This window comes from Anastrepha ludens, chromosome 3 (genome assembly GCF_028408465.1).
Source record: "Anastrepha ludens isolate Willacy chromosome 3, idAnaLude1.1, whole genome shotgun sequence".
Classification (NCBI taxonomy): Eukaryota; Metazoa; Arthropoda; class Insecta; order Diptera; family Tephritidae; genus Anastrepha; species Anastrepha ludens.
Window position 1 is genome coordinate 127,888,238 of NC_071499.1, and position 129,304 is coordinate 128,017,541.

The following is a 129,304-nucleotide window of genomic DNA, read 5'->3' on the forward strand; positions in this document are numbered from 1 at the left end:
AGAGTCGAACTCCATACCTTTTGTGAATTCAGCACAAACAATGTAGCTGCATAATGCGCTGAAATGGCAAAGTTTTAGCCTTTTAATGTTGTTCCTCCATGTAAAGTAATATACATATATTGCGGCTAGTTTGCTTGAGCTTTGCGTCTTCGATGTTATTAAAAGAAAAAAATTGATTTCAAAATATGTTAATTTTTAAACTTCTATTCAGCTGAGTTTACACGAACTAAGCTACATAAGTTTTTCTTTTACTTTTACGCTAAGGGGTCGCAATTCACCTTTAATTTTTTTTAAATTACTCCTCAATTAAATTTATGTTTTTTATATATTTTTTTACAGCTAGACAACAGTTTAAGAATTATATGCATTGATATTTTCTACTATTATTTTTTTTCTTGTTTAGTTTTTTTGCTTTGATTTTATGTTTATGTCTTATTATAACTTTTTAATAAACATTACATTTTCAATTTCATTCTTAAGTCGCAAATTTTTAAAAAAGAAACGAGGAAAGTTAAAGCCGTCGTGCGGATTAGTTAGACATGAGTATTTTTGCCGAAATGAGTATCGCTATTTAATTTATGATTACTTGTTTTTTGTTGTACAACTTATTTTTTATATATCATTCAAATTACTTATTCATTAATCTTTATTTTAACATTTCTTAACTATTTCCTTACGTTGCTATGCATCTTATAAGAGTGTTTGAATGTAAAAAAAATTGTAAAATGTTTTATTTTTACGAAAAAGAATAGAATTTCATTAAAAATAATAGAATTTTATTAAGAAAATAAATGTTACATAAAAAAATGTTATAATTTTCTTTTATAAAGTACAAAAAGAATTTATTTTATCATTTACGTTTATAAAACAAAAGAAAAAAACGAAATTAATTCCAGCTGAGTCCGCGTATGTAAAAATCGAATATTCCCGATATCTGAATTTGATTAAAAAAAAAAAAAAAAAAAAAAAAAAATGTCTACCGAAGTTAAGCACTCAAAATTTGTGTAGCAAAAGGCCTAAGACATTACCGAAGGAGATTGAACGAAAATAACTGCAAAAAAATATTTTCCTGCATTTTGTTCGCTTCAAAATGCTTCAATCAAACAATGCAATCCATGGTGGCTGGGAACTTGTAGCCATGGCCAGTAGCTAATATTAAAGCCAAAAAAAAAAGAGCAATTAAAATGATTTTTCAAAGTTATTTAACTTCATAACAGCATAGCCATGGTAAGCAAATCCAGTTTATAATTTAAATCAATCAGCTGGTGAGGGACGAAGCAGCTTCGCTTGAGAAGTTGTGCTATGAAGAATATGTATTTTTTGTTTTGTTGATTAAACAGCTGAACTTCAAAGCATAACATATTTATTAAATTGTTATTGTTCGTGACTTTGTCAGTTTACTTATATTTTTCTTCTTCATTTATTTTGAGTGTATTTACGTGTGGGTTAAGTTTTTGTGTTTGCACTTGTTTGTGTTAATTTATTCAGTTATTTTATTTTAAATTTTCAACATTCATTTACATGAAAGAAACGATTACAAAATAATTGCCAACTCTTTAGAAATTTTACAGACAAATTTATGTAGTTATCGCGAAAATTTCCTCAAAAGATTTTTCGTCGAAGTCGAGTTATACTCTCGCAAACTTTGCTAAGAAAACCAAGTTCTGACGCATACGAGTTCAAAGGAAATTCGGCCTAAATCTCATTCACACTTTCGGCTAATTCTAATATAAATCTAAGTTTTATAGCGCGAAGATCTGGTCTGCCTTTTTCAAACGCTCTTTAATAAAGTGTAAAGTTGGTCTCAGTACCCAGGCATTTAAAAAATTGTATTTGTTTAAACCTTTTTTTATCTTAACATAAAAAAACATTTTTTATTATTAAATTACTTTAATGTTCACAATTAAACTCATTCAATTCTGTGGCGTTTGGATCGTTACTTCATGATCGATACTGTATGAATTAGGAAGTAGAAGGTTTGTATGTTTTACTAATAAACGAGTTTTGCCGCCAAAACGTGTTTTGATTGTTACAATATTGAATTATATTTCGCAATTATTTCTTTCATTCTTTCCTTTAGCTATTCCAGCAAATTTTACACTCAACTCCTCGCACATTCTCTCTCTTACTACCTAACGCTCTAGCTCTCACTCAGCGCATTTTTGGAATTAAATTAAACATACAAATGTTAATATTTATTAATTAGATTTATTTATTTATTTTGTTTTTACTTGTTGCATTTTGTTTTTCAATTGTATTTAGAAATAAAATTAAACATGACCGCTTTGACTTAACGACTTAAATGGTGTTTACATGTAGCATAGCATACAGTTATATAAATAATAATTTTAATAATAGAAATAATATTTATTAATAATCATAATAAAAACGGCAAACTAAATTTAATGAATTAGTTTAATTGCATTTAATTATTTTAAAGTATAAAGAACGACATAGTACATACTTAGTAAATGAAACTCGACAAAATTTGCCGCGAGCGAAGTGAAAATCAATCTTTTATTTAATATATTTGCATATTTGCTTAGTAAGTAAATAAATTTAAACTTCCTCAAATGTTCCTTGTTGCTATTTTTCATATGCAGCTAATTTCTTTACTTATTGTTTAACTTCACTTGCAATTTTTAAACAAAGTTTAGCAGATTTTTGCTTATTAGCATTTCACGTAGTGTTTACTTTCTGAATTGCTTTTGCTCTTTTACTTTTACCCAGGTTGCACTGCTCTGCACTACAGGTCACTGGCAGCCAACGTGTGCAAATATGCCAGTCAAATATTCAGTGCAGCCGGGCGAAGTTTCTGCATTGAGCCAAGCAATTCGTGGATAAATTAAAAAAAAGATTAAATCGCGTAACTTCGGATGAAAACTAAATTGCATTTGAATAGTACAAAAAAGAAAAAAAAAAAACAGGCAACAATCACAAAAACAGTTCGCCTGCAAAAGTTACTGCGTTGCCAAAAGTTTGGCAGACTTTGTTTGCTTTTGCCAATTGAGCGGCGTTGCCAATCGCTTTTTCAAGCGATGTAATATTTCAAGCGCATTTGATTGATTGCATATTTTTACTTATCAATATGGGTTGTTTATGCTGTTGTTTTTTTTCGTAATTTTTTTGTTTTAGAAATTGTATGCTGCTGATTTTCTGATTTTTAGCTAATAAAGTTTTAGTTGTTAAACTGGAATATGCTTTTAGTTCCACAGTGAGTTTGCTTACAGTGTGTAGTGCAAAGTGCAACGCAACGCTTCTTGATTTTCAGTTTAATTCGCGCTTTTTCCTCTCCACCCTTTTCTAAATATGTATTTTTCTCAATTTTTTTTTTTTTTTTTTTTTTTTTTTTTTTTTGTATTTTCATATATATATTAGTTATTATTTTTTAGATTTAGATTTTTTTGATTACATTTCATTTTACTGCTAACTTCTACCAACTGCTGATCTCTATTATACGGTTGCGCGCTCGCTGCTGCTGCTCGCCATACGCAACACAAAATTAAACTGCTGCATTTGCGTAAGTCCTTGAACTAAGCTACTTTTTTGCGCCTTTTTCATACCATCAGCGCATCAGAGTCGTCATTTCATTAACTCTTTTACTTTTAATCATCATTTATACAACGCAAATATATGATTTATGCTACCTTTTGTTTTGTAATAATAAATTTAATGTAGTATTTTTTTATTTATATATTTTTTGCTTTTTTTGTTTTTATGCATTTACCATTTTTAGTTGCTTATCAATATGAATTTATTTATCAGTTTTCCTTCTTTTACTGCTGCTTGTTTTCATTTATTTATTTATTTTTTGTTGCTAATATGTCGTTTTTATGCACATTATAATTTTTGTTTAATTTTCTTGCTGCTATTCACCTAACCTCTATGTTGTTTATGTTTTCTGCTAATAATAAAAGTAATAATAATATTCAAAATTAATATTACTCTGTTTACTAGTTTCCTCCTTTTTTTGTTTTGTTTTGCTACTGTTGTTATCTGTGCCTTAAAACTGTTTTGCCTTTCTCCCCTCATTTCGATCTGTGATTTTTTATTCCTTTTTTATATATTTATTTTTATTGTTTTCTCTTGTTTTTGCAATTATTTACGTTTAAAGTATTTACCTTTTAGCTTTTTAATAATTATGAATTATTTATTATATAATATATAATTAATTATACGTGTATGTTAGTTTTTTTGTTTTTTTTTTTTCAATATTTTCCATTCTATATTTTTTTTTTACTTATTTTCTGTTTTTGCTTTCTGTACTCGTACACTTTTTTAACTTTTATAGCATTATTTATTATACTTTTAAATGTTTCTCTTTTTTGTTATTTAAATTTAATTATTCTTATTAGAATTAATAGGCCCTCCATGTACTTAGATTGCAGCTCGCTAACCCATTGTCGTCGCTGTCTGTTGCGGTTGAGTGCCGTTGCCACTGCCCCCGCTGTTATTGCTGCCGCCATTGCCACCACTGGCGGCATTGCCATTGCCACCGCTGCCGCCGCTTGCATTCGAAGCGGTTTCGCCCGCGCCTGCCGCTGTTGCGCTGATACCGCCCGCCTGCTGCTGGTTGCCGCCGTTGCTGTTATTGGCCGCATCGCCGCTGCCGCCGCTCGCTTGCGCTGCTTGGGTCGCTGAGGACGCACCGCCACTCGCGGTATTGCCGGCTGTTGCTGCTGAGGTGTTGGACGATGTGGTGGCCGCTGCTCCGCCACTGTTGGCGTTGGCCGATGCACTCGATTGTGTGCCTGCACGCCGAATATTGTAGTGGTATGAACAAGTGATGTGTATGTGTGTGCATGTGTATGCACGCGCAGAATGTTGGTGAAATGCGAGGAAGGAAGGAGATAATAACAATGAACATTTGATTAGTAAATTTGACATTTTGCTGCTCTGCAAAGGCAGAGCGATGATGGCAATCTATCGATTTCGATAAATGTAAAGTGACATTTTGTTAATTGTTAATTTATTTACGATACACATATAATTTTTCAATCATATTGTACATTTGTTGTTAAAAGAGAGCGTCTTATAAGTGATAGGAAAACAGTTACTGAAATGCATGCAACATCGAAAGAGCAACCAAGGTTGGGTAGTGGGGAGCTATGCTATTTTTGCCTTGATGAAGTCAAAAAATATAAGTGGAAGATATAAGGAAGAAAATTTTAAATAAATTGATACAATTTGCAAATTTAAAAAAGTGTAGGTGTGTGGTTAATGTATGTCGTTCCAAAAAAGGAGAACAAATTACGCGTTATTTGTTTGGGCGAACTTTTCCGAAGCGGAACCACCAATTGGCGTTGCCACTGATATTATACAACGATCTTTTATTTTATAAATTCTATAATGCGTTCCATCAAATAATTTAAATTTAAAACTAAAATAAAATAAATAAAGGAACAATTTTAGGTTTTTAACATAACGGCATATTTTTTTTAAATCCCATCAACATACGTAATTTCAGGAAAAATTAAGTTTACAACCTAAAAATAAAAAACAACAAAACCAAAAAATAATAAATTAAAAATTTCGTTGTTAGCAAAACGGAATATTTTTAAAATTCCATGAGCAAATTAGACTTAGAAAACTGAAATTGAAACTATACGAAAGAAATTGAAGCTATTAAAAATGAACTAACAAAATTTTAAATCAAGCAAATAAAATTTTTTCTACGAAATGGTACGTTTTTAAACTAGTTGATAGAATACTTTCATGTATTCAGTTATTGATATATTCAAAAAACTGGAAATCGTCAGATTTTAGAAAAAGTGTGCGTGCTTTTTAAATAATCTAACAAATATTTTATAATATACTTTTCAACCAAAAAAATAACAACTGCAAAATTGCTGTTTTTGACCAACAGTAAACTTTTGAATTAAAAAACATTTATTTAATATTAAAAAAACAACTAAGTTTTTATTTTAAATATAAAAAACTGTATCAAAAAATATTTTATGTTAAAAAAAATAGTTCAATTTTTTAATATTTGAACATTTCAAAACTATTTCAATTATTATTTTTTATCAATCAATCACTTCCATTATTTTTAAAATTAGTTTAATTGGTTTTTTTTAATAAAAAAAGGATTATTTAATATACAAAAAAAAAATTTTAATAATTTTATTTTAAATAAAAAAAAATTTAAAGTTAAAAAACATAGTTCAATTTTTTTTAACAATCAATCAATCACTTTTGCATTATTTTCAAAATTAGTTAAATTATTATTTTTTTTTAATAAAATAATAAATTATAGCAAAGTGGTAAAAAGCGTAAATGAAAACATTTTAACTAACAAATTTACGACTACAACAAAAAGTGTTGCTACACTACTGTTGCTACAGAACTTTATATTAAAAATATAATACGTTTTAATGTGTATGTATGTAGAAATATGCAAATGTTGCTAACTAAGAGTGTCGTGAAAAAGGGATAGTACAGCTAATGTCAAATACAAAACTACGCTACAATGACAAAACTATGCAATAAGTTAGAAAAAAACCCAAATGCCATTTGTTTGAATATAATATTTTTGTTTTTATTTAATTTCTTCACTTGTATTTAGTTTTTTCATATATATTATTGTTGTCGTTTGTTCATTAGAAATAATAATTATTATAAATTTATTTGTCTATCTTTTAAAGCATTTTTAAACTTTATTGTATTAAACAATTAATTTCACGCTATATTTCTTAATTTCTTTTTGTTTTTTATTTACAACAGGTTTGACTTAAATTGTGTTAAAAAATTAAAATAATTAAAATAAAGCAAATTAGGAAAAAACGAAAGATCTAAGTTTATGTATATATATTTATATAATTTTTAATGTTTTTTTTTTTTTCATTTATATAAAACTAGCATCTTCGTTTCGTGCAATATGTAAATATGTAATAAATTTTTTTTTATTAATAAATTTAATAAAATAGTAAGTGCGTGCATGTAGATATGAGATGGTCTCTTACAACATAAAGTGGGAGGATTTTTTTTATTTGTAAAATAGTGAAACTGCCCATAGGCCGCGATGCGGGCGACACGTTAATTTTAAGTGATACTCAAAATATACGGCTGGGTGCGCTCTGCTTTGGTTTGCACTTGCATTTTAATAAGAATCAAATATGAACGCAGCCTTATGAGTGAGTTACTTTACATTCACATTGACATTCAGTATTTTTTAAATTTTTTTGTAATTTTTGTTTATGCAAAAATTGCACGCTTCTCGAAGTGCAGCTCATCTCGTCTTATTCCGCAGTTCCACGCAGCTATAGAAGGGTCTTGTGCAGCCTTTAAACGCCTGTATACTTGTGGTTCGGTCGCCTAAGATCTCACGCTGCTGGTACCTCACAGTCCGTAGTGTATAGCGCGCTCTTTCTTATTCCCCAGTATTTTCATAGGCAAACCAAGAAGGTACTTCTCCATTTGCTTCTGCGGCATTTTCCAATAAGCCTTCATGCTGAGAGATTGTCTAATAGTTGTTGCATAAAACAAAAAATTATAAAAACGTATGCCAGTTATGGAGCTGGTGTTGAAATTGGAGTAGTTTACGGCATAAATTAATAACGAAAACAATTTCCGATTTTTGTTTGTTTTTCCTTTGCGGATTTGGTTTTTTTTTCATTTTTTCTTTAACGTTTGTTAAAAATAAGTGCAGCGCAAATTGTAGAAGTAATATGTATATATAAATGGTATACAAAAACAGAGAAAAGAAGCTTAAAAAATCAACTACAAATTTAATTAAAATTTTTTACATAAAATTATGTATGTGTAGAATTGGTTAAGCTTTGCTACATTTTTACTGGTAGGTTGCTTGCTATTTACTTGTCTTCGCTTTCTGTGTTCAATTTTTTATAAGAAATAGTTGTTGCTTTGCTTGCTTGATCTACTTCGATTTACGCTTTCTGCTGCTTCTTCTTATGCTTCTAAGGTGCAATTTTGCTCGTTTACAGTGCTTTTCTTATACTTATTTATTTATTTTTGTTTTCTTTTCTGCAGAAATTTTGCTTTAAAAAGTTTTTAAATTTATTTTTTGCCTTTTAACTATATATGTAAATGGTATTTATGCAGACATAGTGCTTTTGCTTGCTTGCTATTTCTCTTTGTTTATAATTTTTTGCTTTTGCTTTTGCTTTTCTATATTATTACGCATAGGTACAATTTTTTTATTACTGTTGTAGAAATCTTGATTGTTTTTTCTATGTTCTCGTATTATTATAACATAACGTAAGAAAGAACTATGCCACTATGAATCTGTAAAAAAATAAAAATATACAAACATATATATTTTCAAATAAAATAAAGAAAGGGAGAAACGTAAACACAAAAGAAGATTTGAACAATTTGAAAAAATGAACAACACAAACCAGATAAAGCCAAAAAAATTTATAAAAAGGGGCAACATAAAAAAGAGGAAAACGCTCCAACGCTTTAAATATGTGTATGTATATGTGCATAGAAAAATATGTATGCACATATATAAAAATTTGAAACAAAACGCTTAAGCATATGTTTTATACAAAAACACATTAAGCATAATAAAGAGCCAGTTTAGTTTTAAAACAAAACAACAAAACCAAATTGAGAAAAAAATGTATACAAAAAAAAACTAAACACAATTAATAAAAAAAATAAACTTTAAATAAAAATAAAAACTTTTCTAACGAAGCTAAAAATACAAAACAATTTTACTAAAAACAAAAAAAAAATTGAAAAAAATAGAAACTATAACATTTTTTTTAAATATTGTTAAAAATAGTAATATTAAATGCAACTAATCGGCATATATTAATAAATAAAAAAAATCATAGTTAAAAACTGAATTGAGTTTTTAGGTTTTATAATATAAATAAAAATAAAATGATTCAAATAAAATAATAATACACAAAAAAATAATAATAAAAAAAAGAAATAAAAATTCTTAAAAAAATTAAAAAAGTTTTCAGTGAACTAAAACAAACTTTCAACTGTTTCAAAACAAAATGTTCAATATACAAGTAAAGGGTTTTCCAGTAACAGGTGTTATTAGTGAATGGATTGCGCTATCGAGAGACGATTAATGATTTTTTATGGCCGGAATTGGATGGTATTGATCTGGTTAACGTTTATTTTCAACCAGACGGCGCTACGCGGCACGAAACCATTGATATTTTACGGGAAACGTTCCCGGGCCGTGTTATCTCTCGAAGAGGTGATCACAATTGGCCACCGAGATCTTGTGATTTAATACTTTGTGAGTTTTTTCTTTGAGGCCACGTTAAAGAGAAGGTCTACGCCAACAGCCCAGGATCGATTCAAGGCCTCAAAGATGGAATTCGTGAGGCTATCGAGGACATAAGGCAGTCACTTTGCAATTCAGTTATGGAAAATTTCATGAGAAGGATATTGTCCTGTAAGCGTGGTCGTGGTGGTAATTTGCCTGATGTTATTTTCCACTATTAACGGCATACCTTCCTCTTTACAATGAAATAAACATCCGATCATTTATATTAAAAAATAGCATTTTTCTTTGAATACCAAAATAACACCTCTGTTTGGAAAACCCTATATAACAATAAAAAACGGGGTTCGATAAAAAAATATTAGAAAAATGTTAGATATTAAAAAACATTAAGACAAAAAAAAAATAAAAATTTAATTACGGAAAAAAATTAAAAAAAGAAGGGGGAAGGCATTTGCAAATCAACATGCCAACACAACTACGAAATTAAGACATTATACAGGGTGGCTGATGAAAGCCGCTACCAAAAAAAAATTGAATAACTTTTTTTCTTTTTAAGTTATCTGTTCCATTTTTGTTTTAATTTGCAGATTGATCTTTAAAATTTATTAAAATGGATAACTGGGACACGCAAACAAGAATTTGGATAGTCCGCCGCTATCACTCACTGGAGTCCGTAGTTTTGGTACAGAGAGAGTACAGGCGGATGTTTGGCGGCGATCCCCCGAGCAGATGGACCATAATGAGACTGGTGAATAATTTTGCTGAGCAAGGAACAGTCGCAAGAAGGCCTTATCATCGAAACCCACCAGTTCGGACGGAGGAAACGATCGCTGCTGTAGCTGCAGCTATACAAAGCAATCCAAGGGTTTCAACAATAAGCTTATCTGCTCAACTTGGTGTCAGCCGACAGTCTTTGCAAACAATAATGCACAAAGATTTAGACTTATTTCCCTACAAAATTCAAATGGTTAACAAACTGAATGCAGCAGACTTGCCGATTCGCTTGGAATTTTGCCAGAAGATCCTGCAAATGGTGGAAGAAGACCAAAACATGTTAAACTGCCTTTTCATGTCTGATGAAGCCCATTTCGATTTAAACGGCAATGTGAACAAACAAAATTGTCGAATATGGAGTACTTCTAACCCACAGATACTCCACGAGACGGAATTGCATCCTCTTCGCGTGACAGTGTGGTGTGCGGTTTCTTCACGCTGTATTGTCGGGCCTTATTTTTTTGAAGAAAATGGTCACACCGTTACGGTTACTGGAGACCGTTATTTGAAAATGCTGAAAGAATTTTTCTATCCAGAACTACGCCGAAAGAGAATTCCTTTCAACTCTGTGTGGTTTCAACAAGATGGGGCAACGTCTCACATAGCCCAGACTGTTATGACAGAGTTGCGACGAAAATTTCCCAATAAACTGATTTCAAGAAACTCCGAATTTCGTTGGCCCCCCAGGTCGCCTGACCTTACTGCACCTGACTTTTTCTTGTGGGGTTTATGTAAACAAGAAGTTTATAAAACAAAGCCAACAAATTTGGATGAACTAAAAAAATCCATTCGGGCAACAATTGCGGCTATTTCTGTCGCAACTCTCAAAGCAGCAATGAACAACTTTTTACTAAGATGCCGCACTTGTGTCAACGCGCATGGGGGGCATTTAAATTCAATTATTTTTAAAACTAGTTAAGCTACATTTAATAAAATTTAATGACCTTCAACTTGAAAAAAAAAATAAATGAATTCCATACACTAAAAAAAAAGTTATTTGAGTTTCTTAATGTAGCAAAATTCATCAGCCATCCTGTATTTGGCATCGTTGCTTATAAATGTCATAATGCCAGGGCATTTTCCTTTGATTGTGAACTGCCCGCAATGATGCACATTTGTCTTAAAAAAATTAAGTAATTAAAGAATAGATGAGGTATAACGGACTCGAAATTAAAACTTTCTGCTACAAACAATAATTAAAAACCAAAACAAAAAAGGTCCTAGTTGCCAGTGCTTATCTTTAGTGGACTAATTATTTATAAAAAACAAAAAAGGCAAAAAAAAAATATTTAAAAAAAAATATATGAAAAAGTAAAAAAAAAAATTATTTATGAAACATTTTAAGCGAGATTTAAGAAATTATAAGATTCGATTAAAAAAAAAAATAAAATTAAAAGGAAGGCGTCCAACAAAACAAGGTGGTTGTCACTCTTCACGAGAATGTAGAGGTGCCCACTTAGGCCTGGAGGCTCATTTGTTGGGCATAAGTCATAAGACTAACGATATGGACCAACCTAAGCATACATACATAGGTATCTTAATATGCATTAAAGGATTTGAAACCAAAAATTAGTAGAATTATTTCAAAAAAAAAACAATAATAATGAAGTGAAATATATTTAAAATAAATGAAAAAAAACAAAATAAACAACTGTAACAAGCCGAAAAATGAATTGCTAAAAATATATTGAATAAACTATAAAAAGTATTAATAAAGAGAGAGTTTAAAAAGTAAACTAAAAAACTAACCTAAAAGTAAAAAAAATTAACTACGAATAAGTACAGAAGCAAAGTCTCCTTCATAGGAAAACAAAATAAAGATTTTCAAAGTTACGAAAACTGTTACAAAAGCTAAATATTTTCCACATGCTTATTGTTTTTTTTTTTAATTTCTAGTACTTAGTCAATAAAACCGACACCACTACTAAAAATACGAGCTTTGTCACTCTTCTTTAGATTAAACATTTTTTTTTTAGTTGAACTTCTTGGCTGCATGCGATGTGCATTTGATAGTTTTTATTTTCTTTTTTATTATTTTGTCAAATGTGATTTGTTGTTGTTAAAGCCACAAATAAAACATGTGAGGAAATAACGTTAAAAACTGCTTACAATTTACAAGTAACAATTAACAATGCCCTTTATGTAAACTCAATTTCGAAATTTTAACATAACTTCAATTTCAATATTTTAGTACTAACCTGAAGTTGCTTGGGAAGTTGCGCCGCCTGGCGTACCGGCCCCACTTGACGGATTTGATGCTGAGCCAGAAGCGCCTTCGCCACCAGCACCGGCGACCGGTCGACCTGCGCTGTTATTTTGCAGATGTTTTGGCAACAATTGTGGGATTAAGCTTGGCTGTATCGAAAGTTCTGCAAAAGTCAAAGTAACAATTAATTACGGTAATAGACTTCAGTATAGAAAAAAAGAGTTGAAATTTTCAAAATTGAAAATTTTAAATTTTGTTGTAATTTCTTGTTTCTCTCTGTTGCCACCAACTTACCATGTTCTGTAAAATTGAATAATGGCGGCATGGGCCGTCCATTGGGCAATGTAGTGTTGCCCTCCTGACGCAATTCATCGAAGAATGGATGTGCGCACGCCTTCAGTGGCGTTATGCGTGCACTGGGCGTGTACTCGAGCAGTTGCGATACCAGATTGATAGCTTCTGTCGGAGTGCATATACGGAAAACCTGTGAAAATGTAAAAAAAATAAATAAATAAATTATCAAAAATCAGAGTTTAATTTTTTTCAATTTAAAATTTTAAATGCTGTACAAATTAGGAAAAACGAAGGAACGAAGTTTGGAAAAAAGGTTGAACACAGTCGGAAATCCAATAATTTGGACAAAAAGCTTTTGAAAAAAAAAATATATTTTTTTACAACTACACATTTTGTGTAGCAAAAATTAATAAAAATTATATTTAACCATAAATTTGAAAGGCGGATAAGCTAATGTACAAAAATAAATTAAAATGGGGCATGGACATCTAAGCTTAAAGGTATCATAAATAACAATGGAGTACGAAGAATGCCTAAATGCTTGATTATGTGCCTAAAAATATGCGCTATTTACCAACTCAGCTACATGACGGCGAGGGGACTGATAGGTTAACCGCCCTATACACAAGTTAGTATCTAAACAGTGTTTAATAATCTGCCACAACAATAATTACGTTTATCAGCTAAGCCAAACTGCCGCTGGATACTTTTTGTTATTTACTTCTTTTTTTAATTTTTTTAATATATATTTTATGTATTTTTTTTATTTATTTATTTTTTTTAATTAATTAATTTTTTTTTTTTTGTTTTTTTTATTTGTATTTATTTTTTTCTTATGTATCACTTTATATACATTTTTATGTATTTATGTACTTATTTTTTGTTGTTATTTAAGAAACTTTTCGAGTTGAACTTTTAGCGACGCTAATTTTATTATCCCATTTCTTCGCACAAAACTTTCACATTATATTTACTAAACCCTAACCTATACATTATTTTTTATTTATTTGTTTATTTTTTTTTTTTTTTTCTTTTGTTTCGTTTTTTTAATGCTTTTAATTTTTCATTTGGTTTTTTGTTTCAGAAACTTTTCGAGTTGAATTTTTAGTGCCGCTAATTTTACTATGCCATTTCTGCGCATAAAAATTTCACATTAAATTAACTAAAACCTAACCTGTAAATTAAGCAGCAAATATTGCCTACTTTCGGGATTTACATTTATGCACTTAACGATTTGCGCAAGCAAATCTTTTGCGTATTTTAAATTCCTTAAAAGCTAAAAGTTCCCTACTCTCGCATATTTTCTAGTTTCTCCTTCGAACGACGCAAAACTTTTCTTACTCAATGCTTTAATTATTTACTTATAAACTTTTTTGTTACTTTGCGAAATGTTGACGAGAAGTAAATTTAAGGAGTAGAAATGAAAGACAAATAAAAACTGTGCAATTTAGTTTTCTACACAAAGCGCTTGGGTGAAAGGTTTGGCCAAAGGACGAGCAGGATATTTACAAATTTACAGCAAATTAACAAAGTGTGCAAATATTTGTAGTGCATTTACAGCAATTTCCCACATGGCACCTGGCACTGGTGGAAGCAAAGCTAAGGTCAATGGGGAAATTTCGAGAAGGCAAAAATGTAGCAACGAAGGCGGGCTGGGGGATTAATTGCAGTGATGCAATGTTCTTGAAGCACGTAAGCACATACACGCACACACGCACATATGCATGAATATGCAAACAAAAAATATATTATTAATTTAATTGGTTTCTAAAACGTTCGATATTTTTAAAAAATAATTTTGCAAAAATCAAATGGAAACCCAAATTTCTTGAAATAGATCAGCCAATCAACTAATCGATAGTTATTTATGTAAAGTTAGCGTAATTGTCAGTCAAGCAGCCAATTCAGTCAAATCAATTCAATTCAAGTGCGTGAAGAGTTTAGTTAAGGTAAATATTTAAATCGATACCGACAGTTAGAGGAGGTTGTAAATAAACCAATTTGCTTTTGATGTGTGCACACTTTTCACATTTTTGTTGTTGTTGCAATTATTAACTTGTGTGACTTATCTGGTAAGTACAATTTCTTGTTTTTTGGTTTCTGTGCTTGGTTCAAATTTTAATTTTTACTTTTCTTTTGTTTATATTTGCTTGGGTGTTAACTACAAAATTTTATTTTATTGTAGGTATGTCGGTGTGTTCGGTTTTTGCTTACTCTCCAACGTTGCTTCTGGTTTAGGGCGCTTGAAAATTGGCTACGTTCAAGTAGTGACTGCAAATAGTCCACACTTCAGTTAAACACAAATACAAATACAAATACAAATACAAGTACAAGTACAAATAGATGTAAAAGAAATAGAAAATTTGAAGGCAGCAAAGAAAAACAATGGCAAGTAACAAAATTTCAACTATTCTGCAAATATAGAAAATGTAATGGAATGTGATGTGATGTGCAAACTAAAGAGAGAAAAAATTAAATAAATAAAAATGGCTGGTTGGTGGTGGATGGCGTAAGGCAAATAAAGTGACAGCGTTAGCCTACGAGTAGCGCGACTAACGAGCAATCCAATAAATTTAATTAAAACATAAACATAAACTTTGGCTACACTAAAATGAAATCGATTAAATTTAGGCAGAAACAGTCGAAGCTTGATAACTCGACAGCTCGATAGCACAAATTACGCTCACACGTTGCGATAATGCAATGACCTGCCTAAGCACTGATACTTCAATGAATGCGACTTTGCTGATACAACAACATCATTAATCAAATCACAACGAAGTCATATCCTAATGCTGGACAGCTATTTCTCAAATTTCAACTCTCAAATTATCGAGTTATCTACATTCAATTGCCTCTTTATTGCACGACTCTTTACAAGTATTTAACGTTCATCTAGCGCATTCATCATAATACTTACTTTCTGCCATGGATGACTCTTAATTTGTGGAAATTTAAATTCCGTGTAATTTGGATTCATTTCGCGTATTTGCTCCCGTGTCGGTGTGCCTAGAACTTTGATAACCTCAACGAGTTGATCGACACCAGAATCACCGGGGAATATTGGTTGACCGAGCAGTAATTCAGCTAATACACAGCCGGCGCTCCACACATCTGATAGGGAGAGAGAGATAGAGAAAAAATGTAAGAGGTGAAACTCATGTGCAGAAAAAGGCAAAAATTTAAAAAAACTTTTTATTACATGATTTATATGATTTTATAAAAAAATATGTACACGCCTTTATTTATCACGATTATAAATTTATTCGGCTGCCGTAGTCGAATGGATTGGTGCGTGACTACCATTCGCAATTCACAGAGAGAACGTCGGTTCGAATCTCGATGAAACACCAAAATGAAGAAAAAAATGTTTCTAATAGCGGTCGCCCCTCGGCAGGCAATGGCAAACCTCCGAGTGTATTTCTGCCATGAAAAAGCTCCTCATAAAAATATTTGCCGTTCGGAGTCGGCTTAAAACTGTAGGTCCCTCCATTTGTGGAACAACATCAAGACGCACACCACAAAAAGGAGGAGGAGCTCGGCCAAACACCCAAAAAGGGTGTACGCGCCAATTATATATATATATATATATATATATATATATCAATTTATTCCAGGTGGCATAAAATTAATCACCCTATCGGAAGATTTATAATTTTTGTAAATGGCGTCGTAGGTCAATCATATTTGGCACTGTGAACTAGACAGCTGCAGTACACAAACAGACAAGCAATGGAGCGCGTAAAGGTCAAAATAAATTATTCGATCACTCAAAAGCTTTTTTTTTTTTTTTATTTAAAAAAGTTATTAAGAAACAAAATTGGATGATTAATTTTACGCCACTTTGTACATTCATTTTAATTAAGTTTTTCTTCCTTTTTAAAGGTCAATTAAAGATTCCGATCACTCAAAAGCATTTTTTATTTAGTAAAAAAGTTCTTAAGAAACAAAATTTGATGATTAATTTTGCGCTACCTTGTATATTCATTAATTAAGTTTTTCTTTCTTTTTGTTAATATATTTCTGAGTTCAATTTGTGAATAAATCTCTGTTTATTTTTCTGTTTTAAGGGGGCAGATACCTGTAAAAGTTTGAAAAAAAAATTTTTTTTTCATAAAATGGTAATATAATCCTTTAAGAATATGTTAAAAAAAATTTTGGAACGTAAATTTAAGTATTTCTTATATTATAGATCGTCAACCGTGACGACTTTATTCTTTGCGTTCGAGCGCTGGGAGAGGTATAGTTACGTTGCCGACTTTAGACGCGTTTTTCTCAAAACTATATTTTTCCAATTGGCGTACACGATAACTCGAAAAGTTATTGACCGATCTCCCTGAAATTTTGCACACTTCTTTTTTTTGATAGTTTCTATGTGAATTTACAATTTCGAAAATTTTTTTCATATTTGTTTTTAGCATTTTATTCCTCGAATTTTTTCCCCCCATTTTTGTTTAATTCATATAGAAATTATGACATTAATAAACAAAATTTTTTTTTGGTTTTTTGTATTCAGGTCACTGACACCGATGCTACAATGCCCGCTGATTGAGAAGCCCCGCTGCGACCTTCCTGGAAGAATGCACATCCGCCATTTTAAATGATTAAAATAAAAAAATTTAATATTTAAATAAACTGTATGCCAATTTTGAAAAAAATATACTGACTTCTTCATTTTAAATAATTTTAATGAAAATCAGGGAAAATATGGCCGTATACAGGTACCTGCCCCCTTAATTTTTTTAATACGTTTTTTTTTTAAATCAAACACATTTGATATTGATATTGAGTTTCAAGTACTATACTATTCCAAGGTGATTTGGAATTTTTTATGGATTGTCGGATCTTAAAGAATGGCACATCGGTGTTTTTGTTTGATATTGTTTTTTTAGCAAATTTGTTCTTCCTCTTACCAATTTTTGTAGTGTAATTGATGGCGCCAAATATTAACTCCGGTGCACGATAATATCGCGAGCAAATATATGATACATTCGGTTCGCCATGCAATAACTGTTTGGCGCTGCCGAAATCGCATAATTTCAGCACAGCCGTTTCTGGATCCAAGAGCAGATTTTGTGGTTTGATATCACGATGACAGATACCCAAGGAGTGGATGTAGGCCAAACTTCTGAACAGTTGATACATATAGAGCTGGTGATGGGCAAGAGAAAAAAAGAGATTACGGCGATTAGATAAAAAAATATGGGCGAACATTTAGCGATGCTGTTTAAAGTAGAAAACAAGCTTTTAAGGTATTAAAGTTTCATTGAACATTTCTGTAGTATTTGTAACTCATTTCAATGTCCAGAAATTTCAATATCAATTGGGAAACAAATTTTCACTTACCCGTATAAAATTAATTGGTATCGTTTGCTTAGTTTTGGCATATTGACGTGCCACTTTGTATACGGTTTCTGGTATATATTCGAGTACTAAATTCAAAAACACCTCATCACGCTGTAATATTGGAGAAGAAAGAGAGAGGAAAGAGAGCAAACGCTCATATTAACGCACATATTAAAATAAACTGTTAATAATTAAAAAGCGAAATGGTCACAAAATTAGTGCACATTTAGCGATTTTCGAATGGCAAACGATTGATAAAATGAAAACAATTCGAAATTGGTGGGGAGGAAAAAAAAAAACGAAATGCGGGGATAAAACATTTATGTAATTGTGTTCTTTTGCTGTTTGCTTATTACTTCTATGCCGAGTAGTAGGTAACACAAATAGCACTAAATTGTACTAATATTTACACTGCGAAGTTGTAAAATTTTTTATTGTTTTTTTGTTTGCATAATTGGATAGTGGCCCGAGCAGTAAATTTCAAGTGTGGCGAGCGTAGAAGAAAAAAAAGAAAGCAGTGTATTTTTATATACAATACAATTGTTTTGGCACTTTTTGTACATTTTTTACCGCAACAAGCATTTGTTGTAGATTAGCGATTTGTTTAGATTTAAAAAATTACTGTTAGCACTAACAAATTAAATGTCTTGATGACATGAGTAATATTTAATTTTTGTTTGCAGTTATTGTTGTTGGCAGTCATGCTGCCTATTTATTAATTTGAAATTTTCTTATCGATGAGATGAGTTTCTAAAATATTTGATATTTTACATTAGTGTGTTGCATGTAACACTTTCTAGCTACCTGCGGTTTAAGGACACTGGCGAAGATGCCAATATCGATCGGGAATTCAGCTAACTGCATTTATATTTTAGTATGCATTTTTTAAAGTTGTATTGGAAAGTTGACAAAAATTTGCAAGAATTTGCGCGTGCATTACAGAATTTTTTGTTTGATTTTTGTTTTGTTTTGGTTTTTACGAATTTCATTTTCGAAAATGCATATTTTTGCGTTTTTAAGCGCAGTTGAGTAGCACATATAATTATAAATATAAAAAAGAATTCATATATTAGATTAAAAACATAAAAGATCGATAGACATAGGTTTTTGTTTTTCTTTTTTTTTTGGAATGTTGTATGAAACTTTGGAAAAAAAGGAACGCAGAAAGGGAGTGAAGTCACTGAAATGTGATGAAATTGCAGTTATGAGTTGACTGAACATTTTTGGTTCTCTGCTTGTACTTTTCATGCCAAATAATGAGCACATGATTTGAAGAGTTGCAATTGAAATTTGTGCCTATTTGTCTTCGTTGAATTCACACTCAAGAGAGTGCCGTGGAGTTGCTGGGCATAGGTTTTGAGCGTGTAGATATTATGTCTCTCATTAATGTGTTGTTGTTAGTAGCGCGCGTGGGTGCGTTTTTTTATTAGCTAATTTTTGTACAATTAATATTTTCTCAAACGAACTCACCTTTTCACCACTCGAATAGAAAAAATACAAAAGTTTTACAATGTTACAATGCTCCAGTTTGCGCATAATTTGCAATTCACGATTCTGTAGAAAGAAAGAAATTAAAAACTTATTAGACAAAAAAAAATTTTAATATTTATTATCTGTGCAATATTTTTTTATTATTTATGCGCCCTTAAAGGTATTAACAAACAAAAATATTCTTGAACAAAGTAAATCTTCAACATTTTAAATATAAAGCAACCTTACAATTATTATATCAATCATCGCGGTAAACTTATAGCCACTGGCTTTAATGAAGACATTGACACTAACATTCCTTGTTTTTTTTTTTTTGTTATAATTCATCTTGTATTTTCATGTATTGAATTTCTTAAAGTTACTAACATAATACATTGAAAACTACGATTTTCATTATCCTTCAGCTTTATTATTACTTGAATTTTCATCATCCCTAAGCTCTTTTAAATTGGTGTTTAAAAAACCAACTGCCGCTCGAGGGCGGTATAAAACTAAGCCATTTTCAATAATGCGTTATAAAACTATATTTGTAAGAGAAACTCAAGGCGCATACGACAAATAGAAAGCAACTCTTGGTGGAACACCTAGATTTTTTCTAAAATATGAAATTTGAAATTTTTATGAACCAAATTTTTTTTTAATTTTTGTACATTTGAAATTTAAAAAAAAAAATTTTTTAACAATTTGTTTTAATAATTTAAAAAATATTTCTTTTAATATTTTGTATTGTACATTTGAAATTTTATGAAAAAAAAAAATTAATTTTTTAATATTTTGTACAACATTTGAAATTTTTATGTTTACAAAGTTTAAAATTTTTGTACAAATTTTCAATTTTTTATTTTTTTTTGTACAAAACCTGAAATTTTTAGTCATATGGTTACTGTTATTCAATCCACCATATTTTTATAAAAAAATAAGAAAAATATACAAATTTTACTAGTGGTTGATTTTGCGAATTTGTAGTGGTGAAATTATTTTTACCGCCATTTGTTTATCCATGAAAATGTTCTTCGATGAAAATGTCTTTCTTTCAAATCTACTTGCTCGCTTTCTTGTCAATAATTTCGATTTAAATTTTTTGCTTGTTTTTTTTTAATACGCTTAAGATGCACTTTTAACTTTTTTTTTTTTAATAAATACTCACCTTAAATCGCCTGTCTTGTAAAACTTTTTTGATAGCTACCAGCTCACCGGTATCGCACAATTTCGCCTGAAACACCACACCGAAACTGCCATTGCCGATCACCTTGGTATCTGTGTAGGAAACTTCTTGCACGCGGTCCGTACCTTGACCAGGTGTGGCAACGACTGTTGTAATCTTGGAGCCATCTCTGCCTGAGAGGTTGAAAAAAGAAGAGAAAAATTTTGTTAAAAAAATTAAGTTACAAAATGGAATATGGAATATGAACGAACGAAATTTGCGAGAATTTTCAATAATGCAAGTTACTTATGTATATGTTAAGGTAAGGCAAACGTTTCTGCAAGGTGGTGCAAAATTAATCACTCTAACGGAAAATTAATAATATTTGACTTTTTTTATTTAGTAAAAAAAAGTTATTCAAAAACAAAATTGGATGATTAATTTGGCACCTAATATAACACAAAAAATTCAGCAACTCCGTGACAATGTGGTTTAGAGAGATTGCACGAAAACGGCTTGTAAACCGTTTAAAATTTGGTTGGTAATTAATCGAAGGCTTTGTCTTAAACTTAAAAGTATATTACATATATTATATGACGTGGCCATGGTGGACTTTTAAAAGTCGTCATATTTTTACATATAAATAATAGGAGCCGTATTTTGAATAAAAATAGTGAAACCTGAAATAGATCAAATATCTACATCTTTTATTTTAAACCAACAGCTGGGCGCGTCTTATGTTGACAATTAGTTGATATTAATTTTTTTAAAATAAAATACATTTTTTTATATATTATATATTATTTTTATTATATACTATTTTATATTAATGTTTTCACAAATTTTTTTATTTTTGCTTTTATAATTATTTTTTTGTTTATTTATTTTATTGTTATAATTTTTTTTTTATATATTTTTTTTATTATTTTCTTTTTATTCCCTTTTTTATTATTATTTTTATTATTATCATTTTTATATCTATCAAAATTTTTTATTATTTCTTTATTAATTTTTTTTTTTTTTTTTTCATTATTTTTTTATTCATTTTTCTTTTTATTAAAATCACTCGGCCGCTTGATTTTGCATATTATTATAAATCCCCTTAATCTTTGTTAGATTTCTATGTTACATGGCTACATTATAATTGAGCAACATGAAACCACCCCTTAATAAACCACAAAATGTACAAAAATTCCATCACGCTATAGTCTGCTTTTCCCCAAAAAAGCTACCAACAAAAAGGTGATTTAAATAATGCATATCTGAAAATGTTGTTACTGGCGCTTATGCCATTTTAAAAGTAATCAAACTTCAGTTGAAATGAAATTATTTCATCCATTTCCCATCCATTTTTTACTCATTTATCAAACGTCAGAATCTGTAGAATTAACACCTGCATACTTCCACTTTTCCACATTCACATTCACACTTTCTATTCTAATACACTCGTTTTAAATTCAATTACCTATAGTCTCCCAGGCACCTTCCAATTTCTCTTTCGACGGGTCGATTTCTTTTGGAATAGAATTCGCTACACTGTGCTCAGGCCATAGGCCATTCAATTTACCAATTAGCTGTCGCATACCTTAAGCCACATTAAGGCAAGCGCAAAGTAGAGCAGAGCAGATGATGCGTTGAGTACATAGATAGAGAGAAGAGAAAAGAGCAAAATTGCGCGCGGGGAATAAAGAGTTGTTCATTGGTGCATATCGCTTAATTGTACAATAAATGATTTTTCAATCATTTTTTTTTTTCTCCAATATTTATTCATGGTTTTACAAGCGAGCAGCGCAATAATTATGGGCGTTAACGCCGCTTATCAGACATAATTACGTATTTTTTTTTTTTTTTTCCTGAACTAATTTGGTTGCCAAGCAGAAAATGGAACGTTGCTAAAAACAAAGTCATAAAAAGATTTAATAATAGCCAAAGGAAAAAAAAATGCCAAAAAATAGAGAAAAAAGACTGTCCTTTGTCGATTGCCTGCTAGCGAGCTAGCCAGCCTGAAAAGCTGACGCAGTAAATTCTCTACGATGGCCCTAAAAAAATAAATTAAAATAATAAAGGTGTACTTGAGATTGTCGGGTGATGTTTTTACAGTTGTTTATAAATGTAATCAAACGCTTATCGCCAGGAATTCTTAAGATTCTCACTTTATGGTATATTTTTGGGCCTTTATGATTATTATTGCATTATTAGTGTGACAGTAGGTGTGCGTGCATGCGTATATATTATAGTAAATCTCCGGAGATTAATATGCCTGATAAATGGACGCCGTTATGTGCCAAACAAACACTAATTGTATGAATTATCATTTGTTTACACTTTCAATGTAGAGTTGCATGCTATGAAGTAGCGAAAATCGACGCTACTGACTTGCTCCGACTTTATACGAGTCTTTGCCATATAGGCTTTGTGAATTACATACACCGTCTTTTGAAGTGCTAACAATGAATTTATACTTTCCTCGCCGATAAGTCACGCTGATAACGTCCAACAAGAAGCAAAGCAGTGCACTTATTTTGAAACAATGAAGAAATATAACTTTGAGCGGTGCAAAGACATCGCGCGCCAATGTCAATAAAGTGCAGCTATGCGCGTTTTGTTTTTTTGATTAAGGTTGACGTTACGCGCGACTGTGAGCACTTGACAGTTGTCATTAGACAAAATAAAAACAAAATTACTAGTATGTGAGTGGGCGTTTGCCTCTGAACCCAATGACAGCTGTGTGTCAATCAAGTCACAATAAAAAATAAAAATAATCGCAAGTAGGAAGGGTTATTTTGCGACGCTTCCTCTTTTACGACGATGAAGAAAGCTATTTTTTTATTGATTTATTTTTAATTTGACGTAGTTTTTTTCTTTTATGCTTCAACGCAGCTGTGACAGGTGTTGATAGCTGTTTTCTATTTTCTATTTTTTGTTTTTTGTTTCTGTTTATTCGCTGCATACTGCCTTTAGCTTTGACATTCAAACTTTTAATGTAAATACATAGCTATGAGCGAAAAATTAAGCGCGCGGGGTTAATGTCAATGAAAATTTAATACGAGCACCTCAACTGCAAGAAAATTTAAGCAAACATGAGCACAGTTATAAAACAAAAAGAGCGCGCACAATGGCAGTTACAAAACAAAAACTCTTAATACTGCGCTAAGAAAGGGCACTTCTATGAAGTAGTCACATACTCGGGCATAAAAGACGACTTTGTTGCTGCTTTAGCTTTTTCTTTTTTAGATTCAAACATGTTTATTTTAATTAAATTTGGCAAATACACAACATGCTTCTGTCTACCCGACGTTGAAAGCGAAGGTTGTAAGGTTGTAGCTGTCACTTTTTTCTTTGCACCTGTCAAGGTAATGAAGAGTTGGGTGCCGAAGAGAGCGCGAGCAAGAGAACGCATGGGAACAGTAATGAATATAGCTTAGTAGAAATGAAACTCAAAGAAATGCTAATAAATGGATTAAAAAACATTAACAAAGGTTATACATATATATGAAGACCATATCTAAGGTGCTAAGGTGTTGGCGAATATCACTTTTGAGCAGCAAATTCAATCCATTTAACACAAGCAATGGTGGGTGTAGTTAATTTTTCTTGTCCACGGCATAAAGGTGCTAGGTTCCAACTCGTCTTAGTAGACAAGAAATTTGAAAAATTATAAATAGAAAATTTAGTAGCAGCTCAATGGCGCAATTCTGACATGAAAAGCAAAGTGACAAACTGAAAATAAGAGCAGCAGCTCTGACTAAACTTGCCATGGTTATGTATTTATATATATAAATATATAAATTGGAGTTTACACGTTTTTTGTGTGTTTGGCGGAGTTTCTCATATTTGTTGTGTGCGTCTTTATGTTGTTCCACAAATGGAGCGGCTACAGTTTTAAGTAGACTTCAAACGGCAGATGATTTTTTACGGGGAACTCTTTCACGACAGAAATACACTCGGAGATTTGCCATTGCCTGACGAGTGGCGACCGCTATTTGAAAAAAACTTTGTCCATTGTTTTGCCATGGTTACGCAACAATATTATCTTTCATACACAAAAATTCATAGATCGTAAGAAAGAAAAAGAGAAACAAGCAATCGGTCAACGAGTTCAATACAAGCAAATAAAACATTTGACTTAAGTGAAGTAGCGGTAGTATCGAAAATCGATAACTAGCAATTGCGATGGGCTTATGTGGTGCGCATTGATTACAAGGTGTTCACACTTCTGCTAATTTAAATTTACTTGCCGAACGTACAATTATTGCAAATGTTGCACTTGCATTTATGGCATTTAAAATATTCCTTACTTCTGTAGCTCCATACAATTTGAAACAAACTAGTTAATGCAGGCCGTTAATCAATAAAAAAAAATATTCACAAACTCGTTTTTAGCAGTTCATTCACTTTGCCGTCAGTCAATTAAGTGTAATTAATCATATTCAATTAAAGAGCTTTATAAAAAAAAACAGAAATTAAAACCAGTATATGGAAGTTGTATGTCAGGGGCGTTGCGGGCGCATTTTGCTGCGCTGCAGCAACTCCTAAGCAAATACCTCACATACAGTTAGTTAAGGGCAAAACATTGTGTAATAAAATGTAATAAAAACAACTAAAGTAAAAATAAAAAGAAAAAAAATAACAAAAGTTCACTTTTTTTGTTTTTTGCTTTTACTTATAAAAATTAAGTAAATATAAAATTATTTGTAAATATATCCCAGACAAAAAATATATCTGATAGTAAGTACATATAACGGTAATGGCAAATAAGTAACCCTTACTCCAAAATTAAACAGTAATTTACAAACGTCAGAGAATATATATTACAATTTTCAGCTTCGGTACAGCAGACAAATACAAATAAGAACTTCTGTTAATGGCCATAAAAACTGACAAATAACGCAAAGTAGCGGCACTTGTGAATTAGCAAACAGCTAAATGGTTTATTAGCGCAAATAAGTTCCAGAAGTACGAGTAGATTAAAACAGTAAACATTGTCGATGATTTCAAGTCATTCAAAACAGCAGAATAAGTGTCAGAAAAAGCAAATAACAGTAAGCAGAAAAAGAACAATACTTGCAGATATGGCTTAGCAAGTATTTATCGTCTGGCCGAGCTAAAATTAAATTAAATAACAAGGCCGGCCTTATCAGACACATTTTCGTAAAATTTAATTTTGGATGACTGCTAATTTTTAGATAAAAAATAATTAGGCAAATAATAGGCCACTTCTTTTCGCGTTAGCAAGTGGCGAATAAACAAAGTCACTGCTATAAATGAACATATCTGGGCAACGCGGAAATAGAGCTGTCATAAATTTCATTTGTTTGTAATAGTGAGTATTTTTTTCAACAGATATCATTTTTTTTATTTACATTATATGGCAAATTTCATATAATTTTTTTTCAAGTTATTGTGCGTACGGGCGTATGGACAGACAGATATGGCTAAATTGCCTACTCTCCTCATTCTGAGCGAGCATTTAGTGCTGTTACAAGCAACCGTTATGTGAACTAAATTTTAATACCCTGGGCACGAGTGCGCGAGTACAAAAGTACGGATAAGAACTGCGAATAAAGAAACGCCACTCTGAACTCCCAATTATTTGCGCTGCTCACTCGCTTAACCTTCATTTTTGTAATTTATTTATTTTATTTTATTTTTTTTTTTTTTTTGATTTTCTCCCATATTACTTGGATCGTATTGTTTCGAATTGGTGCGCGTAAGTATGCGCGCACTTTTCACCCCACTACTGTTAGCTTTTGACAATGGCAGCGGCGGTGGCATGCGATCGCCACCGCTGCTGGAGGAGGAGCCACTGGTAGTAGTCGTTGTAGAAGTTGTTGTTGTATCGGAAGTTGTGGTTGTTGTGCCGGAACTATCACAAACTTTTTGTTTGTTGAGCAAATTCGCTTTGAGCGTCGCCGCTGCAATGGGCGGCTTCTTTGATTGTAAGTTAACGCTTGAAGCGTTCGCCGTTGCGTTTGTGAGCTTTGTTATAGGCGCGCCGGCGGAGTAAACGCGCTTCAAGCCGACGGAGTTTGTTTTATCACCTACGCCACCCTCACCGTCATCGTAGTCTGTATCGAAGGAGTGCGTTGTTGTAAGCGATGTAGTGGAATTGCGACGTTCGGTGTCCGTTTCACTAGTGGCATCGCTGCCATTTTTCTTTTTCTTACGCACGATTTTTATGATTTTACGCGGACGCCCCGTTTTGATCACTTTGAAGGCAGTCTTTAGGTAATCGCCGAAACGATTACGTTAACAAAGGGGAATTAAAAAAATATATATATTTTATAATGTAGCACAAATTGTGCCTTTGGGGGCGTGAAAAGTTGAGTTGCGTTTTCCTACGGTTTTTCTCAACACTTATCTAGGTTCCCTTTGGAACTTGATGACTTTGGCATTGTTTAAATGCTTTTTGTGTAATGACACAATTTTTCTTTATTTTTCGTAACTTTTTCCCACTGTATGTACTTCACTTAGCAATTTGGTTTTGACCTAGTTTAATCGCCACTTCGAGCGGCCAAAAAGATACCAACACAGGGACGCGTCTGAGTACTTTATAAAAGAAAAGCGAAAAAATTGACCGTTGCAGCGACTTCACGTTCGAGTTAATTGCATTGGACGACCAGCGGAAACTACTGCAATGCTGCAATGGCAAATCACGGGGGACCCGCCGCGAGCCACAATAATTGCTTTCGCACGGCAGCTGATTCTTTGTAGAATTTTTTAGTTTTTTCTAGTTTTCTCTCAACCAACTTTTTATGTTTTTTTTTCCTTTTCAATGCGCGCGGAATGACGTTTGAGTAGCGAGAAAAAACGACGACGAGAAATTAAAGTTATGTGAACGATTAAAAAACGATATTCGATTGTCGCCAATAAAGCAACTGAGGAGAGCAAACGATCACAGCGGCAGTGGCGGCTGTGACAGACAAACAATCGACGACGAATGCCACACGACGAATGCACTTCTTCATTTTTTCCTACAATTCCGAGTTCATTTCAATTGGCACCGCAAAAATTCATGCAACATAACAACTAAAAAGCAACCATTACGAACAACCATGCCTCCCTGTCTGCTCCCTTACCCTAACCCGGGTACCGCGTTGCAGCAGCGTTTCCACTATCGCGCGCTACTGATCACGATCACTAATAGCTATGAGCCAAAAACAAAAAAATAAATAAAAAATTGCAAATCAAAGGTAGACAAATTTCTGTTTGTGTTGGGTCGTATGAAAAATGCGCTTTGATTGCGGCGCGTAATTAAGAAAATTGTCGAAAATAATTTACGAGCAATGAGCGAACACAGCGCTGCTGAATGCTTTTGTAGGCAGCTAAACGCTTTCATCTTTGAGAAATATTATTAATTGTATTTGTAATTAAAATATAAAATGCAAATTTGCAGACGAAGCATTCCCGATTTTAGTAAGAAAAATTTAAATGCCAAATATTGGTGGTTATTTTACGCATTGGATTTGCTACGGAGAAAGAAATGTTTTTTTGTTTTGTAAAATCTTACTTTATTTGGGCACAAAAATCGTCTTCGATTAGAAAAGCTCATCGCTAACGTGATAAATGAGCACTCATTATTTTAATTTATTTTGCATAAATTCATCAATTCATGCACCGCTGCATAAGTCAACGGAAAACTTATTCAAATCGTTTCGCTAAAATGCAAATATCATCACAAAAACAAAACAAATATGAAAACCAAAACGCGAACGAACTCATTAAAAACGTTTAGTGAAGCACGAAGCGCGTAGTTCAGGTGGGTTAGCCGATATAGGCAGCACCGTAGAGCAATTAAATCGTAATAAATAACAATAAATGACACAACAACAAAAATAGTGCACGAGAACCTTTAGTATTAATTAAGACATCAACAATCACACCAATGTCAATGCCTCGCAAAAGTTGCCTTCAATGTGCAATCTAATGGACGTCAGACAGCTGGCTGACAAGAAAATAATTGAAACACCATACCAAAGAAATAAATTTGCGAGAAAAGTATAACTAAAATATATTACAGATACAGGCACGAATTAATAACCAAACCAAATAAACCTTGAGCATCACTGATCGCATAAGGAACGAGCATTCGAGTTGGTCAGCGAACACAAATGTATAATACAGGGTGGGCCATATAGCGTTTGCTTTTTGAACTTCCTATGTTTTTGAGAATGGTAACACAAATGACTGTCAAATGTGTTCATAATTTACTTAAAAGTTTGACATTTACGAAATGGGACGCTATATGCTTGAACAAAATTGGGAAATATTTAAAACCTATTTCCAAAGTGGTGAGTCTTCTTCTTCTTCCGCGGTTACAGTAAATGGCGAGCGTTACCGTGACATGCTCAACGAGTTTTTGTTTCCAAAACTTGAAGAGGATGACATGGACGACATTTGGTTTCAACAGCACGGTGCAACTTGTCACACTGCCAAAGTTACACTCGAACTTTTGGCTACCGTGTTTGAAAACCGAATAATCAGCCGAAATTCTGATATCAATTGACCGCCTCGGAGCTGTGATTTAAGCCCGTTGGACTATTTTTTGTCGGGAGCCGTTAAGGACAAATGCTATGCGAACTATCCGGAGACGATTGATGATTTAAAACACGAAATCGAAGTTGCCATTCATGAAATTGGAGCCCAAACAATCGAAAATGTGCTTAAAAATTGGGTTGATCGAATGGCCTACTGTAAAGCCAGTCGTGGCAGTCATTTGAACGATATTATTTTTCATTCATAAATGACAATGTTCAATCTTCAAAATAAAAAAAAAAGTTTGAAAAACTATTGATTAGTTTTTTTTTATAACCGATTCAAAAAGCAAATTTTACATGGCCCACCCTATAACATCAACAGATAACTTAATTAGAAGTCAATGTTATTTTATGTAATTCTCAATGCACGCCAACAAGCCGTGAGCCTTTGGCCAACAATATCCCTTAAAGGATGAAACATATGTTAGGCATATTTGGCGAATCCTGCAAAGAGCAGTGCAGTAAAGTACGTATTCCAAAGGGTCATTTGTCATTTGCGTCAAAATTTTGATAAGGAAGTTTTCCTATCATTTTTCGAGCTCCAATTAAGCAAATATTACAATAGAATATGAGAAACCAACAAAAAAAAGAAAAAAAAGTAATTAAAAAAAAATAAAGAATATAATAACAATAACATACAAATAAAAGCAGGAAATCGAAATCCAGCACCGATCGTAATCAGCACCTTCTAAATGTGAGGAGTCTTAAAGGGATTTTGAAATGGCAATTAGCGTTAATTACTTGACAGCCCACAAATAAAATCGTACTGTAATCTTTCAACTATTTGTTGTTGTTCCTGCTAGGTATTGAGTGGGCGGTTGGGTGATATTATGTGACTTAAGTGGTAAAGATCACATGGGTAAATGGTAATTAGTGGATTAACGTACTCGCGATATTTGCTAGATTTCTACGAGTGATGCATATTTGCAATGAGCTATATATGTAAATGCATAAATGTGCAGGCGTATTAAAATTATCAAGTACTGGGTGTCGAAGAGCAACACATATTAGTTGAGAGACTCCAACGCCCGCCCACTGTGGGCATGGAGCAACAAATGATAGCAATGATTGTGGTCGCCCTTCACTCCCTAACACCATCAACAACTACCACTCGTGTACCCCTTAATTTGAAGAACAACAAGAAGTCGGTATTCACAAAATGGAGGAGAACTTCTTTACAACACCTATTAAGGGATGTACGCGCCTATTATATTTATGAGTGAGATAGCAAAACAACAAAATATAAATAAAAATAAAAAACACCTGTTATGTGTGGCTCTTTTGCGCGCAATGCTTTAATAGCCACCAATGCTTTTGTCATTGTATTATAGAAGTAGTTGTTGTGCCCACTGACGATCACCACGAATGAATGATCGGCCAATGAAACAATAAAATACTCGGTGTTTTCGTCGGCTTTCTTTTTCTTCCTATAATCACTTTTTTCACTAACTTTATTTTATCAGTCAATTAACGAAATATTTCTACAATTTTATAAAATAACAAAACTAAAACAAAAAAATAAAAAAAAATAAACATTTGCATTATATTATATTTGCTTTCGTCGCAAAAGGTGTTAACTTACTCAACACATTTATTTGACTGCAATCGCTCAATCGCTGACCCTTACCAAGTGAGCCGCTCTCGCACACTCTTTAGCCTTTGGTTAGTTTGTGATATACCTACATGCACACATGCAAGTACGAGTAAACAAGTAGCCTGTACTCGTGCTAGGTAATGAGCGCTAATGACATGTGATCGTGACAGTCTAATTCGTGAAACTTATAATTGTTTGTCGAAAGAAAAAATCGCATGTATTACTTATTAACAAGTCTAAAGATAGATCTAAATCTGAAGATTGTGATGTACTCGCAATGTCAGTGAGATTCTTATGAAAATATACGTTTGTGTATCAATATTGAGTTGATGGATTTTATAAACACCGTTCTAAAAATACCAAAATAGTGTTTCGTGTAATGGTTTTTCTGTTGTTTTTTGTGTAAACTTTTTTGTAGATAATTACAAAATGGACAGAACTAAAATAAGCGTAAAAGGCAAGTTGCAGAGTCTTAGGCTAACTAAGGTGTGATCGGATAAGAGAGAAACGAAGCTAGTTTTAGAAGTGCAAGAAATATGTATACAAAAAAAGGCATTTTTCATAAAACTCTTTCATAGCTTGCTATTCGATGCAAATAACGCATTTTGCAGACTTATAAAATTTACATATTAAGATTGGTATTCAAATAACTACACAGATGTCAATAGAATTTCTAGTATACAGGGTGTCAAAAAACAAGAATTGAATAGTATCAACCCATAAAAGGGAAATAGCAAATTAACGATCTTGAATCTATGGTAAGTTAAATATTTTGTATTCTTCTTTTAACACCCTGTATAATCTTAGTTTCAACAGGCCTTCATGAACACTTTTGATGGCATTGAATGCATTATTTACAGCATTTATTTTAAAAAACGAACTCTGCATATATTTCAATTAGCAACAAATTAGAAGTCGAATCAAAACATCAACTGATGTGCTGTCACGCGATCTTGCGATCGGTAGTAACGAGAGCAGCAAATGCATAAAAATAAAACGTGAGCATCATTAGAACAACAAAAGGTACGAAAACATATTTAGGTAAATATACAATTGGATGAGGGCTGCCAAGGAAATGAGGTAGGGTGCATACAAAAAACAAAAAAAGCAAAGTGAGTGATATAAAAATAAACCAAATAGAAAATTTGCAGTTTCTAAAAATATATTTATAATATTCAAGGTAGACGACCAAGAAACTTAGTTACATGCATAGAATGAAATAAGTAGTAGATTGAAATAGATAAATAGATAGCCAAAAACAAAAAAAACCCCAAAGAAAACGCAAAATCTGCTAAGCATTTGTGTTTATTTAATTTTGCAAAGGGTAAACAAAGGAGCAACAAAAACAAGACAGGTGTATTGTATTATGTGGAAAAAGCATAAAAAATCCAATGAGTTTGCAACAAATAAGAGTAAAAGGAATTAAGAAAAATAACGAGGCACAAAAAAAGCGGGGAAGAAATACCAGAGCAACAAATTTACGTCAGCCGATGACATCAATGGGTTAGAAAATGGCTAGTAAACATGAATGCATGTATATGTATATGTGTAGGTATATAAAATATACGAAAAAATTGTGAGTAAGTGTAAGTACTTAGAGCAAAAAAATAAAACGATATGCAGAAATGCGGAGAACTTGGCCTCTGCCTCTATTTCAACCTACCACCAATAACAACACATCTATGTGTGCTCACTACCGTTAGCGCAAACATTATGAAAAATTCTGCGAAATTTCCGCATAAAAAAGCAGAAAATTAATTAGCTTGCATAGAACGAAAATTGCGAAAGGAAAATACCAAAAGTATAAGTAATAAAGAGTTAAATTTTACTATTCCGGCGTAAAATTGAGCGGTGACCTCAGGCCCCAAGCCTGCAAGCAGGCATGCATGGTGCATATATTAAGGAGATAAATGTTTACAAAACACGAATGGAGAAATGCATGTACATAGAAATGAGGGGAAGTGAAAAAATATATGTAAGTAGGGGCAAAAGCACAGTTGGTGCACTCACTTAGGGGCGGAGGATAGGTAATAATTAAAAAGAAGCCAAAGAATTGTTGTTGCACAAAAACACATAAATGTATGCTAGAGTAGTGTGTTGAGCTGAAAGAACAAATTCAAGTGGTAAGTGAAGGGCGAGAGAGCTAACATCAGTTAAGAGCAGCAGTATTGCAAGTGTAGAAGTGGAAAAGATTTGTTAAAACCAAAGAGCTGATGAAATCAGTCGTACATATTTCGCATAATTAGATTTTTTAGCTAAACAGAATAAAAAAAATTAGAAATATTAAAAAAAAAATTGTGTAAATTAAAAATATTACAGTGTGGGCGTTATGGTGGCGACAGTAGTGTACGAGTATCACCTGCTTTTTTTGGCACTAAATGTGTTCATGCAAGCAGTGGCGTCTTTGCAAAGAGGGTGCAAATATGTTTTGCGCCATATGTCTTCGGCTGCTGACAAATTTTGCAATGCACAATTTATGAATTTAACAGAGTTCTCAGCTTCAAGGTGCAAACTGAACTTGAATTTCTTTTTTAAATATTTCACATTTTCGCAAGAAAGATGGCTATGAAACAATGTAGTCGTATGCAAGTGAAAACCTTAAGCATGTTTTTGCTACAAATTCCAAGAAAATGTACCGAAAATTGTTTATGTTGCAGTTTTTCTTCTAATTTTTCCCAATTAAAAAAAATTTAAAACTAAAAAAACAAATTTTAAATTAAAATTTAACTAAAAAAAATTAAAATTTTTTCCCGCAATTAAAAAAAATTATTTTCAATTTTATTTTATAGTACAAGTTTTCTATTGAATTTGCAATTTTTTAAATAAAATATTAACGACAAAAAATCTACAAATCCAACGGAATTATAAACCTTTAAATGTTTGATTGGTAATTTTGGCAATTCCCACAATTTCTAGCTGAGAAACAGTTATAGAATTATTCTGTAATGCGGACTTCCTAAACGCTTGGAAACGCTGCTTTGTGTTACAAATTTCGTGGAAACAGACAAAGTTATGACCAAAGCAAAAAGGAAACACAAGAAGAGAAGAGTGCTAATTTCAGTTTTAGTTTTTGCCTTTTTCGCGAAATAATAAAATTTCATATTACAGCTACATTGCTAATTCCACAACTTTTTTGTCTGTGCCTTTTCGCGAAATAATAAAATTTCCTATTGCAGCTGAATAAATATAAACACATACGCCACTGGTTATTGCTTGCTTCTTGCTGGCTCGACATAATTATTGCCAGACGATTTTTGGTATTTTCTTCATAATACTCTGAAAATATTTTAGATGTATCGCGAGTGACTTGTTTTCTTTGCAAAAGCATTTAGGAAAATATACGAAATACTTTGGAAGAAACGAAAATTTTAGCTACATGTTCGTTGTCACGCAATTGCAATGCATTAGATAGCCTACATTTAGGTGTTTAAAATGAAATATATGCTTTAAAAACAAAAAGCTTATTGGCACGATTGATTGCTGTTTTCTTCTTCTTTTTTTTATTGTATATTTCTTTCTTAAGAAGTCGAGGGTGCAATGCGAGAAATTACGACACTCATTTCAAATGACTTGAACCGCAATTCGAATTCTAAGACACACATGCACGCAATACACACACTTAAAAAAAAAATATCCCCTCTTTCGCATCGCATCGTTTTACGACACACGCGTATTTGTATGTATGTCCATTCATACGGTTGTCTCTTGCAAGCACGAAATATCTCTAATCGCACAACGCCCACTCAGGAGTAGTCTAAAAGCGTCAGCAGCGGTGTATTGGTAGAACATTCTTGACAAATTTGTCAAAAACAATTGGAGATATTTTTAGCTACCACAAGTGCGCGTAAATGTATCAAATATACGAAAATATTTTTACCAAAATTATTTTGTTAAAATTTAATACTTAACAAAAATTTTTTGTGCCCCTAAGTAACTGAAATGTTGCCAAAAACGTGCATAAAAATCATATGATTTTGAAATGAGTTGTCTAAGCAAAGTAAAAGTGCAAAAAATATGTAATGAAAATCGAACGAAAATCCAAAAAATAGGAAAAAAGTGGCGATAACAATTAAATTGGACAAACAAATCTTAAAGCATACAAATAAGTCAGAAATTGAAAGAAAAAAATAAACAAATTGACAGCACAAAGCTTGAAAAAGAAGGAATATCAAGCAGAAGGCTAGTCGCCAGCAGCGGGACACACCCATTTCTTAGCAAATTATTAGAAAAATTACTTATACTTGTATAAGTGCATTCATATATGCCTTTATTAGACTTGCCTGAGAGCAGCGAGTGGGGGGTAAAAATAAGCTCGAATCACACACATACTCACATAAATACATTCATTCGTACAGAAATAAATTTTAAATACATTTTTTTTTTATAAAATAAATGTATATAGATATATATTTTTTTAAATAAATTGAATTAAAATTTTTTAATAAAAATATATTTTAAATAACACATTTCAAGATGAACAAAAATGCGAAGGAATGTAAAGAAAAAGAAGAGACTGTACATTTACATTTCGTAAAATTTATTGCATTTCGTATTTATTACATTTCGGAAAAAGTTTCCAAATTCATTATCTAATACATCACGAATGACTAGGTTCCTTAAAGCGTTGAATAGATGTGTTTCTTGGGGCAGAATGGCAACTCCGTTTGGAAGACTTTTGCACATTCGAGCTTGCTCTGCTGTTTGAGAGTATTTTTCTTGACCAGATTTGGAACGAAATATGCGAAATTACTATCAAGAATACACTTACCAAATTATAGTCTCATAGCTTAAATTGAAGAGCCTAGAGGTATTTTAGATTAGACGTATTACTTGAATATAAAATATATTTTAAGTCGCAGGAACTCTACCCGAGCAGATGTGCCAATTTATCTCTTCTTAACGGTATTTCGAACAACTTTTTTGACACAGGCGCCGACTTCATTTTTTTTTTAAGTTTGGACTAAATTTGAATCGGTTTAATAAAAAAACAAATCAAATGGCCAGCCCAAGAAAACTATAAAGTACTCGAAGAAAATATGAAAATGCAAGTGAGCTAATATTATTTCATATTTTTTAGAATGAAAGAGGAAACCGTATATTATTCAACATAGAATTTTTCTTGCCAGCCCATTTTTTCACTGTTTCCTGTTGCCGTTCAGTCAACGCACACAACCGTTGACTTTTAGGCGCGATAACCTCAATGACCGCTTTTATGGTGCAAATTATACAGATAGCATAATTTTCCGCACTCGACAAATACAACAATGGCACAATGATAATTCAATTTCATTTATGTAAAAAACGCTCAATGGGAAAAGTAAAATATATATCTGTACATACATATATGCGAGAGAACAAAAACACAAAAAAAAAACGCAAAATACTGGGTAACCCATTAGATGAGAGGAAAACCCCAAGGCGTAGTAAACAAAAACAGTCAAAAAAAGGGGGTAAAAATAAAAATATAAAACCCTCAATAGAAAAATATGAAGTTTAAAATAAGTACATGCAGTCTCATTACATATATATATATATATTAGGCCGGGTCGATTTGTGGGGAGGCAAAAAAATCACCCATTGCTCTGTGAAAATCATATTCTAGGGATCAAAATAAGAAACTTTGCCGAAGGAACCATACCTCTAAAACGAATTCTGATGTCTCCCCATTTGGGTCGAACTTTTTAGTTTCTTTTCTCATGTAAAGGCTAAAAATGGTGATATTTTGAAATGATTGTATGGGGAGCCCCCCAGGGGAGTTCCAGGGGGTGTGCCACTGGCATGGGTGGATCGGCCGTCCAAAGTTAGTGGGGGTCGGTCATACATTTGGGCTCGATTGGAGCACTCAAAATGGGTCAAAGTGGGATTTTTCGTTCGACCCAAATTGGGGGACATCAGAATTCGTTTTAGAGGTATGGTTCCTTCGGCAAAGTTTCTTATTTTGATCCCTAGAATACGATTTTCACAGAGCAATGAGCGATTTTTAAATCGACCCGCCCTAATGTATATATATATATGTATATATTATATTTATATATACATATAATGGATGTTCTATCACGACTGTCTAATTTTAATACAGAATTTTTTTTATCAACTGTTGTTATAATAGCACTCGCTTATAAATAGTAGGAGAAGGCGACTGGAGAAAGTTGCTGGTCTGTTATGAATTCGGGTTACTTCGGTAATGCAGAGCCGAGTGCTTTTTTTGTGCCAGTCAAAGAGTTTTTGCTGTTATTTGGCTTCAAGACGCACGAAGAAGTAGTGAAAGGAATTACGAGAATGCATAGAAATCGGGAAAATCTGATACAACCGCAGAGGTAAAAGTTTTTTCGGAGATGGTTTGAAAAAAAAAAGTGTTGCGTCCTGAGGAAATTAAGTGGTCACCAGAAGCATGTGCTGTGACGCCAATAAATTTAATTCCCACGACAGTCGGCTCTACGTGAGCGGAATGACGCGGATTTATATCCGGCTGGGTGATACAACAACAACAACGCTATTGAATTTCCTTCTTTGGTTTTTAAGGAAAAGTATATGTCATTAGCATAAATACAAATTCCTTACTGAAAAGCGCGTTATGATCGAATTAAGCAGAGTTAGTTGGCATTATGCCAAAATGTCATCGAAAATTTCGTCAAAAGACACGGAAGTGACGTCACAAGGTGAACATTTATCAAATATTGCACTCTAAATTTGAATGAATAGTGATTTATTAGAATAAAAACACCATAACTTTTTAAACACCCTATGTAAAAGAGTGCAATTAATGCGAATTCTAAACAGCCCTGATCATTCTGGACGGTTATCAACTAACGACAAACTGGCTGACGTATTGACTGACGGAGGAATGCACGTACGTATGTATGTATTTATGTATGTATGTATGCATGTATGTATGCATATATGTATGCATGTGTGTGCATTTATATGGTGGGCCGTTGCAGCTTCAGCTCCAGCTGCCAAAGCGAATAACCCGAATTGATAAACAAAGCACATTTGTTGTTGTGCCGGATTGTTTGGCAAACGGTATTTATTTAAAATCATTACTAATGGATTTTCTACTTTTTAATAAAGAGATTATTTTTTTTCATCTCAAAACGTCGTGGCTCTTTGTAATCAAAACAGAAGGAAAGAGGAGGGAGAGAATAAAAAAATATGTGAAAAAAAATCAGCCTTATCTTTAACTTGCCTATGGGCCACAGGCGAGTCAATAATCGCTCCACATTAATGAGCTTTGTATTGAAACTGTTTTTGTTATTGCACTGAACCTTTTCTTTACTTACATGAATAAACAGCTACAACAGCAACAACAACAACAACAAAAGAACTATTTTACGCACGCGTTAGCCTTTGTTCTGCTTATTGTTTATAATTTTGTACTATTTTTGTATGTATGCATATATGGCGTAATGTTTCACACACACGCATACAGATTTACACTGTAAAGTCGGCCTAGAGGAAATCAAAGTTCATAACAATATGCGCGCCAATAAATAGAAACAATGCTGGATTGTAAAAGGATAAAGTAAATTAATATAAAGAAAAATCTGTGCGGAATCTTTTCATGCCACTCGAAAAAAAAGCAAAAAAATATTACAAAAATGCTCGACAACGTAAAATTTTTGATATATGAAACTGAAGGAAATTGCCAATCAAATTCCAACCGTAGCAGAAAAATTTTGTTTTTCTTTTTTTTTTTCGAAAATTGGCAAGAATTTTTCGCAAGTGTGTATTACATGCGGTGCAGAGGAGTGGTGAAATAGAGCGCAGCATTGCCGCCTTAAATGTCTTTCTATTTTTGGATAAAAAAAATTATCCAATTCATTGACACGAGTAAAATATTTTAGCAAAGAAATTGCGGAAATGAAGCACTGGGCGCGTGGACCCCGAGCACAGGGTGCGTCAAGTTATATAAAATTGAAAATATAAAAATAGCAAATAATTATAAAAAATAAAAAAAATATGAAAGTAAGAAAAAAAATTTGAATAAAGAGAAAAATGTCTTCGGAAGATTGTCTACGGTTTCCACATTTAAAAATCGCCTGCTGCTGTATTTTGAAAAGGCTCTGGGAGAGTATTTCTAATGTTTGTAGGCCTGAAAATAGGCAACGGGTGAAAAGTATCGCCATCGATAATAAAACATCAAATTAAGAATTTTCATAATTTCATTATTTTTCAAAACTTTTGCCTTACCATAGTTCGATATCAAGAAAACTGTTTGCTTGTCAGACTTACCTACAAAGAGACAAGAAAAAAAGTAAAAGTTAATAAATGCTTGAAATTAATAATAAAAATAATTTATTCCGAATATTTTAACATATTTTAATTTTTATTTTTTATTTATATCAGAAGATCAAATACTAAGAATTATTTTGAAAATTTTTCTTTTAAATATGTTTGTGAAAAAATATTAATACTTGGTAAAATTTTTAAAACTTATTAAGAGTAAAATTTTAAAAACAAGTTTGGATTACAAAATGCTTTTAAATATTTTCGAAAATTGATCTAGGTTGGGTTACGTTGAAATGGTTGCCCATAGAGAGGGCACACTTGGACGAAAATAAAAGAGTTCGTGCTTTGTGGTACGTACCATTGCTGGGAAGTATGTAAATCGATTAACGAAATATTTTTTAACGAAATTTAAAAATTGTAAATTTTTTAAAAAGTTGTTTATAACTTTTTGTTTAATAATTTTATTGCAAAATATTTTTTAAAGAAATTTTCAAATACGCTTTCAGGAATGTAATCAGCAAATAAAATTATAACTATTGTTTTAAACATTTTCAAAAATTTGTAATACCAAATAGAAAAATTCGAACGATTTAAAAATTAAATTTAATGGAAGTTTTAAAAATAATTTTATTGCCTACTTTCTCTCAAAGTATTTTTTAGATAAGCGCTTGAAAAATATAGACAGCAAATATGTAGATAAATTAAAGATTTTTTAAAAATATTTTTGCGAATTTATATCAAAAATAGAAACAATAAAGAATGGTTAATTAATTAATAAAGAAATGAACTAAGTGGTTCAAATATTTTATCTGCTGTAGGGTAATCTGTTTCTACGGTCTCTGGTAAAAATACAACCCTGAACAACAACAAAATAAACAAATTTGTACGCAATTCAAAATTGTATTATATATATATATATATGGATATGTGGCTCACTAAACTGGAACACAATCGGTGAAAATAAAATATTGAGTAAATCAAAAAATTTTTGTTTTCTCAACTCTTCTGCTTCTCACAAAACAAATTGTGTGCAAATATTTTTTAATACCTTTAATAAATTTTAATTGGTAATAACCCGACTTCAGCCATAAAAACCCTTCATTATCCCCCTACTCCTTTCCTCCCTTCCCCTATTTTTATATTTTCATATTTTCAAAAATCATCTCCCATTTACCTAGGACAGTTTTGAACTTGCGAAATACTTTATTCCAGGTCACGCAGGACGCGGTGGACAGCGACTTGTTGCTCGCTGTCATTCGTACATCTGTTTGCTGCCGACTCGAGTCCGCATCGGTAGCCGCCAGCGCTAGCGTCTTGTCATTCCCAGCAACGGCGCCGCATTTGTGCTTACAACTACTACTTTGCCTATGCTCCTTACAACTATCATCACAGTTTGTCGCATCGTCTATGACGTTGCGTTGTTTTTTGGATGCCATCGTTGAACCATTAATTGGGTTTTTGTCAGTCGTGAATGCAGCAGTGGCGGTGGCATTTGGCGCTAACGTTGTACGCTTCTTACGCTCCTCCTCCCGTTTGCTTTGCTTCTGTTGCGCCTTCTGCTGTTTCTGTTCCTTCTCCTTCTGTTTGCGTGCATATTTCTCGCGCAATTTCGGACTGCCGAACTCGTCCAGATAGTACATGGTATCCTGGAGGCCATCCTTCTTGTTGATCAATTTTGAGTCAATGTACGGATCGTCGGAGATTTTCAGCAGCGGAAAATAATAATTGCCATCAGTGGCCAATACTTGTGATTCGGGATTTTTGGACTTAGTGGCTGCTTGCGGATTGCTACTACTACTACTATGATCTCTAGTGCTACTACTACGATTATTATTTAGATTATTATGATTACTACTGCTAGTGGTTGGCTTATTTGTTTCATTGGCTTTGTGGTGGGACGAGGTGTAAGTGACACTGCCTACCGGCGCTGAAGCGCATTGCGCATGCACAGACGAGTTGATGCCCAAGTGATTGGCAATTGGAGGATCCTTGGCGCTTAAAGCATTCGCCGGTACGATTTTGCCGAACGAGCCGTTAAGTGTTGTGGCCGTGGCAGGCACTGAAATGCTGCCTGATTCGCCCACAACACCAGAGTTGTTGCCTGAATCGCTGTCATCGTCGCTATTGCTGACATCATCATCATCGTCCACGTCCTCGTCTTCGTCTACACCCACATCCACCTCATCATCCTCGTCAACATCCACAACATCATCGTCGTCGTCGACTTCCTCATCGTAATCATCGGGTATGTCCACCTCGTCGATGCGGTCCTCCAGCCCCTGCGTGCAGGTGCTAGCGCTATTGCGATACTTGATGCGGCGTCCACTGCCCACGCTCATGCAAATGCCTGACGAGTTCTCTGACTCACCGCCATCTTCCGAATACTTGGATAGCGACAGTCCAGAGGAGTTGCCGCCCAGCGACTCGCTGCTTGATGAGGAGCACTGCGTGGACTTGAGATGCTGCTGCGAGCCGGCCGTCGAGTCCGCGTCGCCATCAACGGCCAATGTGACGCCGCTACCGCCATCGACGACAGCATCAATGCCACTATCCTGCGAGAGCAGCTGTTTATTGATGGGTTGCTTGAGCTTCTGCAGCTGCCATTTCACGTTCGAGCCATGCAGACAGAGCGAATTGCAGCGCGTATCCAGTGAAGAGTTGGTGGTGATGCGGTTCTTTTTAGGTATGCACACAGATGTGCTGGAGGAACTGCCGCCAACAATGACGCCACTGTCCGCCGAACCAGTTGACAACTGGCTGGAATAGCGCACAAGCAAGGGTATGGTAATCGGCTTGCTGCTGCTGCTGGTGTCGGAGCTGCTATAGCTGATCACGGGGGCGCTGGCCGGTGCTGTTGTTGCCATCAGGGTTGGAATAGTGAGCGCAGACACTTGTTCTTGGGTAATATGTCAGTGCAGTAGTTTTTGTTGCTTTAATCACTTTTTCTTCTACACTCAACTGCAGGGTGGCGTTAGACGTCTTTGTTATAATGCGCGTTGCCTTTTTGCCTTTGCTATTCACACTTTTTCAGTTTTTAATTGAGGTTTTTTGTTTTCTGGCTTTGTTTTTGTAAATGCCACTAATTGGCTTAGCAATTTCAGTTTTAAGAAAACACAATTCGAAAGACACTGTTTTAGTGATTTTTTGGTTGCAGTATTTTTCACTAACACTGAGGACGCATGCACTGAGTCCTTGATTTTTTGTTTTTGCACGCAGCGCACAAATATTTCGGAAACTTGTTTTGGAATTTTTTTTTTTTTAAGGAAAACTTGGCGTTTCTAAACAGTCACATTGCACTTGTTTACTGAAAATAATGGTAAAGCCATATTAAGTGCTGGGAAATTCGCAAGCTTTGGAGTTATTTAACGAGTATTTTTTTGATATTAATGAAATCGATATGCTTTTTCAAAAGTCAGTAAAAAGTAATTTGTTTTATAATGCACTACAAATAATTTAATTTTTTTAATTTTTGTATTAAAAATTGTATAATTTTGCGTTTTTGTTATGAAAAACTTTTCTATAATATCTAACGTATTTTGTTGTTGCTTAGTTTTTTCGCTGCCCGCGTTTTGTGTGTTTCGTCGGCTTCGTTAGCCCCGAGTGGTGTGGTTTTCTTACTGTGACTGTCGAATACTGACTAATCGAGTGACTATAACATGTTGCCGCTCATATTGCCACGAAAGTACTGAAATTAAATATTAAAAAAGTGCGTTGCCACACATACGAATGCGCGCTCGACGAACACGAACACGAAGAATGTGAATACGAGCAATAAGCACACACATACACACGCAAACGGCAGCAAATCGCATCGTATCACAACACACACACGCACACACAAATAAAGTATGTGCAATGTCCGTCTGGGCATCCATGGCGTATGTGTAAAATGTGCGATATATTTTCCGCATTCACCCCCGCTACTAACGATAATGGCCACGACTGACTGCTGCCGAGTTCGCATAGCCATTCGTAAAAAAAAGAAAAGCGAAAGTTGAACTGTGTCGATTTTCCACACTCAGGCCACGAACGGTTAGCCAGCCACCCCAAATGCCCAATGGGCAACTACAATGGAGGAGAGAGTGTGCGCGAGGTGAGTAGAACGATGTATGGATGAGTTGCGTGCGTGCGTGCGTGTGCGCGTGTGTGTCGAAAAGCCGAAGTAATTATTAGCAGCTACGACAGGTAACACAACAGCACACGTATACGTAGACACCACGCGAAGCGACTTGGGTAGGGTGGGAAATATGTATACATGTAGATGTGTGTATGTATGAGTACTTATGAGCGAAATACGATGAATGGAATTAACGGAAATTAATGTTGTTCGCCAACGTAGCGAACGAAAAAAAAATGCATTAAAGCATATTAGCACCAATGCATTGGTGTGAGTAGACAAAGAGTTGGGTAGTGGTGGCGGTTGGGTATGCATATATGACAGAATGAGCAAAATCAATTTGCATTTCTTGTAACGCCAGAGTGATTGATAAAAGCTAAAATAACGCTGATAAGCCGCGAGTTGTGGCTCAGCTGACAAACGAACTGCTGGGCGCTGCTGATAAGCCTGAGAGGGCTTACATACTATACATACAGTAGTGTAAGGGCATACATATGTACATACATATGTATATCACGAGCCTAACGTATGCTTTGCGACCTTATATAAAGGGTTTGCACTAAAGAAATCGAGTCACAAATATTTATAAATAGGGTGATGATCAAAGATTTAATAAGATTTCACTAAACAGAAACAAAACAAATTGTTTTTTTTTTTTTTTAATTTAATCCAAGAATTATTATAAAACACTCATTGGGTTGCGTCACATGGTCTTGAAATGTGAGCGCTGTGATACTGAAGCGCTTCTGTCGTAAATTTAATCCATTTAATTTCTATGTATTATCATTTTAACCCAGACAGACTTAGATAAGATAGAATCATCCTCTAGAAACATACGAGAAAATGTAAAAAAATAGTAATTTTTTGGCTGTTCAACAACAATAATATTTATATATAAGGGCAGTTTACAATCAAGTGCAAATAGACTGGCATCATGACATTTCAATTTAATTTTTTTTGTGAATCTGGATTCCCTAGAAAACAGCTTTTTTCCCACGAACGTCTTGAAAATACTTTGACTAAATTATATAAACAAAATTGCAAGCTGCATCTTGCCAATCACACTAAAAAAGTAAAGTAATTATTTGCTCAGACAACCGGACGCCGTTTAGCTGTGCTGAATGTAAGAAAAGAAGAAATTCGACAGATTTAGCTTCTTCAAAGACTTTCTTAGTCATGGCAAAGCCAGAGCCTGAGCTGTAGAAGCACAAAGCAGTGTCATAGCAATACAGCGAAAATTCGATATATTCTTCAGCACCACTCCGACGAAGGTGAAAAGTTGGAGCAGGAGGCAAAAAAAAAAACAAATTGAGCTGTTGATCGAAATCTTATCTAAAAACGTGAAATTTCAAAACAAACAAACTTGTTAAGATATACGCCATCATCTTCGAGAGATCACTAATCGGTGATATCGCACGCTGACAGGCAAAGGTTCTCAAGCACCAGGAGCTCGAGAAATTTCGCAACATAAGTACTCAAGTGGTTATACTTGTGAGCGCACGGAAACTCAGCGAGCTTTGGGTGGAACTGAAAGGGCAGCAAAATCTTCATTGAGCCACCACAAACTAGTAAAATCCAACGAGTTGACTGATTTGCGCACAAACAAAACATGGGAAACAAGGGATTACTGATTGATGGAATTGTTGAACGAAAATGGACTACCACAAACTAACGAACAAAGTGAAGTATTGCGATTGAATGATAAAACGATTTTCAATAAGGTAGCAAAGCTAAGTGAGTTGCAGACCTAGCAACAAAGACAATTTTATTCAGCTCCACTACATAGGTGAACTTTCAGTTGCATTAATGAAATGTGTAACGAGATACTTGAAAACAGAAAATTGTTTTCACACATTTAAGTGGATGCAATAATATTAAAATATTTGTTAGATAGTGAGCTTAGAAACAGATTCATTGCAATGCAAACAAAATCGAAGCGATCAACAACAAATAGCCATCCAGGCAGCCAGGCCGTAAAACGGGACATTAGTCCCTCCCTAAGCGCACGAGTTAGAAATTTGTTCACAACTGGTTGGTTTTTGCATGCAAATAGCACTCTCTTGCCAGGACACTTCGAACGTTTTTTGTGTTTTCTTTTGTGCATACACTCAACACCCTTTCCAGCTATCCCTACTCTTCGTATGACCTTATTTTTGTCAGCTGCTGTATATTTTCGGGCACACCTGTGTCTGCTAGCACACAACTAGCGTGTAGATTGGTCATTACATATGTATTTGTACAAGTAAATACTTTTCCCTCCACTCGGCGGCTTGAGTGGATGACCGTCCGAGCCTGCAAAGATATTGACGCAAGACAAACAAATCAATACCTTCCCCGTTGTATTTGTACTCATACCCTCAGCTATTTATTAAATGAAGCAAAAAAAAGAAATTAGAATTTTTTCAATTGCTGCCACGTGTATTTTCAGTTATTTACTTATACTATATTTTAAGACCACACACACAAGTTCTCATAGCATACCGAGCTGTGGAGGATATTGGACAACAAAGCTACTCATTAAAGCTTCAAGATTAGTTTGAATTTTGAATTGCAGGTGCAGCAAGAGCAGTAAAAAGAGGTAATAAAGGGTGGTTTTTCGGGCGTATAGCATTTTCAATAGGGATCTGCCAGACCAGTTAATCAGATAAAGTGCAGTTTTTGGCATTTCTATTCAGTGTATTCGGTCAAATTATCAATTTAATTTGCACTCAAATTAAGTTTGCATTTCTTAGATGTTTACTTCTAAAATTGAAGTAATGTGCGCCAAACTTATAAAGCATGTCAGCAACAAAAAAAAAGTTTTAATAGGACTATGAATAAGTTCGTGCGGTTTTTTTTTTCGAAATTTGAAACTTTATTGACGTAAAATGGTTACAAATTTAATATTCAAAATATTGTCCATCGCTTACTACTACTTTTTCCCATCTTTCTGGCAATTCACGGATTCCCTTTGTGAAAAATTCGGTCGGTTTTGCCGCAATCCACGAATCGATCCATTTTTTGACTTCATCGTAATTACGGAAGTGCTGGTCAGCCAGGCCATGTTGCATCGATCGGAAGAGATAGTAATCGGATGGCGCAAGGTCTGGACTATACGGCGGGTGGGGTAGGACATCCCATTTGAGCGTTTCTAAGTATGTTTTGACCACTTGTGCAACATGTGGCCGAGCATTGTCATGTTGCAAAATAACTTTGTCGTGTCTATCGGCGTATTGCGGCCGTTTTTCTCGCAGTGCTCGGCTCAAACGCATCAATTGTCGTCGGTAGACATCCCCCGTAATCGTTTCATTCGGTTTCAGTAGCTCATAATACACAACACCCAGCTGGTCCCACCAGATACACAGCATAACCTTCAGGCCATGAATATTCTGCGCCGACGTCGATGTTGAAGCATGGCCAGGGTATCCATACGTTGCCCGACGTTTTGGATTGTCGTAATGGACCCACTTTTCATCGCCAGTCACAATTCGATGCAAAAAACCCTTTCTTTTGTGCCGTTGAAGCAGTTGTTCGCATGCCATAAAACGGCGTTCAACGTCTCTTGGCTTCAATTCATACGGCACCCAATGGCCTACCTTTCGGATCATTCCCATGGCTTTTAAACGTTTGGAAATGGTTGATTGATCAACTCCCAAAGTTTTTGCAACCTCTTCTTGCGTTTGAGCCGGATCTTGATCGAGCAATTCCTCCAATTCGGTATCCATGAACTTTGGCGGCGCACCCTCGCGTTCTTCGTCTTCCAAGCCAAAATCACCACTTTTAAAGCGTGCAAACCACTTCTGGCACGTTCGCTCAGATAGAGCATGCTCACCATAAACTTCCACCAAGATACGATGACTTTCGGCTGCTTTTTTCTTCATATTAAAATAATGAAGAAGAATTCCCCGCAAAAACACATTATTTGGCACGAAATTCGACATTTTCAAGTGTGGTAAAAATATTGTTGTTTACGCTTCAAATAAAAAACTTATACTGACGTTTGTGCCTTACGACAGTAGCTCTCCAATGAATGTTTGGAAATGTGGATCGATGGAATAATAATCAAGTTACGCCATCTGTTGTAAAACCGCACGAACTTATTCATAGTCCATTATAAAAAGAAGAAAGAAACAAAAACAAAAAATTCTCTTATCCCTTAAAATTTGCAACATATAAAACTATAAAAGCGCACATTTATTCAAATTTTTAAGGGTTTACGTAAAAAAGTTCTACATTTGCAAATTTCAAAAAAGTTTTAAATTTGAAAGAGTTACAGATTAAAAGTGCTAAATTTCAAATAAGTTTTCGATTTCAAGCAAGTTCTAAACTTCAAAAAATCCTACATTTTAAAACAGTCCTAAAATTAAAAAAAAAGAAAATTACTAAATATCAAAAGAAAAGCTCTATTAAAAGTTCTATTTTAAAAACAGTTTTGAATTTCAAAAATGGTCTACATTCCAAAAAGGTCAAAAAGTTCTAAATTTCGAAAAGTTCAAAATTTCAAAAAAGTTCTTAATTTCAAAAACAAACTTTTAATTTCAAAAAAGTTTTTAATTTAAATAATGTTCAGAATTTCAAAAAAATTCTAAATTTCAAATAAGTTTTAGATTTCAAGCGAGTTCTAAACTTCAAAAAAAAATCTTTAATTTTAAAACAGTCCTAAATTTCAAAACAGTGCCAAATTTCAAAAAACAAAATCTCTAAATATCAAAAGAAAAGCTGTACTTTCACAAAAGTTCTGAATTTCAAAAATGGTCTAAATTCCAAAAAAGGCAAAAATTTCAAAAAGTTCTAAATTTCAGAAAAAAATTCGGAATTTCAAAAAAAGTTCTAAATTTCAAAAAAAACTTCTGAATTTCAAAAAAAAGTTTTATACAGTAGATTCTGTTTTTATGCGGTATATACGTTCCGCAAGAAACAGCATAAAAAAACTACCAGTTCTATAGTAAAACTATAGATACGTTTCAAAAGTGCATAAATCTGAAATAATGTAATAAAATCGCATAAAAAAAGGGTACTAGTCCCATATTATAGCTATAGATACGTTCCATAGACCGCATGAATCTGAAATAATTAAATAAAATCGCATAAACAAAAAATTGTATTTTTGAAAATTATATCTTTATTTAAGAAACGTCAGAATCGAAAAATAAATTTACATCGTCAGAAAGAGAATCAGATAATATCCGCATGTTGCGCATTCGTTTAGGATTTGGCGTACAATCACTTCCGTCACTTGAGGAAATGTACACGTCTGATCAGGATGGTGATGCAGGCGGTTCCATACTTGTAGGGTTAGCATTTTTGATGTAATCTGTGATGAGTTTTTGCTTAGCTGGTTTAGAATATTGTTTATATGTATAATCCCCGATAGATCGACATGCATTTTTCAATTTTTTTAAAAACCGCACTATTTCAAAACCGCATAAAAACAGAATCTACTATATTTGAATAAAGTTCAGAATTTCAAAAAAGTTCTGAATTTCAAAAAAAGGACGAAATATCAAAAGTAAAGCTGTACTTTCAAGAAACTCTTAATTTTAAAAAATTTATTATATAATTCTCAAAAAGTTCTAAAGTTCAAAAAGGTTCAAATTTGAAAAAAGGTCTGAACTCAAAAGAGTGCAAAATTTCAAAAAACGTCTCATTTTGAAAAAATCAAAAAGGCTTTAAATTTCGATAAAGTTTAAAATAAAAAAAAGTACTAAATTTCAAAAAGTTCAAAATTTCAACACAAATTCTTAACTTAATAAAATCGTGTCACCTCTTAAAATTCTATAAAAAATACACCCCTCTCGCCATTTAAAGTTTGTGAGCTAAAACAGTCGAACTATTTATATTTTCATGAATTTTTTAGGTATAGAACCTTAACCGAAAAGAAGAAAAAATAAGCTTCTAAAACACAACATCCATTACATTATATGAGCCAAATGTCTTCTAAGCTTTCTTTTAATCTCCAACAATGAAATTACACGTGGCATGTAAGCAAGCAAATCATCAGTTACCGCTTCATTATTTGTTGGTTGTTCTAAGCACTCACGTAATGTGACTATGTAACCGAGATCGAACAGTTGGTAAAGGACAAATTAAAAGTAGAAAACGTAAGTGAGGAGGCTTCCAATTTTTCCCAATAAACTTGCGTTGCTGGTTTTGTCATTTCAGCACTTACTGTATATTCACTCGTGTTTTATTAATTCGGATTTAATTACACAATACTACGCGTGCGGTACTCAATAATGAACGAATAGTGAGAGGCAAGAAGCGTATCGAATTGCATAAATGAGTATGTATGAGTGAGTGTTAAGAAAATGATTGAGTGAGTGATTAAGCGCGTGCAAGTTACAAAAAATAATAATAAAATAATAATAATTGATACTGTGATGTCAGGATGTCACAAACAATAATTATAGTACAGGGTGGACGATATAAAGTGTTACCGACTTCACACTGCTTGCATCTGTAAGACAGCTCACGACATCAACGTCAAAATTGTTCTAATGACAGTTCAATATATTGTTTATAAGCCATCAAAAGCATTTGCGTCTCAGTTTTGTTGATTTTTTTTTTTTCTGTGATGGAACTCAAACGTAATAGTGTGATTGCGTTATATTTGGCTAGCAAATCGCAACCAGCCATTGTTCGTGAGCTCAGTCACCTCAAAGTGAATAAAATGTTTGGGTATCGCACTATACAGCGTTACAATGATACTGGTAGCATTGCAAAACGCTATGGACGTGGACCAAAAAAAACCGCAACAACGCCAGAAATGGTTCGGAAAATGAAAGCTCGACTTGAACGAAATCCACGTCGAAGTGAGAGAAAAATGGCCAAAGAACTGAAAATATCGCAAGACAGCATTGAAAAATGAACTCAAGGTCAAGGCTTACAAGTTCCAAAAAGTACACGATCTTTCACCCCAGCAAAAAAAAAGTTCGGTGCGAAAGAGCAAAGGAGTTGTTGCGCTTGCACGAACGTGGCGAATTTCCTAACATAGTGTTTTCTGATGGAAAAAATTTCCCAATTGAGCAGTTCATAAACACTCAAAACGATCGTGTTTACTTGGCCGAACGCTCATATGAGAATTTGAGCCTACGTATGGCCACTCGAGGCAATTTTCCATCGCAAGTAATGGTTTGGGCCGCAGTGACCGCTGATGGACGCTCTCCAATCGTTTTTATCGAGCCTGATGTCAAAGTGAATGCGGCTCATTATCGGGAAAATGTTTTAGAAGCTGATTTAGAGCCGTGGACACGCAAACATTTCGGTCGTAGACCATGAACGTTCCAACAGGACTCGGCACCGTCTCATAAAGCTCGTGTGAACCAAGAATGGTTAAAGAATCATATTCCACACTTCATTTGGACTATTCCATCTGGTCTATTTTGGAGAGCAAGGTGAGGACTAAAAAATATGCCAGTATGGATGCGTTGAAAAAAGCGATTATACGAGAATGGGCCAAAATACCTCAAGATCACATTCGTGCAGCATACAACTCATTTTTTGACCGTTTCAAGGCTATAGTCAAGGCAAAAGGTGGTCATATCGAGCTAAAGTGAATATATGTTAAAATTGTAATCATTTTTGAACAATTTTGTCTTTGATAAATAAAAAGCTAATTTCACACAAAAAAAATATGGTGTTTTGAATAGGCAACACTTCATATCGTTCACCCTGTATAGAGTAGAATTCGATTTGTGAAGCAATGAAAGGAAAAAAGTATTTACTTTAATATAATGGATTTAAAGAAGGTAAGGAAGAAAGTTTAGTATAAGAAATACTGATTGAATGAAACTGTGTAAATTGAGAATAATTTACTTGACATTTGTGAAGCACAGTTGGATGCATCGATAGATAGAAAAAATAGTTGTAGCTGAAACTGAAGGGTCCAGCGACCTAAAAGCTGTTGTTTATGCATATAATACCACAACAACTTATAATCTTAACCGGAGAGCAATGTCTGTGATGTAGTGGATTGCAGATTTGGTCGAATGGTGGATGAAATACAGCCAAATAGTCTATGTGACTTGTTTTTTAACCAAATTCCAGCTTAAAAGATCTCTTTAGGTTCTACTCTCAAGAGCAAATTTTAGTACAAATTATGGAGATTGTGTTTTCAAAAGGATAGGTGATGAAAGAGTCTGAGGGTGCGACCAGAGTGAACGCTGATGCCGAGCGGAGCCGAGCCGAGCTTATTGACGCTTATTTTCATGCGAGAAGAAAATTTGTATATAACACAGTGAATGCGAGAATCAGCGCTGAAATTCTGTTTATTCCATGTGTTTTGCTCTTATGTCATTTAATTTTGTTGTTCATTTGTGTTTATAAAATTGCTGTACACGGTAATGGATTCATCTAATGAAGAGTATTTAGCTGCTCCTAGTGTGATTAATGCAATTATTAACACAAAAGAGTTTGGAAAACATCCAATTACACTAAAAATGAATGAATTTGGTGAATTTCATCATATAATGATTTAAGAAAATATCCAGCTAAATTTCAACAATATACCCTTGGTTTTTGCATCATGATAATGCACCGTCTCGTCTCACACTGCACTCGTCTTCGTGACCATTTCGCCAAAACTTCCACGCATATCGTTCCGCAACCACCGTATTTGCCTGATTTGGCTCCGTGTGACTTCTGGCTATTCCCAAAACTCAAGAGGCCACTCCGGGGAACGCATTTCGAGTCGATTGAGGAGATAGAAGCTGAATCGAAGAAGGTGCTGATGGCTATACCGGAAATGGACTATTTGGCACGTTTCGGGGATTGGAAAAACCGTTGGCATAGGTGTATTTTATCGAGAGGGGATTATTTTGAAGGGGGTGAAATTGGTTTACAAGAATAAATAAAGATTTTTCATTTTACAACCAAATTCACCTTACTTTTTGCCCACAGATAAAAAAAGAAAATATTAATCCTGGCAATCCTAATAAGGATAATGGAAAACTTTTATCAAATTATTGCATTGTCATCGGTCCTTGATACGTATGCAAAATTTCAAGTCGATCAGATATTTAGAAGCCAGTGAAAATTAAGCTCAAAGATTCCGTTCATACATACATACAACCCGACCTAATAAAAGTGTGTTAAAAACACAACTGCACTCTAAAAAGTAAACATCAACAATCCAAAAAAGCGAGCAAAACGCTTTGAAACTGTTTTCTCGCACTCATCGGCTTTGCTCTCTGCTCTTGTCGGCGCTCACTGTGTTATACACAAGCTTATTTGTATTGACTTGTATGTAATCAGTTTTATCGCACTGACAATCTCGGCTCGGCTTTCAGCGTTCACTCTGGTCGCACCCTGAGGCAGGACTTCGAAAAGTGATTTGTAAGATTTCCTCCTTCACAGCTTGAGCAGCAGGTTAGATTGCACGCGGCGTTCATACAAAATGTTCGAAAAAAAAATTATTTACATATAAAAAAAATATGAAAAGGAAACAAAATCTGTACTTGTCCTAAGTACAGTCGCTTGCTTAGACTCGCGCTTATAAATTAACAAGTTCAATCAGAGGCGCAATACATTTTCTCTAGAGGCGTCAAATTCTAGTGACTATTTCGTTGCGTGCAATATTTCTTGACTTAAAATATCACAAGAAAGCACGCTAATTATTTCACGGCTATTACCAGAGCAAAAATGTTTTTTTGAAAATTACTCGCTCGAGTTAAATAAATGAGAAAGATACCATTAGTTCTATTCTACAAATGCCGCATTAGCATTAATGTATTTTCTGGTAGCTGCAAACCGTCTTTATAGCTTTCACAAGTGTAAATGCATCGTCATATACTGTGACTGACGTGATTATATTTTTATGAATATTTTTAGGTTATATATAGAATCTGCTAATTAAGCGAAATGATATTATACAACACAGGCGTCTATTTTTAGGGTGATTTTTATCAGCGCTCAATTGACATAAGCGCTAATTAAAGAGATCATGAGTGAAGCTAGGAATAAAGAAATTTCTATATTATAAATATTAAATGTTGGGAGCACAACAAAGAAAGGTTTTAAATTGAAAACAATCCTAGTAGCAGAGTGGTAAGCTTGAGAACCAGTAAACAGCAAATAGCAAAATTAGTTTCAGCCCAATTTGTTGAGCTGTAATTTAACGAATTGGTGTGTGGGCCCCTATAGTTTTCTGTGCTCTGATTGATGCCGATACGAGGCTTCAGTTTTTTTGCTTACGGGCGGAAATACGACTGTCAAACGAATGGTTGAAACCAGAAGTAAGTACGGAAAACTAGTGATTATACCGAGCAGACAGTGGCAAATGTAAAAAAAATAAAATTTCGATATAAAGTTTATTATTGCAAAAATTAAAAATGCTATTTCGACAAAGGCAAATGGAAATTTCCCATTCCATAACAATACCACCGCTGCTCTCAGCCCCACCTATCGCACTTTATCCGACTGTATAATGCTGCACTTTCAGCAATCTGAATTGCTTAAGTCGGGGAATATTGTTAAATCTATGGAGTTATGCAAAGTTTTCAATGGGATATACTTCAGTTTAAGAGACCAAAAACTAAAAATGAGAGATTTTTCTGGTAAATATTAATGATATTAAAAAAAAAATTAACTAAAAGAAAAATTAATTAATTAAAAAAAAAATAAATAAAAAAAATAAAAAAAAAATAAATAAAAAAAATAAAAAAAAATAAATAAAAAAAATAAAAAAAAAATAAATAAAAAAATAAAAAAAAATAAAAAACAAAAATAAAAAATAAATAAAAAAATTAAAAAATAAAAAAAAAATAAAAAAATAAAAAAGGAAATAAAAAAACAAATTTAAAAAAAATAAAAAAAGAATTAAAAAACTAAAAAACAAATTAAACAAAAAATTAAAACACAACTTAAAAAATAAAAAAACAAATTAAAAAAAATTACAGAAACACCAAAGATTAAAAAAAAATCATAAAACAAAAACTGATGTCTCAAGATTTGTTTTGTTAAAGACCCAATTTAATAAATATAAATAAATAAATTAAAAGCAAACTATAAAAAATTAATAAAAAAAACTAAAACAATATATTAATTTTCTATAATTCTAAGTGATTTAAAATAAAATAAAGTAAAATTAAGATAGTAATTTAAATTAATTCTAGTCAAAAAATATAACAAATCACTAAAAAAGAAAAATAAAATAAGGAAAATATATAACATTTAATGAATAGAAGAAATATAGAAAATGAATTTAAAAAATGAAAAAATTAATTGAAAAAATAAAAATAAGCAAAAACTATTTTTTTTATTATAAGTCAATTTAATGATTAAAAAGAAATAAATCAAATTATATTACCTATATAAAGAAATAAAAAAAATAAATTAATCAATTAAATTAGGGAATAAACAATTAATTATATAAATAAGTAGAGTAAAGTAAAAAACTTTAAAACATAATTCAAAATTAAATTGTAATTTATAAAAAATATAATAAAAAAATTAGAAAAAAATAATAATAAAAATAGCATACAGTTTTTGTTTGTACACCCAATAATAAAATGCATGTAAATAAAACTATTATATGCTGCTGACGCATTTCATAATTTACTTATGAGAAAATAAATTCAATGAATTTGTGTACTACAAACAAATCCATTTATTCAATACGAATGTTGGCATTCTTTCGCATACATATAATTTAATTCACGTACACAAAAAAAAAATCAATTTCGATTTTATTTAAATTTATTAAAACAAAAAAAAGCGCGCAAATAGAAAAAATGTCTGAGCTGTAAAAGCTTTTCAACACTAAGCGCCTAGAATGCTTTTTACATTGGTTCAACCACTTTCAACTGGGTCTAGGACATGCGTAGCTCGCTCATGCTCCTGGCATGCCATAAAGCGTGCAACGAATTTTGAATATAAAAAAACTATTCTGCACTGCTCTTGACGAAGGTGAAATCGAACGCATGTGAAAGTAAATGCAGAATAAGAAAACTTAGCTTGTGGCGGATACGTACAACTGGTAACCTTCCGACTAATTGAATTTTTTGGCAACAATCAAAACTAGCAACAACCAATACGAGACGCAATGACACTTACACACCAGTGGCTGACGCAGACAGGCAAACAACAACATAAAAAATACCATACGTTTTTACGCAATTCAGTATATTTTTACTATTTCTTTTTTTTATAATGAAATGCTTGAAAATCAAAGTCAACGTAGGCACATATTTGCGCACAGGTATGCAAATATTTGTTGAGCTATGATACGCTTTGAAATTAACAACTAATAAGCTATAGGCCTTTTTTATTTATTTTTTTTTTCGCGCGCACAATTAATCAATTTGTGTACTTAAACAAATCAATAAAATGATGAATAGCATATAGTATTTTTTTATTTTGATAGGCATTCCTTCCAAGCGATACGTTTCAATCAGCACGTTCTACCCAGCGCGACAAAATCTGCTGCGTTAATCAGAGGCGTAGGCCACCGAGAGGTGATAAAATATTACAAATATGCGCGCAGTGTCATGTCAAAAGTCAGTGTGGAACAAAAGCCCATCTAACTGGGTAACAGTACAGGTTATTGCGATGTTATTTAGTTTTAAAAATAAACATTTATTACTGAAGTAAACGATGCGCCAGGTGGGTAGGTCAAGCACCCAATAATGAAGGTGGTTAGACGCATTAAGAATATGACAAACTTAAATGTGACAAAAAATTTATAGTGTGATGAAAATAGAACGCGGCGACAGTAAGGGCAAACCGTACATATGATATATACTCAAATGTATATTAAAAATTTAGAAATCGATAAAAAAGTTATACGATGGCGCAGTTATCAAACTTTTTAACCTTTCTCTCTATAAAGTATTTATGTAGCAGCATGAAAACCACTTTCTCCCACCTTCGTGCCTATTTCTAATTTAACTAATACTCTTAATTCACAATGCACACTCCTCCTTTTGCACAAGTTTCGCCTACTGAAATGCCTGGAATCGCAATGTGTGTTTAACTCCATTGACAGACTTTCTCAAATCCTTGGCGCTACACCGATTTCCATATGCATTCCTTTAGTTTCAGCTTTTATTCAACATTTTCATATTTATAACCTTTCAGTTATTTATTATTGTTATACGATTATTACTTCTATAACAAAATCAATCGATAAAGTTGCCGTTTGACGTACTCATGACATGAAGAAAATATCATTAAGTGCAGATGAAAAATAATACAACAGCTACGACGATAAAGAAAAGTAAAGGCGTGCGCATTATACGAAAAGTGTGGACACAGTCAGCATAAAAGAGTGCATACAAAAATAAAAACAAGCAATCAGAAACTTAAGTGTGAACAAATAATGAACAGGAGCAGGCTCTGCTAACAGCGCGAAGTAAAACATAAGAGCTCTCGCACTTGCCTTAGCTCAAAACTTATAAACAAGTAACCAATGAAATTGTTTTTAAGCAGTGCTTAGTGAAATATTGCAATAGCAACGGCTTTCATTGCCATAAACTACATGAAAGCTATAAAAAAGCTTAACTTGAACTAAAGCTCTTGGAGAAGGAAGTTTATCCAAAACGAAAAGCTACGAAACAGCAGATTGACCTGTCGAAATTTAAAGAAACCATAGCTTAAATAAAAGAAGGCACCGCTTCATAAAATAAAACTCCAAGTTTCATTTAAAACTAGTGGCAGAAATGTATGGAAAAAGCAAAAAAAGAAATCATTAGTCTCCAAGCTACGAAAAGGCAGCTTAAATTGTTGAAAGCAAAATAAAATCGTAACTGTAATTGAATTGAAATTGAAAAAAAATGTTACTAAAATAAAAACTTCCAGAAAATGTAGTAGAAGAAATTACAAATAAAATGAACTGCAGCTTCTTAGTATTTAAAGTTGAATTGAAAATCTAATATCCTCAAACTAGTATTAAAACTGTCTCCGTTTTATGAAGGCACTTCTGCCCATAAGCCTATACCAGCACATGAGAGGTTTAATGAACATGTGAAGCACTAAGAAGTTTCCTGGTACCACTAAAAACTTCACGAAAGCACAAAACAGTTTCATTAAAGCACTAAAAAGTTTCGTGAAAGCACTAAAAAGTTTCCTTAAAGCACTAAGATGTTTCATGGTATCACTAAAAACATCACGGAAGCACAAAAATGTTCATTAAACCACTAAGAAGTTTCGTGAAAGCATTAAAAAGTTTACTGAGAGCATCAAAAAGCTTGGCGAAAGCACAAAGAAGTTTGATAAAAGCACTAAAAAGTTTAATGGTAACACTAAAAACTTCACGAAAGCACAAACAAGTTTCATTAAAGCACTAAGAAGTTTCGTGAAAGCATTAAAAAGTTTCATGAATGCACTAAAAAGTTTCTGAAAGCAATAAAAAGTTTACTGAAAGCACTAAAAGTTTCATGAAAGCATCAAAAAGCTTGGCGAAAGCACTAAGAAGTTTCATGAAAGCACTAAGAAGTTTCGTGAAAGCATAAAAAAGTTTCATGAATGCACTAAAAAGTTGCATGGTATCACCAAAAAGGTTTCATTAAAGCACTAAGAAGTTTCATGAAAGCACTAAGAAGTTTCATTAAAGCACTAAGAAGTTTCGTGAAAACATTAAAAAGTTTACTGAAAGCATCAAAAAGCTTGGCGAAAGCACAAAGAAGTTTGATAAAAGCATTAAAATGTTTAATGGTATCACTAAAAACTTCACGGAAGCACAAACAAGTTTCATTAAAGCACTAAGAAGTTTCGTGAAAGCATTAAAAAGTTTCATGAATGCACTAAAAAGTTTCCTGAAAGCACTAAAAGTTGCATGAAAGCATCAAAAAGCTTGGCGAAAGCACTAAGAAGTTTCATGAAAGCTGTAAAAAGTTGCATGGTATCACCAAAAAACTCCGCGCGAGCACTGAAAAGTTTCAAAAGCATTAAAACTTAGTGAAAATTATAACAAGCTTTTGAAAAACTCAAAATTAACTCAAATGGTTCTATACTAATTTCTTTGCTTAATACTCAAGTAAGTTTCAATTAATGCAGTCGAAGAAAGTTTTGCTCGGCTCCTTTGAACATTTAAGCAACAAGCGATCGAAGATGGATCAGATGGCAAAAGAAATAACACTTTGCAAGCATGACATAGTAGAATATATAAAATAAAGCGCAAAAACATGTATGCCACGATGCACTGAAAAGCAAAGAATCCACTTCACAGTGAAGACAGGACTATTAAGGTGACACTGTGGCGGCGCCGGTAGCGAAAGTTGACACGGCATTTGACATTTGACATAAATATTGAGAAGCTTGTGTAGAAATATTTTTCCGCTTTTATGCGAAATAACAATAATGCAAATGCAAAGATTATAACTAAATTTGTTTGCAAAACAAAGGAGATGTCAGAACTACGTAAGGTTGACTGGTTGAGTGGAAGAAAACAAGGCAGCAGAAGGTGAAAAAGCTATCGGGAAGATGATGCGATGTTGGAAATTAGAAGAGTTAGTGCTGCTTAGAGACAGAGTTTAGTGCAAGCAAATAATAATAAATGCACTCGTGTAATATAAAATGTGTAAATATGCAGCAAATAAACATTAGTGTGTTAATTTATTGTTGGCGAACAAAGAAATAGCTACAGCGAGAGACAAAGGCATTCACACACAGGGAAAATAAAGTGCGGACATATCAAAATTGGATATGCAAACAGCCAGCTGATGACTCTGGGTGCATGTGATCATGCGAATAAAGTTTTGCAAGTGAGCAACTAAATAGATGCTACTATACGAACAGTTGATAGCAAAAATTGCAAACAACGTTGGAAGAGCGAAAATGTGATTTAATGAATTATTCAAATAAAATGTAACCGTTTGCTGGAGAGCTCCTCCACATGTAATTAATATAAATGAACAAAGAAAATGTGAGCTATCAACGATAAACTGTATTTGCATTGGTAATTTGATTTATGTGGTTGCGGATGAAGTGGACAACTAAATGGAGAAATGTTTAGTATTAGAAAAATGTTTTTTTTTTTGTTTCATTTTTTTTACAATCACAAATCTTCAGAAGCGCTACAATTAAAAATTGAAAGCCTGCAACTTCACATATTACACCCGCGACACCATTCTTTCACCTCCACCCTTTGATTTGTAACGCTTTCCGTCACTTAACTCAAAGCGAAAACTAAGTCAAGGGCGGTTAGAAAATCACTCGACTGTGTAGAGTCAAAAGTTGATAAGCGAATGTTGGTGTAATTAACTTGCCAACAGCTGTCTCAACTAATTACACGCAAGTCGCACAAGTACTTTGTACATGGCCGTGTTTGCGCTACTGGTGTATGCACAGACCGCCCACTTGAGTAATCAGGCATTCACACGTCAAATAGGCACATCCACAATTCTGCGGTAAATACTGTACTTCAAACTTAGTATTATCAATTTTATAGGAATTTTACAATATTCGCACAGCTATGCATAGTAGCCAAGTAGACGGTCAGACATCGGGCACCTGTTGTTCGGCTACTGATTGAGTAAACATTGTAAAATACTTTGCTTACATAATGTAATAAAGGGCGATTGTTGTTGGTGAAAATATGATTTGTTCTCTGGTTGCTTTTTAAATTGCAAAGGCAACTAATTCGCATTTAATTTCAGGTGAGCTGCAGGTTCGTCTGCGCTTGCACACGCGATCTAAGCGATCAGATTTCGTTAGCAGAGTTTCGAGTGCTGCATTTCTCAATTAGTTAATTGAATGCTGGTCCTTATTTATGGAGGGAGGAGTTTTGATGTAGGAAAGAGTTATTTTTTAATTTTTAATAAATTCGGATAGTCATTTCTCACAGTTTTCCTCCATAGCGATAGCTTTTCATGAATTTGGACATACAGTGTATCACTAAAGTAAGTATGCAGCGATGATTTCACCATGGTACAAAAGAAATAAAACTCAAAAGTAACACTACGAAAACAAAATACCATTTTATTTATTTTTCAAAGTCTTATATACATATTTACAACAAAAAATAATATAAAAGTAATTCTTGTTTTAGCCAGATCGGCTTAATATGAAAAAAGTCTTAAAATCACATCACAAAAATAAGTATGCATTCAATCAAAAACCGAATTCAAGGAAAATTTTTAAAATTATAATAAACTGTTAATATTTCGTTGGATAGCCTTTACTCTTTTTGACAGCTTTTAACCGCGATGACATAGAGTTTACCAGATTCTGAGTCACAAAAGTTGGAATCTTTCCCCATTCCTCCATAAGTGCTTTCTTTAGGTCATCTTTGCCATTTATTTTATGTTTCCTTATTTGTCTGTCAAGATGTTCCCACAAATGTTCAATGACATTCAAATCTGGCGATTGAGGTGGTGTTTTTAATTGCTTTGGTGTGTTATACAGCAGCCATTCTCTCACAACTAGAGCAGTATGCTTGGGGTCATTGTCCTGTTGGAAGACAAATGATCGCTCAAGCTCCAATTAAAACTGTGCCGGTCATGTTTTGAGGATCAAACTCTGAATTAACTTTTCTCCATATTTTTTCTCGTCCGTCGGAACTAAAAATATTAAATTTACTCTTGTCAGAGAAAATAACGGTATTCCAAAAGTTTTGGTCTTTGGTTTCGTGCAGTTTTACAAATTCAAGTCTTTTCTTTCTGTTAGTACTATTTACAAACGGCTTTTTACGGATGTTCCGACCATGGAAACCAGCAGTATACAAAGCACGACGAATGGTTTGGGGGTTAGACGTCTTGCCAGTTTCTTTTTCCATTTCAGCCTGTATTTTAGGGGCACTCGTTTTGGGGTTTTTCAGTACCTTTCGTACAATTATCCTGCGTTCCTGCTCCGTGAAAATTTTCGGGCGACCAGTTCTTGGTTGGTTCTTGGTATTACCTTCGCTTTTAAATTTTTCAATAATTTTTTGTACCGTGGCGTTGCTTTTATTAACATCTTTTGCAATTTGGCGTTGGCTTTTATTATCTTTGTACAATTTTATTATTAAATCCTTCATATCTTGTGAAAGTTCTTTGCCTCGAGGAGCCATGACCAAAATTTTAGCTTGAATTCACTTTATAACTTTAAAAATAATTCGCGCTTACACAACGAAACAAATTTGATGGTTTTTGTCGCAAATAAATCACATAAAGACTAACGAAATACACAAATTTGCGAACTGCATACATACATTTGTTATATCATTTTTACCGTTTCCTACGTCTGGCGTCATACAAGATAACGGAACAATATGTCGGCATCGTGTCTTTTATATTCTTGTTAGGGATTCTGCATAGCAATTACATACATACATTTGATAAAAATATATCGAATTATTTTGGGAATAAATTCACATATTCCGCTGTTAATCATGGTGCATACTTACTTTAGTGATACACTGTACCCACGTAAAACCCTGTCATTTGACACTCAACTCAAGTTGAGCAGCTGCCAAGAGGTCACAACAATAAACTAAAGTAGATAACGTAGCGCGTGCATAAAATTTGTTTACAAAATAAAGTAAGAAAAACTTGGTCATAAATTTTTAATGAGTTCGCGAGAAATTAGAATTAAAAACACAGTTTTAGTACAGTTAGGAAAACAAAAACAAAAAATATGTAACAAACCAGTAACTGCCTCAGCGGAAGAAGTTACCCTATTTCAGCTGCGTATTTTAATCATTTCAGAGAAGCTTGAAAATGCTTGAATATGCGATTTTTGTTTTTTTTTTCCAAAAACGCTTCTACGTTGCTTTTTGCGCACACGTAAATAAACAGAATTTACGCAAATGTCGAATACCGGTTGCCTTTTGCTTGTAATTTGTTTGGCCATAAAAAAATTATGCGCCAAAAAACTATAATTTTATGCATGGAATTTAATTTCAATTTCAATTAAGTCAACATTCTTGTGAAATTCTATTGGCAGCGAGAGAGAGCCACTAAGCGTGTGAATAATTGAAGCACAGCCGTTAATTATTACAACAGTCACGGACAAATCAAGGCTTTTTATTGTTGCTATTTAATTACACTGCTTAAAATGCTGTAAAAATAGTAAATAAAACCAAAGTGGCAAATGAATTCAATTCATGAAAATATCAATTTAACCCCGCCTGCTTGTTTTGAGTTGCGATACATTTAGACTTGTATATTTGTAATTATAAATCTCGCCATAGTATGCGTGTTATGTTCGCATAACGATCTTTCTTCTACAAACTCCCCTTCTTGGCACTCTTTTCATGTGGCGTTGAAAAGTGCTCGGACCGTCGTGAGCACGCCTCTAACGTTCTCACCTGACAGAAAACGCGAAATGTAATATCTCGTATCTTAGTAATATTACAATATTTTGATGTCATTTCTTATGCAAGTTCAAGAAAAATCTTCATGAATGTCGCAAAAAGTTGAGCTGAAGTAACTCAATTCTCCATAATCAACAATAAACTTGAATGTCCCCTGAAAGGAGGCATCCGAGTGATAGCTAGATTTACGATGTCCCCTGAGAGCGGACAGCGGAGTACAAAGGGTTAATAGAAACAAAATGTAATTACAGACGCTGAAGCGAGCCAAATAGTACCAAAAATCGATAAATATTGCGTGCGTTGTGCTTGGTATATAACAAAATGCTTGCACTTTGCTTAATTAAATATTACGTAGAATGTACAGGGTGGCGCTAGTCATGCAATTTTGATTCTGAATAACTTTTTTATGTAATTTACATGTAATTTCCCGAATGCCTTCTTGGGTGAAGTACAAATATTTCTTAAGCCTGCATTTCGAAGAAAAAAATCTTTACACGATGATTAATCAGAAATTACTAAAAGCAATAAATGCAAGTTTATACTGGTTTAATTAAATTTTGCTTAACTTACACATTCGCACAGCCGATGCGCGGCAAACTTAAAGCAAACATTCCACGAAGTTTACAAACAAAAAAAAAAAGCGAATAACATAAATCATGCGTCAGGCATTAAATTTCCCGCAAATGTAAAGCATTTAGTCATCAGTTAAATGCAAAAAATATATTCATCGCTGTGACCTTAAAGTGGCAGTTAAAATGAAAACCCAAAAAATTAATGTGGGGATTTTTTAGAATGAACGACCAAACTTGTTTAGAGCGTTCGTTAGAAAAAATTAATCAATTAAAAAAAAAAGATATAAAAAGTTATGTATGTTTGGTAAGCAGAAACGTGATGCAATAGCGCACTTTATTTTGCACACACAAAAACAAGCATACACACTCAGGTCTTTTTGCAATGCATGTTTTTTTCTTCCACTTCTTCTCACTATAACTGCGCATAATTTGGGTTTACTGCCAATTCAAAATGGTTTCATATTACCACATTTGGGCGACTCATTACAGGTTGGAACGCAAAAACTGTCTAAAAGCAAGCAAACAGTTTGTTGTTGATGTTTAGATGACAATGGGAGAAAAATTAATTGACATAAAACACGTATAGGCAAGAAAGAAAGAACTTAAAGAGCAAACAACAAAAGAAAGTAAGAAGGTAAATCTACGCAGCAAAATTACGACAAAGTAGGTGCACTAAGATGGTAAAAAGTATTATTTGCGTGAGTTGTTCAGAGCAAAAAAATAAAAGAACACCAACAAATTAATAGAAACAAGCCAATATTTGAATTCGCACATTGGCAATTGGCGGATAATTTTTTAATTTATTTTTTTCCATTTTTTATTCTAATAATTTTTCTATTTTATTTATTTATTTTTTTTTAATTTTTCTATTTTAATATTTTTTTAATTTTTTAATTTTTCTATTTTATTTTTTTTCTGTTTTATTTATTTTTTTATTTTACTTCATTTTATTTCATTTTTTCTATTTTTTTTTCTATTTTTTCTATTTTATTTTTTATTTTATTTTTTCTATTTTATTTTATTTTTTTTTTCTATTTTATTTTTTATTTTGTTTTTTTTATTTAATTTTTCTCTTTTATTCTATTTTTGTTTTATTTAATTTTTCTATTTTATTCCGTTTTTGTTTTATTTAATTTTTATATTTTATTCTATTTTTGTTTTATTTAATTTTTCTATTTTATTCCGTTCTTGTTTTATTTAATTTTTATATTTTATTCTATTTTTGTTTTATTTAATAATTCTATTTTATTCTATTTTTGTTTTATTTAATTTTTCTATTTTATTCTATTTTTGTTTTATTTAATTTTTCTATTTTATTCTATTTGTGTTTTATTTAATTTTTCTATTTTATTCTATTTTTGTTTCATTTCAGTTTTCTATTTTATTCTATTTGTGTTTTATTTCATTTTTCAAACTCTTTAGTCAGACTTTTTTAAGATCCACAGTTTATAGCGAATTCAATTTTATTATAATATTCTGAGTGTTTAAAGTGAGTCAAAATTCGCATAGATTTTTTATAATTTGTTTTGTTGACGCTGTTACGCATTTACCTTCATATATATTAAAAAAAATTCGAGCAGCCTCTTATTATTTTGAGTTCGTATTTCTTGCGATTTCCTTAAGCTCTACTTTGGTCCCATAGAATACTTCCTTCGCAGAAAGCGAATTCTAGTACAGCAAAAGTGGTACGGAAGTAGCCTTTATTGCAAGCTCGTCTGCCTTCTTCTGCCTTCTTCTTATCCAGTTTGTAACAATGACTCTACGCGTATGTTCAGACTGATTCAATACTAAACTACTTCAATGAGTTCAAACGAACCTTCTTCTCAATCTAATTGAAATCTCTGATTTGGGGTTATTCACTTGATGTATCAAATTATTGTAGACGAAAGTTGAGATTGATTAAATCAGTAGTAAATTAGTAATATCGGGCGGTTACTTCTGACAGAATATTTTTTTTGTTGATTGATTTCATGCGTCAAATGCTTATTTTGGTATACCCAACTTGAACAGAACTGCAAGATCCAAGTCAAACCCTGTAAGCTTCAGAGACGTCAAAAAGCATATGCTAAACATTTCTTCATTTGCACGCTTACAATTCCACGAAAGATTTTAATTAAAGATAAAAATCAAGTCAATAAAATTCTTACGTATCTCATCACCGCATCATACCTTTGAGTGTCAATTTTGTTTAGCGCCGTTACTAAGCGTTTTTGCTCGACTGTAAACCGAAATAATAACTGAATAAAAGATATTGCGTGGACGAGCGCAAATTAAGTTTAATTGTGAGGTTAATTGGCTTGAAGACAGGGCGGCAAAAATATGTGACATATTTTCTGATACAAATTCCTCCTAACATAGGAGGAGATTCAGCTATCAGATTTTAACATAGAAGGAAATTCAGTTATCAAAACTAATACGAGTTTTTTAATTGGATTTAGAGTAATTTTATGAGCTTCTAATATTTTTGTATATTTTCAAATTTTTTGTAACTCTTACGGGGGCGCTGAACAAGGCCGCCTAATAAACCATGGCAGGCAAACACCTGAATCACACAAACACTTAATGTACGAAGAGCCAAGCATAAAGAATGAAACAGCAGCCAAATAACTTTTAGAAATCGGGACAAAAAATGATAAACCTTTGCTAACTTTGGCTGACGTAAACTGGTGCTTGAATGCAGTCAGCTGAATTGGCACCGAAAGCACCGCATTCGCAGAAGTGTCAAACTAATTTCGTGTAACAATTACTTGATAAATAGTAAATAAAATACTGAGGGGTTCAAATTAGCAGCAGACAAGAAAGCTTTATTTGCTAAAGGAATGCATAAAAAGAATAAGGAAGCAGTGCAAAAAAAAAAGTTAAGTTGTTTTTGCAGACTATTAAATTTCATAGTTGAGTTAAAAGAATTTTATTTTTATTTTTTTTTTTTTTTTTTTTTTTTTTTATTCTTTTAAAAATTTTGTTTAGTCATTCTTCGCAACTTGAACGAACAAATAAATAAAAAATATTAAAAAGTTAAAAATAACACTAGTCTACAAGGAAAAGTATCCGAAATAATTTAAACTAATATCTGCTTCTCTGTCCATGCAAAATTCGGATTGATAACTAAAATTAATTTATTAGTTTGAGTTTTCGAGATATCCTAACCTAAAAGTGCAAAAAACCCCATTTTTGCCCATATTTGAGGTTATGTAGCCTTGCAGATGTTTTCTTTCACCAAAATTAAAGGATGGCATCTTTAAATACAATCCTTCTTTTTTCAAATGGCGTTTTGTTTGCTCAAATATCATTTTTTTCGCAGAGATATCGCATTTTGAAATTTTCATGTTTTGAAATTTTCCTACACCTGAAAATCGATTAAGATAACATAGACATGATATAGTCGCTTACTAATTTTCTTGGGTTTGAGGGCCTGAAATATATGGATTAATAGTATGTAAATTTGGAGTTTGTGGGAAAGCCTGCTTGTGGTTATGTGGGTTAGCCTGCTCGCGGTATGATAGGGGTGGTTTCTAGGGGTTAGGGCTGTGTGTGACTCGGTACCCAAAGGTTAGATAGTGTAGGGATGTGGTGAGTCAGCACACTTATGGTGTGAGAAAAAATTTTAAGAAAAATAAGACTCAATTCAAGAAAATTAGTAATCGAATATATCATGTCTATGTTATCTTAATCGATTTTCAGGTGTAGGAAAATTTCGAAACATGAAAATTTCAAAATGCGATATCTCTGCGAAAAAAAATGATATTTGAGCAAACAAAACGCCATTTGAAAAAAGAAGGATTGTATTTAAAGATGCCATCCTTTAATTTTGGTGAAAGAAAACATCTGCAAGGCTACATAACCTCAAATATGGGCAAAAATGGGGTTTTTTGCACTTTTAGGTTAGGATATCTCGAAAACTCAAACTAATAGAGCAATTCTGAGGCCAGATTTGGATTCAGCGCATCATAAACCTTCGGAAATATATAGTCTGGTTTCTCGGTCTGAATGTTGGTTAAATTTTGTCGGCCTGTGTAATAGCAATTAGACATAATAATACACGTTTTTTTTTTTTTCTTTTGTCGCAGCAGAATGTGTGTACGCCTTACCATCACTGACAATTTGCTGGTGGCTACGCTTGCAATAGATTTCAAATATTGCATCATGCAAAAGAGCCAATGGACTCTAGACGCGGCTGGACTACGAAAAGCCTCAACACAATTAACCCTTCCCAAAGGCAAACGGCAATGCGAATGCGAATGTTAAAACGCTTATAAATTTTATGATTGTTAATAATTTAAAACGCAGAAAACAAATAAATTGATTAAAGTTCAAAATGTTGAAAAAAAACAGGGGAATAATTGCCAGACAATGAGCCAGTGAAGGGTAAGCGCCAATTTATGAATGAATTTCGCGCGCGCGCCTTGAAATCGATTGGAAGACACGCAGGCATTGCGCACAACTAAAATTAAGGCTGTAAATGCCAATAATTGCAATATAAATGCAAAATTATTTCGCATTAAGGCAATTGTATGCGCTACCAAAGCAGGCGAAACGCAGTAACCCAATTGCAGGTCGGTCTGGTGCGCAACTAAAGCGGCGCGCCACCAGCCAAAGGAAAACGCAAGCATTGGAGGTATGAAAAAATTTGCTCTGATTTACTGTAAATATTTATTTACTTAATAATTCATTTTCTTCAAGTGTTACCTGCATGGCTTTCCTGCGCGCTTTAATTAACCTTTCGTATTTGCTGACGTTAAGCGCAAAGTCGAGACATTTACTTTTTGCACTAGCGGAACTTCTCCCTTTTTTTGTATGCGGAGCCATCGCTAATAGCGCTTAATGCAGTAGAAACAAAAGATAAGTAGAATAGAAAAGCCACTGTTACGACAAGGGCCACTGATGTCACCAAAACCTGTGCTAAAATCTGGCAAAACATTACTTTAAAGCACCGGCGAGCTAACGCGAGTATTAAATGCAGCGCCTTCAAGTGAGTGTAGAGTGACCAGCAAAGGTGGCGATATTTGATGCAATAGCTAAATAAATTTAAACCTGCCTAAGGCGAAGAAAAAAAGGGGGAAAAAGAAATCGTAACGCCATTTGCTATTCACCTCTTATGCGAAGCCGATGGCGCCTTATTAAAGCGAAAATCGGCGACAGGCAAGTTTGTAACACACAAATAGTGAATACTCATACTCGTAAAAAATATACAATACATATAAATATCTTCTTTTAAACAAATACACCGCTGGCAAAAACAACAAATAACACACTTAAATAAGTTGTAAAAACCATACCGGGTTGCATATCAGCAGCCAGAAGACAGCACCGTAACCAAGTAAATGTAATAAAATTAAGTGAAAGAGCAGAGAAACGGTACAAGTGCCAGCGTAGGAAAGCGCACAGAGTAGCCAGGCGGTCAGCCAGATAAACCCTTTTTAGGTCGGATAATGTCAAGCCACATTTTTCTAACCATTTACGTAGATGCACCAAAGCGGTGACGGTGAACTGGCACGATGGAAAGTTGAAAGTGGTAACAGCAACAGCGCTGGTTTTTACAAGTCTACAAATATAGCAGTGCATCAGCAGACGGAATAGAGAAACACGAATGCAGTGAATTTAAAGTTTTCTTAATGCTATCTCTTCGATTCGATTCGAGTTCATTTCATGTAATGAATTCTGGCACAAGAAAAAAGCGTATGAAAATAAAAAAAGAAACAATGTTATGAGTTCAGTAGACGAAAATACTATTAAACGCTTGGTAATTAAAAGTGATGACACATGAAGATTTAGGAAAATGCAGAAAAATGTATCGAAAGTCGATGACTGTCGACGCCTAACTAACTAGAGTGTATTCACACGCATACTTGTTTGATTATTTTCATCGTAATAAACCAAAGCGCAGTTCATAAAAGGCATAATTAATTTTTTTCTTCACTAATTTGCTAATCTCTGCGTTAAAGTAATTTTGCTAACGGCAAACTGTTGATTACAATTCAAACCCCCAAATATGGTGCAAACATTAAAGAAAATAATATAGATGAATGGAAATGGATGTTTACGCGTGCGAAGTTAATGACTTAAAATAATACAGGAATTCAGGAAGTGTAAAAACCAAATAAAGATAGAAAAAATGCTAAAAATGTAAGACAGAAATCTCTAGCTCAGAGCCACCAAGTTTGAGGTACAACTTATTAATTTCAACGTTGCGGAATTGATAACCCAGTACAGTACATCATAATGAATTCGACAGCTTATGAAGTATAAATGAAAAAATTGCTAGAACTGAATTGGAATTTACAAAATGCGAAATGAATTAGTTCTCAAATAAATTTTCGGCTGTTCAAAATATTGAGAAAAATACCAGCTGGTTCATATTTATTGATTAGCGCGCAGCTTGCAAAGTTCTTCACATCTTCTAATTTCGGGGAATTCTTGCATTTTTAATTTATATTAAATTTTCGCAAAATGTAAACTTTCTAATTGCGAAAAAAAAGAATTGAATTGGAAATAAATGCACATTTTTGGCATTACATTTTTAAAATTTCCGATGTAGAAGAAAACAAAGCGAACATTGTGGTGATCGTATTGCAGATGTAAAACAGAAAACAAGACCGCCCACGCAGACTCGTACTGAACAGAAACTAGCACATTTCCGGTTGAAAATAGCAAAAATGAGTACAATAAAAAATTACATGCGCTCAACTTAATGCAGTAAATAAAAACACAATGCCAAACGAAAGAAAAGATTAAAAAATATGTAACAAATCGCAGTAAATACTGCAACAACTGTTTATACGTATGCCGCACTCACCAATTTCCCTTATTCATGCTCTTCCAACCTAGCAAACCTTACCCGTTCTTTATGAAAGCAATACAAATGACTCTAACTATATTTGTATACCAAAAGGGACTTGTAAATATTTGATAAGTAAATTTTAGTAGCATACTAATGCATAAATTTGTCGAAAGACAGTTAGGCGCAATTAGGCGTGTGGCGGACCAATGGAATAAGGAGTCTATTTATATGCCTTACTTGTACGAACTTATACCAGCACATCAGTAAATCAGATGTGTGTAAATGTTGGAAATTTCACATTAGACCGTTTTAAAGACATGACATTTGTAATAAAAATTTATGTGGGTAATTGTGAAGATATTGAGAAGTTCTTAAATGGATAACATTTTTATGACTTGAAAATAATTATTACTTATTATTATTACTTCAATATCGTTAAACATCGAGGGCGTCAGCTGAGGACTAGAAACCAATAATTATGTTATCTATGAGAGAAGTGCAAATAATTCCATAGAAAAGGCAGCATTTTTACAGTTTTGCTCATAAAAGAAAATCTATCAAAAGGTTTAAGGGGGTATTCTGGTCTAGAAATTTGAAAAAATCAATCATAGTTTAGACCTTCAAAAATATGCCCTTCAACGGATTTTCAAAATAAAGAAATACAGCGGATTTTGTGACGTGGCGCCTAAGCCGGCCGAGTGTAGCGAATCGTACAATGAACGGCAGAGGTTACCGGACGACTTGAGGACTCGTTCTTTCAAGAAAATCTTTTGTATCCCACACAACCTTTATTTATTCTATACATATATATACTTTATACTTCTATAATATATACTGGAAATATATCGCCGATTAATCCAGAGTGAGTAGTAAATATAATATTATGATCTAAGTTATTTTATTGGAATTGTTGCTCAAACTTCAAACGCGATTTTCTCAAAACTAAATACTTTTTTTAAGATGGTCGTCATGATATCTCAAGTTCTACTTGACCGATCGCTTTGAAGTTTGATAAGAATTTTTTATCATACATCTGACTTTTTTTTCAAGTTGACGCGTCAAGGGTTGGAATCATGTCAACCATGGAGCACCGTTTTTCATGTAGCCTCCACTCCACTTTTTTTTATTAATTTTTTTTGTATAATTTTCCAATATTAATAAAAACCATAAAAAATGGATAGTAAAAATGTCTTTCTTTTTTTATCTTAGTTTTAAAAATACCTCAAATTAAGGCGTCTAGACCAGAATACCCACTTAACAGTTCTATATGTACTAAGCTCAAATTAAAGGTAAGGAAAAGAGCAACGATGCGAAATAAGATTCATAAATATTTGTAATAGTTTTTGATGATTTCCGATATGATATTTGCCATAATGACTTGGAATTTCGTATAAAATGACAACTGTAAACTATGAAGCATAAAACAAAAACTAATTGGTAAAATAATTGCCTCATTATTTTCCATAACCTATCAGAAAAAGACCATGAAACCTCAGGATTAAAATTGTTTCGTTTTGTTGCAGAAAAAGATAAAGCAAATAAGAATTAGAATGAATTTCTGTAAAATACCTTCAAATATTAACGCCAACGCAAACAATGTTTGGATTATAAATACGCTTAGCAATCAGCACAGAAAAATGTGAAATATATATGTATGTGTCCGCACCCAAATGAGGCGTGCACTTACATATATTTAAATAATTAGTAATAATAAACAATTTCGAATAGCTATTTTTCACGTCAAACTTAAGCTGCGCCAACGGAAGCACGTGTTTTATTTTTCAAATATTTTTTACTTTTAATTTGAAGTATTTTCTTAATATTAAGACGGTTCTTTTGTAAGCTATTTAATTTTTTTTTTTTGATTTTGATAATAATTGATTTCCTATTTTTAGGTATGTATATTTGCTCTTTTTGTTTAACGGCAACCTATTTAAATTGTTATTGCTTTCTTTATGACGTGAACAAAGCCTATAGTGCATATGTATTGACGTAATCGTGCAAGGGCAATACGACAATGCGCAGTAAACTAACAAAAATGACAAAAAAAAAAATTCACTGTGAATGCGAGTGCGAGTAAGCGACCAAATTCCAACCAATGTGCGTTTACATGTGAGAATATTTATTTTATCAGTATTCCAAAAAATGGCATATGCGTATGCACACACAAAGGCATAAGTACGAGTATAAGTAAGCACTTATGCTCGTATCTCTGTGCAAATACAACTCTTGAATTAGGCAGATAAGAGCTGTGATGCCACCGCAAATCACGTTCGAAAATAATCAGCATAAATAAGAACTTAGCAGCGCCGCACTGATAACACATATAAAACGACAAAAAAAAACAAAATGCTGTCTCATTATTGAACTTCAATATTTGGCAAGAAATATTGCACTTATCCATTATGAAATTCCGTCATAATTCAAAATGCTAAACTAGCAAAACTACTAAAGTAGTGGTATTTCGAAGAAGAAGAGAAGGTAGCATTATGGCTCACTATTCAAAATTCTCTCAACATTGAGTGTTTCAGTATGCGTGAGCTCTCGCAATAAAGTAACTAAGTGTCAGATAAGATACGACTGATTGAATATATTGGTAGGCTGACACAAATTATATAATTTACGATACAATAATGATTTCAACGATAAGAAGGGAGGCACACTAATGCAATTTCAGAGGATGTGTACCAGTAAATACCAATGCGCAAAATTCTTTGAAATCAGTGACTGTATGGAAAAGCGACAAGACAAAAGAATGCAAAGCTAAATATTGGTCGATAATAACGGAGCGTGCCGGGCAAATAAATTAAAACTTGAGTAATGGAAATTTTCCCATGATAATTTAAAAATAAATGTTGTGAGCTAAGTCAACAAGTGATTTTCTTATTAGCAGCCGCCGAGATACATAGTTTGCGAAAAGTGTAATAAATTAAATAAAACTGTATCACATTTGTTTTGTTTACGGTTATGGAGCTGTTTTATTAATACGCAAACAAGTACTTTTCCGCAACCAAGTTATATGATAAGAATCTTAATAAAATTAAAAAAAAAAGCAAAATTTAATAATATTTGACTAGGGTTCTTTTATCCAAAAGTGTGTTTCGTCACTAAACACAATTGACGAGTGAAATGGTCTACCAAAGGATTATACTGAACAATAATTTGGAAATAAATTTCCAGAATTTGCAAACATTTTTTGGGAGTAAGTTCTTGCAAGGTAGTTTACCACGTACATTGAACCTAACCGTCAAAAAATGTATTTGCTAGAACAGCTGGTTTGATTGATATTACGGGAAAAAATACAAAAGCAAAAATTCATTCGAATCTATTCACATCGCAAATCGATAGCTATCGATTGAGAAGGCTCTGTTGTTGCTGGAGCAATTTTTAAAATTTCAAACGAACTGAAAATGCATTTTTGAATCAAAATAAAACAATCAAAGGAAAATAAATTTATATAAAATAAAATAAATTAAAATTAAAAAATTAAAAAACATAAAAAAAGATATAAAAAAATAAATAAAAGTAAAAAATATATATAATAATATATAAAAAATAAATAATAAAAAATATATATAAAAAATTAAATGAAATGCAAAATAAAATTTAAATTGAAAATTTTTTTTTTTTAAATTTAATTACTAAATAAAATAACAATAAAATAAAATAAAATGAAATTTAAATTCAACAAATAGGATAAAAATACATACAAGTAAGTCGTGCTTACTTAGACTTAACTGCAAGTTCCTCGTGATTTCAATTACTAGAAATAAAAATGGCACAACTTGCTAACTTTGAGTTTTAATGAATAAACAAAACCAATATATCCAGCTGTTAACTTTATTGAAAAGTGCAAATATAAATAATATAAGCATTTAAGATGCTAAGTGACACAAAATTGCCATTCTAAATTACGCCAACTAGTCAATAATTAGGTTCACGTCGAGCTTCTCCCAAAATTTGTGCTGCTCTTTTTACTGCGAAAATAGGAGACTACCCCCGAACGGTAAATATTGTTTACTAGAAACTTTTTCTAGACAAATATGTACCCAAACCATTAGAATAAAACTATTCTCTCGCTTGTGAGTTGCACGCCCGAAGTAGTACTAGAACTTATCTCAGTCAAAATACCAGGTAAAAATGCGCTTCACTAAGCCGGTTGCAACTACGCCTGCTAACTAATTAGAGCTAGAAAACTATGTTAAAGACCAAATAACAGCAGTGAGCATCTTATTAGCGGTTTTACATTGAAAACAAACTGTCTGACAAATATAAAAAATGTTCAATGTTTTTGCGCACTTACTTTTCCGATAAGCACAATTAGACGAAACACTCATTGCTTTATATTTAATTGCAAAATGTAAAAGCAAATAGTCTTATTAAAAGTGCCAGAGCAAAATGTCAGTAACGTGATCTTATACTCCATCCAGACAAAGTGCGGCGGGGAAATAAATTGAGTAGCGGATGCGCGTTGTCGATGAAGCGACTTCTTGACTTTTGTTGTTAGTTTAAAAGAGCTTAGTATAATTCAACCCACATACATACAGACATAGTTGTTTGATTATGAAAAGCTAATCTGTTTGCATTTCAATTCGCACAAGTATATTAATTGAATTAAGTCGCAAGTGGGAACAAATATCAGGTTAATAATGAATGTCTCGCGCTATTCAATGACGGAACAAAGAAAGCATTTGAGGTAAGATCCACAAAGGCAAGTAGACTAGTTGTGATGAGTAGTAAGCCAAAAACGAAGGTGGTCGGTGTATGAGTGCAAAAAATTGCCGTAATGACTGAGGTGGTGATGGAAAATTTCTTTCGATTCCAGTGTCTTTGATTGACAGTCCACATGGTTGGATAAAAATTATTTATTTTGCAATGGAAAAGTAAATAAACATGGATGGATATAAAAAGGCGTAACAACGCCCTGCTGATTGATATTTTCGTATAAATATTTGCATTCGGCTAATTGGCAATACATCTTATTTGCTTATTTTGGTTATTTGCTTGCAAATTTAGTCTACTAGAATGCTACTAAAAGGTGAAGAAACGTTAAATTAACAAAGTTGCATTAACAAAGTAAGAAGAAAATGAATTTTAGTGCTTTTCAAAGCAAAAAAACTTAAAGTATAGCTGAAAACCGTGAAGGACAGCCGTAAATTGTTGTAAAGGCGCTTATGCGCACTCCGGCGTAAAATATTAATTAGTATAAAAAGGAAGGCGAGCCGAATGGTAAACATTAGTTTGTAGTGAAATGTATTTGCAATGACTCATGCACTAAATAATATTGTATAAATAAATATAAGTGAAAGGTAGTTGTTTCAATAAATTCGTTTTTTTCATTATTGAATGAAAATTAAAGTGAGAAATGAAAGAGTTGCGAATGAATGCAGAGCATTCTTACAGAAGTATTTTGTGAATATAACCAGTTGAACTTTTTCATAAGTACGGCTTTAATGTGTCATGACTGTGTGTGAGTGCAGTGCGCACTGACTAATATTATTTTCATTTCTAGAGAGGTTTTAAAAGACATATTTTTTTTTTTTTTTTATTTAGTCAAGTTACTCCTGCCGGCCCCATTAAAATTTATTACAGCAAGAAACAAAAACAGAAGACGTGGAATTTTCACAAGTGAAGTTTAGCCCGCGTGAACACCGGTAAGCAAAATACATGTGAATCTTAATTTTATTTCTCAATATTGGTCTTGTTTGAGTTGAAGGACACTTATAAAAAAAAATTTTAATATATAAAAAAAATTGAATAAATTCATCAAAGAAAAAAAAAACAATGTTAAATAAAATAAAATTAAAATTTAAATAAAATTAAAAAAATGTAAATAAAATAATAATTTTTTTAATGTAAATAAAATAATAAAAATAAAAAAGTGAAAAAAAATTAAAAAAAATAAAAAAAAAATTAAAAAAAAATTAAAAAAATAAAAAAAAATAAAAAAAATTAAACAAGATATAAAAACAAAGTTTAAATAAAATACAAACAATTTTATATAAAATACAAAAAATAAATTAAACCAGATATACAAAAATATGTTTATAAAAAAAAGGGCCTAAATAAAACAAAAATGCAAATAAAATTAATAAAATAAAGAAAATTTAATAAAATAAAAAAAGTACGTGTAGCGTAGTACACATAACAGAAGTGTAACTTTCAAGGCAGACAAAGAAAGAGGGAGAGACCCGAAAGAGAATGAGAAAGAGAGAGAGAATGAGAGAGAGAGAGAGAGAATGAGAGAGAGAGAGAGAGAAAGAAAGAATATAGGTATATCTAAATAAATTCACAACATTTGCAGAGAATACAAATAGACAAAATTTACAAAAAACGGAGGAGGGTCGACCGGTGTAGGTAAACGCCGGACACAAACCGTGGTAACAACGCGCACTACTCCGAGTGTTTATCACCCGCACAAACGAAGCGATACCAAGCCCGCAGCAGCGGCACAAATTACCGCAAAGCAATACAATTAATTCGGCCGCCGTAGCCGAATGGGTTGGTGCGTGATTACCATTCGGAATTCACAGAGAGGTCGTTGGTTCGAACCTCGGTGAAAGCAAAATTAATAAAAACATTTTTCTAATAGCGGTCGCCCCTCGGCAGGCAATGGCAAACCTCCGAGTGTATTTCTGCCATGAAAAAGCTCCTCATAAAAATAACTGCCGTTCGGAGTCGGCTTGAAACTGTAGGTCCCTCCATTTGTGGAACAACATCCAGACGCACACCACATTTATTTTTAATACAATTAAATCCGACGCCGGAGTGGATAGCACTTTATAGTACGCACAAGCACTAGCGCCAAAAAGTAGGCAGTGTTATTTCTCACTAGAAATTAGCAACCACAAGGAAAAACTCAGGAAAAATAGTCTAAAGTGTATCTAAGATATATATAAGGTATAGCTTTCTCTCTCCTTTTCCTCTACGATATATCGTTTTTCTCTCCGCGGAACGAAAATGCCCTAAACGTTGCATGGCCTTGAAATTTTACTCTCCATTCTCGCTCGTCCATCGACGCCTAAGAAGTTTCACTTCAAAAACAATTTCATAAAATAAAAAAATTTTAAATAAAATCTTCAACATAAAGAAGTTTTTTAAATTATTAAACACTTGAATTTTTTTCGAACTTTTATTTCTTATAAGTTTTTTTTTGAGACTTCCTTAGCCAATTTTTATAATCACAGCAATATCCACTATGTTAGGTCTACTTGACCAAGGTATGGATTATGTATTTCATAGTTTTCTACCCATGTAATCAAAGATCGCGTTGATATTGGCCATCATTTTTTTTCTATTACTCACTGACGGTGTTGTTTGTTTTCTACCAACATAATCAAAGATTGACTTGATTTTTCGCAATTTATTGTTTTGCTGTCGGTGTCGGGTAGAACACACCATAAATCGAGGGGCGCAAAAAACATTTCAGCAATGTGATTCTTGACCCACTTGAAACTTTCACTTTATTATGGCGAATGGGTCTGGTGGTGAACGAGGACAAAACGAAGTACCTCCTGTCTTCAAACAAACAGTCGGCGCACTCGCGTATCCGCACCCACGTCACTGTTGACAGTTATAATTTCGAGGTTGTAAAAGACTTCGTTTATTTAGGAACCAGCATTAACACCGATAACAATGTCAGCCTTGAAATCCAACGTAGAATCTCTCTTGCCAACAAGTGCTACTTTGGACTAAGTAGGCAACTGAGCAGTAAAGTCCTCTCTCGACGAACAAAACTAACACTCTACAAGACTCTCGTCATGCCCGTCCTAACGTATGACGCAGAAGCTTGGACGATGACAACATCCGATGAAGCGCACGCTTGGAGTGTTCGAGAGAAAGATTCTGCGTAAGATTTTTGGACCTTTGCACGTTGGCAACGGCGAATATCGCAGTCGATGGAACGATGAGCTGTATGAGCTTTACGATGACATAGACATAGCGCAGCGAATAAAGATCCAGCGGCTACGTTGGCTGGGTCATGTCGTCCGAATGGATACAAACACTCCGGCCTTGAAAGTATTCGATGCGGTACCAGCGGGTGGTAGCAGAGGAAGAGGAAGGCCTCCTCTGCGTTGGAAAGATCAGGTGGAGAAGGACTTGGCTTCATTTGGTGTGTCCAACTGGCGCCGGTTAGCACGAGAAAGAAACGACTGGCGTGCTTTGTTAAACTCGGCCAAAATCGCGTAAGCGGTTATAGCGCCAATTAAGGAGAAAAAGATAAAACCGGATTTTATCTAAAGATTCTAAGAAAAAGGTTTAAACATTTTTTTGAAAATTTGCCGAATTTTTTTAAATTTTGTGCAAAGTTTGAATGTTTGCTTTATATTGTTTTTGCTGTAGCATAAACTATACTTTTATAAAAAAAAAATTGAACTTAAAAAATAAATAAATAAATTGTCAAAACGTGCCAATAAGTGGCGTATACTTTCTCTTGACGCTAACAGTGCAGTACAGCTTTGTCTCGAAAGCATGATTTTCGATTTGGGTGGTTATTTCTTGTAAACAAAGAATTATTCGAAATTCTATATTCATTTAATGCATCATTGCTCTTTAAAAAGCCCTTTTAAGACTCTATTGCTCTTTACTCTTTTGCTGGTTTAAAAATAGTATGGTAGCTCTGAAACTTCTAAAGTTATAGTAATGAATGAATTACACAATTATGTACCATTAGTGTAATATTTTGCATTTTACATATCTATGTATACCAAAAATTTACACCGTTTTGTGAAGAAAAAAACTACTTACAAAAATCTTCAGATTTCGTTACAAAATATTTCGATACACAAAAAATGTGCTTAGCAAAGACTTCAAATATAAAATTTTATATTAATATTTTGTTATTCAAACAATGTCTACTAATTTCGTCCTTATCCTTCAATTTTTAAAAACAAAAACAAAATTGCGACCTTGCTTTTAGATGGCCGCAACATTCAGCCAGGCCAAAAACTATCAACGGTCAACATTTCAGCCGCAAAAATGCGAAGCAATAAATTAAATCACACAATAACTTGTTTGTTGTAATAAAAATTTAAGTGAAATAAAATATACAAATAAACGTAAAAAATGAAATAAAAACATTTTGAGTTATTATAGAGTAAATAAAGGCAAGAGGTATGAAAACTAAATAATGAAAAACAAAAATTAATTAAATTTAATAAGAGATGAGCAAACGTAATGCGGTCGTAATCAAGAAAATAAAAGGCGAAAATACACAAGAAAAAACGAAAAAAATCCTTAAGGTCAGCAGCGCTAAGAGACACACTTTTTACACAATCGTCAAGCGTGCACACAGTGCATGAAATCTGGGTATGTGTTATACTGTAGTTGTAATAAGAGTATAGAAGGCAAACAAACCTGCGGGCATACATACGCTGGAAAGGAGGAGAACGAAACGGTCAACGAAAGCCAACAAATTCGCGCACTCTTGTTGCTGCGACTAAGTGATGGATTGCAGACGCCAGTAATGATTTTAGGACACAGATGAGTGGAGCTCTTTAGTTATATAAACCTAGGCGGTTATCAATTCGAGTACAGATATTTGAAAAGTAACTATAACAGAATGACAGTGCTGAATTCGTGAAAAAGCATTTACCAGACCAAAAACAAAGCTGACAAGGCAAAGTAAGTAAAATCATCACCATCGCATTTTGCCGCAATCGATAAATTGTCGTCTTGAGTGTCACACTCCAGCCATATTTGCCATTCATCCATTCGATGGACTGCGGTTTAAAGTGACTCAAGCCAACTGCAGAACATTTCCACAACGATTTCTTAAAGCTTGAAGGAAAAATTTCTTCGTAAAATAAATAAAATATAAAAACCAGCTGTAAGTAAAACATTTTTATGAAGTTAAACAATGACATGACGAGATTCAGTTCATCGTTTTGCAGATACTTTTATATTATTTATCAAAAAGTAAACATAAAAACCCAGCATGCGGAAATGAATGCGACGCAAAAACCAAGCAAAAAATTGTAACAAATAAAATTTTTTAACAAAATTAAAGAATAAATCGCTTTGCTATTGTTGCAAGCGTTGTGTTTCATAAGTACTGAACTCGCACGCCTGTCAACAGCCCAACAAAAGTCTACCGCATGGTTTCACCTGCCCCGCTCATCTCACATCAGCATTTCTCACGTCCCATATCTCTTCCAACCCTTCCGACAGTAATGACTGTATTTCATTGACTCCAATAACAAAATTTATGTATGAGCAAATAATTATTGCAATATATTTACTTGCATACTCGTATATGAAAATTTATCACATGCAAGCGCAAATGCGATAGCCAACAACAATGGCTATTAAATTATATCATAACAACAGTACTGTGCGGCAATAAATTAAGTAAGTAATCGCGTGAAATTTCACTTGTTGCGTATAGCCATGAAAGGTATTTATAATTAGAATGCCATTAATTTCCGTGAAATTCAGCAAAAAAAAACAAAAAAAAACATTTTTCAACTGTTTAATCTTTTTTTGGTCTTATTTTTTTTATAAGAGATTCGCGCAGTATGGCGAGAGCACGTTTTTACCCAGAAAAGTACACAAAAGTGAGTTAAAAATGTCGTAAATTTTTTATAAAACAAAAAAAGATGCTTTTGCCCGGAATAGTGTTTTGTTGTTGGTCCACTTGCAATTGTGAGAAAGTCACTTTCTTTGTAAAATATTTATACTGATAAAACAATTAAAAAAGGCATTTTAAAGTGAAAATGCAATGCAGTTGTACTTGTGAACTAAGCATTTTGAAGGTAGGAAGCCGCTTGCTTACTACGGCATACCAAAAATCGACGCTTTCAAATGTATAAAACATTTCGTTTCTTTTTTTAATTTAAATTTAATTAAATTGCAAATTGCGAAAAACAACTTGATATTCGTAACCTACCAAAATTTTGAGCTTTACAATAATAATACAATATGAATATACAAATAAGGATTGAGCTTTTTGGTATTCGATAGTGAAAGCGCAACAAAGCCAATTGACCCAGTATTTAAAAAAGTAAGTAAAAGATCGTTGCAAGAAAATAATCTTCTAGATTAAACAAATACTCACTCTCAAATGGGAATGAAAGATTCAGCGAAAGCACTAAAGTTCTTTACCCACTAACCACAATCGCGCTAATGAGCGATTTCACTTTACGCCCCCGGAAAAGGCTACGAATTCCATTTCGAATATTGAAATAAGTAAGATATGGATTGACTTCATGCCTCTCTAGCTAATATCAATTGATATGTAAAAGAGAAACTGTTCAGAAGTACATATTTAACTTTTATCAAAATCTGTAACAAATAGAACACAAAAGTTAAGTTGTCTGGTATGAAATAAATACTCAGCAGACTTCGGGTGCTTCGGAGAGCGAAGAAGCTGGTCCATCATATCTTATTATACAAGGTAGGGCAAAATAAATCACCCAACCATCTTATTATACAAAGTGGCGCAAACTTAATCATCCAATCATCTTATTATATAAGGCGGCGCAAAACTAATCATCCAAACATCTTATTATACAATGTGGCGCAAAATTAATCATCCACTCATCTTATTATACACTCATCTTTTTTCCGTAACTTTTTTACTAAATAAAAACATTGATTTTGACTTTATTTTGACCTTTTTGCGCTACATAGATTGGCTGTTTGTATGGAGTATTGCAGCTGTCTACTTTGCAAGTGTTAAATATGATTGACGTAAGACGCCATTTGCTAAAATTATATGGAAGAAAATGCGCAATACCATCAAAAGCCGCAATTGTCAGAATCCAATGTAAACTTTTAACCACTTCCAACTAACAAAATTAAGAGGGCTACAAAACTGCATATAGCTAATTTTTACTGAAAATTTTAAAATTTTGCTGAAAATATGTAAAAAAAATAATTAATAAATAAAAAAAATAGCAAAAACTGTTACATTTTTATTTTTTATTATTTTTACATTAATTTTTTATATTAACTTTCCTATTAATTAATTTATTTGTTTATTTTACATTATTTTCTATTGTTTAGTTATTAGTTTTTTGTTTGCTATTTATTTATTCATTTATATACATATCTATTTTTTTTATTTATTTATTCATTTATACATATATTTTTTTATTTATGTATTTTTTTATTAATATATTTTTTTATTTATATATTTTTTTATTTATATTTTATTTATCTATTTTTATTTTTTTATAATTATTCTTATTTTTTTTTTTATATTTATTTATTCATTTTTTTTTTTTTAAATATTAAATATATTATTGTATTATTCTTACTTCGAACGCCACCAGTGTAATTACCCCAAAAAGGCCAACAATGCACACGAAAATCGCTGGGTAATTATAAAAACAAGCGCCAATCGACTAAAATGAGGCGGTTGACACCCTGTAAATTGTCATTCAGCCGCTCAACTCTTTTGTTGTCGCCACTTTGTAGTCGAAGCACACGAGGAACATATGCGACATACATATGTAGGTATGTATATGTGAATGTATGTTTACAAGCGCATTTATTCGAGTATTTAGTCTACAAGTAACCAAAAATAGCACAACGCAATGCAGAAAAAACAACAACAAAACAAAAAGAAAAGAAAATAGAATTAATATAATTAAATGAAAACGAACGACGGGCAGACGAAACAAGTTAAAAAACATGGTAACGTAAATGACAACACTACACAAAGACCTTTAAATTTGTAAAACAAAATCGAGAAATTCATATCGGACGCCGCTGGATTTAGCGGCACTCGTCTGCCCGCCTGCTCAGCGTATTGTTGTAATCGTATGCGTGCTTTGATTGTACGTGAGAATATGTTGTATGCGGCGCACGAAGTGTCCCAAAGCGTTCGAGAAGCAGAAAAAACCAAAATCAGCGACAAGCGACGGCCACTAGACACGGCACTGGCGCACACAGCAGCAGCAGCAGCAGCCACAACAAAAATTACTCAAAGGCATGTCACATAATTTAAAAATAAAATAGCCAGACAGTCAGTCAGCCTACATAGTCATAAAAATTGCAGCGCCGCATCGCCCACCAACACCGTGCCATGCCACTCTATCTACCCTCCTGGCTGCGATACGCGGCTGCAGCTGCCGCCACCCAACTTGGACTACAGCCAGCTACTTACATTGGCAGCTGCTGCTACTTTTGTTGTTGCTTGGCTATTTGGAGGGAGTTGCACTTATTTTATGCGCTATCCGTCGAACGATGTTGCATGCAACACGCATCGCCAATACAACGATATATGTACACATGCCCCACAAAGTCTGCGTTCACCCGAATAGCCTTCTTAAATTTATTAAAAACAAAATAGAATATTATGATTAAATTGAAATCTTTACAATTTATTTATTCACTACATTCCCAGCTTTTAAGGGCAAAAAAAAAAACAAGATTCGTCACTTCACTTTTTAGATAACGGGAAAATAATTTCAGCAACATGTAAATGTGGCACCAAAAAGTCTGCGTTCAGCCTGTTTATTTTAATGATACCGTTAATTTTAAGATATTTTTCCTTGTTTATATTAATTTTTGATTGCGCATTACTTCGACTGAATGTTGACAAAGCTTAGTTGAACATTTTATTTATAACTGGAGATAATTAAAGAGCATGGAAGGAAAGGGAAAGAAATAAGGGTTTCTGAGAGGAAAATAATTATAAAAATGTGGAAAGACGGAAAAAGTTTCCGAAATATTGGAAAATCTATTGGGAGAACGTATTCCTCTATTCAGCGAGTTGTAACAAATTTTCGGCAAACTGGAATTTTTACATCTATGCCCAGGTCAGGGCGTCCGAAAAAATTATCGACCCGGGAAGAGCGTTCTATAATCAACTTGGCAAAGGAAACTGCCAGAAAAGTTCTACGTCAAGCTGGATACCATGGTAGAGTCGCCCGAAGAAATCCTTTCATTTCTCTTGTGAACAGACGTAAACGCATTCAGTTTACTAATGAGTACATAATAAGCCCTCCGAGTTCTGGAAAAAAGTAATATTTTCAGACGAAAGTAAATTTTGTATATTCGGAATAAAAGGCCGTCAAATTGTTTGGCGAAAACCTGGAACTGCTCTTGAAAAGCAAAATCTTGTTGGCACGGTTAAGCACGGAGGTGGCGGGGTTATGGTTCGGGGCTGCATGGTGGCAAATGGGGTGGGTCAGTTAGAATGTATTGATTCGACGATGGATAAATGGGAATACTTGAACATACTAAAACGGAATTTAAAGCAAAGTGCAAAAATCTCGGCTTATCAAGAACATTTTGGTTTCAACAAGATAACGACCCGAAGCACACAGCCGAGATCGTTAAGCTTTGGCTCTTGTACAACGCCCCAAAACAGCTTAAAACACCGCCACAGTCCCCAGATCTTAACCCCATCGAGCATCTGTGGGATCTATTGGAAAAGATCGTCAGCAAGTGATTACTAGTAAAAAGGTTTTGCAGAGTGTCAAGCAGGCAGAATGGAGAAAGATAACAGCAGAGGAAACAGAGAAACTAGTAAGTTCAATGCCAAATAGGCTGAGTGAAGTCCTGAAGCAACGTGGAGATCCAACTAAATATTAGATTTAATTTTTGCATATAGCATATCATGTTTTTGTATAGACTTTAAAACTGAGCGCAGACTTTATGGTCGCTTTATTTACTTGTTACAGCCATTATTCACCGTTATCTAAAAACTTATGTGAGGAATCTTGAAATTAATTTTTGTTTTTGAAACTTAAACATATAATAAACATATAAATATATGTATACAAATTTTTAAAAATTAAATAATAAAAATATAAAATCAGGTTGTGTGTTTCATTCACTAAAAAGTTATTGTAGGGTGAACGTAGACTTTGTGGGGTATGTGTATATGTATGTGAGTATGAGTATGCATGCATGTATACATCACACGAAACTTGGCATATTTTCGAACAACAACTACAATGCATACCAATATGTTCAAAGGCAATGAAAGCAGAATGCAAGATATGCCGCAGACGAGCGAGTCGGCTGTTGTAGAAGATATTATATTCTAAGTATGTATGTGCTTACGAGGTGCCACACCCTAGCAGTAGAATAGTGCTCATAGACAGCGCAAGGCATGTAACGTTTAATGTAAGCATTTCGAGCATTAGAAATGGCATGGACGAATGCGAAGAGTGCAAATGATAAGTGCATCACACGGAATTAGAGTAACAAGAGCCACTAATCAGTGATGAACAGCAATCAAAGATTAATGTGCAGTTGTTGTTGCTGTAGCTAATACAACAATGCAATGGTTGCTCATCAACAACGACTTGTTTAAAAAAAAAAATAAAAAAAAATGGCTGCTTAAAAAAATAGTGGAGAAAAATCACATGGGCAGAATCTTAAACTGTATGGATGTTGCAACGTGAGTATACAATTAAGAGCTCGTGCGACTCAAGCAAGCTATGCAGCGTGGCAAGCACGTCAAGAGTTGGCAGCAACTAGTGTATGAAGTACCCAGCAGCAGCCGCTGAGTTAGTGCGACAAAAAACGATGTTGGCTGCATGAGTGAGCGATCTTCGCTGTAGGCCAAGATAAACGAGCAGCGGAAATTTCCTTTGAGGCAGTGGTAGCGACAAACGCGTGCACGTGATGATGTATAAGTACTTAAGGTGGGGTTACAGAAAATTTCAGATGACAAATGATCGCATTTGGAGTTTCATGGGAATTAAAAATAGTTTTCAAAATTTGTGTTTTTCAGTAGGCAAATAGACGGAATGGAAGTTTATAGAAGAAAAAAATGTGTAGGTTGCATTGTGCTTGCTCTCAATTTATGATTACTCTTGTTGTTATTGAAGTAGCTCAAGTAACTTATAGAGTCCGACAATATTCAGTAAAGCATTACTGAATTGGTCAAGAGTCAGAAAATCAATATACAATAGGTAAAATTTCATGAGTTTAATACAAAGTGGACAGGAATTTGCACTTTCGCCGCTAACTGACCGCCAGCTGGTGATAAATAGGGGAAAAGCTGCGTTTCGAAGAGCGTACGTTTCGTGTACGTTTTCGCATTCCCCAAAAATATTTGGAAAATATTTAAAAAAGTGATCAAGAGTAACTTTGCAACATCGGCACATCTATTTCATACTCTTCTCGAAGAGAATGTGGACTCAAGCTACATCAGGGCTCTGATACTACTATAGCTGTGAATGCAATTATTTTTATTGAGGCATTTGCAATCATATTGGGTTACTTTTTTTTTTTTACTTTTTGCTACTTAATCTAGAGCACAAACCTCATTAGTCGAGCCGAGTAGTAATTAATTAGGTTGAGAACCTAAATCAGGTGCTTCAAAGTGGAGTGTTTGCGCTGGACGTTCAGAGTCAATCACAATTAGGTGCTCAACTGAATTGATAAGTGTTTGGAAACATAATTTTCTGGAGCTTTTAAGTCGATGTTCTTAAGATACGAGGGCATATCATTATTTATAATAATATTTAAGGCCAATAATTATACAGAAACGACTTGTTAAACTCGGCCAAAATCGCTTAAACGGCCATCGCGCCAATCAAGAAGAAGAAGAATTATAAAGTAAGTTTAGAAAACACAAGCTTTCAATAAAAATCTCTTAAGAAATTCAGAATTTCCCGCTAATCATCAGTTATGAGCTGACACAAAAGTCAGCTCCAGAATCAATCGAGGCCCAAGGTTAGATAGCGGATAGCGCCAGTAGCGCAAAAGTAATTTTGGCATTGCATAGCCCATAAAACAGGGATGTAGACAAATCGGCTCCTTAGTATGGTTGATCACGAAACACAATCAGTGTACATTGCACACAAATTCCAAAACCGAAGACACCAACCCACCTCCTATTGCAGAGGAAGAACTCGGATTGTCATGTGAGATCCGCGTAACACAGGCACAAAGCGTTCTGGAGATTGTAGCAGGTTGAATTCCTGCATATCCAGAATAGACCGCGACACACTTAACGTGCATATGTAAGTCATATGCCTCTTAACATGCCTGGTAAAACCAACACTTTTAACACTCCTCCCCCCCCCATGCCTTCGAAAGAGCTCGAACCCAGCCGAATCAGTGACTTCAATTGGCCGCCTAGAAGCTGCGATTTGAGCCCATTAGATATTATTTGGTGGGGTACCGTTCAGGATAAATGTTACGCATCTCATACAGAGCCGACTTAAAAATTTAAACATGAAATCGAAGTTGTTTTTGGTGGGTTAACAGCAGAATGGCCCCATTGTAAAGCAAGCTGTGTAAGTCAGTTTAATGAAATTGCATTCCATGTTTAATGACAAGGCTTACTATTTCCAAAAAAACAAACAATTGCTGAAATATATTCATGTGTCTCCTATTTGTAGCCGAATCAAATCCAAATACTTAATGGACCTCCTTGAATAATGGGCAATGTGCATGAGGTCTTGACAAATCAACTTCATTATTACGGTCTACTAAAATCCAAAGCAACCCCATTTAAACATAATAATACAACAAAAAGTGAAGTGACATGCCCGGTAGTCAATCAGTCAATCAAGGCAAAGTTCAAGGTCAGAAGCGCAGGGCAAACTACACGGCGTATGATGACGCAGTGTTCTCAGAAACAAAAAAAAAACTGAAATATTTATTGAATATACAACCAATTGAGAATACAGAAATACAGAATAAAATATGTGCTGATATATCGCAAGCACAACATGTGTTGTTAGTGTCGATTCAGATTCAACAACTCACAAGCACCCTCCAGCTATAGCAAGCGGCGCAAACAAAATTTGCTATAGCACTGCCTTAAACCAGTTGGGAATTTTCCATTGACGCGAACATGCGGTCGATTACTTTTTTTTATTTTGTATATTTATTTCATTGGTTTTCTTTTTTAAGAGCGCTTTTCGGCCGTTTTTATTTCATCTATCTTGGTGGTTTATTTTGTTTGAATTATTGACTGTGACTTGCTTGCGCTATTCATTCGGCTTTTTCGCTGGTCTGAGCAATTTTTCTGCAAGTACTATTTGCTTGTTTTAAATTCTTTAACATATGTAAACTTAAGTTGTATGTATGTATGTACGAGTAAGCGCCAGCTGCAGCACAATAAAATCGATCATGCGAATCGATACTCAGAATAAGTAGCCTGGCAGAGGATAGGCGCAATACCAGCAAACTCGAAGCACAAGCAAACAGCAAACGAGTGAGGGAGAAAAGAAAGAAAAAGGACAGAGTATAAAGGAAGTCAGACAAATATTTGCAGAGAGAAATTGATAGGTGGGCAAATTCAAAGAGGCATATCTCTACTGAGGCGATTAACCGGATGCACATAAAATGACCCTAAGAGCAAGAAACTCCAACCATTTGAGTCGATTTGATAATTAAGGCAAATGGAAACTGGAAATGGAATCACGTGGGCGCAAAAGGCCGGCTGACGTCGACGTGTAGTATAAGCGTTCAGAGGCAAATATGTAGATAAGCACATGGCGAATGAAAATACGAAGAAAAAAGTCAATATTTGAAGAGAAGCGAGCAAAGAGCGAATGAATTTAAAAAATGAATGAACTAATGGAGCGAATATTGAGTGGCTCAAAAATAATGATATCATCAGAATGCCGATACGCAGGAGTTCAACAATTATACACACACGCACACGCATTTACGTACACCATACATACATACACCACCAATAAAATGTAAATATGCATTTTGGGGAATGGGCACAAAAACAGCAATGACTCGGCAAGTGAATGCCGTAAACTATGCAATGCGCTCGTACTCGTGGGCTCAGGAGTAAGAAGACCGAAGACCAATAACTCACACGAAGACGTCGTGCGCGCTCATTTGTGTGTATGTACGTGCGAAAGTAGGTATTTTTGGTCTAAAATAAGCAGCGACTACTGCGGAATGTGGCTGCCTGATCCGCCAAGTCTAAATAAAGTGAACGAAGAGTTGGCAGAGTTGTGAGAGATGTTAGGTAGCAGGCATCTCAAAAGGGGGCGAAAAAAAAATTACGTTGGCTGTGTGAGCAATAGTTAAACAAATAATTTTGGCATCAAGTGGGTGGGTAGTGTGCTCATATAGATACATACAAATCGCTTATTGGGAATAGCAAAATGATTTTCTATTAAATATCTGCATATCTTTTTGTAATTAGAAATATTTCTCTTGTGTGTCATCCATTACTTGGAGTGCTGATTGAAATCGCACGATAGCTCGATAATTTTAAATATCTCAAGCTTGGAGCAATGTATGATAAGTACGCGCTGATATATTGATAAGCAATTATGACAGTTGGTGGAACAGTAGCAACAAAGTGTAGCGGTTGGTGCGCGCGTAAATTCTAAATCAAGTGCTCTACTTTTGACCTACTGGGATCGCACGCGACTTATCAGGCACTACTTTAAATGCGACAAAGGTTGTGTAGGATTGTTATATAGTAACATGGATTATAGATAGCAATAAAATGACACACATAAAAGAATAGCTATGATAAACTTTCATAAATTATGTACTAAAATTGCCAATATGCAAATATTGCATTGACAGCAGAACTAAATGCATGTGAAGCGGCAATATATCACTAGATCGAGAACACAGTAGAACTCCAGTCAAAATGCAGTCCTCAGTTACACCTAGCTTTCTATTACTGGACCGAATGAGTTGCCACATTTTTTTAGTGCTGGTAAGTATGTCCGTTAGCAGTCACGGAAGTTAAAGACGAAGTAAGCGAAGTGGAAAACTGGCGAGCTAATTATAAGGCGTTTTTCAATAGGTGCGCTTCAACTTTTTTCCGAGAGGGAGGGGGAACGACGCAATATTTTTTATTTTTCGCTTGTCATTTGTAAACTTCATTAGTATACATTTCATCATGGAACGCTACACACTTGAGCAACGCTTGCAAATCATTGAATTTTATTATAAAAATGCGTGTTCTGTTAAGAAAGTTTAAAGTCGAAAAATCATCTTCAGTGATGAAGCTCACTTTTGGCTCAATGGCTTTGTCAACAAGCAAAATATGCGTTACTGGGCAGAAAGCAATCCACACGTGATTCATGAGGCACCGTTGCATCCCGAAAAAATCACTGTTTGGTGCGGTTTACATGCCGGCGGCGTAATTGGCCGTTATTTTTTCGTTGACGAGAACGATCGCCACGTTACTGTGAATGGAAATCGATACCGCGACATGATAAACGATTATTTTTGGCCGCAATTGAATGGTATGGACTTAGACGACATATGGTTTCAACAGGACGGGGCCACAAGCCACACAGCACACGCTACAATTGATTTGTTGAAGAGTAAGTTCGATGAGCGCATTATTTCCAGAAATGGACCGGTCGAATGGCCGCCGCGCTCGTATGATTTGACGCCTCTAGACTATTTTCTTTGGGGTTATGTGAAGTCATTGGTCTACAGTAACAAGCCGGCGACGATTTATCGGCCGATTTATGCAAAAGAGTGGTCGAAAATTGGGTTCAACGATTGGACTTCGTAAAACGTGCACGCGGTGGTCATGCAAAAGAAATCGAATTTCATACTTAAATGTATATGTTCAAACTCGATAAAGATAAATAAGTCAAACCGTTTGTGTTTTATTCAAAAAAAAAGTTGAAGCGCTCTTACTGAAAAACGCTTTAGTTCCCGTTCATAGAACATGCAGATGAGCAGAAAAAAAACTGCCTAACATAGCAAAATAAATATGTCTCCATATTTAGCTGTGGCGACAACAAAATGCATGACTTTCGCTAAGCGAAAAAGGTGGTTCGAGATTTAAGAAGCTCGGGTAAAAAGAGAATGGTATTTAATGATCTTCATCTACAAGGCTGTCCGTAAAGCTAAGAATACAATTTTTTCAGAAAGCAAAAATAACTCTACAGTCTGCTCGATGATCAATTGAAAACCGTCCATTCTATTATACTATATTTCACACTAAAGTCCAGCGGTGAATTCAGCTGAGGGGGCTTTCGGAATGAAAGAACTACTAAAAAGCCAGGTATGAGTTAAGAACAAGTCTTTTCGGATCATCGCAAACACAAAAAATTAAAAAAAATAAGAGAAAAATTAAAAAAAAAAAATTTAAAAAAAAACATTAGAAAACAATTAAAAAGCAACATTAGAAAACAATTAAAAAGCAACATTAGAAAAAAATTATAAAAAAACATTAGAAAAAAATTAAAAAAAAACATTAGAAAAAAATTAAAAAAAAAACAATGTATAAAAAAAATAATAATAAAAACAGATTAAAAAAAATGTGCTCCGGCGGCTGACAAATAAATATTTTTTACATAACATTTCTTTTTTTCGATTTATAATTTTTTCTAGACACCACATAAATATTGGCAGAAACTCATTTGCAGAAATTTATACTAAATTTAACCAAGGCAAATTCATCAACCTGCAAGACTGCAGATTTACGAGTTGTTGTTAAAACACCGCAGTGGCTCAAATTGTGCAGTCCAAGCGACTTCTTCGTAGCTTTTTAATGCCGTTTGAAGGCCTAAAAGGGTAGGTTGGCGTGACAAGCACATACACACACACATTTACATATATCCATTTGTATGCCCATAAGAATCTGTCTGACTATCTGCCACTCTGCTCAAAGAATGTAATTGGGATGCAACCTAGAGGGAACAAACTGAAGTAAAAGGCAGAAACAATGATGCGCTTTCAAGATCCTCTTGATCAGCATACAAATACCACATCCATATATAGACAAGTTCGCAGCATAGACTTGCCAAACGAGCAAGGAAACGGCAGTCAGCATACGGTGATCAGTGAGCGCGAAATGAAGTCACCAGAGAATGTGAAGTGTTTGCTAAACGTGTGTGTCAAGTGGTGAAAGGCAAGAAGAGTCTCGCAACTTGCTACTTTTGCTGCAGACGACTTGCGACTTAATGGTCAAAATACAAGCAAACACAAATAAAAAAGCCAACGAAAAGGCAAATGGCAGCAAAAACGCAATAAAAAAGAAACGTTTCGACCATGTCAAAAAAAGGAAAACACAAAATAAAATAAATAAAAAGAAACCGGTTCAAATTCGCAAATAGCGCTAGAGTGAGAGGTGCATAGTTTGTGTGAGCGGGCCATAATATTGCAGAAAATTTTCCATTGATAAAATTTGCGTATTTGTTGTAGCGTTTCATATGCGAAATGACTGCGAATATCGCGAAGGAGGTTAATAACTTAGTTTTGTATTTTCACCTGGCGCATTTTTGTATGTATGAATGAGTAGTCAGTTGGTGGGTGTTTTTTGAAAGAAAGAAAACTATAGCCTGCACCAAAATTTATATTGCATTATTAATGAAAACCAGAATTAAAAATTTAACGAGTTCAAGTCTCGAAAATAGAAGTGAATATTGGCACGACTGGTGATAATAATTGGCTGAAGTAAGCGAATTAAAATCTATAAACATCGGGTTAAATATAAATATACTCTCATTTAACATAACAAAATAAAAATAAAAATATTTTACCTAACAACTATTAAATTCAAGGAAAACGTACTTTGTTTTTATTTTCCTTATTGAACTAAAAATAAATGTATTAAAATAAAAAACAAAAACTGAACAAAAGAGGTTAATAAAATAACTATAAAAAATAGCTAAAACAATATACAAAATTATTTAAAACAAAATATAAAAAATGAAATAAAAATAAATAAAAAAATACAAAAAAAAATAAAAAGAAAAATACATAAAAAAAATCTAACTAGTTTTTCTTATTACTATTTTTCTTACATTTCGTAAAAAAAATTGTTTTTATAAAAAAAAATTGTTTTCAATAAAAAAATTGTTTAAAATAAAAAAAGGTATGATTTTTTCTTAATTTTCATTAAAAAATTGTTTTTAATAAAAAACATTCCTAATTTAATGAAAAAATAATACCATAACTTTTTCTTAGTCTTTTTGGTTTCTTCTTACTTTAACTTTGATATTCCTATACGTGTTTTGTTTTGTTTTTGTTTTTGCATAACTAGTTAACGCGCAATCAAAGTGTATACTTAACAAATTTTATTAGAAAAGAAATCAAGGGGGCGATAAAATTCGCAAAAACAAGAAAATGCAAATTCACACTGAAGACTGAAGTGCCACCTTGGAGAGATTTAAGTCAGGTGCTTGTGTGTAGTCCGTATAGTAGAAAAGGCTCTTAAGTGACATTGAAGTTGAAGTGTTGGCTTCGAAGTGGAGGAAGAAATAAAGAGGGTGGTCGTGGGAGGCGTTAAGAGCAAGTTGTCGATACCGCTGTTACTTTATTCAATTGGATTAACGAGCATTTGCGCCTTTTATTCAAGTGCTCGGCCGCAAAAATCAAACGAATGGATTAAATACGAGTTGGTTGTTTTGTGCGAATAAAATTAGGTTAAGTTGAATATTTGCGAATATTTTATGTTGTTGGCTTTCGCAAACAATTACTCAGCTGTGGCTGTGAGCAAGCAAAACACAAGCAAAAAAAAAACGTAACAGGTTTCAATATTTTCGCAAATGTGCATAATTTCATCATTAAAAAGAATATTTGAAGATATTTTTGCTGTTTCGAGTAAAATGTATCAGAATAACGATACTGTCCGTTCAAAATATCTATAGATAAATTATTTTTCCGTTTCTTTTTCATTTAGTTTTACAACTTTTCATATCGATTTCATTTTTTGCAAATTCAAAAATTTTCATTTATTTAGAATTTGTTTTTTTTCTGTTCTAATTACCCAAAACAGCTAAATGCTTTGAAAATTTCCCAAAATAGCGCAACTTTTTGTTGCTGCTATTCGTCGTTTTTTCAGACGTACGAAAATTTTCACGTATATATATTTTCTTTACGCCATCACTTTTTTACTTTTTCTTCTTTCGCTTTTTTCGCTTCTGATGGAATTTCAAATGCGGACGACGTTGTTGTGCGTACGTGGTGGTATTTGACTGTAGAAAAATTTTGCTTATGCAATTTTGAATTTTACTGGAACAGATACATCGATGATCGTGAACGCGACGACGACGCTTTAGATCCGTTTTCGTAATGTTTACGAAACTACAGGCAATTGAAAAACTATTCGGATTGACAACCAAAAAGGTTGGCTAGCAGTTCAAAGTATTATGGACGCAGTATTAAATGCCATAGATTTTTTTCTTTTTTTCTTTAAATTAAATTATACAATAATAATTCACTGTTTGTTAAAAAAAACAAAAAAAAAACACTTTGCTTGTATTCAGAAAAACATCGAAACCGAGTATTGAGCTGGCCGATAATGCGAATTCGCTGACGAAATCGAGACCTCTATCGCTACCATCGATACCAGAACGGACGGCAACAGGGTCGCTGTTGTTTTTTATAAGCTATAACTCTCGTTGTATTTGTTGTTCTGTCGTATAACGCGAACGCGCGCACAGCTTGGTCTTCTATTTTTTTGGTTTTGCCGAATTCTCGCTCTCACGCGTTGAGGGAAACACGAAAATACACCACTGTTTCGTAGCTCGTCTACAAGTAAACTAAACTGTAAAGTGTGTGTTGAAGCGGCGACGAGCGCAGCAGGCAATGAGGGCGATGATGTCGGATGACGTTAGCGGATGACAGAAGTAGCGACAGAGCCAGCAACAACCAGAAAAACTACTACAAGTAGTAGTAGCAACATGAACGAAGCTTGTGTGCGAAGTCGAATGTGCTGGATAGCAAGTTGGGGAGTTTGGGGCGTGAGAGGGTGTCGAAATAAAGATTGCATCGATCGGTATTGGGGGCCACGGTGCTTTGCTATACAGTGTTGCCATATATTTAGCATGATGATTAAAGATGATGATGATGAAGAAAATAAGAAAAGAAATCTCTCACTTTTTCCCTTATGACAAGACTCTAAAAGCGCTGAGCGACTTTACAAATAAATCGAAAATCAAGTTCCGCCCTCACTATTCACTCATGTTTTAAACTAAAAGCAGCATTCGTTTTACAAATTCGAATAAAAATAAAATAAAACAAATGAAGGAATGTACCTTCTGCTCAAATATGAACTAGACGTTATCAATAATACGGTCCACGGATGACATATGGCAAAAATAAATTTTTTGCTTGACTTGTTTACAGTAGCGCAGAAAACAAACTATGTGACATATCACGCTGAAATTTGCCATGTAAGCTTATAACAGTCCTACCAAAAAACAAAAAAATTATTTTTGCCATATGTCATCCGCGGACCGTTTTATTGATAACGTCTCGTTCACATTTGAGCAGAAGGTATATCAACTTAAGATCTAGACGAGTCGCAAGTGTTGGCAACACTGACTGTGAAGCGAATCCACTTTGGGAGCGCGACTTGACTCATTAGAGCGAGTGCCATAGTCAGAAGAGCATACGAGCTTATATGAATGGTATTAAGGAACATTGCTAAGAACAACAACAACAAGCAACAATAGCAGCAAATATCATACTTGTTGAATGAGTTAACAGATATTAGCAAATTAGAAGTGTGTAATGAAAGAAAGTAAAGCAAAACCGACTTAGACAAATACTCAAATGGGTGTTAAGCGTAATGTAGTCGGGTTTCAAATTCTTTGTTGTAGTTGATGGGTGGCCTGAATGAGAATACTACGCAGTTCACATTTTTGTATGCATTACAACAATTTTTTGGGTAATTACCAGAAAAATAAATAAACATAATCCAAAAAAAGCTGTAAGCATTTATTTCAATAAGCCCACCTGCAAAATTATAATTTGTTTCCACAATAAATGCGTCGTTAACACGAAAGCAAAATGGAATAAAACAAAAAGAAATTATACGAAAAAGCAAACCTCGCTTACATATTTCCGACCTTTAACTGGAAAATTTAAATAATGAATTATTCAATTGTGGCCAGGGCATTGACAACCATAAACATTTAAAATTATGCAGGCTGACACAGAAACCGCTGATAACGGTACGGTGACAATGTCACAAGGGCCAGAGTAATGACACATAAGAAGTGCAATGAAAATTGGTGAAAGGAAAGACAATATGGAAAAATACAATAGAACACGAAATGTTTAAAAAAAAGGATTCTTAATTATTATTAAATAAAATAAAATACTTTAAAAGAAAAATAAAACGTTTTTTAGTTTTTAATTTTTTTTAATCAAATATAATACATAAAGTAAAAATAGTGGTAAAGAAAACTAACATTAAAAAATATTAAAAAAAGAAATATTAAAATGATTAAATGAAAAGCGTTGCTTCTATTTAAGATTATTTTAGTTTCCTTTCACTTTTTTTGAATTTCAATAAATTGTATTTTATTTTTTTTATTACTTATATTTGAATAATAGAATAGAAAAAAATAAATGATAAAAATATCTTTCTTTTCTTAAGGAGGCATAGTAACTCGAAGCCGTTTTTCTCGAATTTTTAATTTTTTATCATAACTCATGACGTTCTTCCAGCAAACCGTATAACAAAAAAAAACTATGAACAAACTAAAACTATTAAAAAAAATTAAATTGATTCTAAAATAAAAAACAAAAACTTGATAAAAAAAATTATAAAAAATAACTAAAATTGTTTATATCCATTTAACATAAGAAATGACGAAAAAAATTCTGGGAAAATGTAGAAAAATTAATGCACGCACACTACGATAGGTGCCAGTCTGGCCGTCTATTTGCTTACCAAAATTCTACAGACACTCAACAGCGTCGCCGAAAACTGGCGATAGCCGTTCTCAGCCGAAAAATAGGCATACGCAAAGCCAAAATATAAATAAAATAAAAGAAAAATTCGAAAACGACTTCGAGATTTCTCAATTCACATATCCACTCTACGTGCACAACACACGCACTGTGACAATTCTCTATCTCGAGTTATTACATCGCCCCTTTGTGTGCATTTCCTGTAGAAAAATAAACAAAATTTTTTAGAGACCAGCCCATAAAATGCAGAATAGACGAATATGCGTTTCCATCTACTCCTGCTAATATTTGTTATTCTTGCATTATCAAATTGCGACAGAGATTTCGAAAAAAAAACATATTTAAATATCAAAAAACCAGCAACGTAATAAAAGATAAGCAAAGCAGTTTGACAAGAAATGAAGAAGAGAGCGATCGCGCGTAATGAGGGAGTTATAAAGTGCAGAGAGCTCAACCAACAGCAGTTGAAATCAGCACGGCTGCTACTCGTACAACTTCTCCTCCACTACTTAATCACATGAGGCCGTCAGCTAGGTTGATACTATAGTTGGCCAATATCGCTGCCTGCTAGCTGGCTGTGCGTACAGCGCTTGTATATAGGCTGCTCTTTCAGCTGCTTGTTTGCCTTGCTGTAGGCAGGCAGTCAAGTTTAGATGCCACAATGCTGACTCAAATGTAAAGTCAGACTGTGTGGCAGTCATTGACTTCGTTTCTGTGTTGTGCAATTTTTATTATCACTTTTTTTTGGTTTTACGGTTGAAATATTTTTCTTAACGAAAAGTAGATGAAATGGGTAGAGTAAATTAATTACTTAGCGGGAGGGTAATTAAGGAATAAAAAAATGTTTAAATTAAATAAATTACAAAAAAATACAAAAAAACAATAAAAAATAAATAAAGAAATATTTAAAAATAAAACAAATAAAAAAATATTGAAAAAACAAAATTAAAAGAAAGTAAAATATTCGGCCGCCGTAGCCGAATGGGGAGGTTGGTGTGTGATTACCATTCGGAATTCACAGAGATAACGTTGGTTCGAATCTCGGGTAAACACCAAAAATTAAGAAAAACATTTTTCTAATAGCGGTCGCCCCTCGGCAGGCAATGGCAAACCTCCGAGTGTATTTCTGCCATGAAAAAGTTCCTCATAAAAATATCTGCCGTTCGGAGTCGGCTTGAAACTGTTATTGCTCCATTTGTGGAACAACATCAAGACGCACACCACAAATAGGAGGAGGAGCTCGGCCAAACATCCAAAAAGGGTGTACGCACCAATTATATATATATATAAAATATAGAAAATTACAAAAACCCTTTGGTTGGGCACCTATTGCGGCGCGTCCCAGGTGGTGGATAGGGTACGCCACAGTTATCTTCTGTGGTTAAGTAGGTCATAGTCTTGATAAAAGCCTACTCGCGAACCAGCCTAGTTCTCGTCAACCAACAACTATGGTAGAGGGAACAACATGCGGTGCAGTGTTACTGCACGCGTGCCATAACTGCCATAATTGCTGGCAGTGACCCATATCCACTTCGGTGGAAGGCGAGAAGCCACTCGTATTAGTAGGTCATGTCTCTGCTAATACGACTGGAATAAACATGGACTCACGGGGAGAAGGTCACTTCCTTATATCAAAGGCTACCAATCCAAGGTGGAACAGCACACGCCGAGGGATGCTAAGTCGGACAGAAGTCTCCAGAAAACCCATCCCTCTTCATCTCCGTCGATACAGAGATCGAAGACGCGCCACTTTCCTTATGGAAAAGCTCGGCAAAACCCCTGAGGAGGAGCTGTCCGACCAACAAAAGTCAACTCTCGATTGGGCCCGGGAGTTCCTTGGGAAGTATGAGGCGTCCAGAGAAAAACCGAGTGCAGCTAAGCGACAGCGGTCTTCAGAGGATCCTCCTAGTTCCAACGACCCCAAAAAGCATAAAACTTCCTCTGAGGTCAAATTACGCAAGTTCTGCGAAGTTGCCAGAGATAGTCTGGTCATGGCGGTGGTGGATAAGAGCCACCCTGACGGTTTCATCTCTCCATCAAACTGGAAGATTGTGGAGAGAAAACTTCAGTTGGGCTACCTGGACGTTCTGAAGCAGAACCCAGGACCCCCTCCTTTCTGCTCTGACGCGGGTTGGTTCCAAGCAAGGGTCAAGTTGATCGCGTGCTCAGATCAACGCTCTGTCAGCCTGTATGGCAAGGCCCTCGACCGACTCGGCGAGGTATGGCCCGGGGCGAATCTCCAACTCATCAAAAAGAGCGAAATTCCCAACAAACCTCGCGGCAGAGCAAGAATACCTGTAGAGCCATCCGATCCGGAAACCATCCTGGAGCTACTGAAGATCGGAAACCCGAACCTACCCACCGAAAACTGGAGGGTAGTTAAGGTGGAAGAGCCTTTAGGAAACTCCAGACATGTCACGCTGCTCCTGGACCAGGAAAGCGTTCAAGCACTGGACGACCGCAACCACTACCATCTGGACCTATCAGCCGAAAAATCTCCTCGCACCCAGCGAAGAGAGTACGGCGGCCCCCGAGATGGATGTCGATAAGCCTCTCTCACAAGCTTCAATGATTGAGTCCGAGTCGGAGTCAAACAGCGAACTTGTGGGAAACTTATTCAATATCCAACTCGAGGACGAGGATAGACTTTTAGATAGCGGTGATGACGCGAACGCCACAGTCATTGAATGCTCATCTAACGGTGCTGCAGATTAATCTGCATCACTTTAAGGCTGCCTCAGCAGCCCTCATTCTTCGTCTCTCTGACCTCAGAGAAGACATCATTCTCATCCAAGAACCTTGGATATCAAACGACAAGATATGCGGCCTGAAAGATAGGCACTACACCTTGTTTCAAAGTGAGGCTAACGTCAGATCGCGCTCTTGTATTCTCATTCGAAAACATATTAATGCTTTTCTTCTTCCCTTTAGCAATGCTGACACCACTGCCATAGAGGTTGAAGCTGTCCACGGCCCGATTTGGATTGTGTCGGCTTATATGCCCTACAACGCAGCGGAGGCGCCTCCTCCTGAAGCAGTGAGAAGGCTCGTCAATACCGCGTATCTGAACCAGAAACGCATAATTATTGGAGCAGACGCTAATGCACATAATATTGTTTGGGGCAGTACAAAAAACAACTCACGAGGTGAGCAACTCTTTGATTGTATTCTAGCGAATAAGCTTGATATATAATATGTAATAGAGGTGATGTCCCTACGTTTCTTAACTCGTCTAGAAGAGAGGTACTCGATATTACTCTTGCTAGCGAATCATGTACACAACTGGTGCAGGACTGGAGCGTTGATAAACAACACTCTTTTTCCGACCACCAATATATAACATTCACTTTAAAAGCCGAAACGGCAAAACCCATGAAGTACCTTAACAAAAAACGTATGAATTGGATCAAATATAAAGAACATCTTGCCAATGGACTTCCTGATATCAGGCAGTTTGAAATGGCAAATAAAAACGATATCGAAAACGCTGTCAACATGATAACGAAGACGTGTCAAAGCGCAGCACGACAATCTTGTCCCCTGACAAAAACAGGAGGTAAGCATAAACCTTTTTGGTGGACTCCAGAAATCTCAGAACTTCGCAATCGAACTCGGAAACTCTTTAACCAATCTAAAATAACAGACGAATGGGAAGAATATCGACAATGTCTCAAAGACTTTAAGAAAGCTGTCAGAAGTGCAAAACGCACATCCTGGCGATCATACACTCAAGAATTAGAGAACACTTCAGAAGTAAGCAGATTACGCAAGATTCTTGCATCAAACCCAGTCTCTCCCAGTTTTATCATGACTCAAGATGGAACTTGGACTACTTCAACTGACCACACTCTTAGAATACTTCTAGAATCTCACTTTCCAGGCTGTGTTGCCAACTTACCTGCACTTCCCAGCACTCTTCAGAGTAATTATGGGAATAGATCAGATCTAATACTAAGTTCTAAAAAATTTAAATCACCAGGTCCTGACAACATCATTCCAGCAGAACTTCAAGAAGGACTGGAAATTCTAATATACTGCCTTGGTTAACAATGATCTTTAACAAGTGTTTAAATCTCTCTTACCTTCCTACAATTTGGAAGAAATCGAAAGTATTGTAGTATTCATTCCGAAAACGGGGAAGCCTTCACACTGCAAACCAAACGACTTCAGGCCCATTAGTCTAACCTCTTTTTGCTTAAAGGCTTTTGAAAAAGTCTTAGATGAGCAAATCAAAACCCAACTTGATACTAAGTTGATCTCTGAGGCACAACATGCCTACACTAAAAGGAAATCGACTGAAACGGCACTTCATTCACTGGTGCAAACAGTGGAAACTTCCCTTCACAATAAAGAGTACTCTCTTGTCGCATTTATGGACATAGAAGGTGCTTTTAATAATATTGAACCCAACGCTATTTTGTCTGAAATTGCCAAATTGGGTATTAATTACTCCATCCGAAAGATGATCGAACAAATGCTCCAAAATAGAATAATCACTTCAGAGCTTGGGTTAAGCCGCATGAGAATGTACGCCGTCAAAGGCACTCCTCAAGGCGGAGTACTTTCACCCCTTCTCTGGAATCTCGCTGTAAACAGTTTGCTTCGAAATCTCGAAAAAGCAGGCTGCAAGGTTGTAGCCTATGCAGATGATATTGCTCTCTGCGTGTCAGGCAAACACCTGAATACCCTCACTGAGCTCATGCAACGCTCAATCAATATTCTGTCAAAATGGTGCACCGAATGCGGACTAAATGCGAATCCAGCAAAGACAGATCTTGTTCTCTTCAATAGGAAACATCAATCTCCTCCACTGCAAACAATAACTTTAAGGGGTTATACGCAGTTATGACTTTCAAAAAAATCGATTTTTTATTGCATTTTTGTAATGTACATATATTCAAAAGTATACGCACGAAATTTGAAGCAGATCTAAGCAATACTTTCGGAGTTATACCTAAATATGTAGAGATGCCTCGGCACGTTTTAAGGTTGGTATTGAAACTTTAAACGTGTTTTTTTTCAAAACGGCATTTTTAAAGTCGGTGTACACGATATCTCGAAAACGGCTTGTTTGATCGGTCAACCGTTTTAACTCAATCTTTAAAGATACATTTTCTAGTAATTAATCGTTCCTTTTGTAAATCTGATACTTATTTTCCATTTTATAATCAATTTACGGCCAAATTTTAACGTAAAAATCGAAATCATTTCTTTTAAAAGCTACCATTTTGTGAAAATTCACTATTTTGATTAGCCGAACGATTAATTACTAGATAATCTAATATATTAACAAAATTTGTTTGGTTTTTTGATTTCAGATAATCCAATCCTGAGTTACGATGTACACCGTAAATCGTCTTTTTTTAAAGGAGGTTCCAGAAATCGCCTGCAGCGCGCTCTATAATCAACATTTTCATAAATAAAAAATGTTGTTACGTTCTTGAAGGATGCTTTTATAACCGCCAAAAATTTTCAAATTAAAATATTCCGAAGTTTCTTCAGGATAAATCCTTGACAACCCGTCTTTTATTTGCTTCATAACTGCGTATAACCCCTTAAAAGGGCAATCATTACTTCTATCTGATTCAGCTAAATGTCTAGGAGTTTTTCTAGATAGGAAGTTGAGTTGGAAATTGAACATCGAAAGCAGATGTAAAAAACCTTTCATAGCTCTCTATACTTGTAAGAAAGCTATAGGCAAAACCTGGGGTTTTTCACCTCGGATCATTTATTGGATATATACCTCGATCATCAAACCCATACTCTTCTACGGTGTGGTTGTATGGTGGACAGCACTCGAAAAACGGTGTAGAGTAGCCACAATTGGTCGAGTTCAAAGAACAGCCTGCCTCCTGATAACAGAATGCTTAAGTACAACACCTACTAAGGCTCTAAACACGTTGCTTCACTTGTTCCCTATCGATCTGGCTGGCAAAGCGATTGCAGCGAAAGCAGCGACACGCATGAATGCTATATCGAAATGGAATAAGTATCTTCGCCATTCGGCCATACTGAACAGGAACACTGTTATCTCTTTCGACATAGACTATCATGTAAGTCTTCCATCACCACCCTTGCTATTCTCCTGTTCACTCCCAACTAGGGAAGAATGGAAGACAAATCTTACCGAAATCGATGGCCCTCTGATTATATATACAGATGGTTCAAAACAAGACGGCAAAGTGGGATTTGGAATCTTTTCCAATTCCCCTCACATCAATCTATCATTTAGATTACCCGACTACTGTAGTGTATTCCAAGCGAAAGTATGCGCTATATCTGGTATGCTGCGAAAACTCTCTTAGAAAATAGAATATCACTAGAGGATATCCGCTTTTTCACCGACAGTCAAGCGGCCGTTCGAGCCCTCAGCTCCTCTTATACCCACTCAGATGTGGTTCGATCCTGTCTCTTATCTCTTAACGAGATAAGTGTTCAGAATTCTGTCCAAGTTATCTGGATACCGGGTCACAGTGGATTCGAAGGTAACTGCAAAGCTGATGAGCTCGCAAGAGCTGGAGCTGCGCAATCAAATGTTAGTAACTTACCCCACAATCCACATTCCGCTCTCAACATGTAAAATGCTCATCGATCGAGAATTTCACAGCATTGCTGATCGGAGGTGGCGAGTGGAAACTACTTGCGTTACGACCAGACAAATCTGGCCATCCTACAATCTGAAACAGACAAAAACCCTTATAAGTCTTTCGAAACACGAACTAGGGCATATAATATATCTTATCACCGGCCACTGCCTTTTGGGCACTCACGCACGTCAGCTCGGGGTTCCTCAAAACGACCTGTGCAGATACTGCGAGGACGAAGATGAGGAAGTATCGAGCAGACATTTGCTGTGCAGTTGTCCCGGTCTAGCCAGAAGTCGACTCGCTCTTCTAGGCTCTCCAACAATTGACAATCTTTCAGTACTCTCGGACCTAAAAATCGAATCTCTCATCAAATTCTCGAAACGAATTAATATCTTTGACCAAAATCTACAATAAAAATCTCGGTTAGGTGGGGAAATCATTTAAAATAATGAGCTCTAGGGCAACACAATGGACCCAACTTGCGGTATATGTGGCACTCCGATGCGGGGTCACCCTTAAACCAACTAACTAAGATTCGAAAGATTCAAATAAAAAATTTAAAAAAAAATTTAAAAAAAAATTTTAAAAAATTAATAAATGAAATAAAAAAAATAAAAAATTTGAAATGAAATAAAATAAAATCAAAACAAAAAAAATGTTTCAGCAAATATTAGTTAAACTATATTTGAAACAAAACAAGTCAAAATAAATATTAAAAAATATTCCCAATAAAATTACAAAACAAATTAAAAATAAACGGAAACAAAATTAAAAATAATTAATTTAAATATAGAAATAAAAATAGAAAAGCAAATAAACTATTATACAACTAAATTTGAATTAAAATACAAAATTTGGAAAAAATTATACATAATAAAATAAAGAAAATATATACGAAAAAATATAGAGACTAAAAAAACTAAAAAAAAAAAACAAGGCAAAAGCAAACGAAAAACGTTTGAGAAACAAAAAACAAAGCAAACAAAAAAACAAATATAAAATTCCAAATATAATACATATGTGCATTCGAAGAATTACACAGAGAAATAATAAATAGCTTTGCCCAAATTTTAGTATTACATATAACCCTATTTTATTGTAGCTTCTGATAGGAAATTGGTCATTTTAATATTATATTTTAATTTCGTTCTTATACTTTCCACTGGCATATAAGCAACCATGTCGTATGAGTAACTTGCACCCAAACCAACACTCCTAACAATTGAATTTACAACTAGAAAGCACATTTTTTTCTTTTTTTTTGTTAATTAGCATTTCCCAACCAATTTCCTGAATATGATTGCTTTTGCCCTCATCTGCATTCAAGCCTAAAAATATGCAATAGTGAGCGGAGAGCTCAAATCAAGAAATGAGCAATCTTGTAAATGCATGCATGTGTGAGAGAACTCATTCCGCATTAGTGCTGCTAAAAGAGCACGGAAAAGCTCTCTATGAAAAAAGAAGAAAACAAGTCATTTTGCAATCAAGCCTTTTTGCTTAATGGCGAACAAGATAATGAAATTGAATTGAATTCAATAAATTTAAGTTAGAGAGATTAAAATAATTTAATAAATCTAATCGAAATGAAAATTTGGGCAATGGAATGTGTCAAAAATAGAGGTATGTATACAAAAACTAAATTGCTTGGAGAAATTAAAGAAACTAATTTATATTTAATAAAATAAGTTAAAGTAATATCCGAAAATTAAATAAAAAAATAAAAGGACGTAACTAAACAGCTACCTAAACAAGACTTCACGTGAATTTTTAAAATGGAAATTTAATTTTTTTTAATTTGTTTAATGTTTTACTGCAATTCAACTAAATTTCGAACACACTCACTTCATTAGCATTAATTCAATATTGCCAGAGGTCAGGACGAGTGCAAACACAGCGCATATATTGAATGAGAATTAATGCAAAATATGTGCACATGCATATACAGACGCATGGAGAGTGGAGAGAAAAAAGTGTAAAATATATGTAAAACTATGCGTTGTAATGACAGTGAGCAAGAATAATCGGAATGAAAGTATACTTGTAGAATGTTACAAATATGCTACAGGGGGCATCGCATATTTTTTTGTTTGTTTTTGATTTTCAAAGTATTATTATTATAAAGCAAATAATTGCTTATTGATTTCGTGAACTGCAGGGTGTTACTGACACAGATTATTTGTATAGCTGTCACCAATAATTCACCAACAGATATATTTTTGAGTATTTTTGAACTTTTGCTTAGTCTTTTCTAGAAAAACATTCCTTGTAAGCGATTATTGCAATTTTATGAAAAAAATGTATGATTATGCCACAAAAAGGGATAAAAAATCAAATAAATTTTTCAAAACAAAAAAAAATTGGCGTAAAACAAAGCTGAATAGACACAAGTATAATATGGATATAAAATAACCTAAAATTAAATTCTGTGGAATTTAGAATTTTTAGAAATTTATGAATTTGATTTTTCTGTATTTTATGATACTATTGAACCTCTAACTGAAGATTTTTTTTTTTTTTTACATTTTTAAGGCCAAAAATTACTTAATTAATTTCACTACACATTTCAAAAACCGAACCGGTCTTTTTTTTTTTGTGCAGAATTGGTGAAATATTTTTTTGTCAAAATAAAATCTAAATTATTTCAGTGAATCGCGAAAATCCTAGCGTAATTTTAGTAATTGTTTGATATTCAGCATATTCTTGTATTGGTATTTTTTTACCATTCGTGTCCAGTATCGAATGAAAAATCACAATTTGTAGTTCAAAATTGCTTACCAGAGTCTCTTAGCATACATCTAGAATTAATGAAAGACTTACCTAAAAAGAAAAAAGAGGAAAACATGAATCACAATGAATATTACAAAAATGTTGGTGAAAAGTATAAATTCTTCTACAAATAAATTTTAGTATTCATAATAATTTATAGGTCTCTTTGTACGCATTTAACTTTGTAACTCATTTACACATCAATTATAAAATATATCTGACTTTGAAGAGGGATCAAATTTAGCTCGCTGTTTTCACCATTACCAACAGGGTCCACCATATTGGGAATTTTTTCTTCTTTTTTCTATTTAAAATTAACCTGACCTAAAAAATTAAAGAAAAAACAAAAACAGCTCTAAAAAGGTTCCCTTTCTGCAAATAAAATTCGACATAAAATTTCACTAAATTTTTCCCCCTTTACAGCTACCAGGAGTCATGAAGTGCTCGTGATGGCCAACAACTAAGTACTTTGTATTCAATGACATAATTCGAAGATTACCAATCAATCATGCATTTGTCACGAATTATATCATTTTGTATTTAATTCAATAGCATTTTGTTTTTCTTTTTATTTTTTTTTGTTTTGCCTGACCAACCAAAGCATTATTCGCTCATTTGAATATTTTCAGCATCTTATATTGCACATTAATGAAGGAAAAGCTCAGATCACGAGACAACTACTTAGGATGCGCATGTTTTAAGAGAAGCGCACGAAGAGGGCAGAACAGTACAAAAGGAAGAACTGAAAAACAGGAAACGCTCGTATAAAGCGCAGAAAATAAATGTAAAAATTCGTAATATCGAATGTGCTAGGGATGAATGGAATAAAATTTTATTAATTTGATTTAAATGGGCAAACGGCTAAGCAGAAAATAAGAAAGAGATAATGAATACATAATTAAAATTTATAAATAACAACAACGGTTATTGAAAACTGATTCAGTGAAGATTTTTATTCATTCATCCTTCAAATTTTTTCTATCTATGTGAATTGTTTCTCATTTTTCTGTCAAGGCAATCTCACTATTAACTGAAATTGCTAAGATTACCGGCTTTTTTCTTCTCAGATCTTGGCCCGCATGTACAGTGAGTATCGCTGTGCATAGAGCAGAGCGATTTCTAAACAATACTTTCATTATTTATTTGTATTAAAAATATAAAAACGTACAAAATAGATAAAAACTATACAAAAGTAGAAAAAAAATATACAAAAAATATAAAAGAAATCTATAAAATTAAAAAACAAAATTAAAAAAAAAAAAATGTTTAAAGAAAAAAAAATTTGTTTAATATAATAAATATATAAAAGTATTTCAAAAACTATATAAGAAATATACAAAAATATAAAAATTATTTAAAAACATATTTTAAATATTATTATTTAAAAAAATTATAATTTAATATAAAAATTATTTAAAATAATTATATTTCAAATATAAAAAATAAAATAATTAAAACAAATAAATATATGTAAAAAACTATGCATTTAAAAAATAATAATACTATGTATTTAAAAAAGTAAAATTAATTAAAAAAACAAAAAACTATATAAAAAATATTTAATATATAATATAAAAAAACATATATAAATAAATATATATGAAATATACACAAAAAATTTATTTAAAAAACTAAATAAAAAATATATAAAACAGTATGAATCAAAAACTTTTTACACGCTTTTGTGTTATTCAAATTTTGATTTTAACAATTGTATTTTGTTTTTAGAAAGCTTTATGTTAAATGAAAATACACACTCAAAAACATTATCTTCAGGTCCCTAATACCTAGTGTGCATCAAAAGCTAAAAAACTTAAATAAATATGAAAAAAATTTAATTTAGACTTTTTCGGATTTTTTACAATATTTTATTTTTTATTTAGCAACTTTAAATAATTACTAATTGTTTTACTTTTTATGTTCAAACATCCCATTCTTTGGGAGGCACTTACACAACCTGGCGGCGGTAATTGTTTTACTATATTAATTACTTGATTATCATATTAATTATTTTATTATTATATCAAATTTTACGGACTTGGATAAAAATATTTATAGAATATAAATTATTTATCGTCTTACAGATACAACCCCAATTCTTTAATAAATAAATATTAAAAAAAATATTTCAGAATATTCGCTGTACGATTTTTAGTGTCATTCACTGGATATTTTATTTACTATTTTCATAACTATGAGCGACGAATAGTCAATAAAATGTCTTACGCATAAATTTTTTTTCTGTTTTATTTATTTTTCCAATTTGTGCGCATCTAAAATTATGCCTTTCTTACTAATTTATTAAATTGAAATACATATTTCTTGTTAAAATTCGATTGCAATTAATCCCATAAGTGAAGAATTTTTGTTTTTAATTTTACACTTTCTCAAATTATTGAATACTTCAAATAACAGATGCAATAAAATTGATCGGCTTTTCAGCAAACACATATTTTTGGCAAGCAATTTTAATTGAATAATATGCGAGAATTTAATGTCGGTTCGTTAATTATAGTCATGTTTATAGACTTTTACAATCGAATTCTGGCATTTGGCCAGAAGTTAAAATAATAGAAATATATAAAAAATTGAAGTTAATAAGAAATGAGAGAGAAATCAAATCGAGGTAAAAACAGAAATAAAAAAAAATAACCTCAACTCAACTAGGGAAATTGATGAAAATAAAAAATAAAAAAAATTTATTTCAAATTTTAATCTAAGTATATATGTATAAATGCAAGCAAAAGTTTAAAATAGTTTAATAATCTATTATTTAATAATTATAATTATAATATAATTATATAATATATATATATACAATATAATTATAATTTTTTCTCAAAAAAAAAAAACAAAAATTTAAATAAAAGTAAAGTAATCTAAAACATATTAGTTTCAAAACAAAACAAAAGTATATATATACATTATATTAGTTTGGGAAAAAGAAATCCATTATTTTCTCGGTAGATGGCTGTGGTGGTCAATATCTCGTAAAGGATCGATCACACAATAAAAAATTTATGCTCGTTGTCAAGGTGATATTTCACACTAACAAAATTCGTTTTTTGTTTTTTTTTTAAGTTGTGAGGTACAGGGTGTTAACAATGGAAGTCAACAAAGAGAAAATTCGGTACATTTTAGTTTTCGATAAATGCAAACTTGAATATAAAAAGAATTAAAAATTAAATATAATTTAAACATTTATTTGTTATTTAGTATACTTAATTTTTATATTTATCTTTCAGATATTTATTTAAATTTTAGTTGTTTTCCTTAATTTTTTACTGATTTTTTATTTATTTAAAATTATTTCCTTTCTTTTCTGAAAAATTTGTCTGCTTATGGGAGGTGTCGGGTTATGAGAAAAGTGCAAAAAAGAGTTAATTATATATCATGGAAGGGTTTACGTGTTATCGGAGGCTTGTCCACTTAAGAGAATAACATTTAAAACATTTAGTCTTAAGGATTTGTGGTATATTTTAAAAAACGAATCGGCTTAACCTCTTGCGCTATAAATTAATTTCCAAAAGCGTGTGACTATCCCATGCAAAAAAGTTCCAAATGAGCTTTTACTTAGAATAATTTCTGTTAAAGCTTTGGGCAGATCGCGTGTGCGAAATGCATAGTTCTTTATTAAGTAAGGAGCAGAGAAAGCTCTGAAGACATGCGTGACACGTCGTTTAAATTTTAAGACCAGATTTCGTTGGACGTGTATAGCACGTCCAAATAGTGCAAGAGGTTAAGAGAGGTGTGCGTTAGCAGAGAGTACCTGTAGATAGTTTTTTTTATAATTTTATAGTTTAGTGCTTTTTAGTTGATAATGTTTTATTTTTTACTCTTTAAATTACCATTTTTACATTTCTTTTTTTCAATTTATGTCATTTACTTTAGTTAATTTTTATTATTAATATATTTATTTCTTTTATTTACGTTTTTTATTTTATTTTTTTCTCTAAATAAATAATAATTTAATTTTATTGTATTATATATTTCTTTTATTTAATACTTTAACTTTCTCTTTTCTCAATTCCTTTTTAATTTTATATTCATTTTATTAAAAAAAAAATTTAAATCAAAAGGTAAAACGAGATTACAAAATCAAACCTAAAAAGACAATAAAATAACAAATCCAACTACATATATTTTTGCGAGCACCAAAAATTTATTTAAAGAAATAAATTTTGTTTTCATAAAATATCGTAACCTAATTAAAAATTTCACTATTCGCGCTATTCGGAAGAATATACACATATCTTGTGGAATTCGCTGATTTTCATACAACAAAAACAAAAGAAACTGCAGCACAAAAAACACAAAACTCGTTAAAAGAAAAACCTGAACGCAAAGCAAAGCTAAAAAAATGAGAAAAATAAAAATAAAAAACAAAGATAACACAGGTGCTACTTTCTAGCGTATGGAAATGTGAAAATGACCAAATGAAAAGCGAACAGTGAAATTTTGCTTACACATAATTATTTTCAATTTTCTTCAAATTTCACTTAAGTACTAAAGTACGGCGGTTGGGGCTTTGATGCGCTGCATCGTAACGCTCGCCACAGCAAAATTTACATATTTTTTGGTTATTCAGGTATGTGGGTCAATAACACGATACATGGCTGCAGCGGGCAGTGGTACGCCGCCACAGTTGCTCAGTCACACCATTCATTCTACACAGCCCAGCGCCAAGTGAGGGGCATGATTTGCATAGCTACTGGTGTGGCGTGGTCTTGATGTCGTGTGTTAAGGCTTTAAATTGCGGCAGCGGCTGCGGCAATGCTGCTGAAAGATCACGATTCTCCAGCCACAGGCAATTTAAGGTTGGCAGTCAGCCTACTTTATTTCATTGTGTTGCTGGCCCCTTAGCCGACACCTACTGAGGCGACCGCTGCTGGGGGAATTTTTTCTTAGTTAAACTTTTCACATTCACTGCCCGATTCGCATGATTTTAGGTGACAAAGGTGTGGAATACGAGTAAATCGAAGAGGTGGTGAAGTAATGAACGACAAGGCAGATAGGCAACCGAATGGGACGTTGCTGTGTTTCTGATATTTTTTTAATTTATTTGAACCTGTCATACTTTTTCAATTTTATTATATTGTATTATTTTCTTTACTTTTCTGCTACTGTTTCTGGCTGACTTTGCAATTTTGACAATTTTTCGCCTCTGATCTGCGCTGATACTTTAAGAAAAATCGTAAAAGAAGAATGACGCGTCTTTGTCGCATATTTTTAACGGCAAACAAAAGGTGTTGAAAAAACACATATTTTACGTTCCGGCTTTTTTTTAAAATAACCGCATTTTCAATACACGAAATGCGTACTGACGTATGTTTGCATCCAAGTCTATATATATACATATATGCCAGATATATATGTGTGTATGTATGGAATTTGAGTTGGCGCACGTGTGTCCGATAAAAGATGTTATTAATTGCGACAACGATCAAGCGTAGCTGAAATTGGCTAAGCAATTTTCGAATAGTATCACATTCTCGCTCGCTCTCGTCCAAAAATTAAGCAGTAATTCGTTTGCAATTATCTGGGAATTCGATGAAACAATACTAACAGCTGTGTGCAGCAGCTTCGGCTGAAGTATAATAAATTGCATTGTTTCGCGGTATGACATCAAACGTGAATCAGCTGTTCTGCTCTTACATATGTCGGTCATGTGATAAGTATGAGGGGAGTGATTATTGTACATCCAAACAGTGGGCCACACTTAAACGTATGCTTAAACAAACAAGTTTTTAAAAGCCAAAAAACTAAGATAAAAATTAATAAAATGATAAAATAAAAATTTAATAAGATGTAAAAAGAAATTAAATTTAATTTAATTTAAAAAAAATTTAATTTAATTTAAAACAATTCAATTTAAAAAATTAAATAAAATGAAGAGAAAAATATAAAAATGGGAGGTAAAATAGTACGAAAAAAAATTTAAATCTATTTAAAAATTTAAAACTAATAATATCATCAAAAAATTATTGATAAAAATCTAAATATAACTAAAATAAAATAAAATATAAAATTCTAGCTGTGCAGATTTGAAAAGGAAAAAAAATTAAGAGCTTAGTGATGTCCATTTGTTCGATTATTCAATTGTACATTAACTAATAAATTGCTAAATTAGTTATTTATTAATTTAAATAAAATTTTGGTGACTCAAACTATGTTCACAGACTTGAAAATTTTCGAAAATTATTGAAAAAAAAATTTGTTCCGCGTCTAAAAATTTGCGTTGGAAAATGTACATATAAAGAGTCTTTATTTAATTTAAAAGCTAATATTTTTTCAATAATTGTATAAATCGGAAGTTAAAAAAAAAATTCCGAAGCGCTTGCCGATTACCTATTATAGGCTCACATAGCCCTCTCCCTCTGGACGCAACCTGTCGAAACAGCAAGTTTCCTGGGCCTACCGTTAGATGAGCTAGACAAAGACGACCGGTGATATACACTACACTGACAGGGCAAAGCTACTGTTACATCAACACCAACTAGCAGTAAGTGGTGCATATTGGACACTCTCGACGATGAACACTTAGAAATAAAAGATACCAATGTTGGGAAGTCACCTTGTGGCACAAACATCCCCAAAACATACCCAGCTGGCGCACATCTTATCTTTTTTCAGCCTTCGCATTCCCCACGAAGAGGCAACTCATTCGACTGTTTCATAGTCATTTTCAGGGCAGTCAGCAAGACCCGCATCTACATACATATATTACATTATATATATGTACATACATACCTATATCCGACCAAGGACTGTGACTTCAACAGCATTGCACAAAATATGCTTCAGATATTTAAATTTTACTCGGTTTTTAGTAAATGCAAAACTCTTAATAAATAAAAAACAAACAGTAAGCCGACAGACTCACGGTCAAGAAGTGTCACTTTATTTTCCAAAAATTTATGGGACAAATTTTATCATCTGATAACCTCGTCTTTAAACGCGAATTTAAAAATATTAAAGGTAATATTTAAATAAAAGAAAAGTTTACTCCAATAGTTTGCTTTGTAATCATATCTCATTTTCTAAATTATATAAAAGAAAATATTTAATTACTACTTATAAATTTTCAGTTAACACAAAATTAAAATCAGATATTTGAACGAAAATTGCAATCAATTGTGAAGGACGATTTGAAATGCCATTGCGCCACATTCTCTTTCTAAATCCTCACCGTTCTTTAACTACATTATAATATTTTAGCTTTAGCTACACCTCTTGAGTTCACCTCACCTGTTCCACCATCCAACAGGCAGGCAGATGAGTAACTGTTGTGAAGCGTCTACAATCGGAAGACTTTCAGCGCACTTTGACGAGGTCGAATGCCGTTTACGCAAACGAACGTTTCGTGAGCTGTGAGGTGAGGTGACGGCAAACACAAAGTGACGAAAGCAATAATGGCAAATAACAAATAAATAAAAGATTAAAAATAAAATAAAAAATAAAAAAATTAGAATAACCTATAGCAACGCTGATTATGTTAATGATGACAAAGAAAGAATTAGTAAAGAAGAAATATAAAAATGTACAATAAAATTTAATTAAATCAGCGCAAATATCGCAGCTGCTAAAGCAAAGAACTAAATTTCGCCCAGTATAAAAATTATAGAATTTCATTTTAAGTTTTTAAATTTTTTTCGCCCTTATTACCTTCGAATGTTGCACAACGGTTGAGCAACATGTCACGAGCTGCATTTAAAAGAAGCGCTGGGCTTCCTAAACACTGCTGGAGATCAAAAATGTGTAATGAATTTTTTGCGGTAGTTTTTAAATTAAAGCAATTCACTTTTAAAAAGCCACCGATTCGAAACAAATTTAAAAAAAATCAACGAGTGCCTAGCAGCGAGAACTTCAATGAGTGTAAAGATTCGCAGACGCACAAACACCCATATACACTTCAACACTCGCGCATACAGCGAACCTCCAAAAGAGCGGCACTTTTTTCAAAGGGACAAGCAGTGGTTGCAGTTCGTGAAGCTAGAGCGGCACTTGAGTAAAGCTTTATAGAGCCACACGAACCGTCATGCACATAAATAGACGTAACGTCGTCGTCAGCGTCACACGCATTGTCGCACGCGCAATTTTTTTACTTTTGTATTTATTTTTAATTTTTCTTTTCTTTTTTTTTAGTTTTGTTAGGTCGCTTTTTGTATCAACTACTTTCTAGGCAGTTTTGTCGGCCGTATTTTAGTGCTTATTTTTGCTTGAATTTCTTCCGCCGTCCGAGCTCGGAAGAAGCGGTAGAACAGGGGGGGAAAAAAAAAAAAAAAACGTGAAACAATAAATAGGCGCGCGCACGTTACTCAGCTCGTCGCACAATTTGTACTGAAGGAAATTCCGAAATAGACTGAAAAGCAGTGCACAACATGGAAATACATACACACGAACACAATTGCAAATAAAAGCAACAAAAAACAAAAAACAATACAGCAGAGCGAACAACGAAACGGTACGCAGCAGAAGACAGTCGCAGTGGTGACGACGACGACGACGACTAAAAGCAGCGCGCAAGTAAAATGTTAAAAGGAAACAATACAGCGGCAGAAAGCAAAACCAACTGAAATACAAAATTAAGAACTTTGTAATGAACGGGTAAGAAAACAAGAACAAAGCTGTTACTAAACACAGCCAGACAAACAACAGCAAATAAGCTGAGCTGTGCAGGCAGCAGCGACAACAGACATGTCGAAAGAAGAACAAAAATTACACGCTAACGAAAAAATGCAAAAGGAAAAAAGAAAATTTCACAAACAGCAGCAAAGAAAACCATAAAATCAACGACGGCAGCAGCAGCAGCAGCAATTATAACAAAAACAACAACAGAAAAATCGATGAAAGACACAAGTTAAACTTGAGGCTACCCCACAAAGTTGGCGTCAACGTAGCAGCAGCCGAGCCAGCCGACGCCGCGGGGGTGCAGGTAGCGACACCGCAGCGTTATATTAAAAGAATCGGAGGTAAGAAAAATGCGAAATACAAAGAAAAAAAACCATATGCATTTGTTTTCTTTGTAGAAGTTCAAAGGAATTTATACCTTTTTCGCAATGCAGAATAATGTTATTTATGGTCCTATGAGGTTGGCAACGCTATGAGCGAGCAACATTTCCAGGCCGCAGCATGTTGCGAAACATTGAAATGTTGCTAGCAATATTGATTGTCAAATGAGAAGAAACTTGAAATTGATAAGCAACGCTACAGGAGCAATTTGGTTAATTTGGGTAAGAGAAGTGTTTTTAAATAAATTAATACGCATATGCACATGTATATTGGCACGAAAAATATAAAGCAGATATATATAAGTATTACGCAGAGGATGCCATATCTTCGGAGTTTTCGAACCCAGGTACATCACTCGCAAACGAACTCGCTCAATTTTAAATGGCATGTGCATACCAGATGTGAAAAAAGTTTGCTGGCATGTTGCACACATATTTCACGAAACGCGATTTAAGAGGAATTTAATGAAGAAATATATGGAACTATGTATTTAAAAAATATTATTTGGCAAACAAGCAGCAAAAATAAAGGAATCTGTGTTTAAAAAAAATATGATTTGGAAAACTCAAACCAAAAATTTCTTCGACGGCCATGTCCATAATTTTTTGCTGGTCCATTAATTAGGCTCTATAATAAGGCTGATGATAAGCATCTACAAAGCAAAACTATGATTGCGGACGAGAATTTACCGGTTATTCGAAAGTTCCAACAAGACAATGATCCGGGGCACACTTCTCGTGTGGCAAAAAAGTTTTTCGAAGTTAATTTGATCACCGTTCTGGATTGGGCATCTTCGAGTGCCGACTTAAATCCAATAGAACATCTTTGAAACGACGTAAAAAGTTCACTCAGTAGACAGAATGTCACAAATTTGGATCAGATCTTTGAAATCATAAGAATCATATCTGTTGAACGTTGTAGAAGTTTAATAATGGCAATGCAAAGGTGCCATGCAGCAGTAATAAAGCAACTCAATGCGACTCGAAGGTTCTTATGGTAATAAATGCATAAGCTTGTTAAGAATTGTAGAAGTAGACGAGACAAAAGGAAATTCGTAAAGAAATTGTGTAGCTTTATTTTTGAAATGGTTTTGAAGAAGCAGAAGAAAGAGCGACATTGTCTGCTTTTATGAAATAAAAATAACATAACGCCACTCCAATGTACCCAAGCATTGTATACAGACCTACTATGAACTTTTCCAGCCACATATTCATGTAAGTTTATATGCATGCAACTATACTAAAACCATAAAATTTATCGATTGTACACTGGCTGCAGCAAGAAAACAGTTACAAAAACAGAAAACCATAGAATACAAACAAGTATTAATAATTTAAAAAGAAAAATAACACAAACAGCGATAAAACGACGCGTATCGAAAACAAAAGCAGCTGCAACTGCAACGAAAATGATGCAAAAAACAACATTGCAGCACTTAGTAATAGAAGGAAGAGCAAGGAGACGATTACCAGTCAGCACAATCAAATTACAACAAAAACTATTACGCTGTTGCCACACTATTAATGGTCATATATGTAATTACATGTGGTTGTTGCTGTTGCTGCTTGCTCCACACGAAATGCATACGAATCTAATTTAAAATTTGCGTTAGTTGTTGCTACTTTTTTCCATTTCGTGTTCAATAAAATGAAAACAAAAAAGGGGAGGAAAAAACGAACAAGTCCAGCTACTCCAACAGCTAAGCGTAAAATAAAACTACGAAAAAAAGTGGAAAAAGTTTAATTTAAAAAAGCATATTGCACACGTCGCGTGAGAATGCAACATTCTAAACGAGTCAGCTACAATGACGCATTACGAGCACATATCCGAAGGCAACCAGCAACATGTCAATGGCAATGAAAAATCACCTTAGTGCGGCACGGCATGCTCGCTCGCTGCCAAAACAAAAAAAAAAAAAAACACAAATACAAAATAAGAAATAAGAAATAAAAGGCATTATTTAATAAAAAATAAAATCTATTGATATAAAATTTTTGAAATGTACGAAAAACAATTTAAAACATTAGCCGGTGTAGCGATAATATTAGGAGCTATCGTCGTCACGATCAATAACGATCGCTACTTGCAACGATCGGCTAAGCAACTGAGACGGAAGAGAATGCGAGAACGCGAGCACACACGTGGAGATCGCACTGAGAGCATATGAAAATGTTTGTGCAGTACGCTCTGCAACACTTGCGCATTCTTAATACGAGTATCGCGCCAAGTGTTGAAAAGTATGAAAAGGCCATCACAGAGTTGTTTTAAAAGCAAGTGAATTTAATTACGAAAGAATAAATAAATTTATAATACAAGTGTTGATGGATGAATTTTGTTGAGTGATTTGGAAAATTCTGTTTCTAAGAGGAGTAACCGTTCGATTGGCAATGGTCAACAGATTCGACGATAGTTGAATTTAAGATTGCACAACTTATTTCTCAGGAAAGGGCAGGAGAGATTGAGCTCAATTTCTTCATGTGCTATTTCGAAAACCCTTTTGCCTCAGTAAAATAGACGCAGGACTCAGAAATTCCTGGAGACTACACGCCATTCTATTTCCGAACTCGTAGCTGTGTTTACCGGTCATTGGACGATTGGCACATACGCAGAAAAGCTAAGTTTACCATTTAATCCCCATTGCATAAGCTGCATAAGACCTTTCAGAGAAGAAGACGGTTGAGCACTTTCTCTGTAAATGCCCGGGTTTGGCAACTAGAGGATTAAGGTCACTCGGCAGCCTGCTCTTTGGAGGCCTCGTAAAGGTGTCAAAACGGCGCTTTAGTGCTACTTGCGTAGTGCCTGACTTGTACATCCCACCTACCTACCTGGATTTACGTTACCGGGACGATATGGCTGCTACGAGAGACGAAACGATAAGGCTAGCGGCAAGTAATGTAAAGACGTCATTAGAGTCACTAAAGCTTTATTTTGAAAGTCACTGAAAGTAAAACTTTACATTGTAAAAACGTGTAAATACATCCCTTGCTGTTTTATACTGAAATGAGAGCTACTCGCTTGCCCTATTAACAAAGCTTAGCGCATAGTAGAAGACAATCGTAGCTATTATTGCAGCGCTCTAACATGTTTAGATCGCATAACCCAAAATTGTATGTTCCCATCTCACAGCTTATTCATGTGAATTCTAAGACCTTTTTCAATAGGTAACCCCCAGTCGAGTAGAATTCATGATGACGACTATTCCAAGACAGTCGCTTCAAGTTGCAGGAAATACTCGGATTGAAAACCGGCCACTCCAACAGCTGTGGTTTTATGCTTCAACTTGGAACTCTAGCAATTAATGATGATGGCCCCAAAAGGCATTCCCTGAACATTTATGAGGAATCTATATGCTGTTAGAACAACAAAAAATATTCTTATCAAACTAGTTTCAAAAACTGGCACCTTGATAAAAATATAAGGGAATCGACTACTCTAGAATCTATTTCCAGAAAAATCTACAGATTACAGAAAATCTTCAACAACATATCTTTATATGTAACTATAATGGCACCACCAAAAAATATGTTACATTACAACATAAATATTTCTAAAGAAATACTGACATTTTGTCCAAAACACCACAAAAAAAACGAATCAATACAAACTTCAAATATCATTCATTAATATACGAAATATCGATCCAACAGTATGAAAAAAATACATGTCGTTGTTATTGTGACAGCATAAAACATTCAAATAAATTTGGTTAGTTTTACTGCTGGAGAGTGGTGGAGTATGAAGTTCTTGGCTGAATATAAATCGAAGGAGGGGCTTGACCAAGCACACAATAAGACGCCTAAGCGCCAATTACATATTTAACTTCTCCATTGTAAGTCTAAGAAAGCGCGCAGTCTCCATCAGTTGCGTCCAAAACGTTTTTGGTGTCAATTGTTGTGTAGTAGATAGGACATGCGAAGCGATATGTGGCATTGTATATGACCTTTTTCCCATTGGCAGTAGAATATCTCACTAAGGTCTTCAATCTGTCCATGGCCCCTCTCATCATTCCTGATAAGTGGAAATTAGGGAGAGTGGTCCCACTACTGAAGCCTGGGAAACCCGCCAACCAAGGGGAGTCTTATCGTCCGATAACTCTCCTTTCCCCAGTAGTGAAGACACTTGGAGCCCTTCTACTCCCACTCCTCACACAACACCTGACTCCAGCCCCACACCAGCATGGTTTCCGTAGAGTGCACAGCACCACCACGGCACTCACCGTCATAAACACCCAGGTAAACCGCGGACTAAACCAAAACCGCCTCTGCGAGAGGACTGTCCTAGTAGCGTTGGACTTACAAAAGGCTTTCGATACAGTCAGCCACGCCACGCTACTAGATGACATTTTACAGTCGACACTCCCGCCAGGGCTGAAGAGATGGACCGCGAACTACCTGAGTGGTCTTCACTCGTCAGTGATATTTCGAGACCAAGCCTCCAAACAGAGAAAAATAAAGCAAGGAGTACCGCAGGGTGGTGTCCTTTCACCCTTGCTTTTTAATTTCTATATTTCGAAACTCCCCCATCCACCAGAGGGAGTCTCACTGGTCTCATACGCCGACGACTGCACGATAATGGCGTCGGGCAATGACATTGATGGCCTATGCTCTAAGGTAAACGACTACCTCGCCCGCCTTTCTCGCTTCTTCACTGCGAGAAACTTAAAACTTTCTCCCCCTAAATCCACGGCGACCCTTTTTACAACCCCAGAATTTTGGGAGTCACCTTCGACAGCTTGCTCTCCTTCTCAGAGCACACAACCGCTATTGCAACGAGAGTACAGAATCGCAACAAGGTCCTCAAGTCGCTCGCCGGCAGCACTTGGGGCAAAGACAAAGAAATGTTGCTGTCGACTTTCAAAGCAATAGGCCGACCGGTTCTGAACTATGCCGCGCCTGTCTAGTCGCCTGGAACCAGTGATACGCAGTGGACGAAGCTCCAGACCTGCCAGAATACTGCCATCAGGACCGCGACAGGATGTCTCCTGATCTCCCCTATCCAACACCTGCATGACGAGGCGCACATGCTCCCCGTTAAGGAACACAACAAAATGCTCGGCAAGCAGTTTCTGCTTGGGTGTCACCGTAGGCCTCACCCATGCAGACACCTGCTCGAGCCTGAGCCACCTCCCAGGCACATCAGGAGACACTTCCTCAACTACGTGGACGAGATCCAGGGTAAAACGGACAGACCACTCCAGGATCAGACAGTGTACAGACAGGCTATTAACGACTTTCATCGGGAGACCCTTACCACCTTCTTAAGCTCCCGACCCCCGAATGCCGTTATCGGAGTCCAACCACCACCTATTGCAGATGAAGAGCTCCAGCTTCCCCGAGAGTCCCGCGTAATCTTGGCACAACTACGTTCTGGATACTGTAGCAGGTTAAACTCCTACCTATCCAGAATCGACCCCGACATACTAAACATATGTCCAGCATGTGAAGATACCCCGCACGACACTAACCACCTCTTCACATGCCCCATCAAACCCACTCATCTAACACCTCTCTCCCTCTGGACCCAACCCGTCGAAACTGCTAGTTTCCTGGGCCTACCGTTAGATGAGCTAGACGAAGACGACCGGTAATTACACTACACTGACAGGGCGAAGATACTGCTACAACAACAACAACAACCTTTTTCCCATAAACAGATATGTAGATAGATAGGTATGCATAGAAGTTTGCATTTATAGCTTCAGACTTTGTGTGCTTGGTATGGCGTGTGGCCTCTCTTCCGACCGTGCCAGGCCGGGATGCTTACTTCTTCACGATATAGCATCGCCATTTTTCTCTTACTAGGCTGTTCTCTCCGCTGTCAAGGTATAACCTAAAGGAATCGATAATACTGGCTTCGATTCTAAGTACACAAAATCGACCCGAGATCCATAACCTCACTAACTGCACATATATTCACTGAGTAAAAGGCTGATCGTTCAGATAATTTAAACAAAACTATCTAGAGACAAAAGTAAGAGTGTTGCCTTCTTCCAGTTACTGCTAGAGGCTTCAAATTTAGCCACCTCATGTCAAACGTATTTTAATATAGAGGTTTAACCTAAAACATCATATAGCTGATTCAATCATATGCGTAATAACCTCATATTGCTATGGGCTATATCCAGCTGATCTTAATGATTTTCCAAGCACAGTCGCTTATCTTAAATAGCAAATAAGATCATTGACTAATGAATTTCGTAGTTTGCTTAAAAAAATTAAATCAATTCAAATGCTCTGGTAGAATGAGATCACAATATGAGTCAGAGTCTTAGCTCTCTGATTTCAAAAAAATTAAGGAAAACAAATATTTATCTGAACAACCGATGGTATGGCAGCTACGTAGTAAATGTTATTGTATTAAATGTCGATTTCAAACGTCTATAAGACAGCCAGGCAACATCTCAGTTTTAAAAATCAAGCTGACTATGATCAGTTCGTACAGAACCTGTTTGCGATAGTATGTCCACCTTTGCGACTTTAGAAAAGTTAAATTTCCGCATTAACATGACAAAATATTGAACAAAATATCGATTTTTTTAAGATATTCCATTGAAAAAATTTTACAACTGACACTAGTGGTGGATCTCTGTGTAACTTTGAATCTGTGTGATACTATCCTGACGGCACTGAGGAACTAAGGAGTAATCGAATCAAAAAACATTTAGAGAGTATTTTGCAATGAAATTAACAAACTGGTAAATGGACAGAAAGGAAGTAAGGAAGAGGGTCCCAATTCATTGCCACGACAGTCGGTTCTAAACTATGCTGCGCCTGTCTGGTCGCCAGGAACTAGTGATTCGCAGTGGAAAAAGCTACAGGCATGTCAAAATACCGCCCTTCGGACAGCGACCGGGTGCCTCCTGATGTCTCCGATTCAACATCTACATAACGAGGCACAAATGCTCCCACTAGCGGAGCACAACAAACTGCTCAGCAAGCAGTTCCTGATGGGATGTTACCGCAGGTTTCACCCCTGCAGACACCTGTTTGAGCCTGAGCCGCCTCCCAGGCACGGCAGGAGACACCTCTTAGACTACGCTGACGAAATCCAGGACAAAACTGACCGCAACCTACTGGACCGGAAAGTATTTAGACAGTCAATAAACGACATTCACCGGGAGACCGTTACCACCTTCATGAACTCCCGTCCATCGGAATGCCGTAATCGGAGTCCAACCACCACCTATTGCAGATGAAGAGCTCCAGCTTCCCCGTGAGACTCGTGTAACACTGGCACAATTACGTTCTGGATATTGTAGCAGGTTAAACTCCTTCATATCCAGAATCGACCCCGACATACCAAACACATGTCCGGCATGTGAAGGTACCCCGCACGACACTAACCACCTCTTCACATGCCCCCTCAAACCGACTCATCTAACCCTCCTCTCCCTCTGGATCCAACCTGTCGAAACAGCATGTTTCCTGGGCCTACCCTTAGATGAGCTAGACGAAGACGACCGATGATATGCCTACACAGACAGGGCTACCTATGCTGTTAAAACAACAACAACAGTCGGTTCTACGTTACCTAAACGACCCGGACTTATATCCGCTAAGGACTGTCACTCCCGCGGTATTCCCGTGCATGTAAGGAGAATGTACATGCTGCTACAACAACAAAAGAGTCGAATTCGACTAACTCATTCTCCTACAATAATAGTTTCGGTTCACTTTCGAATATGCAACCTAATGTACTCCGCAAAACCACAGTAAGAAATTTCGTAGAAGCAAAACGATTTTTTTTTAATTTGGGCTAAGTGTACTAGGGTTACAATTCTGCGAGCTCATCTGACTAGAATATATGTAGTAAAAAAAATTGTAAAGCTAACAAAATAATTTAGAATATCAAATTTACTGCCTACCAACTAAAAAATCTCATTGAATTCATTGAAATAAATCCTATGTAACAGCGTAGACCCTTTGAAAAAATTTCATATATTTGTTTTTTGTTTTTTAGGTTTTTTTGTTTTTGTAATATATTTTGCATATCATTGTACTTACTACTTGTTTTAACACCGCCAAGCACGAGATTTTGTTGTGCCTGTTTATTGCCCTCAGCGAATGAGGTTGTCCTTGGACGCCCACTCATGTCGTCGTCCGTGTCTCCTACTGCGGCAGCAGCTAGAGTGACGCTTTTGACGGCGACAGTGCCAGCAGCAGCAGTGGCAGCGGCGGTCGCTGATGTACCGGCGGCGGTATTTTTTTTACCAACTGCTACGGGCGCGCTAATTTTGCTTGGATTTCTTCGCTTTTACAGCGGTACACAAAGGAGTCGAAATTTAATTTATGCTATAAGCTTTTGCTGTGTCAGCTCTTTTGCTGCTTTGCAGTTCTGGTTGTAGTGGTTGCAGTGCTATACAACTTTTATGCCACTGCTTTATTTCAGTAAGACTTTTACTTTGTTATTTAATCGATTTGTTGTATTTAATTTAGGGAAGCAATAAACAATCTAGGGAAAAGAAATGAAAACGGCATTAGTTTTTAATAAAATTTATGCAATTCCAACGTGAAACACTTACCTCTAAATCGATCACATGGATCGGCCAATCTGCGTACGATATAACCGCTGCTTGGCTACTTTCTGCTCAAAATAATTTTGGTTTGCTTTTTTGAGATCAAGATTGCAAAATCTCTCCTCTTGCGCAATCAGTTAGATCCCAAGCTTCTGTTTTCTGTATCAGCTGTTGCGCGCTTTCACTATCGCTTGCTCGTATGTATTTGTGAGTAGTCTGTATGAGGGTGATTAGTTAGTTCCGTTTGAAATCGATTCAATTGCACAAAAATGTTCATTTAATTTTAGGGTTTGTTTCGAAAATGTATACCCCAAAAAATGGTTTGTTGTGTTGCAGAGTAGATACTATGTTGTAACATTCACACACATATTCTGAGTATTTGATACGTATCTTCGTTTTCTATACAGCAAACCAACAGCTTTTGCAACAGTTGAATTTCAAAAAAAAAAACCTGAAAGTAACAAAAATCAAAAGAATATTAGTAAGTGAAATTATTAAAAATATTAATATAGTAAGTTGAAAATTTTAGGAAAAAAGAAAGAGCTTGAGGGAATATCTGTTTGACTGCACCGTAGACTGGACGCGTTCGGAACTCACATTTACGTGTGAAATATGCATTTTTAATTTGCTTTGAATTTAATTTTCACTTTTTTTTATCCCTACAATTGCGCACAACCGATATTATTGAAGTTGAAAACGGTTAAAACTGTTAGTTGAAAACGGTAGTGTTTATCACTTGTAACCTACGATTCGTCATATCCTCCGAAAAACTGCACAATCACATTTTAACTGCTCGTAGCATACTTTTCGGCACACACTAATTCAGTACATATATTTGTCCGTGCTTACACCCCTTTTTATGTTAAGAGTACTTTTATTAAAAAATTTGCATACTTTTAACGGTTCCATTTTTTTTTATCACATTATTTTAAGAAGATTGTATTTAGTTTAATGCACCGATTATTGTTGAAATATCATTAGTCTGTTATTTTTTTTAGCAAATATAGCTGAGGTGACAATAATAGACCGACGGATATATTACTAGCAGATATTTACTCTAAGTTCACTGTCAATTTATGTATAAAAACTCTTTCTCAGAATTTACTGTATTATCTGCATTTACCCGAATAGAAATCTAGATCGTTGCGGTAGCTAAAACCACCTATTTGAGCAGAATTCTGTGAAAAGTGTTGCATTCTTTCAGGCGTCGAGTAGTTTAACACTAAGAGCTAGTTTTTTAGTGCTTTGTCAAGTGTTGTTAATTTTTAAACAAAGTTTAAGCCTGCAAAATTGAGCGGGTAGTTTAGTTTAACTGAAAATCATAAACTATACTCTTCTTGAATTTTCGATAACAATTACTTAAAACACCTATGAACTTTGAGTTACGAAAGCATTCTTTTCCACGAGTTTTGCACATATTTTACACCTTTAAATGATATTCGGCTAGCTTGAATTCATAAAATAAATTGGAATTTCTGATAGCCGACTTTAAGGCGCTTAACCTTCTTTTAACATTAATTTTGTTCAAACATACGGGTATTTATATTATTTTCAATGCCAAAAATCTTATTTTCAAAAACAAAAATTACTATTTAAACCCCCGAAATATTACGAAATTTAGTAATGCATACTTTTGTGCACAACCACCTCCCTTCCCGAGATAATGGCCAATTAATTTCACTTTTAATCAATCAAGTGTGAAGGACAGCTAATTATTGGGGGACAAAATATCCTTTGAGTGCAGAAAATGTGACACAAATTTACTCACATCTATATACACATAGACGAGGACATTACCAGTGAAAATCTGTGCAAATACAGAAATTTGTACATAAGCGTATACCACGCAGCCGCCTAAAAGAGCATACAACACGCAAACTTATGTACAAATATAACGCATACATACATACATACATGCACACATACATATATAGTAATTATGACGAAATTTATATCAAATAAATCATGCACTCTCACGCGTAAAATACAATAAAGAAACGAAGCCAACTACAGCCACACACCACAAAAACAATGTACGTTTAATTAGTATGAATGTGTGTGACAGTGGCAACGTGTGTGTGTGTGTGTGAACGAATCTATATTGTTGTTTTAGGTCCGAATGACCGTTGCTTGTTGACCCAATTATTCTGGCGTCATCAGCAAAAACAACAAAGCAAGCACTTTGTAACAAATCACTTGGGCACACACACACACGTAGAGATAGGGTGCACAAACATCTTAATACAATGTAATATAAAATTTGTTGAGATGGAAACTCGAAAAATGCAAACTAGCGCAGTTTTATTTTACTCAAAGGGAAACCGGTCATCATCAAAGGCAACACAATAAAATGCAAAATTACGAGCATGACGTGCGAATTTTGGACAGCAACATCTAATCTATAGCTGAGATTTAGCGCAGCAAACGCTAAGCTATGTCTTGTATACACACATTATTATTATTTTGAAAGAAAAAAAGAAGCGACGAGACAACCAAAACAGTAGGTTATGCAATAAGACGCCAAGAGCCAAAAAAAATCGATCAAATGGCACTCGAAAAATGTTTTGGAAAAAAATTTAACAAAAAAGGGAAAACACAAAATTCATAAAAGTGGCAAAAACACTGTTCATGGCACAGGCGCAGCTGATGGCGAAAAGGTCACGTCATGTGATCTCTATAGAAAAACAATAATAAACATATTAGTTATGTGTTTAGGTATAAATGTACTGGTATATACACCTGCAGATATATAAGTATGTATATATATATATATATAATTGGCGCGTACACTCTTTTTGGCCGACCTCCTCCTCCTATTTGTGGTGTGCGTTTTGATGTTGTTCCACAAAATGGAGGGACCTACACTTTTAAGCCGACTCCGAACGGCAGATATTTTTATGAGGAGCTTTTTCATGACAGAAATACACTCGGAGGCTTACCATTGCCTGCCGAGAGGCGATAGCTTTAGAAAAATGTTTTTCTTTTTTTTTTAATTTTGGTGTTTCACCGAGATTTGAACCTACGTTCTCTCTGTGAATTCCGAATGGTAGTCTCGCACCAACCCATTCGGCTACGGCGCCCTACAGATGCATAAACATATTTGTATATACATAGATACAGTTTGCCACAAAAGTGAAGGCACAGCAAAAGGGTAAGCTTATGAAAAGTATCTTATACAGCCATGGGCAGAGAAATACCACACAAGACTAACTTCCCTTCTAACTTCATTTTCTTCATTATAGAACATATAAATAACATTTTATTCTTTGCAAAAACAATCTATTTATTTATAACATAAAATTGAATATCAAAAAACAAATGTTTGTCCGTCCGCTTATTCCTTTCTAATCATTATTGTTGCAATGCCACTATATCAGCTGGACACCGAAATTGCACACGCTGTCATTATATTGAAATTTTAATTAAAATATTTATAGAATCGCATCATATTCATAAGTTTCCTCAATATTTAGTTGATTGGACACATCTTTTTATAGTTGCATCACATCTTCAGGACATACTCTCCACTAATGTCCTACATCTGCTCACCGGTATCGAATTCCACTCTTTGGCGCTTTGAGCCGGCCAACTTAAAACTTCTACACGTTCTTTATTGAACCACTCTTTCACCACCTTTGATGAATGTTTAGGATCATTATCCTGCATAAATATCCGCTACGCATAAATATACGCCTATAACCACTCTCGCTTCATTCTACTCAGCTACAACACCTACATCAGTGGTATTTACATCAGCGCCGATAATGACAACAAAGAGAAACACCCTGCAAACAGTAAACACAGCTATCCCAGTAATCCAACAACAGCAAACAGACACAACGAAGGAAATTACACATGTAAAGCAGTCCAACAAACAAAACAACGAATGTGAAAGCTCCAACAAAAACACGGCAGTCCAAACTACACAAAAGCGGTACCGCAACTCCCCAAGTAAGCAAAATGATTATATACATGGCACAAAAAAACTTAAAAGCAAAGACACAACAACAAACCAAAGAAAGCTAACGTCATATTGGCTCAGCCAGCAGACATCGTCAAACATGTTCGAATTGCTCTCAGACGACGAACCAGACAATGACCCAACAGATAACAGGCGAACAAAAAGACCTTCCGCTGCAGAAAACTTAAACCCAATAATTAAAAAACGCAAGGCCCCCCGATTTACATACAAAACGTAGAACGCATTGATAAGTTAATGCAGGCACTGAGTACCATTCCAGATTGCAAATATGAACTTAAGGCTTTGAAAAACAATGAAGTTAAACTGCAGCCATCCGAACCACACAATTATACTGCAATCATTAATTTATTAAAGGAGAAGAAAGCCCAGTATTATACTTTTAAACTAAAGGCAGAAAGAGGATTCAAAGTATTCCTAAGGGGAATGCATTATTCGGCTGATAAAGATGAAATTAAGCAGGAACTACTAGAATTAGGCCATGAAATAACTAATATTCAAAATATTTTGCAAAAAGGCACAAAGAAACCGCTGCCATTGTTCTCATTGGAGATGAAGCAAGGTGCAAACAATAGTAGTATGTATATTCCGGGCTACAACGCAATATCAAAAATATTAAAATTTTAATATTTTTATCATTTTAACTCAAAAATTTAACATTTTTACCATTTAACTCATTTTTTTAACTTACAGTTACTCAAAATTTTAACATTTTTTAACATTTAACTCATTTTTTTAGCTTATATTATCTCAAAAAAAAAGTTAAAAATTTTGAATTGGGTCGATTTAGTCCACCCCTAAATTATAGTTACTCGTAGTTAATATTTTTAAGATATTAAAGATATCTATTTTTGATGTACTAGTAATCAATATTTAGGTTGGTACAGTTAAAATTTTGAGTTGGGTCGATTATTATTGATTGATAATTTTAAATATTTATTACAAAATATTTAAAGTAATCTATTCAAACAAAAATAAAAAAAAAAAGTTAAAAATTTTGAGTTGGGTCGATTATTATTGATTGATAATTTTAAATATTTATTACAAAATATTTAAAGTAATCTATTCAAACAAAAATAAAAAAAAAAGTTAAAAATTTTGAGTTGGGTCGATTATTATTGATTGATAATTTTAAATATTTATTACAAAATATTTAAAGTAATCTATTCAAACAAAAATAAAAAAAAAAAGTTAAAAATTTTGAGTTGGGTCGATTATTATTGATTGATAATTTTAAATATTTATTACAAAATATTTAAAGTAATCTATTCAAACAAAAATAAAAAAAAAAGTTAAAAATTTTGAGTTGGGTCGATTATTATTGATTGATAATTTTAAATATTGATTACAAAATATTTAAAGTAATCTATTCAAACAAAAATAAAAAAAAAAGTTAAAAATTTTGAGTTGGGTCGATTATTATTGATTGATAATTTTAAATATTTATTACAAAATATTTAAAGTAATCTATTCAAACAAAAATAAAAAAAAAAGTTAAAAATTTTGAGTTGGGTCGATTATTATTGATTGATAATTTTAAATATTTATTACAAAATATTTAAAGTAATCTATTCAAACAAAAATAAAAAAAAAAAGTTAAAAATTTTGAGTTGGGTCGATTATTATTGATTGATAATTTTAAATATTTATTACAAAATATTTAAAGTAATCTATTCAAAAAAAAATAAAAAAAAAAGTTAAAAATTTTGAGTTGGGTCGATTATTATTGATTGATAATTTTAAATATTTATTACAAAATATTTAAAGTAATCTATTCAAACAAAAAAAAAAACAAAAAAGGATACATTTATTTTTTAAAGTACCTTTCAAAAAAAACGACGAACTCCTCAAAACAAGAGTCTTTGAGTCAGATTTGAACTTGCAACAAAATTATTGTTATAATTCCAACTGCTTAACCAACTCATCTAAACATCATATTCTGAAGTAATGTAATTACAGCTGAGTAGTATGCAAAGCAAGCAATGCTGATCTTATCAACATTGCTCACAATCTATAAATAGAATAAGCATAAGCACAAACCAAAAAAAAAAAATGAAATACTGTTGAATATGTTCACTTTGTGAACCGTTGACGGAGTCAACATGAGTCACAAACTGCAAGATAAGCATAATATTTGATAAGCTTTTATACATCAACACATGTTTCGACAGAGTCGAAACCGTTTGACTTTGTCAAACATGGTTACAAGTGCAGTATGTATTTAGCGTTAGAAGAGGGTGGACGCAAAATAATTGAAACTTCAAATTTGAACTCTTTGAAGTTCAAATTTATAAAATTTACCCAATATTAGTTCATAATTTAAATCTCTTATTAAATATGTTATTGGATTAGATGGATAAATTTTACTAAT

The 129,304-nt window shown here is 34.0% G+C and overlaps 1 protein-coding gene and 1 long non-coding RNA gene across 4 annotated transcripts; one reads left to right on the forward strand and one right to left on the reverse strand.

The window, feature by feature from the left end:
- Positions 1 to 3,314: 3,314 nt before the first annotated feature.
- LOC128859184 (protein kinase 3) lies at positions 3,315 to 93,578 on the reverse strand. Of its 3 annotated transcripts, XM_054095960.1 has the most exons (10): positions 93,139 to 93,578; positions 40,004 to 42,133; positions 20,473 to 20,663; positions 19,305 to 19,388; positions 17,835 to 17,945; positions 17,402 to 17,639; positions 15,409 to 15,602; positions 12,489 to 12,678; positions 12,187 to 12,357; positions 3,315 to 4,751 (listed from the first exon to the last, which is right to left on the reverse strand). In XM_054095960.1, the coding sequence occupies exons 2-10, from the start codon at positions 41,691 to 41,693 to the stop codon at positions 4,393 to 4,395; spliced, it is 3,228 nt and encodes a 1,075-aa protein (XP_053951935.1). In that variant the 5' UTR covers positions 41,694 to 42,133; positions 93,139 to 93,578; the 3' UTR covers positions 3,315 to 4,392. The 3 variants fall into 3 exon arrangements, with proteins under 3 accessions (XP_053951935.1, XP_053951934.1, XP_053951936.1); XM_054095959.1 differs by lacking the exon at positions 93,139 to 93,578 and having other exon boundaries at positions 40,004 to 42,467; XM_054095961.1 differs by lacking the exons at positions 3,315 to 4,751; positions 93,139 to 93,578 and adding an exon at positions 6,914 to 8,244 and having other exon boundaries at positions 40,004 to 42,468.
- Positions 93,579 to 113,424: 19,846 nt separating this feature from the next.
- On the forward strand, positions 113,425 to 116,391 carry LOC128859188 (uncharacterized). The gene is made up of 2 exons (XR_008454106.1): positions 113,425 to 114,399; positions 114,457 to 116,391. It is a non-coding gene; the product is annotated as an uncharacterized LOC128859188 (long non-coding RNA).
- Positions 116,392 to 129,304: the final 12,913 nt, after the last annotated feature.

Coding starts and splice junctions, on each gene's coding strand:
- LOC128859184 (XM_054095960.1), bottom strand. CDS start 41,693: ATGGCAACAACAGCACCGGCCAGCGCCCCCGTGATCAGCTATAGCAGC. Junction 17,946..19,304: donor TCTATTCGAGTGGTGAAAAG/GTGAGTTCGTTT, acceptor CCAATATTACAG/CGTGATGAGGTGTTTTTGAA. Junction 15,603..17,401: donor CAATTACACTACAAAAATTG/GTAAGAGGAAGA, acceptor TCTCCCTATCAG/ATGTGTGGAGCGCCGGCTGT.